The sequence below is a fragment of the Caloenas nicobarica genome, chromosome 4 (genome assembly GCF_036013445.1).
Source record: "Caloenas nicobarica isolate bCalNic1 chromosome 4, bCalNic1.hap1, whole genome shotgun sequence".
Lineage (NCBI taxonomy): Eukaryota > Metazoa > Chordata > Aves > Columbiformes > Columbidae > Caloenas > Caloenas nicobarica.
In genome coordinates, this window is record NC_088248.1 from 42,022,413 (window position 1) to 42,166,591 (window position 144,179).

General features: G+C 37.1%; 1 protein-coding gene across 1 annotated transcript; it reads right to left on the minus strand.

Annotated features, from left to right (window-relative positions):
• Positions 1 to 14,447: 14,447 nt before the first annotated feature.
• Positions 14,448 to 93,545, minus strand: VEGFC (vascular endothelial growth factor C). The gene is given in 9 exon segments (XM_065634427.1): positions 14,448 to 14,905; positions 19,554 to 19,884; positions 20,138 to 20,247; positions 24,181 to 24,332; positions 34,479 to 34,669; positions 36,061 to 36,274; positions 92,858 to 93,180; positions 93,183 to 93,348; positions 93,351 to 93,545. Coding segments are annotated over 9 exon segments (1,797 nt in total). The 3' UTR covers positions 14,448 to 14,790.
• Positions 93,546 to 144,179: the final 50,634 nt, after the last annotated feature.

Genomic DNA, 144,179 nt, shown 5'->3' on the forward strand with positions numbered 1-144,179 from the left:
TGAAAATAAGATTTCATTCCATTGCCTTTGTATATGCCCTGTTTGACTGTTAAGTCCCACGTTTTGTTATTTCAGCAGACTTCAAACGTGTAATAAATAAATTTCCACTGGGCTGGCACTTCCTTTTTGCTTCCTGATGTAGGGATTGATTGTTCTTTGCGAGTCTCTTGGGATTTCATGAGCTTTCTCAGAACGACTGATGACCACAAATTCAACCATCATAATTTTCAGAAACCATTCACACAGAAAAGCCAATAGCGTCAATTTTTAGAACAATAGCAACTGCTGCATATTGTATGAGATCAAATGCCTCCTCAGGTGTAACAGGAGATACAAACAATGATGGAATTGACTCAAAACATTGTTAGTCATGGGATTAGAGTCAGTTGCAGGGAAGGTTGTTAATATGAAAAATTGTATAAGGGAATATTCTTAGAATAGGGATTTCTCACAAGAGGTGTTTTTACATATGCATAAAAATAACATGGTTGCTTAGGTTACAATTTAGAAGCTTGGCAAGTACTATAGAGATGAAACAATATTAAAACTACTTACGCAAACCAGCTTAGGGTAAGAACACAGCAAAATTTTAGTCATAAATTTAAATTAGATAAATAATATGATTGAAAAATTAAATAGCTCAAACAGGGACGGAAAAAAAAAAAAGAAAAGAAAGCATTAAAAATGGTTAATTGAGAAAGCAAAAGGTCAGGGTGGCTAAAGAGGTACATAGAGATATACAGCTGTCCAGTGGCATTTTTGATGTCCAAGTGAATCCACGGCTCCTGTAGGTGCTGCATTTATACCTGTCAGTCCTGAACTGACATGTCAAATATACTTGGTGTCTAAAATGGCATGAAATACCTATGTTTAGTCTCAGAAGTCACCTTTTATTCTACTAACTATTCAATAGTATTAGCGTATACATATATCATAGATTTGACTGGTCAGTAATAAAATAATGTCTCTTATTTAATAAAATCGGATGAATAAAATCAGTTCTTCTTGATAGTTCAACAGAATTGCTAATGATCTGAGATTTAATATATTCTTCTTAAGTGCTTTTTGCTACAGCTGGGAATAATTTCTGTGCCATTCTGTAAAATATATGGGAAGGTGTTTGTGTCCAATGAAGAAACTTTGAAAGGAAAGCAGCAATGATCACTAAGCTTAATAGATGTTGTTCTTTGAAAATGTAAATGAAGTGGGGATCAAGTGATTTTAAAAACATCTTATTTGGAGAAAAGATGTGACTTCATTAAAGGTTGATCGTTATTGGGAAAAAGAAGAGGATAAAGAAATAGAAGAACAGAAGCTATAAATGAATAAAATACAGCAATATTAAGATGTTTAAGGTATAAATATTTCTTATGTGTCTGTTTAAAAGGCTCACACATTCAATATAGGATTATTTCTGATGGAAATCGTAGGAATAACTAGAAAAGGGGAGGTTTTATAGTAAAATACTGCTTTGAGTTTTGCTGAGATTTATGTACAAAATAGAACCTTCCACCCTGGAGGAGCCCTAGATAGAGATAACAATGGGACAAAACTCCTGACTCTGGAGTAACCTAGCAGTTGAGCTAGCAAGCTGAGTTTTCTTTCCTGGTTCAGCTACAAGGGTGCTATGGGACCCTGTGTCAAGTCTTGTTAAAATTAAGGTAAATGACACCCATTGCTCTCCCATTGTCTCCAGAGCCTGTCATCTGATGACAGATAAAACTTAGTCAGGTGCACTTTAGCTTTGATAAAGCCATTCAGGTCACCAAAGAAGCATACACTGGTATGTGGTTCATAATGAGTTTTTATTTTCAGATTACATGGAAAAAAGTTTTGTACTTGAGTCTGATAGACTGGCCTCTCTTCCTGTGGTCCCGTTAAGACAATCTAGGTTAGGGGAAAATGTCATTATTCATAAAACACAAAAAGACAAGCCGACTTTACCTGATAATACCAAACATTGTCTGTAGAGTTGGTGGATTGAGTATTCTGGAGTGGAACGGTGAAAATGAATAAATTCTGTAATGTCATGTAACTAAGTTTTTGGATGTCTGATTTATATTTCCCATGGATTTTTTAAAAATACTTTAACCAATTAGAAATCTTTTCTGGAGCCAACTTGGCACATATCTGGGTTGGACTGTTATTGTTCTATCAGATCTTATTGGCAGATTTTTTTAAGACGTCAATGTTTGCCAATACTATGAAGCAGAAAATGAGACCGCATAGTTATTTCTTATTCCAAATACAGGGTTAAACTGGATTAAATAATAAACACGGTAATTGTTGGAAAATATGTTCTGTAATGGTGGCTGATGCATAATTAGCATTCCTAGACTTACTATTAATAAATATTTCTAGAAAGCATTTTAAGTGTTGCAGAAGTAAGTGTCAAATATGCATTTAATTTATACTTAAAGAAAAAACTGCCAGAGCAGTTGCCAGGACGTTCAAGATTGGTTTTGTATATTTTGTATTATTTTCTCTATTTTATTGGTAGCATTAGTAAACATTTTTAATTTTTCCAACTCTCTTCTCTCTGTCCTTCTTTCCCTCCCAATCGCCTGTCCTTAGTGGGAAGGGGGGAGAGGGAGGGGTTGAAGGGGGAAGGTGGGGGGAGTGGGTTAACAATACATCTGCCACGGTTTTACCCCGCAATCAAACCACGACACATACCCAGTATAAGCAACTACTATACAAGTTTGTACTTGGGAAGTAAATGAGCTCAGAAATATTTGTACAGACTGCCATTTGCTGAAAAGAACTGAAACTACTTATTAATTTGTCAGGGTATCTATGTCCTATACGATCAAGATAATTCAGATATTTTAATGAAAATTTTATGCCCAACAGTGTAACTTTCAGTCTTCAGTTGTAATTAAAGTGCAAATAGGACCTAAAATGAAATTAGAAAGGTAAAACTACATTCAGCAGAGCAATTTTTCTCATCTAGCTACATGAATTTAGAAATTCATATTTAAGAGAAAAGAACTGAGAGTTTGATGTCTGCTGCTCAATAGTCAATTCAAAGTGAGAGAAGGTGTATGTAGAGTAGCATGGAAGATTGATAATTTCATTATCAGAGCTTTTCAAAGAGAAGGTGAGTCGAATTAGATGACATGCTAAATATCAGTCCTGCAATGCAAATACCTGAAGTTCTGAATCACTGAGCTCAAATTTGAGACGATGCTGCTTTATTAGGAGAAAAACTATGGGGTGCTACATTCAGGTCGTCTTCATGAGAGCTTACTAGTATGGGAGACAGAAGGAGTAAACAAGAGGCTGTGTGCCGTGACACTGGCAAAGAGCAATCGGTCTCAGTTGGGGGAGTTTTGGGGAGAATATCTTGCACAGGGAATCAGCCAATGACTAAAGAGACAATGGTGAGACATATAGTTCTCTTACCGGTAGGTAAATAAATAGGTCTCCTCTAGATCATTCATAATATGTACTGGGAGGAGATGCTGCATCATGTGAAAAAGGGGGATACACTTGAAAAGATTTGGGAATTGCTGCAATATCAGAGCAAGACCGATAATCTCAAAGACCTAGTACAGCACTCATTTCTTTGCTCAGGGTAAAGTCTTGTCATCTTTATTGTAAGGAAATTATTATATTTGAAGATACTTTGTATTTCTGGTAATCTTTTTTTTTTTCTTTCAATCTGTAATTGCATTTTATCTAGCATAATAGGAAGCAGTCCAAAACAGCAGTTTTTCCTCAGATTTCACTTCATTTTGAAACTAAGATCTCTGATATTTTTTTAACTGTATTTATATGCACATACATATACATGTGTATATACACGTACCTATTTTTACACTCCATTTTTTTATATATATACACACATTTATACATATATCATATCTATAGAGGTATATTATACAAGCTTCCTTGGTTATCTAAATACATATATGGTCTCTTCCTTGGTTATCTAAATATGTACCTGTAAGAATTTACTTGGTATTGCTCAAGATACTTAGAAAACCTGTTATATTCCGTACCTTAAGCAAAATATTAATTTTCCTTTTATTTATTTAAACAGTAAGAACAAAAAATATAGCCTACTTTTTGGAGACCACTCAAAATGATACAATTTTTTAGTCTTAGATAAAGAAAAGAATTAAGCATCATTTTGTTTGACTTGAATGCTGGTACCTAAATTTCTCCTATGAGCCATTTCCCATTTAAAGCATGTCAGAATTTAAGACCTACTTCCGTGTGTATTCTTCTCAGTGTCTTTCTGTTTGTCTTTCATAGACAACCACTCTCTCTTTCTCAAGAACTGGACTGTGATATGGATTGTTTTGGATGTGGGTATCTTGCAACCAGTTGGGATTGTGTCTGGTGTTTGATTTAGGCACTGAAGGTAAACTAGCTACGAAATTCTGTAACGAAGGAAGAACTTTGCTTCTTAGTAAGGTGTGCATAGATGTGGGGTTTTGAGATTCCATCTGGAAGGGTGCATGAACCTAATCAAGCCAGTAAGGAGACTGCTGCTCTGCTCCTGTGAAGATATTGGTGCTCCTCACTGAAAGAGTAACTGTGGGAAAAGAATAGAAATGAGTCAGAAATGTTGGCCAGAGGCTGTACTGTTAATGTTGTAGGGGATCAGACTGTAAGTAAATTGTACACAATATATGAGCTATATACAATATATAGTGAGACTACTTGTCTCACTAGTGCTGGATACCAGATCTTAATACCTGGTTGTGCATCACTTCAGGCATTTTTAATCCCCATGAAGGTTCGCGGTGAAATTGAGGTTATGTCTTTTTTGCTTCTTGCCATAGGAATTAGTCTGCTTACGGACTGTTTAGAAAACAGCGTAATGCTGGTCTGAAAAGGCTTGTGCAAGAACAAAAAGCCACTTCTATTGTTTTTATTTTTCGATGCATCTGTCATTAAATGTTTCTATTTGTTTTAATTTGATGAAAAATTATGGAATATGTGAACAGCACTGGAACCATGATTTTATTGAGTAATATGAAAGCCTTGCAGTGTACTCTGTCTTAGTTGCAGTTAAGTATCTCTAGAGAATATGTTTAACACTGTTTTTCTATGTTTTATTGTGGCATGAGAGGGAGATTAGATTTCTGGTAGGAATGAATAATAATTGGCATAATCTGAAAGTAAATCAGGATTTATCAGAATTCTAACTAAAGAAAAAAATGGCATTTGCAGTATTATTTTTTTTAATGCATTGAGGGCGTATTTGATTTTGTCATACACAGTGTGACTCAGTAGATGGAAGGATCCAGCTGAATAACTTTTTCTGCTTATTAAAATGTTTTCTAAATGACAGTTTAAGCTGATGATTGTTTTCTTTGGTGTAAAGACAAAATATATGCAGTGCAAGTAGTAAATAAGCAAGATGTCACATCCTCAAAGGGGAAAAACATAGTTCCAGGGCTTTAAAGGCAGGATGGATCAGCTCTCATCAATTCCAGATCATCAGTTTTGACGTCAAAAGACATTTTTCCTCATTTCAGCTAAGATAAATTTGGACACGTGCTAAGTATCAATGCACATGTGAATTTTAAAGATAGGCAAGCAGAACATGTTATCCGATTGCTGCAATATTTTTATTTTTTTTTACTGCAAGATAATATCAAATTAAATGGCTTTCTAATTTAGCTGATAGCTTCATCAGAAACAATGCAAAGAAGAATTATAATAGATTCATGGGCCATGTATGGAACTCTCATATCTTAACAAACTCCGTTTAAGTACTTTTGAAGCCCACTACATGAATTGCTTCCTCCTGTGACTCTACCCACTTCCCTGAGAATCCTGTATTTTCTTTAGTATTCAAAGTGTGTGATGAGAAGTAAAAAGATGAGAATGGATTTTCAACCTTTTTCTCACACTTAGAGGAACAAGTTAAACACTAAACACCTCAAAACATCCTACCTGAATGACTGGCGTCAATGCTATGGTATTGTTGATAAGCACCATGAATATGACTGTGTTTCACTCCTTCACATCAAGCACTAAAATAAAATGTGCTCTTGGTTTGTATGAGCATGTATATATCCTTCTGAAAGTTATTTCAAGAAAGCTTCTTTTGTAACATTAGTGGTAGATACAGTGCTTACCATGCAAATTGGCCAAAATGTCCACGAAATGACAGCTGCACCACTGAGTTTTGCAACGGTTCAGGGCAGTTTTCCTGCAGGACTGCCAGGGAGGTTATCGCAATCAGCCAAATATGCGTTACTGTACTGATGTCAGATTGGAACTCATCCTGACTTTTGCCCTGAGTTTATTCTATGGAATTACTGATAAACTTGGGGATGGATGCTTGACCAACGCAGTATTTTGCCATTTAGATTTCAGAATTTCCTGAATGGTTTGACTTTTATTACTGACATAAGATGAATCACTACTGCCTTATTCACATCTTTAATAGATTTTAAACCATTGTAGTTTAAGTAAAGAGGCTTTTTTTGTTCAAAACTTTTTTCTTTTCTGAATTCTTTCTGTGTTTATACCTGACTAAACGTGAAGATGATAGCTTAGTAAATGGCAATTTATTGCTTTCAATGAAGTACATAAAGTATTAAATAATCATATAAATAGTAAAGCAAGAAATGCTCTAAAATAATCAAGTGCACACCAGGCAAGGCTGAACAAGGCAGATAGAAATTTAAGTATAAACAAGTTCTAACTGTGTCAATTTACCCTACAAATTAATGAAACTACAGCAAAAAGGACAAGAAGATGTGGAGGATTTTTGTACACTGTAGAACAATTTTAACTCACAATAGTAAGACTTTCTTAGTCAAAGAAAACAAAACATGTCATATCGTAGATAAGAGAAACATGGCAAAAGTGAGAAATGGGAATTAGTCACATGAACGAGATGAAGAGAATTTATTCCCATACTTGTCAAGTCTCCAGAACTACAAAGGAATAGCAAGTGATAACATCCAGGACAGTTTAGTCCCTTGTCTAACATCTGCTGGCATGTTACAAGAATGTGATGGTCAATTAAATAATACTGGAATCCAGGTCTTGCCCTTTAACATCAACAACAGTAGTTTAGAATAGTATATTTTCCATTTCTGACCACAATCTTATTTCCTTATTTCATACAAAGTATAACAACTCAAACAGAAGGGCATAAGAGAACCTTTCCCATGTGTTTTGGGCATAAAGATGTTAGTACTTTATGAATATCTACCAGATTTTACTGGACAAGGTTAAGTAGAGATGTCATCATTTTATCTATCCTGATGGAGTTTAGGCATATAGATATGCTGCACTACAGACACTTGCAGAAGTGCATCTTTAGGGTAGGGAAACTTACTTTGGAAAATTGCTTCCTATGAATTGGGTCAAATGAATGAGGATTTTTATGGTCTAAGTTTAGGATTTAGTTACTGCTCACAGTGACTATAAAGTCAATAGTGGATCTAATTCCTTATGTATTTTTCTTTTATGTGTCCTTTGGTTTTCTTCTTTACAGCTTCTTCGGTGATAAATAAGGAAATTTTAAGTGCTGACTCATAAGTATTCGTAAGGCTTAATTAGTTTTGGTTTGGCATTCACTATGTTGCAAACTCCCACAGCAGGAAAAATATAGTTAGGAGACCACAATTTGGTCTAAACTATCTGGTTTAAAACTTCCTTAACCTTATATAAACCAGTTTTGCTGTCAGTGGGGGTTATTTCAAATGCACTTAATCTTAATTAACACTTCATTAATGGTGGGATGTTTAATTTTCTCTGTCTTGTTTTTTCAGTGCTTTTCTATGAGGTTTGCTTTGAGCTTGGCAACATTGCTCACTCTCTTGAAAAGCTAACAGGAATTCTAGTAGCGATGTGTTGCTTCATTTTGTGTAAACACAGTAACGAAAGTTATGGATGATGTCTTCATAACATGTTCTAACAGCTATAGCTACCTATTTGGTATATGTAAAGAGTTTTGAGGTAGAATGATACTATATTCATGAGTATATGTAGTTCTTCCCTCCTTGAGCAATCAATGTTAGAACCACATAGGAGGAACAGGAGTGCTGGATGACATTTACCAGGCCTTGTGACTCCTAAGACTGATCACAGTCTTACAGTGATGCCAGTAAAATGAATACTACCCTTTAAATCAGAAGAATCAGTGATGTCAGCAACAAGCTGTCTCCTGCAGACGTAATGGTTTTGACTTGCCTTTAGCTAACCTCTTCTTGATGTTCTTCTCAGAGGTCAAAAGAATTGTTTATTTATTTAGTCATTTCTTCACTTTTGCTTTCCTGAGTATCGATTTTTCTTCCTGGGAGTTTGAGATGCCCCCTAATACAGATGATCTTGAGTCTAAGCTAAAAGCAGGTCCAAAAAGCTGTCCTGTGTGTAAGTCACAGAAGAAGCCAGGACCTCGGCAGCACTCGTGGCTGCAGCTGCATCCCCAGCCTGAAACCATTCAGAGAGATCATGTTGGTTTAGGAACCAGCATCCACAGTGTTCTGCAGGACTCTGGGTCTTCAATAACTGAGCTGGGACTGTGGGCTGTGACAGGTGAAGTTTTATTAACCTGCTGGTTATTTACAGGCTTTTTGTCATATCATTGTTAGAATTACTAAAATAAAAATAGTCATTTTGGAAGTATTTTTCAAAATAAACTACAGTTAAAGAATATAAGATACACTCCCTATATGTTTTAAAGAACAATGACAAGTCACTAATAAAGGGAAATATTAACTGGTAGATCTTCAGTAGCTAAACACTTGTGATTGTAAAGATTTGTAAAATCTGAATGTTTGTAAACTTTAAAACAGTATAAATCTAATGCAGTTATGTACTGAGTGAATTGTTGGACTGTTAACGCTTTGATTCTCTAAAGTGTAACCTATTACTATTCATCTTACTAAAGAATAAAATATTGAGAGAGATATATATATATGTACTTGCAGCAATATTAAAACATCTCATCACTGCACTGTTCTTCCAAATAAATAAAGTGCTGTGATACAGCTTTATAGTTCCCCCCACAGATGACACTAAGATGTAATTAATATGTATTTGAAAACTCACTCTCCTATTTTTGGAAATTACCTTTGATAAATGCTCAATCTCTACATAGAGCATATAACGGCATTTTTTTCATAGTTTGGAAGTGAAGGTAAACGTTAGTACTACATCTTCCTCTAATGGATGTAACTGACTTGATTTAGCCTCAGAAAAATATTTCAGTGTTTGCTTTTTTAAGCTTGCCTTAATTTTACTTGAGTTTCATTCCAGATAAGCTTCCAGGCAGTGTGGCTGCTCATACGCTTAGGTGGAGTCCATGGTGTGGGGGATTATTTTTGTTTTGGTGGGGTTGGTTTGTTTGTTTGTTTTGTGTATGTGTGTGTGGGGGGGAGGGGTTATTTGGGGTTTTTTTGGTGTGTTTGTGAAAGAAATACAAATCCAAGGTATTTTAGTGCTTCAGTAACAGGTTATTTGCTGTATTTTAAAATTATTCTCTCTTAAATGGTTTATTAAGAACTGACTGGAGCAGCTGAAACCAATGTAGTATCCACCTTGACGTTAAACCACGGACTAAGTGGAACCTAAGTGTTCTGTGACTCAGTACCTCTCTGCATCTAAATTACTGGACAGAGTGCAGGCTGGTGAAAAGCACATTTATCTTATGAAGGCAACCCGAGCTTACAAATACTATCTGTCCTTAAAAATGTCTTTATCCTTCTGGGAAGGATCCTGTGACCGCATTTCCTCTGCCTTCATTTGCAAGTTTGTTTTGAGAGGCTCTCAACTGAAATAGTTTTTATTATTATTATTTGCTTGGACAGATGGGTTTTGCACACCTGGAATGTGTTCTTTCGTATACTTATGGTTAGGACTATCACTAGACAAGTAAAAACAGATTAATCCCCATGTCGGCATGATTATTTTAAGTAGAGAGAGGAAAGATGTCTTCATGGTAATAGAGAGGAAAGCAATGCCATTTTTAGTGAGAGATTTGATCTAAAAGGGAAAGGGAAAGGAAAAGGTTAGCGGTAACAGTGATATGTGAGAAAGGCTGAAAGGGAAATACAGATATTCTTATGGGGAGACTGAGATATGGTCCAGAAATCTAAGAGAGGTTGTTTAAGTTGAGAGAAGGGGCAAAGGGGAAGAGTTCAATGACCACATACAACTGATTATAAAATGCAGAAAATAGATAAAGAAGTTGCTGAAACTCAGTTGAAAGGTCAGTGTCTGTGAGGAATGGATACAATAACCTTACTCAGGAAAAACATCTGAATATACAAGATGTGGTTTTAATGACAATGTTTTGCTGTGAAGAAAAGGGAATAAATGGTAATATACAATTTTCAGAGATTTCCATAGTGGTTTGCCAACAAGTAGCAATGGTTATACAAAAGAGCAAAGCATTGTTTTTAAGATTTTTTTTTTTTTTCTGGAATGTGCCATGTTTTATAATTCAATACATTTTCAAGCTGAAGTAAGTACCCCTGCTTCATAGCTTCCGACTATAGATGAAATATGCATTTTTATAATGATAAACTACTGAAATTCTAGAAAGTATGGTATTGTAAAGTTGGTGATCCCCTTAACGTTTGCTACTGTTCAGATTCTGTTACAACATTTGGACATAAAAATATAAATGAAATAATTCCAGATATGTCTTTCTATAAAAATATTTTGATCTGTCTAGAGCTTTTAAGAACTCTAGTGTAATCTGGAGTCTTAAACCTGCATTAAACTGGCCTTATTTTATTAGTCCTTCACATTTACTACATTAAAAAAATTAAATACCTGGTCCATTTGATCTCAGTATTTCATCACTCAATCGGAAGGTTGTTTTGTGTTCTTTCCCAGAAGTTGTATCTGAAATGGGAAAAGAGAAAGAAAACAAAAGGATGCTATCAAAGAAATTATCAACTATTGTTTTCATTTTTGCAATAAAAATCCTATAATATTAAAAACTATTACTATAGCATACTGACTAAGTTATAGAAGATCTGCAAATTCCAAGTTGATCACCTTTAAACTTTTCTACTTGAGGGCAACCTTTTATACCCCTAAATAATGCAAAATTAAATAATATTTAATAAATTAAATAATATTTAAAGAATATATTCTTGAAAAATATTTAAAAGAATATACTCCTCAGGCAGACTAATCTGTCGATGCGCTTACTTGGCTGCATAATTTTTTCCATTCTTACCTTTTAGCACAGCTGTGATAGTTACCTTCCATAAAATCAGAGACAGAGATGTTAAAACTCAAGGACATCTGGAGTTGTCACTGAGATCAGAACACTGAAAATTAGAATATTGAAAGCAGTCCTGATACTAAGCCTTTCAAGACGATATGGTACATATACAAGATTTCATGCTGATCTTTCAAATAGAACTAAGATAATTGATTTACTATCTCGTTCAACATGAATTAAACAAACAAGTCAGCAGACTAACACCACAGTGTAAATAGTATGTCCTTCTGTTAATAAAGTTAAAAACGGGCTGTTCTGCATAATTTATAGTTTCCATACAGTACAATATTAAAAGACTATAGAAACTGTTGTAACTTCCTGATAAAACGCAAGCATGTCTGTTTATTATTCAATGTGATTTACTGCAGTTATACACTCTTCCGCTCCCCTGTAATTTGTAGAAGGGTATATGTTTTTTACACAAATAACAACATAAGCTTTTTATTCAGAGTCAATGCAGAATGACTTGTGTATAGCCTTATCGCCTACATTTTAGATCATCTTTTAAGCTGCACAGTCTCTCTTTTATGTATTTTCAGGATTCTAAATTAAGATTTGAATGGAAGATGAAAATTGCAAGGAAAATATAAACAAATAACACTTCAAAACTGAAAACGGTGTAAGTCTAGCAGCTATTTTATATAAGAGATGCAAGGAAGACCTGCTATGCAGATTATGCCACCCCTCTGTATTTCTCCACAGATAAACACCTGCTTATATATAGATGATTTTGTGACAGAACTGAGATAAATAGAATCACACTTTATCATACAGAATGGGTAATCTGTAGCCTGTAGTAATGATAATAATTGTGATATTTATTGTGTTGTGCATAATGCATTGTAAAAAAAAAAAAAAAAAAAAGTAAAAGCTATTTTAATGCAAAGCAGAATCGGAGAGCCTGATTACCAGAAAATGCTATTAAGTGCTTGCATATAACATTCTACTCATCTGCAAACCCTTGAGAATGGTTGACCAGTCACTTGCTCAGATAAAAATCTGATTTGTGGTAAGTTTTAGAAGTCAGGTCTTTGCTTTCCTTAAATCTTACTTTTACTTACTGGTTGACATCCTTTATGTCCAGAGCTCTCCATATTTGGAAAGTTAAGAAACTGAGAAAACGTCATTCTTACTGAATGCTGGTGTTTGTAATAAAGTTGGAGCTTCCTGTTCAGTGCTCTCATTTTCAAACTCCCTTCCCTTCCCTACCTTGATGGCTTTTATGATTTTGGAGTGTAGCATGCTCAGTAGAAATCCAAATATCTGCTTAGCCAGAATGGTTTTATTAGCTCAGTTTTCATGAATTCCTTTCAAATAGTTTAGACATGTGAAGTGAGCATTGCTCAGTTTAGCCGGTTTTTATTTGCACAGTACTGTAACGTGCACTTTTTATAATCTACATAGAATTACTTGTTGGAACACAGTTTTGCTCTGTCTTCACTTGTGCCCTCCTCCTTTTTAACCACAAGCACATATTTTGTCTGTTAGATACTGGCTCACTCAGCCTCTCTTCCTGGTTTCAGATTTGGTTTGTCCTTCCCCTGCTGCCTGTCTTCTGTATTGGGCTTCAATAGAAATTTAAAAGCTTATTTTGTGAGCTTCATCTACAGTTTATTTTCTCAAGTCTTCATTAAATTTTGCTCTTTAACTGATTTCTTAAGCTATTTTATGTTTCTTTCAAGCAGCTGGCATATACAAGTGGATGCCTGCATCTTTAGTAATACTCAATGAAGTTTTGACTATTAACCTTTTGATATTAGATTGACATTGCCAGTTTAGACACTTGATTTGTGTAACTACCAGTCCAACCCAGGGGAACTGTGTGGTTGTATTTCAATGTTACGTTGTCATCCAGAGTTCTACTTGCATTTGATTGCTGAGGCAATATAGTAGTAAGGAGAGATTCCTCAGTATTTGTATACCTAAACTTTATTCTATTATCCTATTTAGATAATGAATAGCTGACCTCTTAGGAAGAACATTGAGGACAGTAAACATACAGTGGAAAGTGAACTCTCAAACTGTTTCTCATCCTGCCTTACTTCTTAGACTGACCCAAACCACGATAGGGACTGAGTAATTAAAAGCAGCTTTCATTCAGTTTAGGAACTCTGATATCTAAATATGCTAGAATCTAGAAGAGCGACGCACCCCTCCCCCCCAAAAACCTAGGAAATATTTTAGGAAATCTTCTAGGAAATAGTAGGAAAAAGTACTATTTCATGAATAACTCTTTTAAGACAGCTGCTTAGAAACCAGCACTTCAGACTAGCAACCTCTAAAATTATTTGCACATCTGCCCCCTCCTGTTACAAAAATCTTGCTTTGCTGCTTTGCTTGTTTCACTTCTGCACACAATCAAGTTTCTATAATTTAACATCCTTCCAATTTCTGAAATATCTTAATTTTCATTAGATTGTTCTATGCACATTCCTCTTCCCATGCAAGTTAAAAATCTTACCTCTTTCTAGAGTTGGAGATGTTCCATTTTGCATTCTCTTTAGTAAAGAGAAGTCCTGACAAATTTCATGCAGAGATTATGTCAATCCACAACAGACGGGTGGAAGTCTTTTCATGTCCCCCTTGGTATATACATTGTATTTTTTTTTTCCTTCAAATCATTTTTGCACACACATACATTGTTGATCAAGATACCTGATTGCTTTTTCATATAGTCAAAGTGCATCAAAGCATTCTTAATTATTTAGTTGTAAATTTTACAATATAGCCTGTAATAGTAAATAAAAAGCATAGCTGGCATTTCTACTTTCATAATAATAACCTTCAATAGACATTATTTTATATTATTCTTTAGGAATACTAAAAAGAAATAAAAAGGCAAATATATTGGAATGTGAGTAGTTGCTGCTGTCCTTTAAACTCAGTCCTTATCCTTGGGCAATGTACAGGATCTCCAATGTTGTCATTAGTTATTAATTAGAATGAAACTTGCAAAGCAAGACCAAAGACAGAAATATCACTGGGTATCACTAAGTATAACTATTTCAAACGACATATAGAACAGGTATAAGGAAATGTCTGTAGTCTTCCTTTCATAAAAATGCTTTCTCTTAACTACTTTCCCTCCTTTTAAGAACTATGGTAAAGCTGCTGAATTGTAGTTCCTTTCTATAGGCAGATGATTAAACATTCTCACCATTATATAATACAATTTCCATTTTATTTTAAACATACTTTGCATGATATAAAAATATTGATCACAGTGAGCTTTAACAATTGTTACTGCTATAAACAGAAATGCTGCACAATGGTTTTAGTGGAAATAAATTATATAGTCATTATCTCTTAAAAAAAAAAAAAAATCACAAGAAGTAGAACCTAGGCTGTTTGGTCATTGGCAGAAAATAAGTCCTTATTGAGTTCTTTATAAAACATGAACCCCAGTTATTTTCTACATCTGCTTTCCACATCTTGAGAAAAGCACAATGTGTCTGTCTCTGAAAGCCCCACAGGGTCTCTGGTGAACATTTAATTCCAAATATTAGCAAAGTTTCTGTTCTTTTGTTCTAATGGAAAAATGTACACCAAAATAGCCAGTAGTGCCCTCTTCACTAATTCATATGTGGTCTTTTCCAATATGTGGGTACACAGCGGCACACTTCTTCACTAAAATAAAATCCAGCATCACAGCGTTTTGTTCGGACTGTACACGGCGGTCTGTAACAACTAAAGAAATGAAAAAAAAAAAGAAAATAGGCATTAATATAACGTGATCATTTCTATTAACACAGTGTAGAAATCTGTGTGTATTGAGACTATCATTTCTCAATGAGATACTTAATTCCTACAATTATATATCTTTTAACTTCTGTTTATGTTCTTGCAACTACTTTTAATTGGACTATTCTTCACGAAAGACAATGAAAGAATAATGAATGCTATTGAAGAGAAATTATTCTATTGCAATTCTTGAATAAATGTAACATATTGCCTGGTTGTAGTCACGGACTCGTCTTGAGTAGTACTTTTTTATATTTGCTTTTGAAAATACAATAATACTTTTCTCTATTTAAATCTGCTTGTTATGACCTACTGCATGCTGACAGCTTGAGGTGGCAATTCAGAACTGGGTGATGATCAGCTTCACTGTCTTCTTACCCAGGACTCTTTCTCACCTTATTCACTAATGCAATAAACCTGAGAGCGGTTTGTTTATGTATGTTACATGGTGACTGATATTGAAAATGAGCACATACTTTGTTCAAGTTGCAAACCCCTTTAGCCGCTCTCTGAGGTCAGCGGGGATACACCTACACTTGATAGTGCATCTATCTATGCAACAGATGACAGCCTGCACGTTTATGATAATTCTTAAAGGAAAAAGAACAGAAATAGTCCCTATTTGACTAAAATAAATATAACAGAAATAGAGCATTAAATCACATCTACCTAAAAAGCAGGAGCATTTTTCTTCACAGATTTGTTGACTGAAAAATAGAAGTTATACAAAGATAGTATCTGTGGTTGTCCCTGAACTCTTCCTCTTTCTATTTTATTTTTCTATTAAAACAAGAACTTGACCTAAAATAACCTTACAATAACAATGCTAAATACTTTCTGGTGTATAATGGAAACAAAGTACAAGTCTGGGTATTTTTTTTCAGGTGCGGGCAATGAGTCAAAAGACAAAAGTATATGTTTCGAATTTCAACACAGTTATACTTAAAACTTGTATTTAAATAATGTGTGCCTGTTTGTGAAACACTCATATTATGATCTATTGCTATAATTCATACTTCAGTTCAAAGAAACTACTGTACACTATGTTAAGGCTAGGTCACTATCCTCTTCCCTAGGCAATTCTTGTTTTAGGCTTGTGGCTACTTTTATTATTGTTGCAGATAAGCTAATATATTGTGTGCTTGTTTTGGATGCCAAGTTACCACTTTGCAATAATTTGTTTATGATATGAGGTCTGGATTACAGTTACATTAATTCAAGCCAGCTAGTTCAACCAACGAACCTGGCTATGAGGAAAACAATAAGGAATGAGGAAGACTGCAAATACGACATTTATTAACCAGTCAGATCTTGTTCGATGTTTTCAATGTCGTTAATCATAGATTATTTCACCAATGTGGTCTCTGTAATTAAGAGAGTAACACTATTTTGTGCCATTTAATATAGGAATTTGAGATCAGTGTAAGAGCTCATGGGAATCTCTCAAAGCCCTGCTGATCTTTTGCCCAATAAAGTTTGGAAACAGTGGTAAAAGGCAACAAAAAAAATCACAGTGTCACTTAAGCAAGCAAGCAAGTGAACTTTACTGTCTTGCGCATGTTTGCCAGAGGATCTAATACTCTGAGCAAACAGGCAACCAGCAGGTCTGTTCTAGGAAAAAGGTAGAGAGGCAGTGGATGAATCCCTGAACTCACTTGCCTTTTTGCTTGTCTCTGCCATGAAAGATAGACTATTTCATGTACTGAATGAACATAAAATTAAATAAGAGAAAGGAAAAAAAAAAAAAAAGCCAAACACCTCCACCTACCTACAACATGTTGCATAAAATGAAATGCAGTCATGTAATCATTGAATATGAAGAGTTCACTTTGCTTAGGATTTGTGTGCCTCCTATTGAACTTCAACTTAATTTACAGGCTACAGCACTATAAAGCATCTCTCCTATGTGAGTTTGTGTCTATCAGCAGTCAAGATCAGGTTATTGCAGTCTTATCCTTATTTGGGACATTTTTAAAGAGCAAGAAAGCCCTTCTCCTACTCTAAAATGCTTTGCAGCTGAGGTGCATAGTTATCTGCCCCTGACAAAACTGACCAAAATAAATTTTTGAGGTAACAGCACAGGGTGAATAGCAGCAGAGTCATTGTAACTACATAAATGCGGTTTCCTAAGGAAACTCTGCTGAACAATAGACCAGGTCTTTCAAAAGATTTGGGCTGAAAGTTGTTTATGGAGTGCTTTCACATGAGAGATGTCTGTTCTAGTAAGGCAAACCTGAGCATGCCGCAGCTAAGATAGATGTTCAGTCAATACGCGTAGTGTCGGGTGAGTCAGTGGCAACTTTCTCTTGATGGTCAGTAATTGCGATTATTTTGCTACTGAATGCCCAGGTTTATAATTTTGGGCAGTCTAACAAACAACTTCACAGATGAAACCGAAGTGAAAATGCTACTTTTAGTGGTGGTATCAGTATGACTACCTTAAAAGGCAGTATGGTCTACAGTGTGGGGTTTTTGTACCGTGCAGGGGTTTTGTGTGTGTCATTTGTTTTGGTTTGTGGTTTTGTTTGTTGTTTTGTTGTGCTGCTATGTTGTCTTTTTTTTTTTCCCCCCCCCTGTGTTTGGTTTGGTTTTTTTTCCTGATTCTTTCTTCCTATTCTGTGCTTTATAAATGACTATTCCTTTCCTCCAGAGCAGGGTATAAGATGAGAGGGTGAGGCATTTTCGGTACAGTGCATAAAAATGTTGGTGCTTCAAAACCAGAACATACAAGGACTATTTCTCTGCACAGGGAGCTGTCTAGGACACGGCTACAAGGTTCCGCTCACGTCTCAGTCTCAGGCATCTTGCACAAAGCTATACAATGGTACCTCCATTGACATGGTCTCATAACAGCAAGGGATTTTTCTTTCAAAGACAAATGGGATGTTGCAGGGTTTTTATTACTTTCAAAGAAAGCTTGTGGTGGTGGACAGAGCCAAAACGTGAGAAACCTTTGCTTCTCCTTTCTTAAGGAGGAGGAGAGATTGCATCTTCTGTTTTCCTTGACAGTGCTAACATCTGAAGAGCTATTGGCTGTAGAGTAATACCACATAAAATCTTTCTTTCTCCACACAAACTGGTTAGAAAACAAAAACAGCTGAAAGCATCCTAAATCAGATTGTCCTTGGAAGTGAGAAAGAGATTTGAACGCTTCATCATGTTCAACCACAACAACACAGAGAAACGCTCGGCTCTATTCCCTCCTTCAAATACAAAGTCTTTAAATCAGATATTTCTTAAGGAATTTCTTAGCTTTTTAAATGCCTGACTTTTCCAAATTGTGAATGTTCCTTTGAAATACACATGGCTTATATGTGTAGCGCTACTAGAAGTGCACACAAGAGTAGTGCTAAGGCTTTGTAATATGCTAAAGCTCATGTCATCAGGTTGGTTTCTTTTCCTCTGCAAACATAAAATCGAAACAAAACCTGAATGATAGAGAAGAAATTATTTGTGACATTTCTAAATCAATTATTGTGTTCCACCTAGAAGGCCAAACATAGGAAAACAGGTAATACCAGTTATTGATAATAGTTTCCCCTATTTTCCCCTATTTTGAAGACTTCAGCACAGGACTCATTCCTAATAATTAGCCATTTTTTTAATTCAAGATGAACTAATGTATATATATCTGGCAATATATTTATGCCAGCTAACTACATGTTATATTAAAAAAAAATCTAAGGTTTATTTTTGATAAGCAACAAATCAAAACAGACATTTAAATGTTCCAATTTTCTATTTTCCATTTCCAGTACCTGAACATTTCTGGAATTTTTATTTTTCATTACTATAACAGAAATAATTGCCATATATTAATAACTAAGTAATCTTCCTGCTCAAATTGGTATTGTTTCTGTTTCACTAGAGGAAAACTTTCTTCACAAAATACACAAAGCAGAAATAATATTGTTTGTTTCTCGGAACCTAAAGTCATTCATACTTTTATATATAGACTTCGACTGCTATGGGTGTAGTAGTTGTAGAAGAAAGAGCTCCTGTGATACATAAAGAAATTGCAGAGTTTTCTTCCTGACCAAATCCCATTTTAAATGATGAATGTAGGTGGTCTGTTTTACAGTTGTATATGTCTATTTTCCACAGAAATCATCCAGAGCTATAAGACTTTTTATGCACTCATAAATCTTTAGTATCAGTTGAGTGAAATGAATGATTAGCAAAAATTTAGGAAGCAAAAATGATTGATAGTATCTCCAGAACTAATCCCTAAAATCTAATTAGGAATATTTGAGTTGTTTGAATTGCAATATTCAGTTCTTGGGAAAAACAGAGTGGGATTTTAAATAGCATTAAAAAACCAGAGAGCTTGAACTTACAGCTCATTTTCAGCAAAAGAAAAAAAAAATCACATGAAGTAGTAGTAAGAGTACAAGAAACTAAACATGCTTTAAAATACTTATTCTGCCTAGCAGTTTCGACTTAGAGGTGATAGAAGTCATAGAAGATACAATGGAATCAGAGAGGCTTACTGTTTACTTACAACTACAAAGCAATTCGACAAGACAGATAATGACACAAATCCGAAATTTTATACCTTAAATACAATGAAAGGGCTAAAGATACTAGTTTTTACCTGCATGTCTGGTGATGGAACCTTTTTCCTTTTAAGAAGCATTTATTGGGAGATTCTATACATTCACAGATGCATTTTGCAGGATTTAGTGGCTGATGTTTAGGACAGGTCTTTTTACATACACATTGGCACTTATCTTCATCAAATTCCTTGTTGGGTCCACAGGAAGCGGGGAGAAGTTTGTTTTTGCACATGCACTGACATGACGATCTGTCTAATTCTTTGTGAGGACCACAGCTAGAAGGCCGCACACCTCCTTTGCAGACACATTGACACGTTTCTTCATCCAGCTCTTTGTTTGGTCCGCAAATATGGAATCCTTCAGATGTGTCTAGAAATACAGCAGAGATGTTGCACAATTATCAGAGTTTTGTGTCAACCCATCCCATATTTTTAAGGGAAGAAATGGTACCGAATCCATACATTTTGAGGTGTTTTAAGAACAAACATATGTCAAAAGACATGCAACAACCAGTAATAGTACTAATAAAAATTCAACTACTTACTTTTCATGTTTTGTAATTTCTCCTTTATGTAAATCAAAACATGGAACTACATTTAACCATTTAAGCAAGACTGCTTACCAGAATCCCCAAGGTGAGAAGAGAAACCAAAATCATGCTGTGCCAAGCATCTGCAAATTTGATTATTCCAGATATGATTTTTTGGACAGGTCTTGTTTGCCACATGACACCTGTGGAATGAAATATACTGTTGATTTACTAACATAAGAACCCAAGGGAAAAAAAGAAAAGAAGTTAAAAAAATTAGGTGCGGATTGCGTTTGCTTCCCTCCAGTACCTTACAAAGAGCTTTAGCTCATTCATAATCTTATTTTTAACTCCTATCAACTCTGTTACTAATTAAGGTTGTCCCCACTACAGGAACCTTCAAACCATTTGTTGAAGATACCTTCTCACATTTCAAGATGTAGCTCTAACTTCTAGAAACTGATATTTGTACTTTCCTAACGTTGCTTGGAAACAGATCTAACCCTTGAATGTAAACCTCATATAGAAAACAGACTGTTACGAAAAGTATTTGCATGACAAACACCGCATAGATGGTAACAGGCATAATCTTCTAATTTCTTTTTTCAGTACAAAAACGTTTTCACACATATAGACATCAAAAACCAGCTGCTAACAGTTTCTGAATTCATGCATAGACCAACCTCTAATTCCTAAAACAAAATCAGATGATCAGATTCATTTCCCCTTTATGTGAAAGTTACGTGACATTGACTGACTCTTTCTCATCAGCCACTCAAATCCTGAACGGTTTTCTTGAATCTAAAGATTTAGTATTCAGCAGCGATACCTCTTCACTTTAGAAATGAAAGACAATAAACAACCATTTAGTGCTCTTTACCAGCTAGTTTTTCAGTCAAGGCAGTGGTACCAGAGAAAGCAAAAAATCCTAACAGCAGCTCGCATCTTTTTAAAGAACGACTGAACTTAGCTAGCAAGTACACCACAGATAGATTATGTATGTCTATTATCTCATCTTCCTTGCTTGTAATTTCCCTGTCACCACAGGTGACATTACAACTTTTAACAGTTTATGCCTAACTCCATGCATCCAGGCTGTGTCATTTATTCATTGTTTCTGTAGTATTTCTAAAATCTTCTTCTGATAAGGCAGCACATACATTACACATTTTAAGCACTTTTCATTCCCCTGAGCACCATTACTCATGCATTCAAAAATGCAGGTGCTAGGACATTTTTCCATGATTATCATTCAATATACCACTCCCCTTCACCACATTAAATGACTCTTGGCTTGTAAAGACTGTTGTAGTGTAACATCACCCTGCACTGCCTCATGTTTTCTCAGGCTGGTGTTTCCTGATTTCATTCCACTAATGATCTCACTCTTGCTCCCCCACTTGCACATATGTCCTTTTGTCTGGCTCCTGATTCTGCTTGAGAAATGGTACAGGATAATTTACAGATACATTATTGTATTCTGTTAGAAACAAAACCAACCAAAAACAACAACAACAAACCCCAAACAAACAAAAAAATAGAGTTGCTTACACCTGGAGAAGCCTGGCTCTAGCTGGGAGTGTTTAAAACTAACTACAGAAGGAAGTCAGGGTGACAACATGAAGAAAACACCACACGCACCCATAAGACAATATAGGTACAAAATCCAAGTTACCAAAGACCAGCAAATGGAAGCGGAACTGCTTGTTTCCAAATTCTAGTCTGGTTGCTAGTACAGAAAATTATGGGGGAGTGTGGCCGAAATTTTGAAATAACTTATTGTAACATTTTAGGAAAGTTCAGGAAGGCTAGGAAAAATATCAGAGGAAAAATCACTTTGCAAAAAAATTTCACTACCTCTTTCCAAATCATTGTCAACTCAAACCAAAACCAGCATGCTAACTTGTTACCTGTCAGTGTCAGGACAGATAATGCATAAGAGGGGGAAACATTTAATGCGTTCAACATCGAAAGCACACCTAAAACACGCTTACTGGCTCTCTAAATGCTTACCTACAAACCACGGGACAAACAAGGTCATCACAAAGACTTGGGATCTGAATTATGCATATTGCAAGGCCCTCTCTATTCCCCAACTCCCTGACTGCTAAACTTCTAAAACAGAGTGACAATTTTCTAACTCGGTTGCACATCTTGATGACATTCTGTATAAACAGAGAAGAGTAAAACTTAAAGTGCCATTAATCCAGGAGGTGTTCTGAAAAACTGGTTAACGTGAACTGACATGCCTCAGCTCCACAAGTACATAGAGGTAGCTACTACTTTTTAGAAGGAATAAAAGGAAAAATGTGGGAGAACAAGCAAAGACCTAGACTTTAATTCTCAAGATAAAGTTGTGCAGAAAATATACTTTTATATAAAAAAGATCAACTATTTGTATTCTACCTTACATGTCATTTCACTCTCCTAAGATGTGCCTGTGCATTGTGGCATCATCCAGCCTTGAATTCTTATTAGATCCTGAGTGTTACTACCGTAAAACCAGAGATTATGCTCCAAGGCTTTTCTTTTGAGTAATACGTAAGAAAGTCATTATTATATTTTGGTTAAAATTAACATGTACACATCTACATGTACACATGCAGATCTGCTGCTGTGACAAGAAAGTACATTTGCAAGTTTTTGGCTTTACAACACTTACACTAGCATTCAAACCTATAAATAAAATGTTATGGAAAAATAAGTAGAAAAGAAAGTGAGAACTTCAGTACCAATTAAAAAACCCCAGTGGGATTCTGAAAAGCATTCAGGCAGCCACCCAGAACATGCAAATAGCTTTCCTTCCTAGAACCTAGAAGCACTCAGCTTGTTTGGTGTTTGAGGGTTTTTTTTCCTACTTTCTTGTCAAAAGCCATAGATTTAAAACTTAAAGACAGTACTTAACAGTAGAGAAGGCCTGTATATATTCTGATCTAGTACTACTCTGTCTTGCCTTTAGGCTGAGGCATGATTCCTTACTCAGAGGACAGCAGGACACTCCAGCTGGCCAAAGCCTTGTCTCTGTACACTCACTTCCCTCTAACTGCAGGTACCTGCTTCCTAGCTAGAATAAACTATTGCAATGGTAATTACAACTGCTCTTAATCTGGAAGCACTAAGAAAGTGCCAACAGTCAGCATAATTTGACTTTATTATTGACTACTGGGTTCTAATGTTTTATATTCTGTTAATTATGCAATGAATTAAACTATTACTAGATTTATTTCCTAATATTTTTCTAATCCACTGTTCATGATCCATGTTTTGATGAGCAAATTCAATAATTTGAATTGAAATAGAATATAATCTGTGTTTAGCTAGAACATGTCAAAAAACATCCAGACTTTAACTGAATGAAAGCACAGAGAAAAAGACCTGGTTTACACCTCTGGGTATTTTGCATTATTCACTCACCTTATTAAAAATGCTTACAATTAATTCTAGTTCAGCTTCTAGTAATTGGTTCTTCCATAAAGTAACTGTTAGTCTGTTAGATATTTTTGACCGACTGAATATTTTTACATCATGAAATCATCACTCAGTTCTCTAAAATGAAGGGAAGGAGTTCTTTGAGTGGCTTCAGTGCTGGATTTCTTCTGTGACTTTTTTCATTCAAAATCACCAAACAAACCAACATGCTAATTCTGTGGACTGTCAATTCACCTTTTATTTCCCTTTCCCATTCTGTTTTATTTTCACTTCTAGCATACAAAAATGTCCAAAAAGATGGAGATTCCCTAAAAACAGGCCTTTTTTAAAACAGCTTTTAAAATAAGAAAAAAGAGTTTCAGAGAGAAATGTTGTCTACTCCTTATTTGCAAAACTATTTTTATAGCTTTTCTGATTACCTTTAAAAAATTAAAATATTATTTTATTGATGTTTTCTGTAAGTCTCAATCGCATTGTTGCTCTTTCCATGAAATTATCCCCACAAATAACATTATTCTTCATGTTTAAATCACCTAGCCCCAGTTTATACACTGGGTAAAAAGGTACTGTATTAATTACTTTAGTAACATATTTGCCATGCAAAACATATTAGCTCCTTTGCAAAATGATTGTGAAAGCTTCCAACAACATTTTAGATGTAATTATATAGGCTTGCTCATAATGTGAAAGGCAAGTCTTGTACTCACTGAGTTTGTGTTGCTGGCAAAGAACGTCTTATGATAGAATGAACTTGTCTGTAGACATCCAGCTTTGACATGCATCGGCAGGACGTGTGATTGGCAAAACTGACGGTTACAGGTTTGGGGCCATGAGAGAGAGGCACTGTGATCTCAAACAACTGTAAAAAGGAAAGCAAAGCAAAGCACTTTTTTTATAGATCAGTAACAGTACAACAAAAATAATGTAAGGACATACCAAAAAAAAGCTATATGGAATTTAAGTTTAGGGTTTTGTTCTCTACCATCATTCAGTGTCATGTTCAATTACACCACTAGATATCATAATGTGCAAAATTAATACAATAGCTATGTCATGACAACATTTTTAGTGTTAAAACCTGTTACGTGCCTGTTTGCTTATTATAACATTTAAACTAATGTTCAAAGAGGAAAATGTACAAAGAACACATTTTTCTAGAGGAAATGACTTTAAAAAAATTACAAGGTGCTTCAAAAAGTTGGAAAACAAGAATAATTTAAAAAGGGGATAAGCTGCGACCTAGCACGTCAGTTGCACAATTACAAAAGCTTGTGTAAAACAGCAATATATTGGATGTAGATCGAAACATTTTTGGATGACCAAGTTTTGAGCTGCAGCATACTGTATTTCTGACTTTCCAGTATTTGTATCCATGTAAATTATATAGTTACCCTAATGGAATGCATCTTCAACTATTAATTTTTTTCAGGATAATAAGAAATATTCACTATTAATAAAATAGTCATGTATGCAAATGGATAAAATCCTAATTTTAGTGGGAAATGTAGTTCAACTGGTGGAAGAGGACAACTTCAGTGATAACTTGTGCAAAACCTGAACATGTCTAACAGACAATCAGGGAGACATATTTCAATATTCAATTCAGGATATGTACTTTACTAAATTAATAAGGTTTCACTGTAAGACTCAAATCCCAACAGTCTCCTGAGAAGTTAGGACAAATACTTGAGGTCAAAGTCTTAAAAACTATTTTTGGGAGTATTTTTAATAGGATAAGAGTGGGCTGTTGCCTTTTAGGTGTTCAGTCGCTTTTGCAAATATATGTAAGAATATTTCTGCATCTTCTGGGGACTTTACTACCTTTAAACACATGATCATTGGTTATTATTCCAGTTTCAGCTGATGAGACTGCATAACCAGATTTGTAGCTGAAATCTATTCACAATGCTTTTTTATAATGAATAACTTTACAGTATGACAGATAGGCAGCAAGCAAATGCAATGAAAGCACTGGTAATTTTAATTTATTCAAAATATGAAGCACATCTACAGGATGTCCTGAAAACGGTATCTTGCCCTGAAGTACACGAGTGAGCCTGGGCACTGACGACCAAGTGGGTGCAGCAGTATGGGGCGTATTCACCAAGTACTCACAAGGTAAAAGGGCACTTGTGCAGCCAACAATAAAGCTCATACGATTGATATACCTAAATTACGCAACTTAAATCTAAATTGTATAAAGCATCATCAACTCTGTTTTTACAAAACAAAATTTGACATCATTTAGTGACTAGAGCTTTAAAAATGTTTAACATTGAGAGTGTCATCATCCCAGAGCTGAAATGGTAGAAGTATTATATTTGCATTTTATTCTGTTATGAAAGATTACAATATTATGATTTTTGCTGCAAAAAGTAGCATATCCTTTATATTAATTTGTTCCTTCCCCTCCCCCCAGTGTAAAAATGTAAACTGGTGTGTGTTTACTTCTGTGGAAGGAAAAACAAAACAGAAAATAATTTCCTGCATCTTTCAAATACTGACAAAAACCTAGACATCTAGAGAGCTACCATGGAAAGAGTTTCTGTTTTTAGAGAGACTTCTTGCCAAATCATATTAACATTTGGATTCTTGCTCCAACTGCAAAAAAAATAACACTTCTTGAAATTTTGATCTTGAGTCATTAATAAGATAACGGCATGAGTCCGCATCTAGTTTAAAGTTTGGTACAAATAAAATGAATGTCTAATTATCACCAGACATGCCTCCAGGGTTTTTAACTAAGTTCAAAACTGACTTCTGGAAAGAGATTTTTTAATCAGCTTTTTATTATACTTATAATCCTTTTTGGCTTCCAAACCAGTATTGGCTCCTTTACCCTTATCTATTATAATAAGTTCCTTTTAATTAATCACAAAAGGCATTCTTACCAAGATGCCTCATCCAAAAAAGAGCAACAACTGTAACACAGAGCTATCATTTTAATACTGACATGTTATATGAAAATAGTTTTATGTATTTATTAATTTCTTTTAAAAATATCCACCTAATTGAAGACCATTGTAGTTTTTGTTACAATGCACAAACTAGGAAATTGGCAAGGAAGAAGGTGGTTGGTGTAGATACGGAGACAGAAAGGACTGTGTTTGTGAAAAATAGCTTTCATTTCTGCATATAGTACAAAATTGAGAAAATATATACTGAGTTCTTTGGGTATCTGTTTTTTAAATACTGATGTTTAAACAGATGGCAAAACTCACCTACATATGCAAGATTTGTATCTTTTTTTAACCAAGTTGTGTTTTCAGAAGGACAGCCCAACTGTTGAGACTTCTGAAAATTCCAAGCCACCTAAAAGAGGACCCTGTCAGCCCAACTGTCCTCCTGTTTGGCTTCAGGAGTACACTGAGAGAAATTTCACTAAAACACCTGAAACATCTGAAATATACCAATTGTAAGTTATCATAATCTACATTTACCCTTCCATTTAAACTGCGAAAGGTATCAGTTTAGAGGTGACTATTGCGAACAACTATTCCCATCAGCACTTCAGTGGTTCAATGCAAAAAAAAACCCTAGTTAAACAATGTAAAGGTAGACTAGCTTCCTTGACCTCATTGATTTACCTTCAGTTTGTTCAACTAAATTCACTTAACAGCAATATATTTTACATCACCCGATAGTAGGTACTGGTTATACATAAAGTAAAAGAAAACCAAAGGAAACTATTTATGTTGGAGATCATATTATATTATATTATATTAAGTATCACATTTCTAGTCCTCACTTTTGGAAAGTGCTTAAAATGATTCATGAAGTAGCATGTTAAAAAAGAATATAAACCAAATCTATTTTCCTTAATGGAAATTATGGAAGTGAAATACTGGGGTTGGAATTATTGATTTATTCTTCCTACACTTTTTGTCTGCGCATGTGTTGTGGTTTAACTCCAGCCAGTAACCAAGCACCACACAGCTGCTCGCTCCTCTCCCACAGTGGGATGGGGGAGGGAATAGAAAAAGAACCTCATGGGTTGAGATAAAGACAGTTTAATAGGACAGCAAAGGAAGAGAGAATAAAAGAATATACAGAATGAGTGATGCACAATGCAATTGCTCACCACCCACTGACTGATGCCCAGCCCACCCCTGAGCAGCAATCCCTGCTAGCCACCTCCCCCCGGGTTTATATACTGAGTATGACATCATATGGTATGGACTATCCCTTTAGCCAGTTTGGGTCGGCTGTCACAGCTGTGTCTCCTTACAGCCTCTTGGCACTCCCCACCTTCTTGTTGGAAGGCTGGTATGAGAAGCTGAAAAGTCCTTGACTGCTAAGCAACAACTAAAACATCAGTGTGTTATCAACATTATTCTTGTTCTAAATCCAAAACACAGCACCATACCAGCCACTAGGAAGAAAATTAAGTCTATCCCAGCCAAAACCAGGACGATATGCTATTAGGATACCATGTTCTTATGCATACTGAAAAAGCAGATACTTATTCTTCTGTTCTGAGAATAAAAATATATCAAGAAGAGATTTCACAAGAAATAAATTCTTGAAAAGTAGTCTGTTACAGAAAATGTATTTAATAGTCAGAATATTCCTGTTTAAATAATCTCTGGTATTTTGAAATAAGATCCATTCTAAAGAAAATCTACATTCTGCTCTCAGCTATGATAGCAGCATCTCTAAATCCAATTAAGCTATTTAGGTGTATGTGAATAAACTCTCAATATACACAAGCTGTGTTTGAATTATCATCTTAATAAATCATTCCAATTTAGGTAAGATCTGACCCTCTGCAGTGCTTCCTGGTTTTGTTACCACCTCTAATTTATTTCATGCTTGTCTTCTTCATCCAATAGAATAATAAGCTCAACATCTGTTGTCACTACAGGGCATGTTTGGCAAGATGGAACAGCCGAATGTCAATATTAACAAAGGATATCTCTATAAGAAATGCACCATAACGTGTGTGTATGAGACTGGTTCTTGACACCCTTCTTTTCTGGCAACAATGCTGGCACCCACACTGCCCATGTGGGTACCTCTACTTGGAGATCAGATGGCTTACATTTCTGCCTGATCTCTCATTCAGGAAAGGATTAGTTTTACTGTATTGTTAGAGGCCCAAAACTTTTCTCCCTTCCCAACTTCAAAACATAGTAAAAATTGGACTAATTCATGCTACAGGCAATAGGGAAAAGATATTTCCTTCAGGTCTGTTCAAGGGCCGATGCCTAAAGACAGACATTCAGGACTAAAGACTGCAAAGAACAAGTTTCAATGCCCAGAAGAACATGAGATCCAACAGCAGTACCGATTAGGGTCATTTTTTCAGTGCAGAGCCTTTACCGCTCGCAGTTTTGAGAAAGATGTTAGTAATTATAGTACATTAAATAGCAAATTAAAGTACATGAAATGAGCATTGCTAGACTTCAAGGCAAACACTCAAAAGTTAAAAGAAAAAACTAGACTCAACTTGTCCATGCTGTCCTGTACATTTGTGCTACCAACACTGCCTTGAGGTCTGGAAACCAGCAGAAAACAACAATCAAAGCCATATGTGATATCATAACTAAACAGTATTATCTATAACTAAACAAAACAACAAAAAACGACCATGAAATAACAGTTAAAGGTCTGTCTTAAGCTCTTTCACATGATCTAATGTCATAAACATGTCAGTAACATACTATTAATCTCAGTGTATAACACATACTAATGAGAGCTTTATGTAACTGAAGAACAACTGAAAACCACATATAATATATTTCACAAGAACTTAACACATGCCATTCAGCCAGTCTGAGGCTGTTCTGTCACAGAAATCCAGCTTGCAGGTCTTCCATTTTCACCATGTCTAGTATTTCTTTTCAAAGTATTGTGTTCAGCCCTGTCTCTCATTCTGTTCTAAGAAAAAGCAGAACCACCACTATTGAGTGAGTTTTAAAGTAAAAAACTAAGAAGTAAAAACAACACATCAAGCTGAACCAGGTATCTGGCAAAGAAAATTTCAACCCCTAAGTTAGGCTGAGAATGACCATAGAGTTTAGAATGGAGTATGTTGGAAAATCTTAACATTAGGCTCCTCAAACTAGAGTTGCTTACCATTGAACAAGACTATGTGTGACTGCAAATGTTTTTCCCCATTTTTCTTGTCATGAAAACATTCAAGGATCTTGTACAGTAAACGGCTTAAATGGAAATTTTGTGCTAAACCCATGACAGTCATTGGCACTATATGGATTAAAAAAGTTTTGCTTGCAGGACATTTTTTTAAATTATTTTTTAAGGATATGTATTTTCTTTCCCACTGACCATTATCAAAATGACTTTATATCTTTCAACCTAGACAAACTTGAAATGTTCACCTTCAAAAATGAAGGAAGTTAATTTTTCTTCATATATTTAGATTACACAATCTGTAATAAGGTGTATTTCAGGCTTAATACTTAACCTTCGTTCCACCACACCAGCCAGAGTTAAAAGGCAGCATATCCTCCAGACTGGAACGGCAACTTCTTGTGCTTGTGTTTTCTGCCTCCCAGTACAGATAGGTATACAATTAAATAACTTTTCAGACTAATACAAAGTGAATAATTAGTTCACTTTTACAATCATGTGTGCAACTACAAACATTTTTTTTCCTGGATTTTCATTCTTTTACACGTCAATTTTTTATGTGCTTGAAGATCAGTGCATATGCTCCGTACTGTACCTCTCAGGTGAGAAGCACAGTAAGAGGGCACTGGCCAAAGGTGCTCCTGAATTGCTCTACCCAACCAGACTTGGCCATTGGTACATCACAACCTGCAATTACCACGATGCCAAATGCAACACTCCTTCTTCTTCCCAACCTCGTTATTTCTTTAGCCGTCCTTGCAAGAGATTCCAGGCCAGAGCTGCGTGGTCCTGCAGACCACCCTGCAGTTGGCTCTTTTCAGTTCCCACCCTGCCAGTGCTCTTCCTTTAGCCATTTACAGAGCTGGAGTAGAGAACAGAAAAAAGGATGGTACCAGAGTCTGGTCCACAACCTAGAGCTCGGCATAATTTTAACATTTAAAAAAAAGAATAAGAATCTAACAGCAGACAGAAATATCTGAATGCTTCATCAAAAGCACTCCCATAATTCCTGTAAAAGAAAAACATTCCCATATATTCCCCCTCACTGATCCTTAGGAAGACATGTATGTTTAATTCACTTCATTGATAGCTCCTTCTTTAGACTAGAAAGACTTCACACCATGCTTTCCAGAAAAACTGTTGATTTCTCTGCAAAGTATTTCTTTGCTTCAGTGGCTAAATTAATTTGTTCAGCAATATCATCATACACGCCAACATCCATTCTATAAGCACACATCAAATTATTATTATGATCACTGACTGCTGAAATAGAAAATAATCAAACCTCTTATTTTCATATCAGGATGAGGGAAGCCTGTCATTCTAGTTTTTACATGCAGGATTTATGTATGATTTTTTCCCAGATTTACATTAACTACACTATGTTCTTCTGATGGATGTAGTTTATTTTGGCAAGTTTCCCTCAAGCCAATTGACTCGGTTTCCACCACTTGTGGTCTTTGCACTTCCTAAAGTGTCGGTAAGTCTGGCCAAATATAACCAGCATAACAGAGCATAATGTGCCTAGAGAGCTTTTCAAGTTAGAGATATAAGACTGATCTCAAAACTCGAAACATCTCTATACTGGAAAGAATGAAAATAAACTATTTGAAAAATGGTACATCGACATTATTCATTCCACTAAGTTTTTTTAGAAACAGTATTTTCAATTTTTTTTCAGAAATTTTAACAAACAACATTTGGAATTTATACTGATATATCTCCCACTATTAATAGTACCTACTATATCATGACAATCATCAGACTAACATAGAAAAATGCATGAGAAAAGGCATAAATGGTAAAGTTCAAAACAACTGAAAATTCTTGTGACATATGCATCTCCAAATTGTGTCAAGGAACACCATGTACATCTCAAATATGGCAAACAATATCAAGCTGCTAGCTTGTTTCCTGTGAGAAAAGCTCCTCTAAATCTAATTTCAAACTGCTTGGAAAGATGTTTTTCCCTTGAGGCACTATTACTGTAACCATGAAACAAGAAGATATAGGACCTCTACATTAAATCATCTGAAAGAAGCCAAAAAACTGTCCATCCTGCCAGCCAAGATGAGGAATGGAATGAGATGGCCCTTTGAGATCTGCTCACTGCTTCCCTTCTACCTATTAAGCAAGTACCTATAGGTGGGGCACAAAAACGTACAGCAGACAGACAGGCTGTTGTTGCACCAGGTAGTTCCAGTCTTCGTAACTGCTGTTGAATTACTCATGTTATGGAAACAGGGAACAGCTGTTTGATTAATAACGAATTAGAGGAAAAAACCAACACAATGACACCACAAAACCAAATATCAACCAACCACCTTCCCCTACAGACCTTTATTAGACAAGCCACCACTTCCAAAGTTGGGCTATTGCAGGGTCACGGATGCAGGAGAAGATCTGCTGCATCTTCTGAATTAGCCTAGGGGGTCTTAAAATGTTTTCATAGATCTTGCACCACATCTTAATTAAGAAATTGTCTCATATCCCAATCATGATTGTATAAACACCCTTTTGCAACTACAGAAACAGTTTTTGTGGAAAAAAATGCATTAAAAGCAAAGAAAAATGCTTTTCTGTTTTTCTCTTAATAAGGTTTAGTAGCTTGAAAGGAAGAATACAGCCCAAACTAGAGAACTATTGACCTCTCTCTAACCACTACAGTGTTCCACAAGCCAACCTGGGAAGATCTGACGTACTCCATTCTCCTGGCAATCAATGATTTGCTTCCCATAAAAATAATTTCTAATCTTAGCCCCCTTCTTTTTAATTAATTTTGATGAAAGCCGGTATCAACTTTCTTTAGATTTTAATGTCTGGAACCAATGCTAGAACTTACCCTTACGGTAAGATCTCCAGCTGAAAGGTTAATTTTCCATTAAGCACATTTTCTGCAGCGTGAACAGCATGAAGCTTATTTGACAGAGTTTATGCACCAAAAATAAAGCTACAAAAATGATGACTTATTAAAAAAAACCAACCAAACAAAATATGTTTGCTTACTATTTGTTCTCATTTCATTCAGGAAACAAAAAGGAAAACAGTAGTGAAAACAGGTGTGTAGGGTACCTGAATTCCACAGAAGGGTCTTGAATGCAATATAGAGTAAGCTGTGGTCATATAACTTTAAAAAGATTTGAGATGATGACAGATGAAGAGATATAGCTCTCTTCCTTTATAAGGATTTTAAAAAAACTGCATTCTATCAAGCACTAGATAAAACTGGAGAGCAGAAGCAAGATAGAAAACTCGGAGATTAAGTTGCTTGCTTTTACAGAATAGGTAAGAAAACAAAACAATGCTACCTTCTTTCTGAGAAATCCTTTAACATTTTCCTTTTCAGGGTCTCTCAAATCTTTAACTACTCCTATACCATATCGTTGCCAATGACATCAATAATTTAAAAAAGAAACTTAGTACTAACCTGAACATTTTCTACTAGGCAAAAAAATTACTTCACTCAATAGATATGAACAGAAAAATGAGCAGAAAGGGATTATTTACCCCAAACTGACATAGTGCTCAAAGACCAGGAGAACCATGCTAAATGCAACAACTCTCTCTGTAAGTAGATCATCCTTTATTCCAGTAAGTTAAACTTTATAAATACGTGTCCAAAAAAACCAAAACCAAGACAAACTGATCATACTTCTTACTTTATAATATGAAAATTTATTTGCATCTTCTAAGCAATGGGAATTAGGGCATCTATTTTTGGGAATAACTATGGACTCAGACTAAATCGGTGTTGTAGTTTTCCTTAAGCTATTTGAGTTACATTATTCCTGTGGTGTGTGGCTGTATACCATTAGCTTAAATTCAGGATTGAAAATTCTTGGTATAATATACCATTTAGGACAAACAGATTTGCTGAAAAATGAGGACAGAAAATGTATTTAAAAAAAAAGAGGTTTGTTTGTTTTTTCTGTTTCCTTTACATCCTCTTTTCCCCTGTGAAGGCCCAGAGCACTACAAAATTTCATTATAAAGGAATGACATTTCCATGGGCTACGACTTCACAGTTGGCTATGCAGTTGTGTATCTTCCTTATAAATATGTACCGTATCTTCAGCTAGATGAATCTAGTTGAAAAAGGAAGCAATATTTACACTAAAATTACTTTTCTTCAAAGTATCAAAAAGATGAAGTAAAAAGAGAAAAAGTCCATAACCAACAAAAAAGCTACCAAATACTGTAACAAAAGAAAAATATCCTAGCAAACATCTCAAAGCATGACTATTTCTACATGCTTTTGAGGGAAAATATACTGTGATAATTGTTATAACTACTTAAAATAGAATAATGCATGTATGCTTTTCCTTTAAAGGCAGCTCAAAGGCTCAACACAATCTCTGCACACTCCTACCAGATCACTAGCCCTGAACAAGAATAATAAAAAATGCACATACAGGTACATTATAGTAATATTGCCTCATACAGTAAATTTCAGTTCCTAAAAGGCTTTATTTGCAACAAGTATCCTGTCTGCATATGTCTTAAAACAGTCTTCACTAATAAAAACCCATGGTAGTTTTCGAGAGAGTGCTTGCCTCATATGGCAGGCAAATGATACATGCAAAAAACCCCAAAACCAAAAAAAAACCAAAACCAGGATAGAATTACGTTTCATGGATAATCTCAAAACTGAGAATAGGACATCATAATTTTCTAAAATTATTTTCCCCTTCCCTAAACAATTATATTTATATATATACATATATATACACATTTGGGGGAACAGAGTGTTAAACGTTTTCTTCCAGGCAGTAGTCTCTTCAGCTGTTTTTCCTGTGTATTCTGGAATGGATTTTTTTCCTTTCTCATAGTAGCAATAAAAAGGTTTAAAATATGCATGATCACAAATGGATTTGCAAAGAGAACTTGGACTGTAATAAGAGTGACAACTTACTGTCTTGCTGATGTAATTTGTGCTGATATTCATACACTGGAGTCCTTCACTATTGCAGCAACCTCCACATCTGTAGATGGATACACATGGGGGTTTAAAGAAGGTGTTTGTAGTTGCTCCAAACTCTTTTCCCACATCCACACACACTTCACGTGGCATGCACTGAGTTTTTCTCCATTCAGTATCAATACCTGCCAAGTTATAGGGAATTTCATATGTTATAAAGTAACTGTTTAAAAACAATACTCTCCTGAAGTAAATTAGTAAGAATTTTTTTTAAGTTTAGAACCAGAATATGCATTGCTAGGGTCACACCCTTTATTCAGTGAAATATGCATCTCTCTGTGTTAATTTCTTCTTCATAGGGGTGTGACATTGTCATGGAGCAGAAGAAAATTCACAGTGGAGCTAAGGAGGAACCTACCAAGGATGGACAGATCTTATGACATTCACAGCTAAAGCTGTACATGCCCTTTCTCCTATGCCCAGGGTTAGTCTCACCTTAAGTGAAGCCTAAAGAAGTACTGCACAGCTTCGTAATTTAAACCAGTCCCACACAGTACTTCATTTGGATACTATATATTAAAAACATCACATTTGATGCCTACACACTTAACATGAAATTAATTTGAATACATGTTTACTTTGTTAACTACAAGGTTATAATTTAAAGTAATAGGTTATTACTTAGCAATTATGTACACCATATGATTTAATCTGAAAGGTGGTATTTGTTCCCAGAATACCTACACAAATTTGGGCAAACATTTTACATACTGTTACTTTTGCTAAATGCAATCTTACACTAAACAGCCATGAGACCTGCAGCTGTACAGGCCCTTTATTCTCTTTTGGAGTCAATTTTTATAAGCTACTTGGCAAAAATGGAAATGTCACCTACCTTAAAGTCTCCATTAAGGTATATGATTTCCAATATCATGTCAAAAAATACGCCTCCCACTTTAAATCCCATGTTCCTCTGCCTGCAAGCACTTGCTTAAACTGTAAGCTAATTATATTCTTATCCAGGTCTTCTGAAACACTAAAGGGTATTGACATATTTGTTTCAAAGATGTTTTTTTCTCATTTCGGCATAATATCCTGACAGCTGGCCTCTTGCAACAGGGAAAAGCTACAAGTGGATTATTTGGCCTCCTAAAGCAATAACATCTAAGAGAAGAAAGCACCACCAGCTGTGACGTAACTGCAGAAAAAGAGCAGAAACAGTGAATGAATCTGACTGTTAGTGCCCTCTTTGCTTTCTGCAAAATCATTACAGCCTCTACAAAGGAGGATTCCTTATACCCAAAGACAAACACTTAACTTGCTATATCTACTGAGCCAAGAAAGTAGCCTGTAACTTTCTTACAATGGACGTACCAAAAATAACCCTGTGGAGCAATCTATTTCATTACGGAAGGTTGACTGCCAAGGATTTCATATTATAGCCATGACATCAAATCAAACTGCTGAGTTTGGTTTACTGGGAATGCTTAGCTTTTAAAATATTGTTGACACAACTGAGAAGCGTTCAGTTTTTAATTTGTTGCGTGTTAGAATGCATTTTGTGTCCTGTACTTACTTTTCAGGATCTCTGCATTATAGTGTGCTGCAGCAAATTTCAGTGAATCATCTGATCTTGTGTCAAAGCTGGAGTGTTCCCTGTTGTGTTGCCAACCTCCTCTCCTCAATTGACATTTGAACATTTTCCAGTATTCTGGGTAAAGTACTGTCATGAGTTCATCCACACTGGACACAGACCGCAATTGCTCTTCCAGGTCTTTGCTTGCATGAGCCTGTCAAAGTAACATGCAGGATTAATTACTTTCTCCATTACACAAGGTTTGCTGGAAACTAGCCTGAAAAACAACCCATACATGGTAAAATAAAGTCGTGCTCCAAGGGGTCCTTATTACAAAAACTGCTTTTGTTAGTCAATGCCAACAGTACTATAATGACGAATATAGAAATGTTTTGCTTGTACCATGAATTCTTTATCATACTTGCAGTTCAAAATATCTGTGTGAGAAAGGAACTATAGAATTTAGCCCGTACAAATACACACTGCAGATTTTAAAAAAATCATTTTTATCCTGTATAGAAAAGTTTTCATGATAAAATTTTGAATGCTTAAACCTCAAAATATTTAAACGATGTTCAGTTAATGTTATTTAATATCACATACTCTTTAAGTAACACCAAATTTTTGCCCATTTTCCCTTAGTCCAGGAAAATTGAAACACTCAGAAATGCAAAAACGGTGAAATTAGAAAAAAAGAAGAAAACTACTCATGATTTTGTATCTTTTTAGGGAAAACCTTAATGAGCAAATTGTATTAGAAAACACTAACCCTTAAATCAATAGGAGTCAAGGACTTTGGTACTTTTAAGAATTTGAACTGCACACTCCCTCACTGCTAAGAATTTCAACTGAAGCTCTTCAGGACTCAAGCACTACACTCCTCAACCTGTTGTTTCAAGAGTACTCAAATCCTGTAAATCACTCTTTCTTATTTGCTGTCTTTTACACAAACTCATTGCATTGCATGTTCCTAAAAGACTCAGATTTACCTTATAATTTCTCACTTATCTGGAAGAGTCCTCTGTCCTCTTAGATGAAATGACATATTGCATCATAGGACTGCTGATATTCCCTGACTTCCCTCTCTGATCCATGAATTGCTGACTTTCCAAAGGGAAGAGCAATAAGGAAAAAGATAAACATTAAAGAACCTTTAGCCACCTTCTCAACCTACGTGGCCCTTAGATGGCAGTATGAGACACAAAATATAGAGATACACTTTGTAAAAAGTGTCTAGCAACTGGCTGCAGACTCTGTACAGGTTACTACAAAACTGTTGCTCTCGTCCAATAAACATGTAATATATCTCTAAAACCAGAAATACAAAACTATAGAAACTGAAATTTAAGATTCCTTATCAAACTTCACTACTAACAAAAAATAAATTATTTTAGTTCAGTCATTTTGAATATTACATGAATAAAACAACCCATTCTGAACTAGCTCACCTGAAACAAAACTGCTCTTTGTCTCACAAACAACTAGAAGGGTACAAAATTGCATGTGCTGTCTCATCCACTTCCTTAGCAGGTGTCAAATACAGAAGAAACGCCCAAGGCTAAGGCAGATTCACAGAACTCATTTCCATAAACACAGTTAAATACAGAAGGCAAAGCCAATACAGATTTCAAAGTCATTTGAAAGATTAAAAGAAAATGTTTTCACTACAGCCTCACTAACCACAGTGTCACGACAGACTGTTTTGTCCTGGGAGATTTCAATAATCCAGGTATCAGTCTCAGAAACACGCTCATTCAGGACTTCATCTCTTTCCTTGCCTCCATAGGAAGGGCCACCTCCGACCCGAGCCACCCAGCAAGCAGTACCTCGGGGCCTTGCCTTCACCTCTGTTGGCAACACAGAGCGTCTCCCTCCCCTGCTCTCCTTGCAGGACACCACACAAATTCTCAATCCCAACCAAAGCCCAAGCTGAACAACCAACTAATTCGGTCACCGTCTGCTTCCTTTTGTCTCTCTCAAGAGGTGTAAAGCGCGGGGTCTGAGTAGCCTCATTCCTCATCTGGTCATCTGGGAGCTGGTCCTAGGAAGTACCAGCAGATCATGGGGCTGACATGGAAAGAGAATCCAACCAAAGGTTCACCAGCCTTTCATGAATCCCTCAAAAGCCTGTGCAGCCCACTGTAGACAAAATGCTAGCTACTGTTGTTTCAGATATTCAAAGTACAGGCCTAGATCATCAGAAAAATAAGTACCGAAACTCAAATTTACTTAGTTGATAAGAAGCCAGTGTACGGAGCACGAAAGAGGTCATATTTGTTAGCAATAATCTGTGTTGATGAAATCCTCCTTGGTCAGGAAATCAAGTCACGTCTTTCCAGCTGGACAGCAAATTTGGTATACACATATAAAATATGTATGAATAAAAGTCAAAACATGAAGAAATTAGTGGTTTTAATAAAATATGGTATATAATTTAATGAAGTTTTACATCTAATTTAATAAAGTACTGCTTTCAAATGCATTTCTTCCTGGATATTGCATGGGCCAGAGTGCCACATGAAGGATGGAGAATACTGCCTACAACATGAAGTGCTCACTTAGTATGAACAAAAGGAAAAGAATAATAGAAAATGTATGTTTATTTTTCAATGTTACCTTGACACACACATCAATTATTTGCTCCTAGTATATTCACTATAAGTCTAGGAAAGGCATGTATTTTTGAACTGCAGCAAATTACTTTCATCTGTGCCAAACTGTTTAAAGGAACATAAGCGTAAGGAGCTTGTAGAGTCATTTAACTTTGTACAAGAGTCAAAGTTTATTGTTGACATGAACATCAAACTAAATCTTAAGACTTCAACACCTATTTACAATTGAAGAAAAATCACAAAATAAGTAATGTCAACAAAAAAATGTATTACAAATCAGAGGAGCTCTAATTTGTCATTATTCTTATGCAAGTCCAAATTAGTGAAGTTTGGAAAGAAATACTATTTGTAGATGCAATTACTGTCACCAAGCTAGTTATTCTGAATTGTAATCTTAAATTTAAAAAACAGAATACTAAAGAACTTATCTATTGTCTGAAAGTAATATAATGTTAATGAATGTTTTGCTAAGAGAAATTTTGCAGCTGTTAGGACAAAAGAAAGCTTTTTGATAAATGTAAACTGTCCACTGATTTTCATATGAATCAGTTGCAGTGCACTCCACACGAAATCCTGGACCAACTGCTTAACGCTTCACTGGAAACGCATTCTGGGATCTACATTCTACATTGAGAAGGAAGCAGGAATTCAGTGCCAGCAGTGCCTGCAGAGGAAGGAGTTTTCCTCTCCTATGTTTTCTGTTTTCTTTGCTCTTTTTAAGTCAGGGTTGGTTTTGGGTCTTTTTTTTGAAAAACAACAACAAAGAAAACAACAAAACCACATTTACTTCATAAGGATCTACTGCTGTCCTTTGGCTGGCTATTCTGCCCTTTTTGTCATTTTTACACATTATCAATGTTGTCCTGCACGATCACCTAAAAAATGCTAGAAGCTATACTTTGGAGAAAGAAATTGACTAAACCTTTGACTAGCCAATCTCTACAAGATGACACATGACACTGAGAAAAATAACAACTTAAAAATACAAGAACGAATGGAGAATACAGTAAAGACAAGTTTGCTTCATTTCACTTCTTCCACATTATTTCGCAAGGAACTGGGGAAATGACAAATACACATATAAATAAAGTAGTAAAGAGTTGATGACAAGCTCCCTCTCCGTATTATTTATTTAATTTAGAAACATTTTACTCTGTTGAAGTTGTTTTTCACAATATTCATTTCCACTACATTGTATGTCCAGCTTTGCATAAAATTGTAGCTTACAAAGGGAGAAGCAGGATAGCAAATAGGCCCCATGTCCATTAACAAAATCAAATCTATAATAGATTTTCCATGCATTACATTATTTGTCTTTCACATATCCCCAGTGTCTGCCTCTATTATTAATAACAAAGGTCAGAACGCTTAATATTTGGCAGCGCGCTTGACACATAATTGATGGTGCAATGTGCTATAACAGTACTTTACGCATCTGCTCTGATTACGGTTGTCAGCTCATTTCATTTTCAAGGATTTTGTTGACAATTCTTAATAGGAAAATGCTGTCCTTAAACCCCTCCTTTTTAATACATTTGTATGCTGTATTTATTGACTGAAATGTATTAAAAATCAAGTAGGTAAATTCTAACATTGAAACAGTGTGCAAGCAAGTAGAAATATTGCACAAGAAAAAAATATGTATAAACACTTCACTTGCATATTTTATTGCAATTTTCATGTATTTCAGCACTAGTTTTTTTGGATGTTGATGCCACTAAAAAAAAAATCCTATTTAATATCTTAGCCATAGTTAATTATTAAATTCAACTTTTTTATCTACCTCTACAATCATGATAGAATAACCCTGATTTTTATCTCTTATGCATCAATTTGTCACTAATAAAACTGAATGACTGTCCACAATTGCAAACTTTTAAGTTACCATTCAATATAGCGGCAAAGCAGTGCCTTACAAAAGTGAAACAGTAACAGCATAATTTTTTATTTCATGTTACTTTAAATAAGTAGTAAGAACACTGCAGTTAATTTGAACTAAATCAAAACTTCATGAGAACAGCAGAGATTAGAATCAGTCTCTGTTCCAAAGAGCTTATAAAGCACATCAAACAAGTTAGAATGAAAGTATAAAATAAATATAATGGTTTGAACTATATCATGCTTTAAGCAATCTCTATTCATTCTGACGTTTTAAATACTAACACCAGGTAAAAAAAAGAAGTAAACGGTGGGGAGAGGGAAGAATGTACAAAGTGGATAGACAAGGAAAAAAAAAGAACTGTTTGTGGAGAGGATTTGAAAGAGGATTTGTTAAAAAGGAAGAAAAAGACATTGGCTACGAGGATAAGATTAAGACTATGGAAGTTTCACTAGTATAATATTAATGACATTTTTTTCTTTAGTTTGGAACATTTTTGGTGAGGAAGATGCATAAACTGCTAGAAAATCACCTTAGGCTTATATTATTTAATATTGCTCTCCTGTTTATGAGTACAAGTATTTAAACTGAGGTAGGTAGTCTAAAATTTCAATTTTAAGGGAAATCTAATTTTTATGCAAATCAGCATTTTTCAGGTAATAGTCAATTTAGATATTCTTAGAAAATCCTGAAAAACATAGCTAAGATTACAGATTTTCACAAAGGCACTTACGTTTGGTCCTTCAGTCAACCATTTGGCTGCTACAGAGGTTCTGAAATGTACTTCTCAGCTGGTGCTTATTTCTCAAGTACCTGCATTCCTGAATAGCTCTCGACATTCGCTAATAAAATGCCAGTACTTTCATACAGTCAATGGGAATTGCTTATGAAAATACCCTTTTCTTTAATCTGAGTCTGATTTCCCTGGGAAGCAGTGTGAGAAAAAAAAAAATCATTCCTCCCTTTCTAGATCAACTCCCTGCTCTGCTGCCTGGTTTCTTTAGAAGTTCTTCTTAGGTGGCCAGTTCTCACAAGTTTCTATAAGCCTGGGCAGTTCAGACATTGCTGTAGGTGACGTGGTATCTGATACAATCAGAGATGGTAAGTGCCATGAGAGAAATCCTTATGCTCTAGACATGCATATACGTGTGCGCAGAAATGAGGAAAAGTATCAATAAACACCACTCCTGACTATGATGGAAAGTAGTTTTGAGAAATGACCTTTTTTGAAGCAATTTCGCAACTAGATCATAGCAACAGAAAAGGGTTTGTTCTCATGCACTTGAGCCCGATCTTTGAAATTTGCATTGCTCCACAGCAGTAGTCTTCGATTTGTGGTCATAAAATCCTGCAGACTATTTCTAAGAATACAGCAAGTCATAATTGCAAAACAAATTAAGAAAGTCAAGCCCTTTATCAATAGACTCGATTCACTACTCAGGAGCTCACACTAGATGAGCCTACAAATTAAAGGTCAAAGGCTGTACAGCAGTCACGGAAATTTGTGGGATAAGCATGTGCTGTTTAAGTGCAGCTGCATCTGGATTCTTTAATTGATTCAAAGACTCATACTGAAGCTTCCAGCTAGCATTACAAATAGATTGGGAATCAGTAATGATTTGGATTATTGCTGACGAAGGGCTTACATCTGATTAAATCTTGGAGACACCAGGCAGTGCAATCTGTACCAGATGAGATTTGTGTACTATTTTGTTGGTCATCCTCAGGTACACTGATGAGTGGTGACAAACGTGAGGATCGCTGTGACTGGGTGCGTGCCCAAAAGAAAAAGGTAACCATTTGTAAGTAAAAATAAGGCCAACATTGTGCCCCCTGCAATACAACCGCGGCAGCCTGCGAGGTTCTGGTGCCAATCGCATGTGCCCTGAGTACGAAGCATCTGGGTTGATGCCAAACGGCAGTTCTGTAGAATTTGACTTGTTAGAAAAACAATATGTTTATTTTGAATACTTTCAAGCAACTTTTAACTAACACTGAGGAAGGTGAACCATGCAATTCTGAAAACTTAAATACTTAGAAATTCAACTCCAACTTAAAAGTTCTGGTTATAAGATCTTACTCAGAAAGTGATAAAACACCAGTTAGGATTTTTTTTTTTTAAGGTGTGAATATTGCTGGTTTTTAAAAATATCCTGCAACCTTTTGTTTTCCTTTCAACAGTCAGACGTATCTCATTAAAATCAGCACACAAGAATAAACTACCAGGCCTTTATAAGGAGATTGTTTATTGTCGGTCTTTACTGAGCTTTCACTGGTATTATCATTACTTCTATTAGAAACAGCCATTAGCTTTGTTGGTGAAATCAAACAAATATGGAGACAGTTTTTGAAGAAAATTATTAACATGATAACACTACAATTATCTGTCATCACTTCAGCAGATGTAATACAGGCAGTGAGAATTTAAAAAGCTTCTCAGTATCAAGTAGAGATTTACTAAGCAGAAAGGTGAGGGACAATCCCTTTATTTTAATTTGAATGCCAGGCTATTCTAAGATACTGCTTGAGCACAGTATGTGTGCTATGCAAAGAGATCCTAGAACCTAATTAGTGAGAAATAAAGAATTCTGGACATGTATCAAGTGATGGGCTTCAAAAAAGCAGTAGGCACAGCTTTAATGTAATGTTTTGTATTCTACAGGTCAATAGTACATACCAAAAAGTTTTCACTAAGAGCTGGAGTAAGAAATTGCACATTCTTAAGAACATCGCTGAGTTATGCTGAACACACAGGCTACAGCGTGTGGTGCATTCTCACTCTGATGAGAGTATTTAGTTTTCCATTTAATGCTCTTGTTTATTCTTGAATTTTTAACAATGTGGCCATTTATAGGACAGAAGGATTACAAGAACACATCACCTCTTATCATTGTTGTATAATATCTCTCATTACTAAGTAACTTGCCTTTTCACCAAGACTTTAAAACCACTATTTAAAACCCTGACCAAATGTAATTAATCTCTGGTCTAAATATTTACCAATAGGTCACAGAAATTTCTTCAATTAATTATAATTTTAAAACGGTTCTTAAAGTAAATAATTTCACAGGCCATGAAACAAGATCAATTGCATTTCAAAGGAAAAGTTGAACTTTATTCCTAAACAAATGTCTTAATCTAATAGGACATGATTTCTGTATTGTTAAACAAGCCTTGCACAGTTTACAGATCTGTACAAAAATATTAATTAGAAGACCACCTACCTTGTCACATTGCCTATTTCAACAAATATTCCAGCTATAAACACAATACGCTACTTAAAACTCAAAAGCTAAAGAATAAGGAGGAAGTTATAACACAGCAATTCCAGTTGCAAAATCTTTGTTTTAAATTATTACAAACAAGTTTTGTATATATGAAAAAGGAAACAGATAAAGGCTCTCAGAAACCTGTATGTTTTATTCAATTTTACAGTTTCTAATTGTATCCCATTATTATCTGATTATTGCATTTAGCGTCACATTTCTTCAGTTCATTTTACACAAGTCATTAAAAAAAAGTCTATTTCGTAACTCAAATGGACATGCCGGACTACCATATCACACAACCTTTGGTAATTAAGCTATTAAATTGTGTGATTTCATTAACAAAATACCAGAGGAAGCTTTTATTTTCATTGTCAAAGTAGTGCCCAAATATTTAATGTAAAGGTTCTTTGCTCATGTAGGCAAAAGAAAGAGATCATCTGAATTTCGTTAGCCTGGGGTAGGTACACAATGCAAATGACCTGCAACTCACTGTCCACTTGTGCTCACCCTGATAACCTGGGTTCGAAATTTGTTCCATCCTCAATTCTGCATGGAACATCCTTTGGATTGTCATTTGACATCTGTTACAGAGAAGTTATACAGAAACAAACCCAATTGTTTAGACACTGAGCCTATAATACTTTTTTCCTTGCCTTTTGATGCTGCAGAAAAAAACGGCCAGACAACAGAGAAAAGCAATCTTAATCCCAAAATTCCAAATGGATTAGAACAGTACAAAGAGAAGAAGATTTATTTTCAAGCCTTTAACATTACATTGAAAGCATTTTAAAACCAAAAGACAATAACAAAATCCTTCACCCTAACACAAAGCCATAATGTTCCATTAAGAGCAAATTATTTAAACTCGGAAAAATACAGTACTTTAACACATTGATATTTGAGACCTATGGAATAGTGTGGCATAGAAGAATACCATTTTATTCTTCCTATGTTTGACTATTCAGTACCAGCTGCCCACTTTCAGGTACTACCATCAAGAGCTGAAGTAATTTTCTCCACAGAAAGGGTAAGATGACATAAGGCACACCTTTGCTTTCCCTGATGGGCTAACTTCGTTGCAAACTACAACATAAAACATCAGTGGTTCCGTGCAGCTGTGACATCCCTTCCAAATTATGGGGAGGACAAAATAAAAGAAAAACACAGGTTTTTGATCACAAAAAGAGAAGTAATGCTTGTGCATCACTGAAGGAGAAAGCTTATCGTACCATGTAAAACCCGACAGGTGTTAAGGATTTGTTAGCAAAGCACGAGAGATGGGGGAAGGCAAAAGAATCCTTGAGAACAGCAAATTGAAGAACTAGACTGGGACTTCGTCACAATTCCCTTTCATGCAACCAAATCAGGAGAAATACATGTTGCCCATTATTTTTGGCTTAAATTATTTTGAATAGTGTATTGTACTGCAATGTTACTTAAACAGGGTCAGGGAACATCAGCAGTATTATACTAGATCCTAATTTATACTGACAGGACACATAGTAATCCAATGCTGGACACAGCATGTTATCAGAAGACTTTTTGAAGAAGGCTTGACTGCAGGATGAAGTTTTTGCAAGAACAGAATTACAAAGTATGCCCTGAGCTATCAACTGCCACTGGATTGCAAGAATGCATATAATCTCTGATGGAAAAAATAACATTGCACCTTGAAGTCCATGATAGCTGCCATTAGTTGAAACTTGTCCTGTACCACCTTGCTGAGTTGCCTGCATTCTTATCCAGATCCAGAAACTAATGAAAAAGAAAACGGATTTACAAGGATTATACATATTAAAAAGAGGCATACAGAGAGCAGAAGAAAGGGGAACAGAGGTTCTAGTTATTCAAAGTCTGTGGAAAGATGTAAGGAAGATGCTTAAAATTAAGCTAAGCATATGCATAAAACTTACTATTATATAGAAATCTTTTCTCATGTTAAGCTTTTTATCTGCTCTTAGAAGTAAATAATTATTTTGTGAAAAAAAAAATGGCTTTGCACCACTGCATTTTGTATTCACCTGGTCACAGATTCTTGAACAGAAGAACCCAGGTATCAGGTTTGTGAGGTGAAAATGGGAGTGAGGGAAGAAAGAGATAAGAGAGTAAAAGCTGGTTAGTACCAGTGCAACCCAACACCCATCTCAGAGCACCCTGAGATTCTGTTCTCCAGATGCAAAGGTACACATCTCAAAATGACAGATTCTAATACAAAAGGAAGAAAGAATTAAATCAAAGGGCTCTAGGCTTTCTGAATGTAATACGTTCTATCATATTAGTCAGTTTCCTCAAAATAAAAGGTTCCAGAGGGTTTTTTTTCGATTTTAGCAGAAGAAAGTGTCAAAGCAGGAGAATTTATGGAGAAGAGAAATTTCGAATTCTGTAGCACTACCAGCAACCCTTAAGGAAACACTTTTTCAGCCATATGAAACCACTTCCCAAAGTCAATCTGCAGCAATTATTTATAAGGATTTTCATATAAAACCATGATAGAGTTATGTGCACACAAAATTAATGTAGTAGAAGGACTGCTTTGACTTTTTTTCCCCAGCAGTTTATTGTCAGTACAATGAAGTATACACGCCTTTGCAGGATTGCAGTCCTGAAAACTGGAATTTTGGACATAGGCTTGTTAATACCAAGAGCCCACTGTAGTCAGTGAGGTTACCATTTAGAGGACCAGACCATGAAACAATTTCTCTCTGTTCTTCCACACGTTTCTAGCATTTCCTGTACTGAGAACTGCAGTTTCCTCAACACTTTGAGACAGCAGCTCTTTTCAAACAAAGTACGTTTAGACACAGGGAACACATGTCCCATTAGAGTAACTGGCAGTGAAAATGACATTTCTGGTATGCTGAATTAAATTTTGTTTCAAAAGAAAGTGTTTTGTTTATATTCAATTTTATTTGAACTAGGATCACAAAAGAGGGAAAAAATGTAAATGAATGATCTTTAAAAATATTTTGTTTCATACTGAAATAGTTCTAAAACAACTTGGAGAGCAATTATTAATGGAGTTTTTCAAACATGTATGTCAGATGCTGTTATATATTTTTATTGATTTACCTGGAGGTTATTTCTGATATCCCACACAATAGTCTCCCTTACTGTCTCAGATTTCTGAGAAGTCACATAACTGTCACCCTATGCTATTACAGACAAAACTAGAATAGTATCTATTCCTGTTTTCCTTTGAGAAGGAACAGAGTAAGAATGCAGAATTTTGGTGTTCCAAAAGATTTGGATTTTAAAAGTGTAGCCTTAATATGTCTCTCCGCATTTATTTGCATTTGTGATTTGGCTCAATTAGAACTATGGCTTTTTTTTTTTTTTGAGATGTCATTAAGATTGACTGTGCCTTTAAACAAATGTGCCCAGATGCTATGGGTACGGCTAATCACAGGCACAAAGGCCCTGTCAAGGTCAGGCTGCAAGTTTGTGTCTAATTGCCCAGTTATACATTCCTTGTTCGCCCAAATCTTCTACCAACTTCAATGGGATTTTTGTTTAGTGAGGATTACAGGATTTCAGTTCCTAGCTCAAGCATTGCATCTATACATCAGTGTGTGTAGTATGTTTCAGTCCCTATGGTCACAGTATCTGTAGTTTTACTAGCCCTAAATATCACATTGAGTTCACCCTCCCACAGTCTTAAAACCCAGTTTCCTTTTGTTATACTTGACATTCTTTTGCTTTTCTATGGTCTACATTGTTGGACTTTGAAAATTAGTTACCTGGCAGCCAATGTTTGTCCCACTGCTGCTATATTTTTCATTTCAAACATGCTAATTTGCTTTCAAAACCTATCGACCTAACTACTCTATTAGTCATTCTGCTAAAACACAAAGACAGTATTTTTCCTACTCCAAAGTCTTTTTCTTAGTTCTTGGTTACATTTCAGCTCCTTATTAAAGCAGTCTGGCGATTTTTAGATGATCTTGCCCATAATAGTTTTTGTTGACTTCTCTAAACATTTTTGCCTGTCACAGCATGTTTATATGATTAATTCTCAATTCCATTTTTTTTTAGATGTTTACATCAGGTCGCCTGCAGTCATTCCGTAGTTTACCCCACAACATGTGTTCATAAAACATTTTTCCATCATCATGCAAACTTTGCAATCTAGACAAAGTGCATGTATCATTTTTTATCAGACCAGCTGCACAGCTCAAAGGCAAGGGTGTTTCTACGTTGTCAGTTCAGGCCTTTTGGTCTCTTCCTCATCCAAACTGAACGCATGAGGAAAGCCAGACACAGCTGACATGACAGTTCACTCAAGGGCCTGCTTCTAACAGTGCAAACACAAAATGCCACAAGTCCGTCCCCAGCGTATCCCAACTGGTCTGGCACCAATGAAGCCCTTCGGCCACCTCCCAGAGCACGCAATGGGCACCCGCAGCATTACGCCCCGCAAACACCTTTCCAGGGGGCTGAAACACACTCTTTGACTGTTTAAAAAACAAAACATACCCCCAAAAAAACACAACAAAAAATCCCTCTGAACTGAAGGACCCTTCAAACCAACAACAACATAGAAGAAATTATTCCTCAGAAATGTTATATGGGAGCCAAGGGGACCCATATAAACTGCTACGCTAAGTGCGTGTGGTCAGCCTGCTCTGGGCAGCATCGACAAGGGTCAACCCATGCCCAAGCAGCCTGGGGGCTGGAGTTTGCCCTCTACTACAGTCCACAAAGACCACTCGGATGTGGTCTTTGCTTCCTTAAGAAATACCATATGCATGACATACATATGGTGCAACCTTTGTCAAAATCTTGATCAGCTCCTAATGCCTCCCAAAGTGATGCCTGGCACATGGACTCCCTGGAACGTGAAAACAGATCGATGAAATTAGAAGACAACACATATAATTTACAACTCAATAACTCCCCATGCAGGTACTGTCACAGGGAAGCCAAGCAGCTTCAGGGTGCTACATTTTAGTCTAATAACTTTATTGTTTCATATTAATTTTCTGTTGTTTCTCAAGATATTTACCAGATAAATTTTTAGGAAACGGGCTTTTGCTCAATACTCCCTCCCAAGCAGGGGCTTTGTGAAAATGTAGTTAGCTGAAGCTCTCTGACCAGCTATAATTTAAACATCACCTCCATCCCTGGAAAGATGATGGAGCAACTTATCCTTGGCACCATCTGAAGGCATATCAAGGATAACAGGGTAATTAGAGGCAGTCAGCATGGCTTCACCAAGGGGAAGTCGTGCTTGACCAACCTCATAGCCTTTTATGAGGACATAACCAGGAGGACAGATAATGGTAGGACAGTGGATGTGGTCTATCTTGATTTCACTAAAGCATTTGACACATTCTCCCATAGCATCCTTGCTGCTAAACTGAGGAAGTGTGGTCTGGACGATCGGGTAGTGAGGCTGACTGTGAACTGGCTGAAGGAAAGAAGCCAGAGAGTCGTGGTCAATGGGGCAGAGTCCAGTTGGAGGCCTGTATCTAGTGGAGTGCCTCAAGGGTCGGTACTGAGATCAGTACTATTCAATATATTCATCAATGACTTGGATGAGGGAATAAAGCAAGTTTGCTGATGACACCAAGCTGGGAGGAGTGGCTGACACACCAGAAGGCTGTGCTGCCATCCAGCGAGACCTGGACAGGCTGGAGAGTTGGACAGGGAAAAATTTAATGAAATATAACAAGGGCAAGTGTAGAGTCTTGCATCTGGGCAGGAACAACCCCAGGTTCCAGTATAGGTTGGGGAATGACCTGTTGGAGAGCGGCATAGTGGAAAGGGACCTTGGAGTCCTGGTGGACAGCAGGATGACCATGAGCCAGCACTGTGCCCTTGTGGCCAAGAAGGCCAATGGCATCCTGGAGTGTATTAGAAGGGGGGTGGTTAATAGGTCAAGAGAGGTTCTCCTCTCCCTCTACTCTGCCCTGGTGAGACCAGGACATCTGGAATATTGTGTCCAGTTCTGGGCCCCTCAGTTCAAGAAGGACAGGGAACTGTTTGAGACAGTCCAGTGCAGAGCCACAAAGATGATTAAGGGAGTGGAGGAAATGCTGAGGGAGCTGGGTCTCTTTAGCTTGGAGAAGAGGAGACTGAGGGGTGACCTCATTAATGTTTATAAATATATAAAGGGTGAATGTCAGGAGGAGGAGCCGGGCTCTTCTCGGTGACAACCAATGATAGGACAAGGGGCAATGGGTACAAATTGGAACACAGGAGGTTCCACTTAAATATGAGAAGAAACTTCTTCTCAGTGAGGGTAACAGAGCACTGGAACAGGCTACCCAGGGAGGTTAGGAGTGTCTCCAGAGAAGGAGACTCCACATGTAACCTCATCTAGGTGTTCCAGCTCCAGCAGGGGGATTGGACTAGATGATCTTTCGAGGTCCCTTCCAATCCCTACCATTCTGTGATTCTGTGATTTCTGTTGGATTGAACAGAAAAGTGTTAATGCTGAAGGACTTCATACATCACAGACTCAGGTTTCTGCTACTGCAAGCATTTCAAACAAAATACCAAAATAATCCAACCAGAGCTGTCCAGGTAGAAAGCCAAGCACTTAGTAGTCTTACCATTAGGAAAACATTATTTGTGTGTCTCGCACGCTCTGAACTCCCTCACGCTTTTCATCCTGTCTCAGGCCCATATTGTCTATACTAAAGTAATGTTCTCAGTGATATATTCTCCACTGTTGTAGCAGAAGACTTTGATATACATGTAGAAAAATAATAAAAATAAAAATAAAAATAAAAATAAAATCTGTGTTAGAGAAATACATGGGTTCCACAATTAATTGTCAAGAAGAAACTTAACTATCTGTTCTATCGATTATAAAGATGGTGAGCACTGAACATTTTGATTATGTTAAACATCTAGTTAAAATTTTTCTAATTCTTAAATGCTTTAAAAAAACGATGCCTGATGACTTCTCCTATAGACTTTGTTTCTAACCAGGCCAGTGGTCTTCAGCTTATGCTGGTCTTTGGGCAGCATCAAATGTTTATGTTGGCCTCAGTTTTAACTACTCATTTCTGATTTGTGAGCAACACATTAACAGCGCTACAGGCTGTGTGAGTTCACAGACTGATATTTGTCTGTACAACTGTGAATTATAGCATTTTAAGAGAGTAGAAAAAATACCATATTCCCCTATCTATGTTTTTAGGTTAAACATATAACTACAGTTACTTTCCATCCTCTAGTGTACAATGAACTTCAGTATAATTTCATCATCATTGGAACAAGATTTTTTGAGCAGCAGATGAAAGATGAATTGGTTACATGAGAATCAGAAGCATTAACTAAAGTGACACACTGGGTAAAGTATATTTATTCAGTTAAAAAGTCACCAGTTAGTTGCAAGCAACAGAATATATATAATCAGTGCTCAAGTTTTGTAGTTTCTCTGGTATCACTATGTGAGTGATGAGAATACTATTTACTGGGGTCTACTTTCAAGGTTACATTATGTTCCAATACAGTGTGAAACAGTCACTGCCAATCAGCATATGTACCAGTATTTTCCGTGCTTGAAAAGCACATGCTAGTCAGGAGATTTTATCAGCTATTTGCTTTAAACACAAAAAAGCACTTAACTCCTACTGATAAATAAGAGACATAAACTCACTGCTGAGTGTGGGACACTGCTACAAGGGTACTTGTCAGTCAACAGGCGCTGTCAGGTCTGGACCACATGCAGGAACAGTAGTAATTAACTTTTGGGGCCTCAAGCACAAGTCTGGCCATTGTACTCTCACCCCCATTGGCATCTATGGCAGCAGCAGAGTGCACAGCTACTTGCCAGATGATGCAGAGACCAGTAGATACTTGCTGGCATTGCATGAGAACTTCCAGTCCTCTTTCAGTATCATGATATTTGGTCACATCAAATAAGAGAATAACAAGAACTGGCAGATTAATTCAGTTTAAAGGTTATACTGCTGTAATTTAAATGAAGGATGTATTCTCTTTTTATTTTATCTGTAAGATACACAGAGCATACACATGGAGGGTATGACTCAGAACTGGACAATTCAATTTTTGGAAGGTAACTAGCCCTGACAAGTTAAGTGCACATTTTTAAACTCAACTTAAAACTGTATATTTTCTGTGAATTGAAATTCTTGTGTGGCTTATTTTGACCTTTCAGCAAAGCCTGCACTAAACCATGGTAGTTTGTAGCCTGCAGACAGAAGAAAAAACACTTTCCCTCTGAAATATCCAGATACATCTTTTTCCATCCTCAGCCTTTTTCAGATTTTTAACAAACACTTCTCATCTAAGGATAGACCCTTTTCTCTACGACTGTACATGGTTGGCTTCCTGAGCTTAGTTCCAGCATTCCCTCAGAGCATTCCTTGCTTGAGATGCCTAAAATTCCTCTCAAGAGTCTTTAAGACCAAATGACACGTTTATTAAAATCTCTCTCAGCACCGAGTGTCTGCAGAATGATGCTATTTGCACCTGCTGAATCTGCCCACAGACAGACTCCAGTGCTGTCAAACTCAGCATCTTTCATCGGGCTAAACACACTTGGAGGTGGTTTTGGAGGGCACATGGGCATTCCATATATGAACAGCAACAATTCATGATACTCTCCATTTACAAAATTAGTATTCAAATAGTAGCTGCAGGGAATACATGGGAAAGGGAACAATGCTATAAGTCTTCAGTTCCTACAGCTTTGCCCAGTGGCAGAAGACCACACTCACTAGAAGTCCCATCTCAATTCTTTGAGATAGCCGTGTCAGGCAAACGTCACTGGCAGGTAGAATTATAGCTATTTATTAATACAGCCAAACTTGAAGGAACAGAATTTCTGGGGGGTGGGGGAGGATGGATGGCACCCTGTAACTAACTGTACTAATATTTCTGATAAAAGGCTTTACATCTGCTAATAAAAGGTAGAAGTTACCCTTGTTATCAAGTGTTGAATCAGGTGGTATTACAAAGATGTTGATTTGCTGTTTATTTAAAGGGATTGCCTCAGGATTTATAATTAACCTGGTCTTCAGAGAGCATGAGCTATCCTAGCATCCTAGATAGCAACAGATGTCAGAAAGTGTACACCCAGACAGAAAATATGGCACATTATCTAAATAAATAGTTTCCTTTTTTGTTTTTACAAAGGAGTATTGAATAGACAATGCAGTATAATCAAATCCAGCAATAGTATAAATGGCATGAACAAATATATGTATGTGCTCTTTCATAATTTCAGATTTATCACAGATAGATTACTGAGTCACATTGTCATGATTTCAGATATATTATTCAGTCACATCGAAACCTTTTTGATGTATAAAGGACCAACAATGTGTGGGAAGACTTAAAGAACTGGGAAAAATAATTGTCATTAAAAATGTCTCCCAAATGTATCTAAAATGGGTAAATGCAGCCTAAAACCTGAAATTGAGTGGCTATTGCTTATTTTGATTCATGTATCTGAGTGCCTTACAAAAGGACATATTTTGCAAATACAAGAAAGTATTTAGCTCCTCTGAAAAAAAAAAAACTGGCACAAAGACATGGATTTAGAATCCAAACTTTCACAGCATTGCCAATGTTTGTAGCTTATACTAAAAGTCTGGATTCTGGCACTCACGTAGTTACAAAAAATCATGTCTTTAAAATACACTTAACATCTTCTGATAGTGGGCAGCAGTTTTAAAAAAATAAACCTTAAAAGAAAAGAACCACACCAAAAAATAGAAAATTTGTCAAATTTCTGCATCTTCTGTGTTATACCTGACTCTCAATTTCTAGTTATTTCAATACAGCAGTAATGCTCTAAGCATCTGGAATTCAATACTCCAAATGCAAGTCTAGAGAACAGATGCCCCTTAACACAGGAGTATTTGAACTGAATACTGAAAACTGTAATCTCTAAAAGGGAAAATTTTTATTACAATTTATTCTTTTAAAGAACAAGAATTAGTAAGATTTATTACAGGAACACATTCTCCTGATATGCATATGTTTGTAAAACATGAAGATACAGAATATAATGAAAGTTCTTAATTATATTGAGTTGTCTGCATTTGAAAGACAGACGTTAAGAACAGATTGAGAAAGCTAATATCTGGAAAATTTCATCCCACGAAGAAGTTACTTTATCTTGAAAGACAGGTGAACTTTAACACCGACAAAATATATACACACAAATTATAACTTTTCAACAAATAAAAAAAAAAAAGGCATTGATTTCATTTTTAAAGAAATGACAAAAACTGGACAAGCCTCCCATTCTGTCACTTGCATTGATTTTGATTGTGTGTTACAAGACTCCTTTCAAGAAAACCTCTCTCTTAGTCCTCCTCGTCCTTCCCCTGGATCCTCAATTTTAACATCCATTTCTCTGGGATTCCACCTTCTTTCCTTTAATATTGACTCGAGAGTAGTGTTTCACCTTCTGATCTCATTCCCTTCTGGGATATCATCAGGGAAATGAGAACTCCTACAACAATACTGAAAGGATTAATGGCAGTAGAAGTACTCTCCCTATCAAGCCTAAATACAAAACCTGGAAACTGAAGAACAATAATTCAATTTTACAGCAACATTAAAGGTTTTGACATTTTGACATCTGCACATTCTCCGCTGGAATGTGAGAAATTAACTTGATGGTTTCTAAAAAATCGGAATACATGTATTTCTATGCACCTCCCTCACTCCATTATCAAACAATAGCTTGCATAAACCGCTAACTTTAACAAAGCATTGAAGCTGTAAAAGCATAGTGCATTTGTATGCTATAAACATACAGCATATTCCACTAATTGATTATTTGAGCTTGGCCAGGAGAGGCCCCTGAGAAAAGCTACTTGTAACTGGCCTCCACTGACTACACTCTGGAACCCAATCTTCCAGTCAACCAGACCATAACAGAATACTGCAAGAAACAAAAGCTTCGAAAACCTTGCTGAAGTCAAGGCAGATGAAATCCATTTCTGTACCCTCATTCACAGGTCTAATTTCATCACAGATGGTGATCAGATTAATCAAGCATGATTTTACCCTTGGCATAACCATGCTGCTTCCAGAAGGATCCCATTTGCCAGTTCCCTGAATAAACCAAACTTTGCTTTAATGAAGTCCAGAATGTATATACTGTGCTACTTGCCCTCCTCACTCCCCTTGGGATGTTGAGCTCCAGTACTTCATGGTTGCTATAAGCCAAGGCTGCCACTGATTATTACTTCCTTGGCCAGTTCTTTATTTGTGAGGACAGTGTCACCCAGGAATATTGCATCTACACTAGAGTCCATTGACAGTCTCCAGAAACATCCTGGGTTGCTTATATGCGTTCTCCTTTCAGCAGGTGTCAGGGAGGCTAAAGTCTCCCCTACAAACAAGAGCCTTTGAGTTGCTTAAGTATGACTGTGCCCTCTTCCTTCACACTGACCAAATGATCTGTAACATACACTTACCATGTCACCCATACAAGCCCCTCCTCTGACCCTAATCCACAAGCAACCCGTCCACTCAAACTGCTTCTTCATGTAAATGGAAACCTCCATCCCTTTGTTCCCTGCCTGTCTTCCTACATCCATCCATCACAGTTGTTCCAACGATGTCTTAGTGATGTGCCTGTGTGCAGAGCTCTGCCTCCTCCTGATTGACTCCTAGGTTGTGTGCATCTCTGTGCAGGCAATTCTTCCCTGACAGCCTATAAACCAGAAGATTTATGTTTTGCTTTGGTGTCCTCCCTCAGATCTGACCATCTGCTGATAGTACTTTTCTGTCTGTCATCCAAGTTTTGGATTATTTTCTCCCAACAAATTTTTTCCTTCTCTCTAAAATCTGTTTCTATCCCTATCCATTCCAGTAAGAAAACATTTTAATTAAAAAGTGTGTACAGACAATCTGACAAAGTAACAGTTTGCCTGTCAGCTATCCCACTTTCAAATTAACATTGCTACTTTTGGGAAAGCTGTACTGTGGTAAATTAAAATGATTAAAAAGCTGTAGAAGCCTATGGCATTAGAATGTTCAACCAGCATCATATATGCAGGCAATGGAAGAAAAGGCTATTAGCCAAACAAGACTAAAATCTCTTATAACACAGTGATTTTAAAGACTGGAACTGCAAACTGAAAATAATATCCAGGATTGAGTAAACAGCTATATACGTGCAGCTATCCTGCACTGGTACTCCAACTCATTTAAAAGCTACCCTAGAGAAGACTGCAGTCCTGAGACTGCCCAACTTCATAGTTTTGCATGGGATACACTCTGGACTAGGACACAGGCTCCCTACCTGGGAGGTGCTGCTGACTCTTGAGGGACAAGATGCCTTGCAGAGGGATCTAGAGAGATTGGGCAATGATTAACAGGACGAAATCTAACAAGAACCAATGCCGGATACTGCACCTGGGATGGAGCAACACCAGGCACAAATACAAATAGGGAGAGGAGTGGCTGGAGAGCAACCCTGCAGAAGGGATCTGGGGATGCTGGTCGACAGCAGTTCAGTCTGAACCAGCAGTGTGTGCCCTGGTAGCCAAGAGGGCAACGCACATCCTGGGGTACATCAAACACAGCGCAGCCAGCTGCTCCAAGGAGGTAATTGTTCCGCTGCATTTAGCCATGGTGGGGCCTCCCATCGAGCACTGTGAGCCCTGCAATTCAAGAAGGATGTGAAGGTCCTTGAATGCATCCAGAGGAGGGCAACAAAGCTGGTGACAGGGCTGGAAGACATCCTGTGGTGAGTCGCTGAGGACTTTGGGCTTGTCTAGTTTGGAGAAAAGCAGGCTGAGGGGCAATCTCATTGCTCTGTACAGCTTCCTGAGGAGGGGATGTGGAGAAGGAGGTGCTGAGCTCTTCTCCCCAGTATCCAGTGATAGGACACATGCGAATGGTTCAAAGCTGCCCCAGGGAAGGGGCAGACTGGACGTTAGGAAGCATTTCTTTACAGGGAGGGTGCCCAAACACTGGACCAGGCTTTCTAGAGAGGCAGCCAATGCCTCAAACCTGTCAGTGTAAACACTTAAAAGAGGCCTTTGGACAATGCCCTTAATAATTTGCTTTAACTTTTGGTCAGCCCTGAAGTGGCCAGGCAATTGGACTAGATGATTGTTGTATATCACTTCAACTGAAATATTCTATTATATTCTAGTAACTGGAAGTGACCTATGTTACCCTTTTGAAGCTGAACTGCATGCTGAAAAGCAAGTCTAAAACCACATTACAAGGAAGAGTTTCTCAGGAAAGGCGACTGCTGCACTGCCACAGAAAAGCAGAAAGGGCAGCTGCTGTAACTCTTAAAAAGAAGCACAGAATGGCTTGCAACACTTATGTTACCATGGTTCGGGGCTTAGATATATACAATACAAAGCAATAGAGCCCAAAATGCGTCCTAAACCAGAAAAATCAGCAGGGCCTCAGTTCTGCTGGGGATATTGCTCAGCAAGACATGGAAACACTGAGCAACAGTGAGTAACACCAGCCTCACATCCTGAACTACAATTCCACTTCTTTGGCCAAGCCTGCAGAAAAGCTTCAGACAATGATGAGAAGAGTCTCATTGTGGGCTACCATTTATAAGATATGTATGATGTTTCTCTTCCAGCAAGTCAATAGACTGATGATAATTTAATATTTGCTTAGTGAGTGGAGGTCACTAAAAAACCAAGATGTTATTGACCCCTATACTTGGCTCAGAGAATCTCTGAGAGAAGGAACAGACACACATCCCAACGTGCCGAAAAAAAAAAATTGTTAATATTAACTACTGAATTGAAAAGCATACCAAACAACTCCCATTAGTGGGTTATTGCTATAATATTGTAAAAATTGTAATCACTCATTACTCCTCATAAACAAAATACTCTCAATCCAAATTTCCCATTGTGAAGGCACTTTCAACCAGACAACACTGATCACATTTTTTTTCCAACTAAACCAGTGAGATAATCCCCAAGGTTAAATTAAAGTGATATACACATCTATAGGGCTGAAGTACAGACTAGCCATTATTTTAAATTTATTTTTGAAACAAAGCTGTTAATGAAAGAGAAACATTGTCTAGCGACTACTCCTGTATTTACAGACTCTAAAGCAAGACCATATAACTGTTGAGTATAATTTCCTATATATTACTTGGTTAGAGAAAGTTTTTTAGAAGCTAGATCATAGTTCAAAGAAAGGCATAGAAAAACCAAAGATGCAGGACTAAAAGCTACGATGTTCCCTATCACTCCATGAAGACTTTGTTTCAAAGTTTAAACCAAAGCAGGTTGTATAACATTATAACAGCTCTAGACTAAAATCAGAATTATTCCTACGGATAAGTTCTGCTCAGTTTTAAGTTCTAGAACAAAAAGGCAGCCCCATCCCTTTGCTAGAAGTGCCCACAAATTACTTAGAAAAAAACCAAAACAAAACAAAAAACCCCCACACAAAACAAAACCAAAAGAAAAAAAACAACCACACAAAAAACCTCCCAGACAAAATACACTCGAAGGAGCAATTCTGTCTTTACAGCTGTTGTGACCACAGCTACACTGATTTTAGTGGAGTTCAGACTATTTACAGCAGTTGAAGATCTGGTCTTCCAATTTAAATTCTGTCTTGACTTTGAGTAATTCTGTTGAGGTCACTAGAACAGGGTTACTCAGGACATAAATTTGCCCCAAGGGCTTTTGTTGCCTAAGCTATATTTATATTACATTAATGTATAAACAGAAAATGCCTAACAAGTTCCAGTAAAGCAATTCAAGTAATTAGTTTGTAACTTGTGCTTAGGTCTCTCAAGGGTTACTGAGGGTCAAATTAGGGAAACATATTTCTGAAAAGCACAAGCCCTGAAATAATAAAGTTTCAGCTTACATTTCAAAGTGATAGCACCTCTGTCTTTTGACTTCTAATGATCATTTTATAAGCAAATGGATTACAATGACAGAATAAAAGACAACTGAAATAATGGAATATCATATTAAAAGGCAAATGGTAGTTTTGTGTGTTTCCACAAATAAAAATACTTTACTTAATTTCTGCTTAAACTTCAGAGCATGAGAAAGCCACAAGTAACAACAACACAAAAGTAATACTTTTTCAGTATATTCTAAAATAAGAAAAACAATTCAGATGCAAACAAAAAGTATTGTTTATTTTGTACTATCAGTAACCTATCCTAGTCTGGAGTTGAAAATTTAGTAAAGATTGCATTATATAAAGCACATACAATTTAGCAGGATTAGGGCTTAGAAATTAAGCACCAGTGGAATGGAATCAACTATTTAAGGAAACTGATGACACTTTTCACACACATGAGCAGCATAGTCCTGCCTTCTTTTACAAGCTGCAGTGTGATTTAATTTTAGAAGACAAAAATTATGTAACTTGAAAGTCAAGAAACAGTATAAGACATGCATTATCTATGAGAATGCCAGGAATGAGAATATTTTTTTTTATTAACTAAACCTGTCTGAGAACCCTAAAGAGCCACTAACATAGAATTAAAATAAATTATCAAAGGTCGCCATGCACCAGTTGTTCATTTGGATAACTATAAAGACAGATACCAGCCATTGATAACTCTCATTTACTGAATTTATTAACAAGCTGCAGGAATGTTCTTGTTGCATTACATGACTATGCATATTGAACAAGTGTTTTATTTCAACTTTACTTTCTTCCATTTTACATAGTCCACAACCATTTACACTATGCAAACACGTAACAATTTCTTTTAGATCCTGTTACATCACACATGACATTTATAAACACACCTATTAGTTACAGAAAACTGAAAATAAATAGTAAGGAAATGCAATCTCCTTAAGGCCTAAAGAGGATAGATGAATCATGATTTTAAGATGATTACTTGTAGCATGTAGTTCACCAGCTTTATATACATCAAACCTCTGGATTTTTTCATGCTAAATACGTATATCCCTTATTTAACAGTTGCTGACAAAGCAGACATTTTGAAAATGGAGATCAAAAGGAATAAAATAGTAAAATCTGTTTGAGTCCAGTTAACAATACAAAAACATGATGCTTCCATATAGGGCCAGAATACTCAGTGACGTGGGCAGCCACAAAAACATCAACTTAAATGGAGTAAGACAGAAATACATATTTCTGAAATATGGGCAGAAATGGAAAAATGCTTTTGACACAGCTCATGAAAGATGGCGAACCCTGGTAACACACAGGTATTTGTGATGCTGCTTTCAGGTTGCATTATAGTCTTATATAAAAATGTTCCTAATTTGTTTGTGTGGAAATACTTCTCATTTGTAACTGTAAACAAAAAGTCCTTTGAATTCAAAATGGAATTCAAGCAAGTCACATAGTTCACACTGAAATAAAAGGAAATATTATTGTTTCTGATTTATGGGGGAGGAACAGCTGGCACTTATTATGTCTATGTACTACATCAATCACCAGCAACACATACACTCTGATAAATCTACCTTATGTCCCTATCAATACAAAGCTGTTTTTCCTTTTCTAGACCAGATTGTTAGCTTACGTGAAGTGGTGCAGCTCTAAATCCAGCCCTCTATTGTCTAATCAGTTCAAATGATTTACCAGGTACAAATTTATCTAGTTTAGCTTTTTTTTTTTTTCTCTTCCCTTCAAATAAAACCAAGTGATTGAGTTCTGCACAGAAAACTCTTATGGGATAAACAAGAGAGCACCAGCAAGTACTGCTGGTTTTGGCCAAAGTTGTAATTACAATAGATGCCAATTTGTGCATCATTACATCTACTACAGCACGTGCTGTTTATAAACAAACAATATACTGCGGCAGGATAGTGACAAGAATGAAAAGAATAAGGTGGTGGCAAGGACGTTAGCCACAGAAAGATGAGTAGGACATGGCCTCATGATCCAACCGCCCCACATACATGACATTACTACTGGGAAACAAACCATGCTTTAACTTTCCGATCTGCTGAGGAAAGAACAAAGCAAAACAGATTGTCCAGCAAGCTTCTGTTACATGCTTATCACAATTTTCGGTACAAAGGATAGAGAAAACCACTTGAAAGCAAACATTTCTAAAATCAACTCAAACTACACAGGAGGACTTACTCCAGAATGTAAAGAAGGAAATAGAGTTTTCAACTGAAGAACAGTCCATTAACTTTCAAAAGAAAGTTGACCTACCTAATGGAGAGGAGCAGCTTACTGATAGATTACACTAAGAAGACAGATTTATTTTGGAGGGGGGCTTTATTTTTTAAAAAAGGTCAATTACAATCAGGCAGCTGATGTGACCAACAGAGTGACAAAGAGCTTCAACTAAAATGGGGAAATCATTCTACTGCATGTTAATCTGGATGTTAATCCAATTACTTTGTCTAGTTTTCCCTAAAATACTTTCAATTTTGACAGAAGGAACAACAGAGCTACTAGTTGCTGTCCTTGAGAGGATAGCCAATCTGCAGGACTGGTGGTTTCAGGAGACTGGAAAAGAATACCAGGGATCCTATCCCAGACTCAACTCCAATTGCACAAACACTGGAGCAAACAATAAACAAACAAGCTGTTTGCAAGTTCTTGAGGAGTGGGAAAGAAGAAGAATCCTCGCTCCCTAGCCCCCAAGAGACTGTAAACATCTGATACGACTGTGCGCAATGCACAAACCATGACAAATGAATATCATCATCTTTTCCTGTTATGACAGGCAAAAGGTTCATTCTGATAAGGAAGCAGCAATAGGGATTAGATGAGTTAGGATAAACCCTCTGGATAGGAATAAGCAGCATTCCAACATTTTCACATGGGTAAGAACCATACTTTCTCCCTGTAAACCCACAGTCCAGTCTCACTGGTCCCAGCACCCTTCTCCCAACCTTGTACCATTCCCTCATCCAAAAACAGACACTTGTCAGATCCAGCCTCTGCAGCTAGACAGATCATAAATACTTGTAAACTCACTATTTCTGCCACATAATAAAAGTTTGCAGCCAAAACCTGCTGTAGCTGTACATCAACATTCGTATAACACAGCATTGCCCCCCGCCCCTGCTCCATGGTCCTACCCCATGCATGATTTTGTGAGGTCCTGTGGCCAAAGGGACCCACTTAAAAGATACTGATAGGCAAACTTGGCCCTTTCTCCCATATGTTGCACTGGTTAAAGACTTCAAGAAACAGGAACAGTTGTCATGGAGCTGCACTTCCTCTTATAATTATTTTTGAGAAAAAATCTGTCCTTTTTTCTGCCAGCTCACATGCCTGACCCTTGTTTTCTTGGAAAGCTTGTGACCTCAGTTTGAATTACAACCCTCATCTTGTCCACTCTGTAATTTATTTTGACTTTAGTAAGACTTTTTCCTTGATATTCTAAGGTGCAGGAAATATGGTCTAGAGGAAGTTACTACAAAGAGGGAAGCAAAACTGCTGGAAAACTGTACCCTATGTTGTTTATCACTGGTTCACCAAAGTGAGCACAGCTGTACCCTTGGTGCTGTGCTGTTTAACATATTCATTCTGGATTTGCATGGCAGAAGAGGGAGGTGCTTACAAAACATGCAGCTGACTACTTTGCAAAAGCTTTGGAGAACACAATCAGAATTCAAAAGGAGCTTGGCCGATACGAGAATTACTCAAAGAGAAAGATGAAGATATACTGTTAGGACACTTCCACTTTTCAGGATCTTTTAAGTTCTGTCCTTCAAGTGGGAATACTCAACTGGACAAATACATATTGAAGAAGTTCCAACTCTGTAGCAGCTCTCCAGAAAAGCCATCAATGAGTCACAAGCTGAATACAAGTTCAGAGCTACAAAGAACAAACTGAAGGGACCGTTGTTTAGTCTAAAGAAGAAGAGCTTGAGGGGAGTAAAGGGCTAAATACAAAGGAGGAAGAAGTAAGCCATCTTCTATATACATGTTATCCAGGACAAATAGTAACAGACTTACATTTGCAGCACAGAATATTTACACTGAATGTTAGAAAAGAGAGTTGTGTTGAATAATCTCCTCTTTTAGAAATCTAAACAGATAAGTATATAAGCAACGTTCCCTATTTGTCTCCTAACAGTCCCACACAAAGACCTATCACGGCTTTTTTATTTGCTTTTAGTCCAGCCAGTGTCTTGCTTTTCTGCCAGTCTTATGGTAAACCTGCACCACCACAGAAGAAGTTACAGAAAGCATTCAAGACAAATTTGTCTAATAGAAACAGATGAGCATATCTTATTAAAAATTGTTACAAATATATTAAAGTACATGTAACAACATAAGGATGTTGACTCGACATTTCTTTGAGGCTTCAGCTAGATTCAGTGGACCAAATAGTGCTTCAAAATTCATACGGACAGCTCTATATGAGAGTTTGATTCCTTGAAAAAGTGTCCTTGTGTGTAGTTAATGATTTACTTTAGAAGGAAAGTACAGTTGCTTTAAAAAAGCACAATAAATAATCCAGTAGACTGATTTTTCATTAAATGTGGTGGATATAACCAGCCAACGAAATCTCTTTCCGAAAATGTAGTAAGTACTTATAAACTATTATTTTGTGCTGCAGTCAAAAAATGACATAACAGATGCTGTTTGGACACCCGTTCCAAAAGCAGGACTCTGTCTACCATATTGCCACCTGGTACCTTAAGAGGGCAGGGGAAAGGAAAGAGAATAAAAATGAAACAGATCTTTTGACTAGTGATTCAATTCCAAATGCTTGTTTAAGGTGCAGTACGACTCTCACAAGGAATATAAATACAATTTAAAATGTAGGAGTTCTATTGGGGTTTTTTGTTGTAATTGTGAAATTAATTAGGGCTCTCAGACTACAAAATCCACTCTAACCATGTAACGCCACATATGTAAGGATACGTAAAAGTGAAGAAAAAAAACCAACAGGTTTTACAAAGATAAAATACAAGGGGAGTCACAGCAGTGAAATGTAATCTTTCAGCCAGCAGATCACACTTTTCTGTCTAGCTACTTTTTTCCATTCAAGAATTCAGACATAAGCCACCCATCTCTGCACTGGCTTTACATAATATTTAATCTATGGCTTAGCTACAAAATGACCCTCTGTTCCAGCTTGCATCGTTCAGCAGAAGACAGCTCTTTGTGTAACAAACACTTGTGTAGTTGTTTGATTAATTGACCCACTAGAAGAATCTTAAGTTCTTTAGAAGGAGAAGAAAATGTAGTCTTGAAATAATACATTCATAATATATGCACCTCAACACCAACATTTCTATCTAAATCTCATACACATAATACCAGGAATCATTCTTAAGTTAAAGCTTCGGATTTAGAATTATGACAGCCTACTAAACAGGTAAAAAGAAATTATGACATGATTTAAATTTATTTTGCCATTTTGTTTAATAAAATATTTTATGATAATAAGGTAGCTTTATACTGAATTATGAAACACCTAGAATTTCATTTGTCTGGTGAAATACAAAATAAATTGTAATCTAAAGTAATACAAAATAGTATCTTGCTTTCACATAAAGTAAGTTAGCTTAGGACACAGAAAACCAGAAATCATACCTCCTTTTAAAAACAAAGCCCAAAAAAGCTCGTACGTTACTCTAAACAAAGCAGAAGTCTACAAACCATACTTGGACAAGTAAAGCTTCTAATTAAAAAGAGATCAACTTTCCATGACAAAGAGATTGCTATGCAAATGCAGAATCTTGGCCCACCCCCCACTGAAATCACTGATGAACTATCCACCAGTTTTGGTGGACGATGAACCAAACATATACATGGGGTGTCCAGATCTATAGAACTGTATCGGAGGCAAGCTAAGCACAAGTACTGCCTTCGTGACTTACCATCCTCCAAAAATCTTCAGTCTGTTGATTATACAGAAAGTGATCTGAAGTGGAAGATGTAAGAAGAGGAAATAACATGAGGGGTATTAACCAAACTCATTCAGGTTTACTCCTGTTTACAATAATTCATATGGCCGAGTCCACAATTAGTCATCTCCTCAAGGGAGTTTACAGGAGCTCTTAATGAGCCTTTGATATAGACTTTCTTTGTTTAAATAAACCCATAATGTAGTGATAATTGGTATTTACATTTAGCATATGTACGTGGCTACAATTTGTCTTTCTTACATATCATCACAGTAAAGAAAAAACGTAAGCAAAACCAAATTAACCACCATAAGGAAGGCTAATGAAAATTCTTGAAAAGGAATTGTTAGTAATTTGAAAACAACCAGACAGCTAATTTTATATTACTAATAATCAGGAGGACATCGCTGGGAATTCTAAAGCTTTCTTTCACTTTCAAAATAATGCTTTAAAGAAGTTTAATATTTAACTACATTAGTGGTTTAAACCATAATATCAGAAAAAGTCTAGTCGTATTTCAAAACATTTTAAAACTATGATTTTCTAATCAGCAAAAGTGTTCTAAAAATGATATGGGTTTGAATTAATCCCATCGAAACATACTTAGTATCACATTATGGCTTTAATCTGGAGGACAATTACTGAAATCAAATAATCAGTCTATTCGAGTTGCACGACTGTTTAGACTAAGCATCGTTCATAGTAATTATTCCATAAAAAACTGCAATATTTGGCTTTTCAGGAAGAATTCACCCCTATAAAGACACTAACACGGCAGCTCTGGCTGATGTTACGTTTATATAAATGAGCTCAAACGGTTTGCTGTTTTAAACTACATTTGTAAGGAGAATAAAAAAGAAAATACAATTCAAGTTTAGTTTAAAGCACTTGCTAAAAATGAAAAAATAAATAAATAATCAAAAGCCTTAAGCACAGCAGTTTAAATGTTCTCTGAAACAGATCCATATTGAACCTTAATCTAGCTAATTTCTAAAGAAATTAAAAGACTAACCTAATTTTCTGCACATGAGAAATGCCACTGCAAAAAGTATCCCCTTATGGCTTTGGTCTAGACCAAAAAAATCCCAAGTAAATAAATTTTAAACCTATATATCAAAGGCCATGTTTTGTTCTTGTTTGGGTAAACAAGGTTACAGCGAAGTGGATAGGGATCCACACAGTACTGCTAAATAGATATCTGAGCAACATTGCTTTTCTGTTTGGACTTAAAAGTCCTTCGATGCCAGGTTCTGCTCTTGCTACTACAAGATGTAGAACAACAAAAGATGAATCACATTAAAAGGCTTAAATAATACCTATGTTAACAGAACTGAAATAATGCAATAATTACTGCTAAGTGAGCAATGATACATACAACAAAATCAGACATGTATCATAATTTTTAAAAAGTCACTAACTTGCTCAGTTTTTCAACTACGCCAGACATGATGTGAAGAGAAGTAAAGTACACAAATATAAACCTTCAAAGGTAAAAAACTTTAAGATTTGTCAGGACACCATGTTTATACATTCAAACTATTTTCCTTTCAACCTGCCTACTCCAATAGCTGATCAATAAGTATTTTCCTTTCTATTTATTGCTCCCATAAAAACCTAACTCGGTTTTGACAAAGCACAAAAGAAAGCTTTGTTAGTAAAAAAAAATAAAATTTGAGTTAACTATAAAATGTGATCCATATCACCTGTTTGCGGACATATGCTTGGCATACATACCAATTTTTAAACATCTTCCCGATACTATTGTTTTAATTTTAGAATACTTGGGAAATTGTTACTTAACTCATGATATGGTACTACTGAGACTGTAGCGGTGATCGGCTCTCAGAAACCTTAACCTTTTAAAGTAATGTAGAAATATCAAATTTTTTTAAGAACAAAAAAATGCAGTTGGATCAGTCAGCTATCTACAAAAAAATCTATAGCCAAAAAGAATAGTGATCAAAAGTCACAAAAACAAGTGTATGAACAACAATCTTACAATGTATATTAACTAAAAGTGGCTTCATGAAACACTAAGGCTAAACAAAAGATTGCATTAGATATAGTATGATAACTCCATATAGCTCTGTTGCATCCCAGTGGTACCTAGATCTCAGGATGCGATTTGCCATCTGTTTGGACTACTGTTTGAACACAGAACAAATCACAAAGATTGCAAATCAAAAGAACTCATTTTCAGTGAGACATGGAAAACAGCTTGACTGCCTGCATTCACAGTGGCGAGGAAAACAGAGGCACATGGTAAGATGTTTCAGGAGGAAAGCAAGCTGGAACAATAGAGAAGAGTTTCATAACATAATAGTATTTTGGACTACTATGACTTCAGCTAAGGAAGAAGAAACTTCCAACCCAGCAGCCATTTGAAAGCAGAGAAGTCTTGGTTGTCTCCTAAATGGTAGCAGAGAACTGAACCAGACAAGAGCATGGCAAAGCTCTATAAGAGTGTCTACAACTCCTTATGCTTTTTGGAACCCAAAGGTCTTAGAAACCTTCATAAAACCCCAAGTTGCTCATTGACACAACTGTCTCTGATAGTTGAAGTGAAGAAACCATACAGTTAAAGTTTGTGAAAGTAGATGTTTAAGCTACTGGATGGCTGGGGTGTCTGAAAGTCCTGCTCTCAGAGATGAGGGGTACACCATGGCAAGATATAGTTTCAGCCTATCTTGATTAAGAGAAGCCTATCCAGATACTTCAGAGTGAGATCCAAGCACAGCAGACCCACAAGTACTGGATTCCTAAACAAACAAAAAACTCCAAACCCCCAAAAACCCAAAGAAACAAAAAATTGATCCAACTCATGAACTAAGAAGGCCAATATTTTTAAAACTGCCTTCAACAGGAACAATAGAGAAAATAAACTTGACCTTTATTAACACAAAGGGGAAGATTTTGTGACAAGTTAAAAAACCAAAACAAACACACCATACACATGCATTCCACTAAACTTTATGCACCAAGTAACCTCAAGTTTCCCAATTCCTTAGTCAGTGCAGAGAGAATTTCCAGGGGATTATTTAGAATCTGCACAGGTTAAATTATCCTCTAATGCGGTTTCCTCTCCCTGATCTCTCTCAAGACAGTTTTGGGTGACCATGTTTCTAATACAGCACTCAGCTAAATGCATATAGAGACTAGATCGTTTTCAAAATGCAACTCAGTTAACAAGTACACTGAAGTGCTCCGATGGTAATAACTATTCCTTTGCTCAGAATCTTGTAAATCACTCATTTTCCAAAGATTCCTGCATTTCTTTGTGGAAAAAAGTTTACATCAGTCACCTGAAGTTATTCTATACTACCTTTTAAAATTAACAGGTATTAAAAGAAATCAAATAGCTTATTATATTTTCATATATCCCTATATAATTGCCTAATAACATCAATGTACTTTAATTGACTCTTAAAAGTCACAGTGAAATTACAACTGCTAGCAGAAAAAGCTTGGTATTACCAGTTTGTAGTTTATGTATCCAACATCTAAAACATAGAGATCAGAAGTATACTTCCCCATGCAGCACGTTTATGCTTTTTTTTTTTCTGGAACTAGAATTCCAAGTGTATACCACCGCTGTTATTCAACACTTGAATATTCGAAGCAGGCGTTCAAACCAGCAGTGAGACACTTGAATTAAGAAAGCCTGGCGTTGTCTTCACCACACCTACATGATACATTTAATCATGCCATTTATTTCCAATCCAAACAAAAAATGTGAAGGTAGTTTGTGACGATGCATGAGTTAACAGCAAATTAGCTACCCAGTGCACTAACACTGAAGTGGCTGTTGCAACACAGAACTAAGCACAGTTAAATCCTTCCAAGAAAGTTCACGCAGGCTTTCCCAGAGATCCATCCTGCTCCAGCTACATGCCTAAAAATACCCCATTAGTTATCTCCAACAGGGGCTCAAGAACAGATGTCTTCTGACAAATTCAAGACCATAACTGCTTTCTAACCCTACCTTCCCACTGTGACCCTTAACCAAACAGCTGGTTGTTGCAAATTACAAAAGCAAAATAATAACAGTCTCTGCGGATCTTCACTTTCTGTAGTAATTAATATGGCTTCACATATACACGTTGATAAATTCACACATTGAACAATGCACAATCAGTTTGGGGGTTTGCGTGGTTTGTTTTTTTCTTTTTTGTTGCCGTTGCTTTTGTTTGGTTTGTTTGGGTGTTGGTATTTTTTGGTTGTTTTGTATGTTTGTTTGTTTTTCCCCTTAACAAGAAGAGAATTACAGCAACCTGCACTACCATGCCCATGACTTCTCCAAGACTAGCTTCTTATGTACTTCAAGTCCCTGGCTGATATTCACTTCTTCCTGAACAGGGAATTAGTCTGACCTGGTCTGCCCTCTGTACATGACACTTCAGCTGCATTCACAGGCTGAGAAGGGGACTCAATGGTTAAAAGGAGCATTTTCTTGAGCAGAAGTGTTTTACATGAAGTACTACAGGTTTTCCAAGTAGAGCCTTTTAGTGAAGGACTGAAAGGAGGAGGACAAATGCCCACAGCTGTTGTGGCCCTGAAACGTTCAAGCAGCTCTAATTTACTCAGCAGGCTGCTTCATTGCACTCATGTTATAGGTGCTAAAGGCTGACCGTCACACTGCACCCCGCTACACTTTCTTTGTACTTCTCAGAAAACAAAAAATAAAAATCGATTCTAATAGGTTTTTCCTGAGCTACAATGGGAAACATCTGATGTACACTGAAGATGTATCAAACATACTTTTATCAAATGCCACACAAAACAGCACTCGACCTGGCTACATTTACCTGGATGACAAAATAAGCTGGAGTCACACGTTCTATCTAATCATGCTCAGTACCCTCAGCTACAACATTTCACCAGACGTAACATTGCTTGCTGACCAGTTTGAAAAAGTAGCATGTCCTAGCACCCATTGCACATGAACAGTTATCTGGGACTCACGCAGGAGGGTCGCCAAGGGGAGCTCCCCAGGAAGCCAGTTATGCCGGCACCCTCCGAAGGCACCTCGCTCAGCCTGACCAGCTTGAGCTTTGTGCAAGGTATAATGTAACAGCTGCTTCCATCTAAAAAATACTTATTGGAGAGGGGCAGTGACTACCTTTTATGGTTTAGTGTCCTGAATGCATGGCTAGGAAATGGGGAGCCATTACTCAAGCACAGTTTCTACCAGAAGTTCAAGACCCAGCGAGTCTCACCAGCTGCCCAATTCAGGGCGCTGTCTTGTTTCGCACCAGGCTGCGACCCAGGGTCTCAGTGCTGAGCGCTCATGTACGGATATCCTGAGTGCAGATCTGGCCCTCAGCGGCTTCTTGCTATTTTTCCCCCTTTGTTGCCACTGAAAGATCAGACCCTTGATCTTTTATCCAAAAGTATAACCAAGAATAAAGGCTTGAGATTTGTTCTGGAGATGTTGGCTATGTATTTGGTTTCTTTCGACGTGTGGATCTCCGTGTAAGTCTGCAGATTGGAACAAAAATATGGATGAAGTTCTGTTTTCAAATTACTGCAAGCCCAGAGCAACTACTGACTTAAGACACTTACTTGGGATATACAACTGAGTAAATAAAAGAACCTAAGCCAAAATAAATCTTATATTTCTATATTTAACTTCTTTAGTTTATAATTTTTAAATTCCTTAACAAATCAGAACAGTCATGTATTTTTTATATGCACAGTGTATTCCAGGCTGTTTAGCATGCTTAGTTCAGGAAAAGTGGTGCATTTATATGTAACTGTAAAATAAATTATCTTTATTGCCTAAACACAGTGCTTGAAAGCTTAATTTTCTGTTAGCAATATTGCCAAATCTTATTTTCATCTTCAAACAGAGCTTTTACTGTTTTGCTTAAAACTCCTGGAGGCAATCACAGCTCAAACTTTCACATATGCTTCTATACAAAACACAGCAATGACAAAAAAACCCCTCTAAAAAAATGTAATGCTTCTTCCAAAGCCAGAAAGGTCATTTGGACTGAGGTGCCCAAATTTACCGACAGGATTTGGCTCACTAGAATAATTCCTTCTGCACGTAGCTACAGCTTCCTCCCTCCTGACTTCTTTTTACAGCTACTTCTAGATTTAAATAAGGGCAAGCTGGGGCTGCATGAATTATTTGCACAGCTTGCTCCCTGTCATAATATTTATGGAAAGATCACAGCTCTTCTCTCTTCACTTAACTAGAAACAGGCACGCCATGATGATACCTGCTCTAGTGTACTGATGTATGATGGATGAATGTCTGCTCACATAAAAGCAGCATGTGTGCTTGTGAGAGGACAAGTAAGGACATGGAGGACATGGAAGAAGCAGCACACAATCTCCGATCACGTGATGAGATATATAGCCATTACAATTAAGAGAGACACCCATATGTTACTCACTGATGAGCATGTCTCAGGATGAAGTCATGTTTGGATACATCACTCAAATAAAATAAGCTATTATCTGCTGATTTGATAGGAAACAACTACTTTTTGGTCTTGTATGATTAAACCTCATTAATTCCCTGTGTTCCCTCACATCATGCACTAATCAGATCACCCCACCTCAAAAGGAAAGAGGATCTGACAAGCAGACAGTCAAAGACAAGAAGAACAACCCACCATGCCAAATGGTTTCTGTATGAGCGCTGTAAAATAAATGTAAAATTATGAATGGCAATACCCAAATTATTATACACAATTTCTTACAAAACCTGACCTGGTTAAAATCTAAAGAAACAATCAAATAACAGATTCAAAATAAAGAAAATGGGGGGGTGGGAGGGAAGGAGAGTTCTACCTCCCCATCAACAGTCAGTTACCTGGTGCAACTCAAACTCTTTGCTGTGGAAGACTGTGGAGGCCAGAATTATAAACAGCCATAGCAAAGGAATTTGGCAAACTTGGGGTGGGCGAGTATGTAAGTGGATAACAAATGTGGTGAGCTAGAGTCACCCTGGCTTAGTCCTAATCTGCTGCCTGGTGCAAGCGAAAGGATAAAACTGGAAAAAAGCATCTCTCTGCTTCAAAAGCAGTCTTCCAGAAGTCACAACACAATCAGATGAAATACTAACCCAGATGGACTTCAGTGTTTTGTAATTGTAGTCAGGCTGAAGAGGACTTTGGCACGCCATACTGTATCTGCCTGTACAAAGTTGTGCTATTGGAGAATCAGGCACACCAAAGGAAGATCATCTACTCCAACCTACTGCATGCAATGGCCATTTTCACCTACATGTCTCAGCATTGAATTGAACATCTGAGAAACATAAAGCCTCCTACCTGAAAGTATCCAGACTGGATGATCAGAATAGATACTGCAGTCACCATTTCCCTTGACAGTTTATTCCAAACATTAGTCACTTGCACAGTTTAGAAGAAAAAAAAAAAAATTACCAATGTGTCTGACTTCAGTTTTTAATTTCTGCTGTGCCTTTTGCCAGGTTACAGTTTCTCTTTTCCAAAGATTTTGACATGCTTTTCCCAGTCATCTTTTGATCTGCAACTCTTTAAGACTCTCAATAGAAGTTATTTCTCTGTCTTTATTGTTACGCTTATCTTTCCCTCAACCTAATTTTTCAGTGCAGGTTCCTTGATAGACATCAAAATGGGAGACAGTAACTCAGGAGCTGTCCTACTAGTGCCACATGTAGAAGAAGGGAGGAGGATACGTCTCTGCTGCAAGTCACTGTCATTCCCTTCTATACGTGTGAGGTTCTTGTGATCCTTTCTCAGGGACAACGCTAATGAAGGATCACATAGAAATGTATCTACAATGACTCTTAAATCTTCTAATACTACTTCCCATTATTTAGTCTTCTATCTATGTAACAAGCATATTCAATCTTAACTACTAGAAGGCAAATCACAGTTTTGTTTCAAGTATCATGAATTTAAAGTCTACTTATTTTGCTTTGCTGGACTCGCGATTTTTCACATTTGGGACTGCCAGCATTTTACTACAGCAGAGTAAAAAAGTCTTTGTATGTGATGCAGCAGATAACAGTGACATCAGAAGTGCTTCTGCAACAGCAACACGTTTGTTTATTGCTCTCCCTATCTTTATAGGTTGTCATTTTATAGGCCATATAAAACACTTACAATTTATTACTAAGGCCGTTCAAACTAGCATGGTATCACAGTTGAACTATTCTTAAAGTTTCCAGGCTTTCAAGAAGACATTTTCTCAAATGCTTTGCTTCTGTCAATATTCATTATCAATCACAGATATGAGACCTGACAGGGTTGGGATTATCGTGCTGAAAAAAAAATCAAGGCACTCCACTAGATTTGAAGTAAGGGTTTTAAGTGATTCATTTCCACTCTGCTTTCTAATGAAGTTAAACAGCCTTTTGCCATAAAAACATGAATGGGGAATACAGAGAGTTGCATTCAGTATTCCTTATTTGTCATATTTTCTATGAAACTCTCACTTGGAACACTGGGTCTTAAAACTTCACTTCAAGTACAAATCACCAGGGTTTTTTGTAATCACGGTTTACTAAAAGCATCTTTTTTCTATTTAAAGGAGAGAAATGCATTATGTTATACTTCACAGTTTGAGGCAAATTTGAGAAAAGAATAAGGTAACAGTGAAACACTTCTGACTCAGATGAAACAAGTACGTGTGGGACAGGTGATCTAGGTCTCACTTCTCCACTCAGAATAAAACATTTATTAAAGAAGGATGAAGATGAAGCAAGCAAGTAGAAGCAGGAGTGAAAGAGACTCCAACTTTGGCATCTGAGTTAGCAGAGTGTAGGCAATTGATTCATTGGCACTGCCACAAACGTCTCTGAGTGTATCTGAAGGTACATTTGTGAACAGTTGCATTAGCTATGGAACAAGTTATAATCATGCATGTACTTCAGTGTATGCAGATCAGGGAATAAAAACTACTTAAACATATCAGATTAATAAAAAGAAGGTTACTAAGTTGATCTTGTGCATATTTTTATCAACTTTTATACATTGAAATGACATACAATGCAATTCAATATTTTAAGTGAGAAGAGCCAGATATAGTGTATGCTGTGATTCAACCCTGTGGTGAGTCAGGCAGCTAAGAATTAGAAAAGATTCTCTAAACGAAAACAATTTCATCTTGAAAATACGTTTCTTCTAAATACGAAGTTCTCGTTCTGATACCACACATTTGCTGTGCTCTACAACAACTAGATTTCAATAGTAAACTTACATATGAGTATACAAGACTTAAAACCTTGACATCTATAAAATATTAATAAACATAGGAAGTGAATATCCTGGAGTCTTAACATATACCAAGGTAGGATAGTCTCATCAAGACTGTTAACAAGCATTATAACAAGCTCCTGAAAAACAGCTTATCAGTCTGCAATTAGAGTCTCTCCTCCATATTTATCAAAGTTGGTAAGAAAGTTTTAGGCATTGTGTAAAATACAGAGTTAATAACAACAACAAAAAGTAAATAAATGCCTATTTTAAAGACTCTATTTCCATTTTAAATTTGTTTTCCCTATGATTCCATATATTTTAAATTGTAACTGATATATTGGAAATGAAACCATAAAATTAGAAGAGATTATTTCATAGGAAAAAAAAAAGTACTTCTACTTCAGCTATAGCAGAATTGTTAGCTGACAGTTTTAAGTACACACTAAATATCTTGAAAGTAATAATACATATTTAAAAGGATTTATGTGTATATATAGACACATTTTGTGTATTTGTGTGTCTATACATAAGGGTGGAAACGACACCATTATATTCTATAGTTAGACCTAAATAAAGCAACAGCATCCGGATACAGAACAATACATTAAAATAAAACTATATGACCACAGGAAATTCCATACTAAAATTATCTCTCCTTTAATTCCACTGTATTAGCACCGAATGGGAATCAAGACAACAGCTGGTGTTAGGTATCAGATACACTGATCTAATAAACAGTTTGGGTTTGCATGGGGTTTTTTTAATACACATATAGATATAGATATAAATACTTCAGACTCTTTCAGCATTGAATATGTTATATAGTGGTCCTATTAACCTTAGTTTCTGGCTACATGTTGCTGGAGCTGTAGGAATAATTGGACAGCAGTTCCCATCTCCTCCCTGCTGCTGCTTTTCTTTATCCCTTTCACCTTCCCTTTCAGCCACTTGCTATTTATAACTCAGCACCAATCGACAGGATTTAAACATTAAGCAAAGCTTCAGTACTTTAGCAACCTTTCAAGCTCGGTCTGAGAAAAAAGCTTCATATACGTAAGAAAAACCCCTCAGCAGTTTCAGCAAAGAGGATATGGAAAACACTGAATGCAACCAAAAAGAGTTGCTCTAGTTATACAAGATAGGTGCGCACACACTCATCATCCACCCCCCCCCCAATCAGTACACTCACTTAAGAGTGGTAACTTTTGAAACTTGAAATTTCTGAAGAAACCTTGAAACTGTGGCTGATGAGGTCACGTCAAGTATTCCTTGCAGGTGCCTGTGTCTGTCTTTTAGTTACAACAGGAGTCCAGACAGCATGACTCAGTTACTTAATCTTTAAGCAGATCAAGTGAGATAAAGCCAAGCAATAATCAGATGTTTTCCAAACAATTACTACCTCCTTCAAGGTGTTTTCTGCTTTAAGGCTATTTTTCCATAGGACATCGCAAAGTGAAAATCAGCCCTTGCAGCTGGAGTTCACAGTACCACTGGGATCTGAATTTATCAACAAATGTCCTAGACTACCACCACAAAAAACCATCCATCTCTACTCTTCCTGCTCCCAGTCACTTATTCCTGGCCTCCCACAAGTCCTCATCTCCTGTGCGGACACAAGCATGTGTGAAACCAAGAGGTAAATGAGACTGAAAAAGTGGTCCAACCGAGCACTCCTCAGCCCCCTCACCTTTCCCCCCAGCAGGCTGTCCTTCAGATCCCATTCCCGACAGTTTCCCGTGCGGAGCCCACATGGCTCCTGCTGGTACTGGGGAAGGGACCGTGCAGGGGACAAATAAGCAAGTGAGCGATGGGAAGGCTGTTTGGGACAGCGACACCAAACTACATAGGTTTAAGCGGTTAACTTCAGCTGGAAATGCTCCAACTTTTCCACTTATAAGACCTTGCTCCTAGCTGTTTATTCAAAGGTTTTGACAGACTTTAACCTGAAGCTTGATTTTTCCACTGGGGAACTGTCCTAATGCCTGTTTCTTGTCCACATTAAAATAGCGCAGCCTCCTCAATGAAGATTTGCAGCGTCTTAAACTGACAGGGAAGTATGATCTGGAGTGATAGAGAAGAGAAAGAAAAAAATGGAGGATGCCTCAGGGGCATGCTTTATCATCTTCAGCAAAATTTGCCCAATAAATAAGCATTACAGCTTATGAATATCTAGTAAAAACTTTGGCAGATTGCTCTGCTAAAAGACAAAAAGCTTTAACAAACGATCAGTACGTGTTCCCTGAAGCTGCTGAACAATACTTGCTGTGCAGGTATAGCTCTGCAGCAGGTCATGAAGTGACAGCAGTGATGTCTTTCTCTTGTGTACCCTCAGTGATTCCAGAGCAGACAGCTGAAAAAGAGAAACTTGAACGTAAAGGAACAGAAAGCAAAGAAAGGCTCAGTGTGCCCTGAGAAGAACGTGAGAGAAAAAGGAAGGACACTTCGAGAGGGAACAGAGCTAGAACCTGCAGCTGAAACTTGGATCTCAGGGAAGTGAGCGGGAGAAGCAGGAAAAGCAAGCTGTGATCTGAGGCTAGTGAGGAAGGTGAGGGGTAGAGGGGACACTTAATAGGCACCTGGCTTGGCGCTGAATTTGTTATGCAGAGCCGAAGAGCCAAAGGAATCAAAGAGCTGTGACAGCCTGGTGCAGCTTCATTGCCATTTATTTGCATGTGAAACTGCAATTAAAGGTTACGATGATGGGTACAGAGAAGGGAAGGGAGAAATCAAGTCATTTCACAGTTTGATGAAGCTTGCTGGAGTACCCATTCTGTCAAATTTATGCTGCAAATACAGCCTTATTTACCATAGCCCAGATGAAATGCAGTAACTTGTTGCTCATAAACACTACCTTCTTCAGCTACTATGGCTAGACCCAGAAGGGTCCACCAACTACACCTTTATATCAGTGTTGCTTACAGCAGCATAATTATACTACAAAAATTAATTTATTGCACACAATCTGGAAGTAAAAACACTGCAATTTTTCCTGGTACAGCTCTGACAGAGTTTGGAATTAAAGTGCCCTCAAAGAGGGTGGTAGAAATTCCTCACACTGTTGTGATCATCACTGAGTAGAACCAAAGAGGTGGTAGGGCGTTCTTGTTTGTTTGCTTCCTTGCTTTCAATTTCCTAGAAGAAACTGAAGACAATACTGCAGTCCAACTAAAGCTTTTCCATTTCAGAGTATCAGGATGCTGGTTGCAAAATAATTCTGATGTTATGAAAGAACATGGGAAAATAATTGGTAAGCAGTGGATTAAGAATAGTTCTGCCTGAAATTCAGCCATTTTAATGGTTACCAAAACAAATGTTTATTAATTCCATTTTTCTTTCAAGATTGCTACTCAGCTATCAGTGCAAGTTTTAGAAGATAAGCAATTAATTCCACATCTTAGTAAGACTTTGCATTTACGTTAAATCCCTCAACACTGCACTAACTCAAAGTGAAAGGGAAATTCCCATTCTAATGAAACCGGTTGGCTAAAGAACACACCCTGCTCTGGCTCAGAATAACCTTTCTTTTTAATACCTTCCTCATCAGGCAGTTGAAAAGTTAAAAACATACAGTGATTATAAAAATGTAAGTCTTTATAAGAGCACGTGTTAAACAGTCTGTAAGTTAGGGGTCACATGACACAATGCAAGTAACAGGGACTTTGAGGAATTCATTGTGCATGTTATTTATGGAAGAGAATAAAATCAAAGCTAAATACAGTTTTCAGAGTCGTAATAAAGAATATGCAGGATAATAACAGAATTCAGTAGGTTAGCACAAACATGGAACAAATATTTAGAAGAACTGATCATTATCCAGAAGAACTTCAATTTTACTCAATATATCGCTTATTAGATAATATATCTAAGATAATAATAACGATTTAAACTTTTTTGCCTCAAGTGGGACCCTCGGCAAGATGCACAAATTCCTCAGAGCAGCACATGGCACTTCTCTAGTGAGGCAGAAGAAAGATGTCCCAACACCACAAAGTACAAACAATGAACGCAGGGAGAGGAAAAAACCAATCCAAATGCTAGATGACTGAGTTTTCTTCATTAGAATACAGAATTTCCTAAGTGGATAATGCTGGATGTCTGCTAAAGCTCATATTTAATAATCCTTATCTGAAGAGTTTCCCTTAATTCCCTTATCTTCTCCCTCCTCCTGGAAAAGGAGAAAAGGGAATTAAGGGAAATTTGTGACTCAACTGTTTAGGACCCAACTCCACCACCTTCCTCTAAACATTCCTGCAACTCTTACGTTTTCCTACTGAGTAGGGCATCAAGAAGCAAGACAGGATCTCCTGGTATACCCCTATACTCAGGGCACTGCACTTGTGTTCACCAAGTGGCATTTGGAAGACGGAATTTCCTACAAACAAATCCATAATAAGGGTTCCAGGCACCATAATGGGGCAGGTGCACTCCTCTTCACCCTCTTCAACAAGACCAGAAACTTATTGCCTGGTGGACCACACATAGTGTCTATGGTCATATACACACCTCAGTCGGGTGCCAACCATGACACACCCATCCTGGTTCAGTGACTATGGTCACATACACACCTCGGTCAACAGACAGGGCCCTTAGATAATGAAACACCTTGGTTGAGAGAAGTTTCTAGATTACTGACCATATATGACCACAGATCAGATTTGACCATGGTATAAATGGAGCCCCCATGGAGACTCCATTTGAGCCAGTCCCCTCCTCAGAGCAGCGGGTCTGCAGTCAGGGACCCTCCCCTTAGGTTGGGATGCCACCTAAAGAAACTCCTTGAGGTTAAGAGCCCTCATCTTATAGGTGAGTAATTACGCATTTTGAATCATCATTCCAAAGTCTGGGGATCTCCTAAGTCGGCTGTGTAGTAAGTAAATTCCACTTAATAAACTACAGGTTCAGGGTACCAAGTGTTTGTTGGAGCATGAAGTGACTTTGATTAAGAACACGTTTTATTCTTGGTTTATCACTGGTTAAACAATTTTGGTCAGAAAAAAAATAATAATTCCCCTTTGACTTTGCCATCTGCCTGGTTTGATTTTTGGTGTGACACTGTGACCCATAAGTATTCCGAAAAAAGCTACAGATTTTGATTCTGACCTATAGGGAGAACACTTCTCAGAGCTGGCAAAACCACAGGCAGACAGCAACTGAAGAGAAACCATCCATGTAATAAAGGTCTAAAGATTAAAATAAAATCGGCCTCTTAAGAAAGGTGGTGGGGGAAATCTGACATTGGATCCAGTCCCTGTGACTGGCCAAATATAAAAAATGCATTTGCATTTGACCGAAATATGGTATGAAATAATTAAACGACACATTTATGTTTCTTCTTTAGTTTGGTCTTCGACAATTTCAGATCGTATATGCCATATCCCCAAACAAACAGCATATTTTATTTTCTAAGTGCTGAAAATAACTGTTGTGCCTATAAAACACACAGAGAAGAGAGAAGTAGAGAATATTTACTGTAGAATAAATCTTGACAGACATTGCAGGTCACCAAAATCAAAGCAGCTCCACTGCACCCCAGCTGGCACTGTCCTGTTATGAAGCAGATCAGAATCTACTAACTGCTCATGGTGTCTTCAGTATGAAGCTAGACAAATCCATAGACAAGATGCCCATAAACACATGCTGAAGGGAAGAGGCAGGGGCATGTCCTCCAACACCCTCAGTCCAATAACTGTGGATGCTAGGAGGCTACGAGGGGAGCAAACTGCAGAAAGCACTAAACTTGAATGTTCTCCCCAAGCAGAACAGCATGTGCTGCTGAGACTAACAGAGGCAAAACATTTGTCTAGGCAGACCATTAGACTGCCTTAGTGGAATACTTCTTACATTTATACCTTAGGCTAGGCTTGACATGTATCTAATATTTGTAAGCACGGGTAGGTTCCTGATAAATTTGTTTAATCATATGCACCTAGTTAGTGCACATAACCAAGCTCTCACAAAGCTTACCTGACAGTAACACCTTATTGTTAACAGGTATAAACAGCCTTTACAAAGTTGCTGGCATATTTCATATTTACTCTGAGAACAGATCTCATTAAAAAAAAAAAATCATTAAAGACACTAAATATATAGCTCATGGTTCACAACTCAGAACATAACTAGTCCCATTAAATCTCTCACTGTGCACATGTGGCAGGCAGGAAAACTCATTCAAGGCATAATGAACACACAGGTTAAATAATCATACATCATCTTGAAACAAGCCCCTAAAAACAGCTTTTAAGTGAATTTTGAGGAAATACTAATAACTATGAAATGCCTTCCTCCATCAAGTTCTTCAGTATAAATAGGGGCAGTTCTTTAAAAAGGCATATTTTAATCATACTCATGTCTGACATGTTACAAAATACTCTCCAATCAAGACACACTTTTAAAGTAAATATATAAGTGGAATTATTAGGAAAGAGAACAAGACATTGTGTCCCTACACACATCCGTGGTGTCCCACATCCAGAATCTTGTGTGCACTCCTGGCTCTCCCCTCTGCTTGTTCTGCAGCCTTAAAAAGAATTAAGAAAAGTATGAAGTTGGGTGATCAAAGGTAAGGAACAGCTTCACTACAAAAACCAGGTTACATAAGTGAAGGATCTTTAGCCTGAAAAAGAACAGAGAGGGCCTCAAAAAAACCACAAGCAGCTTGGACAGAATGATTCCCTGTCTTGTCCAGGATGGGGACTGGGGAAGTTTCATATATAATTAACAGGTGTCAGGCTCAAGACAAACAAAAGGAATGGTTCTTTCATCTTTGTGGCTTGTTCATTTTTTTCAAAATTTATTATTATATATATTAAACAGACTATCCACTCAAAACCAAACTTCTTGATACAGAAAAGTGTTAATGTCAAATGCTTCTATGGGCTCAATAAGCACCCAGATAACACACAGAAGTAAACTGAAAGCTATTAAATAAAAGAAGAAAAGCAAAATAATCCCCCCTCATCACTCATCATTTAAGGCAGGGAAGTCCACAAGCTGCCCTGCTGCCAACAGTCTGTAAGCATGAAGTGACACTTTCCATTTCTTTGCTCAGAAGAAGTTGTCAAGTAGGTCCTGTAATTTGGCAGGGCCTGGGATGCTAAAGGCATAAATAAAAAGGAAAGAGAAAGTCCAGACAAAAAAGCTAAGAGGCACTGGAAGAGCCAGAAGAGTGGCTGTAGCCAGGTGCATGTTGCTATGGTTGTGCTCTCACTATGAAAAACTTGATGAGCCTTGGGACTCTGAACACCTAATGCCCGCTGTTGGGTTTTGCAGCTGAAGTCCTCAGCTGGCCAAAGAACAAGCAGCAGGCACACACTCACACACCAGGGTTTTGGGGCTTCTCCCAAATGTGGTGTGTGCGATGCCAAGGTGAAGAAACAAAGCAAGCCGAGTATGACTATCTCAAGCCCTTTCCATGGGATGGTTGGGGGACGAGTCAGCTGGATGTCACACAACAGGCCCCCCATGAGGGAATCAGGCAGGACAGCTCATAGGACAGAGGTTAAAAAAAAAACCAACTTTTGGGGGCCAGGACCCAGTGGGCACTATCTTCTTGCAGGAAGAGATATGCCCACAGCCAAAGTACAGCATTCACCTGGAAGTAACTGAGGAGAAGGTGCAGTGAGGAGGAAGGTGTGACAGTGTGACAGACTGCTCCTCATACAATAACATCACTCTCCAAGTCATCCTCAGCCACATCAGTAGGGCACACCATGCATCATTTAGTGGCTGTGCATGAAGATTGCCCATGTTGGATACTGTTGAAAATAGCATATAGGGCTAACCAGGCATTGTGTCTGATGAGGTCCAGCCATTCATCTTATGTTATTCCAATAATCAAAATAAATACCATAAGCCAACTAATTATGGAGTAAAGCAGCAACTTAAAGGCTCAAGGGAAAAATACAGAACATCCATCTGTCATAAGAGATGAGGATTTGAAAATTTCATTAATCTTCTGAAACCGTTAGCTATGCTAAGATATTCAAAGAGTTTCGTTGCTACAAAGAGCCTTTTATGCTATTAATCCAGATTAGTAGTGACCGTTCAGTTTAGAGTTTGCCTAACCCTTTAGTTCTACCTGATGCAACAGAAAAGCCTAATTCTTCCTTCCTTTGAAGAATGGTCCTACCCTCTGAAAATCCTCCACTGTTCCTTCCCCTGTTCCCCTGTTGCAGTATCATGGTTCAATGTGCCTTTACTGCCTTATCAGCCCATCCTCAGGTATCTGGGAAAGTACTCAGAACTCCTCTAAAACTCTTTAGTCCTTTCATCTCTTTAGTGATTTAGTCACATACTGGGCTAGTCACCTGGAGAAAGAAAAAAAGTGGGGTTCTCATTAATCTTAAAAACCCTCATTTTCACAGTTGATGATCAGAAAGAAATAAGCAACTCTTCTCTGGTAAGAAAAACAAAAGCATTTTTTCACTCATCGCTGTCCACACCTTTTAGTTGTACAGGCTGCATTTACTCTGACTTGAGCACCACAGTCTTGGAGAGAACCATAAGTGCAGAGACAGCCCTTTATCAACCCATTTACCACCCTAAGGCAGCCTTATCTCAGTCCAAGTCCAAGCTTCATCAAACCCACCTCCTTCAGCACAGACACAGTGAATCTCCTCCTAAGTGGGTTCAGAAGCTCCTTCTATGCCCAGCGCTATTAACGTGCCCTTCCTGACAGGCCAAAGAAATTGCCCTGAGGCAGCCAGGAGCTGCCCAGCTGGGCTCTGCTGAGCCACAAGATGAGCGCAGACCTTTTTGAGCTGTGTGTTCAAAAAAGTACACACTCATGTCTCAGGGTGCACACGGCAGAAAGCACAAACTCAGCACCTCTAACACTCCAGCAAGTGAGCAAGGAGACCCTTGGACAATTTGATTTTGAGTCTAACCTCATGGCTTCTGCTGCCTGGCAGTTCAGATGAAACCTTGCTGAAAGGCCATGAAACTTTACAAAGGAGACAGGCCAACACCCATGCTACTCTGTCACACCAGTAGGATATTTAGCAGCTGTTAATGTCCTCCGGAAAGCTGTGTCCTGTGGCCTGCAAAACAGGGTTCTTGGTATTTTTAAATGAACCAACATTTTGCTCTTCTCTAGCCAGCCAGAAACACACCCAACTAGAAAGACAAAATAATTGTCCATCCCTATCTTCCTTCCTGGAAAAAGCACTTCATGTTTACTGAATCTACTGTGCTTCAACAGTGCAAGCCTGCTGATTATTAACATGATTATCTTGTTTCCTCCAAATCACAGAATATTTCAATATTAATGATATAGAGGAAATAAAATTTAAAAAATCCTTACAGCAAAGAGATATTGAAATCTTAACATGAGCACCCTGACATACATGAATAAAATGAAATTAAGTAAATGGTCACGTTTGTCCCACAGCAGCACTCGTTGCGCAAGATTTCCTGGGGAGCGGGTGGGGTGGAGAGGAAGTTGTAGGCTCTGCTTTAATTGGGAAACATCTGTCCCTAGGCAAGGGACAAGTGTCAATAAGGCACCACCTCACAAGTTTATTTCTTAGTTTCCTTGGGCAGTTAATTACACTGCTAGTCTAACCATAAATAGTGATGCTATAAAAATGATACATGCAGTCTCCATCAAGAGTCTTGGTACTGCTACGTTTATAGGCAAGGTATGTTTCTGTCAAGTGTATCTGCAGCCAGTTACAAATACATATAATTGGAATGATTGAAGTGACATGATTTTCCTTTTTTGTGTTATTTCTAAGAAGAACTAGAAGGAGTAGTGTTCTCTAAGTAACAGCAAGCATGAAAACAAGCAGAGATTTTATCCTCAGCAGTACACCAAATAATGAATGATCCTTTAACGGGTACAAAATACAAACACACTTTGACTTCCACTGAAACCTCCTTTCATGGTATCCCCCTAGTCTCCAATTCACAGCAGCCACAAAGCTGTTGCATAGTGTGCAATACTTAGCAGTTGCTAGTCAAGAAGAATGACAGGTCAAGACTGTGGTGAATTCTCAGAACTCCAAAGACAACATTTTCAAAGAAAATAGATTTATTTTCTAAGAAAAAATTCAAAATGACATCCAACACTTGTGGCAAGAAATGCTCACCCTCTTTTTCTTAAGGAATGAACAAAAAGAAAGCTGTTTAAGCAAGTTTTTCCATACAATTTTCTTCTCAGGCTTTCCTTATGTTTTATACTCTTCAGAATTTTTTTTTATTTCTCTACGATCATCCTGAGTGCCATCACACAGCACGAACAAGACAACCAAGCAATCAGGCCCAGTCAGCACGAGTTTATGAAAGACTGGTCCTGCCTGACCAACCTGATCTCCTTCTATGACAAGGTGACCCACTTAGTGGATGAGGGAAAGGCTATGAATGTTGTTTACCTGGACTTTACTAAAGCCTTTGATACTGTTTCCCACAACATACTCCTGAAGAAGCTGGCAGCTCATGGTTTGGCTGGGCGTACTCTTCACTGGGTAAAGAACTGGCTGGAGGACCAAGCCCAAGCAGTTGTGGTGAATGGAGTCAAATCCAGTTGGCAGCTGGTCACAAGTGGTGTTCCCCAGGGCTCAGTATTGGGGCCAGTTCCATTTAATCTCTTTACCAATGATCTGGATGAAGGGATTGAGTGCACCCTTAGTAAGTTTGCAGACAACATCAAATTGGGTGGGAGTGTTGATCTGCTGGAGGGTAGGAAGGCCATACAGAGGGATCTGGACCAGCTGGATCTTTGGGCTGAGGCCAGTTGTATGAGGTCTAACAAGGCAAGTGCCATGTCTGGCACTTGGAGCACAACAACCCCAGGCAGCGCTACAGGCTCGGGGAAGAGCGGCTGGAAAGCTGCCTGGTGGAAGAGGACCTGACAGCCAGCTGAACATGAGCCAGCAGTGTGCCCAGGTGGCCGAAAAGGCCAACAGCATCCTGGTTTGTATCAGGAATAGTGTGGCCAGCAGGACTAGAGAAGTGATTGTGCCACTGTACAATCACTGGTGAGGCCTCACCTCGAATCCTGTGTTCAGTTTTCAGCCCCTCATCATAAGAAGGACATTGAGGTGCGGGAGAGAGTGCAAAGGAGGGAGATGAGGCTGGTGAGGGGCCTGGAGCACAAGTCTGATGAGGAGTGGTTGAGGGAACTGGGGCTGTTCAGCCCGGAGAAAAGGAGGCTGAGGGGAGACCTTATTGCTGTCTACAACTACCTGAAAGGAGGTTATAGCATGGAAGGTGGTGTCTCTTCTCCCAGGTAGCAAGGACAAGAGGAAATGGCCTCAAGTTGCACCAGGGGAGGTTTAGATTGGATATTAGAAAAAAATTCTTCATGGAAAGGGTTGTCAGGCATTGGAACAGGCTGCCCAGGAAAGTGGTGGAGTCACCATGCCTGGAGGTGTTTAAAAGATGCATGGATTAGGTTCTTAGGGACATGGCTCACTGCCAGATTAGGTTATGGTTGGAGTCTATGATACTGAGGGTCTCTTCCAACCAAAATGACTCTATGATTCTATGTTAAGTTTCTTTAATGTGCATACAGCGCAAAGTGTGCCCAACTACATGGACAATTCCTGGAGCTCAACTTTGTTCAAGCATATCATGGTTTAACCTCAGCCAGCAACCAGGACCATGTAGCTGCTCACTCACCTCTCCACCCCCAAGTGTGATGGTGGAGAGAATCAAAAGGGGGCAAAGGAAAAAACACCCAATGTGTTGAGACAAGAACAGTTCAACAGGACAGCAAACAACAATAATAATAGAATATATAAACCAAGCAATGCACAATGCAATTGCTCACTGCCCATGACACCAACAGCCCATTGATTCCCAAGCAGTGGTATCTGCCTCCTAACCAACTCCAGTTTATATACTGAGCATGACATCATATGGTAAGGAATACCCCTTTGGCCAGCTTGGGTCAGCTGTCCTGCCTGCATTCCCTCCCAGCTTCGTGTGCACCTGCAGCCTTCTGGCTGAAAAGTCTTGATATAAACATTGCTTGGCAACAACTAAAACATCAGTGTATTATCAACATTCTTCTCATACTAAACCCAAAACACAGCATTATACCAGCTGCTAGGAAGAAAATTAACTCTATCCCAGCCAAAACCAGGACAGAGCACTTTCAAGTGCAGCTAGGGGTGAATCCAAGTCCACAGATCCCAGTCCTGGTGGACTGGAAGGGAACAGGTTCAGAGCGGTGTCCATTTTGGCTCACTCTGGGCCACAGTAGGCCCAGAGAAGAGAACTTGTGCATGCTACCCTTGAACTGCTTCCTCAGCAAGAATCCTATAGGATCAGGATTCCAGTCAGCAGAGCAGGAACATGGATCCCATCATCTGCAGACAGCACACCTCAAAAAACTGCCAGCTTTTCTTTGCAGGATTGTGCATATGGATCCCATACCTGCAGGGTAATGAGCATCAGCCACCTATTTGGAAAGGGGTGAATGGCTCTTACTTGAATCAGAATTATAATACAGGCCTGCTAAAATAAGTGTTTGAGTTAGAAGTATAGTAATAAATACCTCAACCTCTACAATTGCTTCTCTTTGTTTCTCTAATGAGACTGTTCCTCCAGCAGACTGCAGAGGTTACTTACCACCTGCATCTCTCTTGGCCAATTTGAAAACAAAAACACCCACAAAACAAACAAACAAACAAAGCCCAAACCTTTCATTGTCTACACAACCATAAGTAAGTAGTTAGTAGCTAATGTGTGAAGCTTCACTTCGCCAGTTTTTCTCTTGGCTCTGAATATTGTGACTGATGCATCAAGTACATTGTGGACAGCAGAGGCGGTCCACCACGAATACATTTGGTTTGCTGAATTCTGCAATCAAAGAAAGTTGAAAACTGCTAGAGCAGTTTTGCTTCTTCTGAATGTTCTTCAGTAGGATATGTTTCTGAAAATCTTTTCAAGTCCCAGAAATTTTCACATATGCAAGTGGCGGGTTGGGAAGCTACTACAGTTCTCCTTTGGGGGTGGGGGGGGAAGAAAAAAAAAAAAGAAAAAGAGGAAATAGCTAAATGCCATGGCTGTTCTCAGAAGAAATCCCTTCTGCTGAATTCCTCTCTTCTCTCTGCCAACGAAGCACAATTCTTGGGTAAGAAAAGTCAAAGAATTAAACCACTTTATGGTGTAAAGGATTTTGCTCAAAGGACATATGATTCCTGAAATTTCTTATTTCACAAGACTGCCACAAGCAAGCAGGAATAACACAAGGGATTACACATCTGTGATATCAGAGAGAAACACCCATGTTCTCCTTTTCCCAGCAGCCTTCTGCTGTCTTCCAAGAATTGTTCAGTTCTTTGTCAGTATTTTTGCTTGTCCAAGATAAGGAGTCCTCTGTCTTCAGTGAGGAACAAGATGCAAAACACCTCCAACAGGTTTTAAACTGCATCCTCAAGACCAGGCTATTTGAAAATTGTCACCGAGTTGTTGAAGCCATTATATGAACAGTATGGAGTACTACAGGGTTCAGGGTGATGGCAGGGTCAGAGAATTAATGTCATTAACTTCCTCAAGCAATCATTTTTCACTGAAGTCAGTCACAATGAAAATCCCAAAAATTTCCTGCAGAAGATGTATTGCCTCAGTAACTACATTTAGGAAGATAACATATTCACCTTAAAACAGAATTCACCCATACTCAGCAAAGACTACAATATAGCCAAAATATACTAACTACTACTATTTTTTTTCTTTTCAGTTATCAGAAGGTGTTTTCTCTGTTTATCCTCCTCCTCCAAAGAACATCATACCTCTTGGTTACTGTGCTAAATAGGAGCATCTTACCAAAACATTCATTCACTTCACTAGAAATTGCAGTCTCTAAATATTTGTAAGGAGTTACAGCCATCTTAGACAAGTCAGGAAGTGTCAAAATAAAAAAAACAAATGACTAAAGAGCTAGAGAGACTGATTTACAATTATTACAATGGAAGAGCAGAAGAATAAATGACTTACAGTTTAGTTATTTCCTAATTAAAATCTGAAATGCAACAAAGAGGGGGAAAAAATAGTAACACAAATACAAAGTCATCAGAAAAACTTCTGGTGACAGATAAACACAAAAAAAGGAAAACAAGTTGACAAATTCATATACAATAGGAATTCAAACAAGCAGTCCTCCATGGTCCCCCCCCCAGCTATCAATGTTTTACATTCAAGTTCTGTTGCTATTTATGCAGTCATTAGTGCACCTTTGAAGCAGATACACACATACATGGAGAGGAACTTCGTATTACATAACACTTAGGTTAGAAGCAAGATGAAATTAGGGGGGAAAAAAGGTATTGATTTTTTATAATAGATAATGAAAACAATCATACTTATCCTACTTACTAAACAAAATTCAACACCTTGCCAAATCTAAAACTCTTAAGAAGCAACTCAGATTTCAAAAGAGCTGACATCTTTCAAGTAACGATCTTGCTTGGAATTTCTTATAATTCATTCTACAGACAACTGCAGCACATTTTTTACATTAAACAAGGATATTAAACTTGATAGGATACCAGTCTGGCTTCAGTTGGATTCCCTCAGTTCCAAGCATTTTGTTTTAATGAATCACTGACCACATTCAAGAAAGCAGCAGCTGAACACAAGGTTCTAAGACAGACTTCCTATCCTGGATGCAGGGTATCAATACGTGAGAATTATTACCATCACCCTCAGCTACAACAGCCTAAAGATCAAGTCCTGGTGTATTTTTACTAAAATAAGCAGACACAGACCCTTGAAGAACATGCAAGAGTTCAAACATACAACACACTGAACCTAAGTGAGCATACAAATAATATTTTTGAGAAGTTCCTGTAAGTCTTCAAACACTGCAATTAGTTAAGTGATTCCCAAAGTTTTCTTAGAACCTTCAGAATGCTTGCAGAGTTGTTGCTTAGTCTCCATAGTAGGTCCTATTATATTACTTATGTTCATCCTATTGTATCTGATGCAAGTTGTGCTTCTAAAAAAAGACAGCATCTATGTGTGTGCGCCTGTGTCTGGGGAGGAAAAAAAAAAAGTGGCTACACACACGAAAAGGAAAGTTGCAGCAGACAAAATAGTAACAGCAGAAAAAAATAACATTCTCCCTATTTGCTCAATTTAGCACTGCCTGAGTACTGAGAGTGAGGTCTATGCTTGTTTACAGAACAGAAAACCTAGCCTCATCTCTCACTGGTGCACATTACATCACAAGGAGGAGTAAGGCACACTTCATAAACTTAGATGTGGCCATAAAACTGATGGGTTTGAGATTACACCATCAAGATACAGTGATGGGGGAAACCCCAGAAACTGACATATTGCTTTTCCTCCCACTCCCACACTAACAGTATTTAAACTCTAGTAGCCATCAACTAGCAGTATTTTATTATTAGGTCAGGTTTAAAATAATAATAAAAAGGTATCTCTGAGCTAAGGTAGCATCCAAGATAAATGCAGCTCAAGTAAGCGCACCTATTTCCATTGCAAAAAGCAAGTAGCAAAATCATGGCACAAAGATTGTTCTGTACTTTATTGCTGTCTGTCTAAAAAAAGCCCCAATGCCACTTTCAGGGATGCACTTCAGAACGAGCAAATACATTTTCATTTGTTATTTCCATTCATATACAAGACTATAAATCCTTGCATATATATAGTTTTAAACCTCTAAAAACTACATGGGACAGTTGACCAATATTGCTTTTGTATAGTCATATAATCCTAAAGGTTTGACTACATAACAAAATAAAGGTGCAGCTACGGCAAACACTCCCAGATGTGTGTCTTCTTTCCAGTTATTGTAACCGTAATAATCTACTCCTGCTATTGTTACTCCATTACCATTAATGCAGGCCAGGTACATGCTACTGTCACACCTTTGTTTCAATAACCAAAGAAGTTTAATTCACGCCTAGAATGCCTGTGTAGTACCTCTAGTTCATTTTGAAACTTTCAGCAAACAAACAATAAAGAATTATTTTATTTATTTATAATGTTTTGCAGTGTATACTCACCACAGGTTCCCAATTCAAAACAAGGTAAAGAACAAGAGGCAGAGACTAATCACACTGTAAGAGTTATCAAAATATTCACAAACGGTACAAGGACCTACATTTTCAAGTCACCGGTGTCACAAACTGCTCACTCCCTACTTGCTGCAGCTGTTCCCAAGCATCCCTGCTGGGCGGTGGAGCAGCAGAGGAAGCAGGGCAGAGAGCCCTGCCAGACTGCAGCAACTTTAGGGGTTGGAGGGCTGATTCACCTGGTGGCACCTTAAGCAGAGAGAGAACTGAAATACCAGGTTGTCTTCTCCAGCAGGCCACACAGACCAGGGCCACCCTGCCTCCTGCCCTGCTGGGGAGAGATGGAGTGCAGCTTCGAGGGGGTCACCTCATTGGGGGAACTCCCCCACGCTGCAGGAAATCTGAAAGAGGCAATTTATAGGCAGGATTCATTCCCATCCCACTGAGCAGACAGTTCAGCTGAAAAGTATTAATCTGGGCCCTGTAAGCTTGTTAAATAATGAACTTTACCCTCAGGCTGGGAAAAAAAAAAAAAAAGGGAGAAAGCAGTGTTGCACAAGCTTATCAGTGCCCACTTGCTGCAGAACATGCCCTTGCAAGAGCTGTGTATGAAGAACTACTACTATTTATATCTGTAACGCTTCCAAGTTGCTGCACATGCATACCAATTACCTGCATAAAAACACAATACCCTTAATACCTGCCCAGCTTTTCCGCCTATGTTGAAGGACCCTCAACTTCATCTGCACTCATTAAAATATTTCTAAAGCTGGAGTTCTTAAAATAGGAGTAAAGAGAAATAAATATATTGTGTAAAGAGTTGACCTAAAAGGTTGTATGACCTGCACTTAGGCATCAGTTTAATATGTAGCAGTATGGCACATGGATGGAAAGTAGAAACAGAAGAAGCATAACGTCTATGAACACAAACTCAAATGATTATGCATTTTTGATTGAAGTTAAGGAAGTTCAAGCAGATGACTTTTTACTGACAATATAATCAGATTTTCCTTGAAACAATTACTTAAGTTTACTTATGTAATCCTTTCACAATTACTTCAGATGTTCATCTCAACGTTCTCTCATCACATGGACAAATATGCACAGCACTCACTCAAACAGTTTCAGCAAAAGTAAACTCACAACTAAAGACTTCCAACATGACTAAGTCAGCTTGGATCCAGAGCCATTCTCCCTCTCTCTGTCTCTAATACTCACCAGAAGTCAGGCACAAAAACATTTTTTCTGTTAACATCATCACTTAACACGTGCTATCCCACTCACTTCCCAGTCTCTTCACCTCTCTTTCTTTAGTTTCCTGGCAGTTCCCCTTCTTCCTGGGAGCACTTGCACTTCTACACAATGCACTACAGTGGCGGCTCCCAAAGACTTTGAGGTTTCTTCAAGAAACAGAGTGACTGTCCACAACATGTATTTGGGAACATACAGCATCACTTAGGAGAATTTCTTCACTATCACCTGTTCCACTTCATCATTTCAAGTGTACAAATTGCACACTGTGCTCCAGTTTGGATTCCTTCTGCCTTTTCAGCAGAAGCTACATATTCTGAGGCTCAAATGCCAGTTTCACCCAGTAAATAGCTGACTTACACTCATGGGCTGGAAAAAGTTGAGGTATTTTTACCCTTCACTAAGTTTTGCATTTTTTTATAGATAGTCTAAATGATAAGAGTGACCACCTGAATCGATTTTGTGTTTCTATTTTTAAATACTTAAGTCTGAAAAATACTTAATAACATGGTCGCTGATAGCATACTAGCATTCAGAACACTGCAACATAAGCATTCATCCATAATTAAAATCTTCAAAGACTACAGTATACTCAGTAATCTTTTCTGTGCGGAACATCATTTGAAAAGCATTCTGTGTGAACTATATATGGTCTATAACAGTTTGAATACCTGACATAAGTACCGTCAATGTACGCTATCAAAACTTGAGTAGTTACAGTAAAATCACCCAAACTTCTATTCAGCAAAACAAACAGCATAGAAAAAAAATAATCAGAATATCAGCTTAACTTTTAATCCCCACCTTCCCCTCACCCCATACTGAAATGAATAATGAATGAGCTGGGTCATGATCGCTTTCAATAAGTATGTCAGAAATCTTCAAAACAATAAGATGAGGGTAAGAGTTGTCAGAAGTTCATCTTCCTAATAATGCCAGATGCTTGTGCAACCACACAGTATGTATGCATCACTTCTATGCATCAGCATACCGGGAACTGCAAAACCACAAGTATCAAAGGTACTTGAATTCTACGTTACAAAACTTCCTATGCAAGCAAAAATTAACACCGAATTCTAAGTATTTGTGAGTGAAATCTGAGAATTTAAGCCTAACTTCCACTGTACGCCTAGGTAGAATAAAAATTTTCAGACTGGAGTGTCACTTTACACCTCCCGTCAATTCTGTTACGCAGCAGCAACTCATCCAAAGCGTCAATAACTCCAAGAGACTTTCCAACAAATGGAAAGCCTCTGGTTTTGTTGTCATCGTCCCCCCACGCCTCCCTCGCCGCTCCGTTCCTGTGCACAGCTGCTCCTCCGAGCGTTTTCCAGCCGTCCCTCCCGCGCTCCCCGGCTCGGCCCGTCCCAGCACCCCGCATGTTGGCCCCGACCGAAGCAGCCCCGGGTACACCCGCGACCCGCCTGCGGGGAGCGCTGCCGGGGCCGGGATCGGCTGAAGCCGGCGGGTCGCTGCCCTGTCCGAGCCCCTCTGTAAACGGCGAGGCCGCGGCCGGGACCGCTCCCTGCCGGGCAGCCCCAGCACCACGGCAGGAGCAGAGCCCTTGGGCTGCCTCTGCCGATCAGGTGTTTTGCGTTTAGTTGTAAATACAGTGGTTCCCCGTGCAACCTTCCCTCCAGCAACCCTGAAAAATCCAGACTTTTTTTTTTTTTTTTTTTTTCTCTCTGTCCCTCGCTTTTGAGGAACCCCCCACTGAAAAACGCTTCTCCCAATTTTTTTCCTCGGTGGGATTTCCAAGCGGTCCGTTCAAACGGACTCGGAGCCACATGCCTAAAAGGACTGAGCTGGCATCTGCAGCGGGGGTATGGGCTTACCTTTGCCTCCCCCGCGTCGGGCTCCTCCTCGTAGTACCCCTGGCCGGACTCGTAGGCGGCGGCGGCGGCCGGCTGCCGGGGTCCCAGGAGCACGGCGCCGGCAGCAAGGCAGCAACCTAGGGAGAGCACCTCCAGCAAGTGCATTGTGCAAAGATGGCAGGGCGGGCGCGGAGCGGGGCCGCGGGGCAGTTGAAGGAATGCAGCCGAAATTATGAGGCTCCTTCTCTTCCTCTCCCCCCTCCCTCTCGCCCCCTTGCAATATCCAAGGCAGTAAAATCCGTGGGATGGAGAAGATGCGGTAGCAGCAGCTCCTAGACGCCTGCAGGGGAGTTCCCAACTTTCCCAGCCGCTTTACAAATTCTCACCAAAGTTATCCGGAGTTTGCCAGGTAAAAAACCCACCAGGAAACCGGACATCCGAGGCTGCGCTCACTCAGGAGCAGGGGAGGTGGAAAGCGCAGAGAGAAGGAGGAGGAGGGAAGGGAAAGAGAGGGCGAGCGGCAGAGCGGGACCGAGCGGCCGCTCGCACCGGGGGAGTTCCCTTCGCCCTCCCGCGCGGGCCGGGCCGCGGGGCTCCGCTCCGCGCCTCTCCGCCCGCCGCGGAGGTCTCTCCGGACGCCTGTCAGCGCCAGCGCGGCCGGGGGGTGCGCGGCGCCTGGGGCTGCGCGGCGGTGGCGGGGGCTGCGCATGGCGAAAGCGCCCTCTGCCTGCGCCTCTGCGCGGCGAGGGGGGGGCGCCGGCGGCCTTCCTCCTCCTCCTCCTCCTCCGCTGCTGCCGCGGCGCCGCCTGCTGCTGCCGCTGCGCTGGCGCCCCGGGGAGCCGGTGGCCCTGCACCGCGGGCAAAGGGCCGCCCAGGACGCGTCGCGGCTGTGCCGGGGAGGCGAGCAGGCCCCAGCCGCCCCTGCACAGCCCGGAGGGGCACGGGCGGTCCGGCTGCGCTGGGCTGCGCCCGGCCCGCCCCGAGTCTTGGCTCCGCGGAGAAGAAGCTCGCTGTAGGTCCCGGCCCCGAGGGGAAAGCGAAGTGCCCGGCTTGTTCCAGCCGGCTCTGAACCCGACAGATGAAGTTGGGTAAAACGCACACAGAGCCTGTCTGAAATAATCCAAGAAAATTTATGTTAATCCTAATCAGTTACTTGTTGAGCAGTGTTGGCAGCTTCACTTGAGACTGTATAGCAGCTTTTTTTGGCCAGAGAGAAAAAAAGATTTTGCCATGTTAGAAACAGAGTAACCCAAAGAGTGCTGTATTTATTTGTAACCTTCCTATCAATAACATCCTGGAGCCATCTTTGAACATAAGTTACACCCCATTCAGAGCCCTAAATAAACATAGCATAGATACTGTGTTCCAGTCACACTGTGGCTAACACAAAACAAAACCACCACCAACAAAAAGTCACAGTGAAACCAAAACAGATTGCACAGTGCTAACAAAGTAACACACTACAGCCTGCTTAAATCTTAGCTGTGCAAAAAAAGTTGTATTCCCTGTACTCTTACTTTTGCTCCATGTGAACAGCATTATTGAACCTTGTGTAAATATTTAGAAAGCTTTTTCAAATTGCTCTGCATCACTTTTGTACATCTTTCGGTAACAAGACTGTATGGGAACGAACTGTGAGGGCAGATCCTGACTGCCTTGGCTGGATGCTGGCAGTCTGCTCATGTTACACTGCTCTTATTCTTTGTGAATCCCATTATGTAACTATTCAGGGAACGACATTCTGGGGGTTATGCATAAAGGTGTCTCTAGGAGGCCTTTAGGTACCTCCTGTTCTTTTTAAATTTCTTATCATTTTCAAGATGGTATTTCAGCTTGCCGCTACATAAATAAATTATTTTGATGCTAGGAAGTAATCGCTTCACTTGCAACCAGAATTAATCTAAAGTTTAAATAGAGCTGCATTTTAAAAGTTTTTCTATTTCCTAGAACATTATTAAAGCACTAGCAATTTTTTAACATCTTCACAACACAGTAAAGCAACGAAGCAAAGACATTGGTAGAATTTAAACAACACAGCTATGAAGAAATAAAATAGTGTACATAAACTAAGAAGCCTATTGTTCTTCAGTAGACCATTACAGTGTTGCAGAACAAAGCATAGGATTAAAGCCTAAAGGAGAGCATAGTCCAGGATGCAAAATCCATCTAAATAGAAATACAGCATTACTAATTTGAGTTTAGCATGTTAAAATCTCTCAGAAACATCACAGGCTGGCGTAGAAAGCAAGTTCTTTTGCTGCACATTAATTAAACCCTCCTGAGAAACCATACACAGATAATAGTATTTCAATAACTGAGTGCCACGCAAGGAGCCCCTCTCCATAACTAAACCACAAAACAGGATGGAACGTAACACTCCTGCTGTGCCATCATAATATCAGCTGGCTTCATTATTTATTTCCCCAGTTACTCAGCTCTTTCATTCTGTCCCTTCCTCCCCCCCTCAATTAATAGAATATCCATCATGAGATCAAAGGCTTTATTTTGCAACAGAGCATTTCCACCAACTGCTCTGCATAGAAACTTCGAAGTGTCATAACTGAAAGCTAATAATCATAGTCACAGCGCCTCATGTCACAGTCCAACCATACGGGCTCAAAAATTAAGTGGTTGAAATCTGAGATACTTGATATCTTCTGTTTACAAACAAATATTCCATTGGCTCTGGGACACTTTAAGATTTTCCTCAGTTTGGACTGTATTTCTTTCCATCCCATAAAAGATGACTAATTTAAAGGTTTACTGATTTTAATATAATCTTTTCTCCTTTCCCCACCACCAAATGATTAATATTCCTCTTCTTGTCTTTGAATTAAGCAGAAATTGGCCTACAGGACAATTAAAGTTGCAAGTGACACTCAGTATACCGACAATGACCTGACCTTATAAAGACAAATAACTAAAGAGAAATCCTAATAGTGTAGAGACACAGGTCTAGGTCTTTCCCTGTTATGTTTCAATGGCAACAGTAGCTGTTATTGACAAAGGAAATTTGTGTGTCAGCTCTAAGATTCCTTCAAACAAATTCTCTTGATGTTGCATTAAAATTGCATTAGAAAAATCCAGACCCCAATCTGTTGTTCAAGTTGGTGTAACATACATCTGTCAAGCACATTCCTCTCCTGTGTCAAGACATACCTGGTATGTTACTTTCTGATATATCCTGCTTGTGAAACATGGATGTGTTTTAATACCTGTTTCCTATCTCCATTCATTAACAGTATGAAAAGTCAGAGAGGAACCACTATAAGAAACATGATCTGAGGCTGGGGAATAGAAAAGAGTCAATAGCAGCAAGAAAAATCTGTAGCATGCTATTGTAATTTGGCCTATTTTCTTATTGTAGAGTTAAATACTAATTCTGTGATTCTTTGCTAAAAGTTTTTTTACGAATTTCATCTCCATTCTCATTATATTCTATTTTTTGCGTTTGATTCAAACCAATCTCCTTTGCATTCTCCTCTTAAACAGACACACGGAAGCACATCTAAGAGTCAAAATCACAGAGAGCATGGCTTTCTTTTGTTTCAACACACATAGTATTACCAGTGAGTTTCAGTGGAATTTATATTTAGTGTAAATCTCAAAGGTAGAAAACACTGTTCCCCAAGTGCAGCAACTCAAAAGACTGTGGCAGTACCATTCTGGAATCATTCCAAAAGACGAAGGCACTGTACTAAATGTTAGTCCTTAGTTTCTTTACAGATAGGACTCCCACATATTTCCTCTAATGCTTAAAAGCATGGGAAAAAACATGGATATTGATCATTGTCTTAAATATCAAAGTCAATGTAAATACTGTAAACGAGCCTCAGATTCAGTGCCAACCTACTGGAACATGTGCTCGCTAATGCATTTTCTGCCAACAGAACCCTTCAATCCCGAGATTTATTACACATTTCTTACCATATTTCTTATCTACCAGGAGTAACCAGTTCTATGGAAGAGAAGACTTAGCTACTGAAAAAGGATGGTGCAGTGGATTTCAGGCTGTAGTCCACCTCTCTCCTCAAACCCTCTTCTTTTATGTAAAACATGGTTTAGTGGAAAGATTTAGGAGTAGTTTTACTGATTACCGCAGTTTCCCTGATTATGTGCATAAAGGCCTTCCTCATTTCTTACAAGCAGATTTTGTTTATTTCTTTTTAAAACAGGCCCTCATTTAGTGTTTCCTTATACGATCCTAGGAAAGGATCTAAGCATGGTGGTTTGAAGATTGTCAAAAGCAACAGAAATATTTTCTTTGACTTTGATCAGGCATCCTCACTGTAAAACTTAACCCATGGGAAAGTGTTGAACACCAATCCTCCTGCTTTGAGCCAGATCCTGAATTGTAGCTTTATCCATTCTTTTTCTCTAAAAATATTGCCAGGATGAATAACTTTAATTCAATGAGAAAGACATCACTGCTGCACAATCATTTTCTACAACGCTTGACCTAGCAACCTGCACTTTATTATGTAGAAATTTGTCTTTCATTTGGCATAAAAGTTGGTCCCTCTTGTAAATTAATTAACATGACAAGAATCCTTAGTCTTCAGCCCTTTGACACTGGTTGATATTCAGGGATTACAGGATTATTGGGTTTTCTTTGTTCTCAGGGATTCTCTTTCTAAACTGTTAAAGTCAAGACTATTGGCATCTAACATTAGAATTTCTCTATGCTACAGACTGGACAACTGCAATAGCATAAAATCCATTGCAACGCTAAGGGGTTAGTATGATGCAAAAATGGACAGCAAAAGGCAGCATCTCAAGAAAAGTCTTTGAATTACCCAAAGTAAATTACATATCTTTAAAGCTGCTCTAAATTTAGCATGGAGAAAGCCCTAGCACACATTTTATTCAGTTGTCTTACATTAGGATCTTTGTCTTTACCATAGTTTTTCTTCTCTTTTGTGATGTAAGGTCTCACACAAGAATGGATATGCAGAGAATATCGATTTAACATCCTCTAAACTAATTATTCTCTCCACATAGTGATGATGTTCGTTGTTATAACCTTTGACTATAAACAATAGAGTGATGGGCTGTAAATTTATGCTGCCTCTTAACTGAAAGCTGTGCAGAGTCTAAACTGTGTATAACTGAAGCCATGCCACTACATAAACAAATTTAGATTCAACAAAACATACTAGAGCTTAACAGCACACGACCACTACACATACAAACTCTTACCATGTTATGTACCTTCCTGCAGTAGTCTTCCAAATGACAACCTACACAATAAAGAATGTATTCAGAATCTTTTTTCCCCCAATTATACTTATAAACTTTTGGCACGTAACAGAATAAAACAGTCCTATATCAATTCATTAGACATTTCTATGTAATTGCTGAAACAATGACAGAAATAATTATTTCTATAGAGAGATACACTTTCTACTAACTTTGTTCCTGCGTACCTCTTCTCCACTCGTATGCATTCTGCTGCATTTCAACCCCTACCCTTTTTCTTCAGTGCTTTAACCTCCTGCTCAATGTTGTGGCTGTTCTTGAAAATAAGATTATGCTAAACCCTTCAAATGCAAATTGCTGAAGTATTAACACTTAAAAAAATTGTCAAACAGTATTGAAACAAATTAATTTTCAAGCCCAGAATAGTATAATGTATTATTGCTGTTTACGATCCTCATTTTTCCTTATTATTTAATAGATTTTCTTTACCAAAGTCAATTATTTTCTCCTATGTAAAAGAGCCTTCTACACATTTGAACACTTACCCTTCCTTAGTCATTTTGTTTTAAGCTAAATAACATCAGTTTTTCCAACATTTCTGTATAGATTTTTATTTTCTTAAGTTCTGCTTATCCTTATAACTGTAATTTGAATAATCTTCAGTTAGTCCAGTGGTTCTTTGAAAGATGATGCCCAACACTGAAAAAGGGTACTTCAAAACTGACCTGTGTTGTACAGAACAAACAGGAGCAGAACTCAAAACCCCAACCCATTCTTCTGCATGTACATTCCCATATGGCATTTTCCTATTTGGCAAATTCATGTTCAGCTTGCAATTAGCTGTAACTCTTAGGTATTTTTTGAGGATTTTCTATCCAGCCATATATTCCCTTTCTTGCAGTTGTAGATCTGATGCTTCCAACATAAGCGAGCGCTCACATTTCCCAACAGAACAGTGTCCACTATCTCCCTTTTTTTTTTTTCTAGTAACTTATCAAAACTATTTCCAATTCTAAGCCTGCATGCCTGTGCTGTCCTTGCTAGCTAGATCTGTAAATCCAGCTAAGTAAAAGTGTGTTTCACCTATGCTGCCCTTGATTCCTTGTGGTCAGTAAAAGCATTGTTAGTGATCTATTGCAATGGTCGGGTGAAGGTCAAAACTTCCCTCCTGAGGTCCTGGTTCAGACTGGAGGGTTTGCTTCAGCCTATCTTACTGATTCAGTAACCAAAAATGCCAAAATGTGGGGACATTCAGATCTGAGATTCTTGCTTGGGCCCATCTTCTTTTTTCATATAGTTGAAGATTAGTTTAAAAATGATGCAACAGAGGTTTGTGGTTTGGGTTAGGATTTGGTTTAAGTGTGTCAGGACTTTCTGGGGTTTGGTTTTTGGGGTTTTTTATGTTGATATACCAGGTAGTGAACTTATGGAACTTATTGTTACAAGGAGTGGGAGGCAGGAGGTTTAAAAATAGATCAGACAAATTAATGGAGATCAAAACCATAAACTCATTAAAAAAAAAAAAAAAAAAAAGAGGAGTACAACATTGCATACCTAATTCAATGAATGCAGATGCTGGAAATGTGTGAAGGAAATGGACCACGGAAGCAGAGAGTCTTGTGTGCTACCCCTAAATAGGATGTTCAGTTGCAACTGCTGGAGACAGAAAACTAGATAGACAGTCTAGACAGATGGTTTGTGTGAACCAATAGGACATTTCTTATATTTTGAGGGAAACTGAATCAATTTCTCATTGACTCAGGTCCAAACCACAAAGTAAATTTGTTCTTGTGTTCTAGTCTCATGTTCAGATTGCACATACTTAGTCATAACAAAAATACTTATTTTTACACATCATGATTGCATCAGAAGTCAGTCCAACAGACAGGTCTGGAAGCACACAGGAAATCAAATCTGTAAAATATTCTTTATAAACTACAATGAAATGAATGAAGAGTTCTATTGCCATCAGCACTGAAACTAGATTTAATCATTCTGCCTTAAAAAGAAAAACAAACAAACAAACAGATACCAATGCATCTGTTTTGGGGATACATATCACAGAAAAAGTTAGGCAGCAGATTTTTTGAATTATTTTTTTAAACAAATGATAAGACAAAGCAAACCAACAAACTTACATACCAATTTTTGGTCAGGAAATTACCATTACTAGTAGTTTGAATTGGCACCATGCACTAGTTGGTTACTAAGGTTTTGTACTCTGCAAAACAATTTCTTAATAAAAAACATAACACATTCCCTTCATAAAGTTGTACATTTTGTGCTAAATCAGGAGTGTTATTGTTGCTATCAGACCTAAGGATACATCCTGGGCACAAAAAAACCATAAGGATGAGGAGCCACCATCTGTATGAATTCAAAATTCAATCCCTAACCTTTTCATTTTCCAAAAGCTGCTAAAAAACCAAAAAGGCAATAACAAAGAACTAAAGAACAAAGTTGCATTGATATGCAGATTGCATCAGAGGCCACAAACAATTCCTTCTTTCACCGTTTGGCCAAGAAATTTCGTTTTCCTTAGCACTCAACACTGAGTGACACAGATCCTAGTTCCCTGTGATACTGTGAACACTGTGCTAGTTCCCCCCCCTTATCATTAATGAATTTATGTAATAAGAGACATTCTTAGACCAGTTCTTGACTGTTTCTTCTTTTCAGCACAACCTGTTAATCTCTCTCCTTTGGCCAGTCTCTTGACTTTCAACACTTCAGGCTAGACTAGGCAGCTGACGCACAAAACACGGAACCAGACCATCACTGGGCAAAGCAGCTTTCAGTACACCACGTCTGTCGTCCTTCTGGTAGCTTATCTCTTTGGAACTTGAATTTAAGCAGCTACCACTGATCTAAAAAGCGGGTAGCATGCTGGGCCTAATCTATTTTTAAAATTCCTATCCCATCACAAACCTACAGCTATACTCCGCAGGGACACTTCAACTAATCTGTCCCAGCATAGAACTCTTAAGTGCAAAGGGTAGAGCAACAGACCATTTTCACTAGCAGGTTCCAGCTGGGGAACTCAACCTAATCTTCTCTATTGATAATGAATATAAGCCCGAGTGCATTCAAAACTAAAAACAACCCTAGCTCCTTAGTAAGGCTCCCTGCAGCAGTGGCATCTTCCCAGGGTAACTAGCTGACCCTGATAGAGAAGGAGGAGGTAGAGAGACAAGCATATAAAATAATAAGGCTAAAATTTGCAGGTATTTAATAAAAGAGATAGGCTCCAAAGCATGGTATAGTACATTAAAATAATTTTCAGAGATGCATAGAACTCCCCTTTGCTTTTTCTGCTTTAAAATTTTAAATGGTCAAAAAGCCAACTTTGTCATCACTTTTTGGAGCCAGATTTTGTTTTTACTCCCAAACCCAGCAGGTTAGTCCTAATTATGTTCTAGTCCCTTTCTATAACTGTAGGGCCGCTCACAGCTGTGTCATCTAAATAGGACAGAGAAAAGCCCTGGTCATATTTTCATCTTATTTTTCAGTTGGGACCAGTCAGGAGCAGCCCCTGTACTGTGGAAGGACTGTGGGGTGGTGCTGGGTTCTGAGCTGCCCTAACCACGGAGGTTACAGAAGAGGTCAGACTGTCGAAGAACCTGGTGAAGCTCAGTGAACCCAAACTACATGGCACTGCTGCTGCCTGCTACAAAGACAGTCACAAAAGAGATGATACAAACTATGCTATAGTTGTAAAAGCTTTTTTTTTTCTTCTTCTTCTCACGAGGGATTGCAGATAGAAGGCGGCTGTACCACACGCTGTTTGCTCTTGGGTTACTCCTAGTAAGTCTCTAATTCTAGTCTCTTACAATGAAAACAGATGTTTACTGGTGGATCTTTGGAGTTCTAGTATTCTAGCTGGTAAAATAAGATAAAATTTAAAATAGTCTTAAGGAATATCTCTTTCCACACAGTTCTGAAATGAGTGTTATATTCACCTGATAGGCTAGTGTTTATAGTCCGCAGTTTTGCACTGAAAACTTCAAAGCAGCTAGAGGGAATTAAGAGCAATTATTAGTTGTAATTACATCCTTTTACATTTTAATAGGCTTCTTTCAAATCAAAGCCAATTTTTATAAGTGATTTTTCCTTTTCTTGCTCTTATTCAAGTATGTTGATGTTCTATCCAAAAAGGATAACACTTTTTCAGCCAAACGTGAAAGAGATGTATTCATGTAGTGACATTAATAGCAAGGCTGTTAATATTCACAGGAGGTCTTCAAAAATCATTTGAGTTTTAAAACTACACGGGAAAAGTGTATTGCCCCCCGCTTCTTTTTTTTTTCCCCAAACAGAACTTCAAAGCCTAGACATTATAGTACAGTAGTTTCAAGGGTTTTCCTACATATTTATTGTGTGACCTATTGTTTAGTTAAACTATGTAACAGATGCCTTGTTAAAAAAATAATGTTGAGTGCCAGTAGGAATAAAACAACTTTTTGAGTTCAATCTACTCTCAGTCAAGGTCAAAAAGAGCTGGGACTCAGTGAGTTTTCAAAAGCTTAGCCTAAGTATACAATATCAAAGTTCATAATTAAGAAGGCTCACTTCATCAGTCAGCTTCGTGTTTGCACAGCAGTGGAGTAATTATAACACTACTCATTCTTTCAGGTTAGCTTGAACAATTGACCTTGTAAGCAAACTCCATTTCCTCCCCTCCTACAATGCAAAGCCAAACCATTTGATTTTAACAAAACAGAGCTGTCAGTTTGACATTTCAAAGCACACTTAAACTATATTTTTAATGAAATAAAGCAGTTATCTTAAAAATATAAATTTACAGGCTATTTCTACTAATTTCTACCATGCAAAGATTAAAAAAAAAATCTGCTTGTTTGACCTTTTCTTCAGTTCAGCAGTTGAACTGTATTTATTCTAGCCTCCACAGTACACAGAAATCCCCAAATTCATGCAAATGCCAGGATGCCTCAAGGGCACCATTGCCTTGATATTCCTCTTACATCATACCAGTATTTACTGACTCACACAGGGCCAAAGAATGTGAAATCCAAAAGGGGAATTACAATTGTTTTCAACAGTAGTCACGTGTGGGCAAATATTCAGCAAAACTAACCACACACAGAAAGAGTAAAACAAATGGAAGAGGATTTCACATCCCTTTTGCGATCCTAGAATTAAGGTTCTAGTCTAAAGCCAAATGCCTGGTTGCCCAGACATCTGTCTGTAAGACCATGAAGAATGCTAGGCCCCTTCCAAAGGGGAACTCATTCTCCATTTCTTTGGTACTTACTTTAGGACATGTACTAAAATATGGTTTATCCATGTTGGTAATAGGGGGAGACTATATGCTGACTTTGAGATCCCTGAAGTTACAGAAGAGAAGTCTCATGCCGAGAATCTGCATTGGAAAATTTCCCTATGCGATAAGGGGATGTCCAAGTAATATAGGAGGAAACTTGGCCAAGAATTTAAGTGATGCAAATAACTGAACCCATGAAATTAGTCTCCAACTTGGCAATTTGACTATCAAAATAGAGCAAAAGTAATAGTGGCATACTTGATAAGAGGACCGTTTGATTGTTGACTGACTTCATGCTTTCTTTTTAGATTTGTCTTGCTCATTCTTTTTAGTTCTTTACTGAACAAAAGAAGTATTTGAAAAGTATGATAGGTCTCAAAGTTTAGACATGTCAGTAGGTTTTACTGGAGAATTGTCAAATTAGTGACTAAAAAAAATAATCACATTGCAACTGGTTTAAGTCAGTCTAAAAAGTTAAAGTGAACAATGGTTCATAAATTTCCGTAAGATCCACTGGTAATTCTTATTAAGATCTCAAAGTTTTGCAATTTTTTAAGCTCTTGTAGTACTTACAAACTGTATTTGAAACAGTTTGTTGTAACAGAGCTGTTATTGCTAATTCTGAGAAATTCGGAAACTAATTCTGAGCACTTTTTATAATCAGCCAGTATAGACACTGAGAAGTATTATTTACAGCAGTCAAGATTTATTATTTTTTTAAAAATCACTTTTCATTGAAGAAAGGTTTTCGTCCCCATAGGACACAGTCAAAAACTAATTTATCTATACAAATATTACATCAAGAGAGTAAAATTGTGTTGATTGTCAAATATACTATATAGTGCAAAGTCCTTTTCCATCTCTATCATCTGTAACAGATTGTGATTCCTTGACTCAGTATATGGAGTTACATAGCCAGTCCAACTGTATGGTCTTTTTTCTAGCAGTACAATATTCACACCCGACTAGCAACCAGAATACACTCAATAATCAGAAATTAAAATTATTGCTACACATTTTCTGAATTTTCTGTAGTTAGAGCTCTTATAGTCAGGGACAATATCCATACAGGGGTCCAAGTCATACACAAAAAGGATACTCACAAGTTTATTTTTTTCCTTATCTGTATCCGCACTAATATTTTTCTTCAAATTTCCAATTTTTTGATATTACCTTACCTTAGTCTTATTTACAGACTAGCATGCAGTTAAAGGCAACCTCTCAAAGCCCGTGCGATCAGCCACATGGAAAGTGAAGAAACCAAACAAACAGGATTTTTTTATTTCTTTGTATTTATCCATTAGATAAGTGCAGTTCTTTCTTTGCTTCACTGCTGGAGGAGTTCTGTACAGTTGTCCATGAAGGAGAAGGCAGAGTCAAGTCATAGAACTACTGAGATTATTTTACAGAGCCAGGATTTTATGCATTCTTTCTGTACATCAAGCTGGGAGGTGCAGCAGGGGAAAGAGAAATCAAAAGTCTAGTATGTCCCAATATAGCAAATGAATACCTAAAGTGAATACTTTGATGTCATTTTGCCTAACAAAGCTGGCAGCAGCAAGCAGTGCTGCCACAGGTGCTTTGCCACAGCATTATGTATGTCTGATCTAGGAATTGGATGCTCGGATGTCCATTTTAGATTCTCAGTGCTCTCATCTCTCCTCCCATGGAGTGATTTCTATTAAAGTACATGGATTTCTACTCGAGACAAGTTTCCCACCAAAGACATTTTGACTGTCAAAATCAAGCAGAATAGGAATATTAATAGTATATTGCTAGATGATCTGAAATTCTGACTGAATTCTAGAATAAAATTTTGCTGTTATAAAACATGCCATAAAGAGTGTTAGATGCTCTACAAAGAGAGGAAGTAGGCTACTGATCAAACATAGGTGAGTATGTTTTAGACAAAAGCAGGGTTGGAAAAGCAGTTGCGATGGAGCAAGAAACTGATTAAAAAAATAGATTCCAGGTCAGAAAAGAAAGAAACCCTACTTTTCATTTGATCAGTATGAAATCTTTTCAAAGCAACACTAGTGTAATTATTACTAATAGAGTAACAATCTGATCTTTAAATGTCTAACTTTCAAATTCTGAGATTACTTACTCAGGGCTTAGTAGTTCCTCACCAGGAAGTTCAGTAGACTCCTACAAGTGTAAATATACCTACAAGAGTCTTCAAAACCTCATGATAGGGCCTCATGGTTTTTTTAAGTGGTTTTGTTGTTTGGTTAGTTGTTTTTTTGTTTGCGGTTTTGTTTGTTTTGGAGGGGGGCAGGGAGCAAGGTATACTTTTGGTGGTGGTGGTTTTCTTTTCCCCCAAAAGACTACATATAAAGGTTTGATTTTACACCTCTACCCCCAAAAAACCCAGACATCTCCCCAAGCTTTTTTACTGCTAATCTTGTAAGTCCTAAAAACTAAAAAACAATTTGGCTCTTTCTAAAGAACCTCTCTTGTAAAAATACTACTTTGCGAGAGAAATTTGCTAACTTGCTAACAGTTTTGGTGATGGGATTAACATGTTATACATACAACTAGCTAACCCTCTCATGGCTCCTATAGTATTTCAGGAATAATGCATTCAAAACATTCTGGTTAGCAAATTGAGCAGATACTGCTCAATAACTCAAGGTTACAGTTTTATCAAGGAAGAACAAAGCATATTTATAGGTTCATTTTTTTGCTATAAGAGAGCATACATTTTTTCTTTCCTTTTCCTTGCACCATAAGCCTTTACAACATGTATTATTGATAATCATAATTTTATAAGGATTTTTTGTCTAAGCTGATAATCTGCCTTGCTGGACTCTGTATGATAACAAGGATATTGATATTTTTTTTCTTCTTTTTAAATGAATTGGGAAATATTTCTATAGAACTACTATGTTTCATAGAGTATGTTAATTCCTGAAATCAATATGTTTATCATACAATATGCACAAAACACATCCCAAGCCCATCAGGTAAAGAAGCAGGCAGAAGGGTATTTTACAAATCTGATTTTATCGTAGGTAAAAAGATATTTAAGTAAAACTCACACAGAACTTCTTAAATTATATAATAGATGAACAACACAGGTAATATTAAGGATTAAAATTTATCATCACTTCATTTTGTCTCTTTCAAACAAGATCTAGAATACTGTTCTGCCCCCGCCAAAACAGGAGAAAAGGTAAAAAAGCATCCGAGAAAAAACAACCACCACCACTCAACTGCAAGTTGCTAAGCTATAGTTTGCTCATTGAAATCACCACAGTACTGCTTGAGCAGGTGAGAAACAGGAAGCACTTTACCTATGGTTACGAAGTCTTACAAGTTGGAAATAAAGATACAGGAATGCACTTTGTCTTAAGTATCTGTATCTCATCACAAAGGAACTCCTTTGATTCAAAACCACAGCTCTGATCATCACTGACCCTGGTCCAGTTATACATGACTGATTATTTGTCCAGATCAGCTTTTTGTGGAATGGTGTTTTCAATAAGAGTCTCAGAATTTCACATACTAGTAGAGAAACATGCAGTTTCCTTACTCACAGAGCCCTATGGTAGTCCTCACACTCTGCATGTATTATGGGATGGTTTTTCAGCAAACCAGATGTGAAAACTCCCCACAAGCTGACCCCTTCCCTCTGTTGGAAACAAATTTATGGTTATAATTTAAACAGTACCGCTTTTCCTTTGTGTATCTCACAAGAATGAAATAAACTGAAACAAGACAACTGTGTTCCAGGTATTCTTTAATTTATAGCTAAATATCAACTATTTCATATAAATGGTCTGATTTGCAGAAGTATCAGGTTTTATGAGAGGTACTAAGTTTAGTTTCTCTGAATGCAGCATTTGGTTTCTCTAACATTTGAGACTCAGCTGAAAAAATTCTGTCCAATACCTCTATACACATTCTCACTGCAAACAGTAAACATCTACCTTTGGATGAGGAGATTCTATACTTATTCACCCTAACTTTCTTGTGCAGTAAATGCAAATTGCTCAACTGAATTTATAGCAGAGTAGAAAAAGAGCACCAAGTGAGAACAACTTCCACATGAGAGATCTGTTCTTCAGAGGCACTGTACTTTTAATCTCTATTTGGAATGCTGATTTTCTCTCATGAAATAATGAACAGATAATAATTACACTGAAATTTTTTTTCTCCTGAATTTAGCTAGTCTACTACACAATAAAATTCACAGCTGTGGTAGGTTGGTTTTTTTTTATGATACCATGTACGTGGCCTTTGTCGTTATGTAATTAAGTAAAAAGTAGCACATAACCTTTTTGCATTAACTACAGTGGCTTATGCTTGATTTTTATTTAAAAAAAGGTACAGTTGTTATTTACCTTTTTGCCACCTACTTGAGGTAGTAATTCTAGGAAGTCGCAAAGACTACGATTACATTACAACATTCATTATGTATTCTTACTTCAAAGAAGAAAAAAAAAAAGCGGGAAGTAACATATCCTATTAATCACAGAGATTTGAATCCATCTAATCTTTCTCTATGATTTTGGCTGGAAATCTATTATAATGTCAAATACTATTAGTGAAGCCTTAGCTACTCAATATATGCAACACAAGTTCTTGCATGAGAATTGACTCAACAGAGCTATAAGACAATAAAAGGGCAGCAGGGCCTGTGGCCTCTGCTCTCCAGTTCAGTAACACGAAGAAAAAGCAAATTCACTAGGAGCTGTCAACTCTGAAACATCTCAGTTCAACATGATTTCAAAGATCAAATGGAAAAGGCTAATCTTGTTTTCTAGACACTTAAATCCCATTTTCCCAGGCAGATTTACCCCCTGGTTTGTCCAAACGTGCCTTAAATGGAATATCTTATTCTGAAGTGTCTGTCTTCTTTTTCCAATACAACAGGCACAATAGCACTGAATACATCAGTGTCACAGTTACTGTTTCCAAAGATTAGGCAGAAGGCCCCAAGACATCTATGGAAAGTAGAAAGCATGTTGCTAATACTCTTACAGTACATTTATACTTCATGAAACATATTTACTTATAAATGTATTTCAGAAATTTTCAGCATGTTGTCCTCCCATTCTTGTAATCATCCTTCATTGGCAGAAAGCAGCACAAACCTTTATTAGATCTGCTGGTGCCTCTAAATTCTTTTTGCTTTAAATAAAAGATTGACAGGAGTGCAGTTTTACTAATATTTGGTGTGTGGTTTTGTACATGAAAGACAACCTGCTGTTCAGTCATATGCATGGTAACAGAATAATTAAAATAGAATAGATAAAACATGTAGCTAAAATGTTGCTAAAAGATGGGTTACCTACAGAAAAAACTGTATTTCCAAAGATTCTATAAATATGGGATCTAAATATCTATTTTCCCCTTTTGGCATCCAATATTTAACTCAAGGTATTGCTTTATTCTACTCTAAAAATTTGCTTTCTTCATTTCCATGATTTTTCCCATTTCCCTTCAGCAAGATCTTATTTTCAATTCAAAGACTAAAATGTTAAAATGAAGAATCTACGTTGTACTTAATTAGCAGAAAAATTTACAAAGTTTTAATTTGCAAACCTGACTCAAGCCACAGTGTTATAAGAAGTTCTGCTTTGGGTATAATTTAGAGCCTTGCTTTCATTATTTGGTTAAAAAAACCCAAACCAAACCCTGATATTCCAATACTAGTAACCTCACTGAGAAGGTTTAACCCCTAGTGTTTTGCTTTTTAGGCAGAAGAGTACATGATAAATCAATCTATAGACACTTTGCCTTCCAAAATTGATAGCAACACAGCTCTAGCATTTTGTGTTACAAAACCAATCTCTTAATTCTCCATCAAGTTCCATCCTGTACTGAAAGCAAGGGAAGTGCTCCTTTTCCAACTTGGCATACTCAGCTACATATCTTCTCATTTCTTCATTCTATAAGAATGAAAATGTAATTTAAGGACAAGATGAGGCTTACAGTAAGTTGATTCTGTCATTACAAAAATGCTTTCTTTTCCATTTAAACATTAATACTTATTTTGAATAGAACAAAGCAAGCCAAGAATCTAGATAGGTAATACTATTTTAACAAACAGCTCCCAGAAGAATACTTCTTTTTAAACTGTGGTAACTTACAGGTATGTGCATTCAAAGAGGGAAAACAAGGCTTAACTGGTTGTTTTCCTTCTGTTCAAACAGGACTTCTTTTTTCCTTCCCTCTCTAATCACAACTTTTGGAGCAGGGAGACAAACTCATTTACAGCTATATGCCTCTGGAAGTATTTATACTTATTTCTGAAAACAAAACGCATTAAAAAAGCAAAAATACTCCTCCTCCCCCAAATAAAATATGCAGCTTAATGTTTTGTTCTATCTTGCAACACTGAAGAAGAGGAACAGTAATAACAAATTCCGTATAACAGGGGAAATTGGCTGTAAACCCAGGATTTTTCTCCCCAGATACCCAGCATTTACTAGGCTATGTTTTTTTTTTTTTTCCCCCCTCAAAAAGAAATATAATAATTCCTCTTTGAGCCTAAGATAACCACAGCTTTTTAAAGAAGATTCAGCAGGGCTTGCAAAGCCACAAAACTTCGTCAGACGCAGAGAATTCACAGCAGCCTCTGTAAAACTCACACAATACAGCTAGAGATGACTACCAGGAACCTGCAGCAAGCTACTACAGAGCATGAACCAGAAACCAAAACCACACATTACCAAGTTTCTTTTCCTTGGTAACACATAAAATGTCATCTTCATCTGAAATGTCAGTTCATATATAACTGAGTCGTTATCTTCCAAGATCATGGAAAAAACACCACTCATTTCTATCAGTAGGTAAGTACTGTTAAATGACAAAGCACATAAGAAGTACAAATTGAGAAAGATGAGAGTTTATTATTTTCAGGGGTAATGGACAGTGTACCACCTCAGCCCACAGACTTGAGGTCCAGGAGTTTGCAAGATTATACATTTAGTTATAAGATTGCATTTAAGTAATTTTAATGACATTGGTTTGACCAGACAGAGAAAAAAAAATGTGAAGTGTATAATTTAGGGTTGTCAAGAAAGTGTAACACTAGCCGAGAATTGTTTTGTGTGGATTCTGAAAATAAATTCCCCAAAAGGAATTTGTATTTGGGACAAAAACTTTCTGGCTGTGAAAAATAGGGAAAACACAAGGCAGAAACAAAGAAAAGTATTAGGCAGAATAAAGAGAACTAAAAGTAGTAAAAAACCAAACAAACAAACAAAAACAAATAAGAAAAAGTTCTCGGTTAAGACAAAAGCAAAAAAAACCCCAAACCCCCAGCAGCTGACAGATGAAGAGATCTTTATCTTCCCTGTTTAAAAAAAAAATAAATAAAAATAAAATTCTATCAACTATTTCATCTCTTTTATTGCCACAGTATTCTAACCTGAATTACTAAGGAATGAGAAGTAAGCAAGAGAGGAGACAAGAATAATAAAACCAGTAACTAAGGCAGCATATATCAAATGAGATGAGTTATTTTACACACATGTAAGAGACACTACTAGAATTTTCTTTGTTTTCTGTTTTTAAAAAGTGAATATGAAATACACATTGTCCAAACAGAATAAATATGAAAACTATGTAGAATGTCAATGAAGGAAACCAGTAGGGACCTGAAAGAATCCAAGCACATATTTTTTAAAAATGTGGAAGTCTGTTTGATGCAATTTTAAAAACTCGTGTAAAAACTAGTCTACCAAATCAACATATAATTACCTTTGTAGATGATACAACCTCTATAGATTGAGAAATGTTTAAGAATTCTTGGATCACTTATACCACTAAAACTGTCACTGCATACCATCCCAACCTAACAGCCACCAGAATACACAATAGCCTGCACCGCTCCCAGACAAAGTGAGAAATTTTTTGCAATAACAACCCATTTGAACCAACATTGATTGAGAAGCAACAAACACCAAACCCATAAAGCCTTTTTCAGACCGCTGTACCCTCACCATAATGTTTCTTTTCCAGAGGTAAATTCTGACATAATGTACAAAATGTGTTCCTACTTTCTGTTCTCCTGTTAGGTACCCTCAAATATTTCTGAAATAGATGTGACTTGTACATTGAGTGAAAATACTGGGGAAAGAGAGTTTGTCTAACCTGCTGTCTTGATCCTTACAGTGAGCAACAGCAGGTGCCTGGGAAAGATGAAGGCAAGCACATAGCTAAACTTCCATAGAACATTTTATAGATCTCAGCAAGTCGCAGCTCAAAAGCTTCTTGAGCAGAAATGGGTGGGGGGGGCTTGTATGTGGGGTTTTGTTTGTTCGTTTGTTCTTTTTTTTGTGGGTTTGTTTTTTGGTTTTTTTTTTTTTTGGTTGGTTGGTTTTTTACATAATAGTTCTAACCCAATTTTTCTTCCAGGAATCTGAACGATCACCCCTTGAGATCATGTAAGTTTTCACTATAACACCACGTGACAGCTTAATAAAATATTGTGTGAAGAACCATCTTCCTTGGTTTCCTCTGAATATCACTGGTTTCATTTTATGCCTCTCATTCTTATGGTGCAACTGAAATAAATCCCTATCCACCTTCTCCTCTACACTTCTGATTTTGTAAACTTCCTTCCATGTAGCCCTTAGTTTTACTTTTTCCCCTGAAGGTTCCTAGTCAGTATGGGTTTCTTCATGCAGAAGATAGTTTTGTACACTTGATTATCTTTTCCATCCTTCTCTAAACCTTTTTTTCATCTGTAACAGAAATGAAGAAAAAGGATTGCATACGGTTCTTATATGTTTGTTGCAGCTTTAAGTAATCACAGTGGTGGTTTCTATTTAATTTCTCTATTACATTCCTAAGAATTCTTAACATTGATTTCTTTCTTTATTGCTAATCATTGAGTCAAGGAATATTCCTTATATGATTACAAAAATTTACTCCTGAAGAGAAATCTAAAGAAACAAAATCTGAAACAAACAAGCAAAATGCTTTCATATCGCAAGTCCTACAGCCTTTTATGGTAAGCCTATGGCTCACTGTGAAGTTACAGATGCTATATTTCACTTCAGAATTTAAAAGTAAAGATTAAGTGATGTTTTCAGAAAGTGCCTAATTTGCTAATATCAGAAAACCTGCCCTTGCTAAGAGGTAGTTTTAGTGTTTTCAGGATACCATTCAAATGCTGCAATGACTCATTCTTCTTAAAGTCTTATCTATCTCCTACTGACCATCCAGAAACTTCTTATGTGCAAAAGCTCGTTAAGAAATAGAGACATGCTAATGCTTCAGACCTCCACTCTGTGGATAAGAGAGAGAAGAAACTGCGTTACAGCACCTAAAGGGGGCTATCAGTACTGCTGCTGCTAGAATAACATCGGATGCTACTGTTCCCGTTCTCATTTTCCCCATTGCCATACTGCATTGAAAGCATTTTGCCATGTAATAAACAGTAACTTATATTAAACCCCTGAAAGAATCAAGAAAAACACACTTTCAGTAGCACATTCACCTTCTGTAAGGGCTGAATGTGATGGACTAGTCAGTGTATCAGAGGCAGTTTTGCCTGATGAGCAACTGACAGTGATATCTGTCAAAGTAATTCAACTGACAGTCATTTCTGGAAAATTATATTCATAGGCAGAGATGTGTATACATAAGATAAAATATTCAGTTGGGTTTGTGGTTAAGATGTCGTTTGCTGCTGCCAGCTCTCAAAAGATTTATGGTTTTCAGTGTGAGTTCTATGTTATACCATAAAAAGCCAATTGCTACAAGTCTTCTAGTCAGACCTAGATACTCTTTTTAAAGATGTTCTAGGTTACAAAACACAACATAAGTTATTCCATACTGTGTTATGCTGGTCTGTTCAGATTTAAATTTGGGAAAACATATTTTTTCCTTTTTTTATTCCTTCCCCTACCTGCCCCCATTAAAACCAGAAAAACAAAATATTTGTTCAGTACTATGTGCATTTTTTGATCAGATGACCTTGCTTTTGTAGCTGACAAAATACAAAATGTGTGGCAAGGATTTGAAAGGCATATTATACTTCTTTTAGAAGGTAAAGGCATGAATATGTCATATTTACTAGTACGTTTTGGTATCAAAATACTCAGCAAGAGAGTCTATAAAACAGAAAATGTTTGTTACTGTTTAAGCCCACAGCACTCAAACTTAGAAGTAATGTAGACTCTGAAATTTCAGTATGCTTTCAATTGCACCCATCTTACAAGTTCTGTGCACTCCAGATAAGAACTCTAGCTATATTAATTACATGGGAAGCTGCAACTGGCTGCTTGGTTTGTCACTTTTCTGTTTCTCCTTTTCAGCTGCCCAGCATGGAACATACACGCAAACACAGTTTAAGTAACATAAACAGATCTGTATACACTGTTGAATTAGCAAACAAATTTGCCGAAGTAGTAACCAACAAGCAGGTAATAATCCTCATTTCTACAGGTCTTTACTTCTTGGTTAGTATTTCAGGTGGCTCTGAGGCTCTACTTAAGAAGGGTTCTGAAGTAAATACTAAATCTGTAAATTTCTAGAAGTGGAATATAATAAAAGAAAATAAGTCAAGAGCTCCCATTACCTTTTTGGAATCATATGGTATAAGGTACCAATACATTTAAATATATGTTAAACTAAAAACTAGGCAAAATTGACCAGTATGTAAAGTGTTTTATGATGGCCATGTCTGTGGTCATTACTGAAATTTATGAAGATTTTTCCACTCTTTTACTCTATTATAACCATTTAACTAACAGTTACTACAGTTCTCAGAAGGAAAATGCTCAAGTCATGTCTTCTTCCAAAAATTAATTTCACAACCAATTCCCTTGGCTGAGATTACTGTATATTGCATTGCATTCTGCCTGCTGTTCCATAAGCTGTGCTGTTCCAGAGGAAGGCAGGTGTCATAAAGATGTGATTGCTGATGAGGCCTTTTCTACTTAAAAAGATATTGCTGACGGTTGAGTGCAGGATTTTTTCATTTATTTGTCAATAAGGCCTAAAATACTGTCTCAGAGGCAGCAGAATCTAGGACGTTGTGTTTTACCTTTGTGCTGCGTAGCTTCTGAACCAAACTGACAAGGAAGACTTTTTTTTTTGCCTTAAATCCAGCCGTGAGAGGACTGAAGGACTGAACCCTCCATGTCAAGGAGCTAAGCAGCAAAATGTTATGTATAGCTTGCTGAAGAGGGTAAACAGGTGCCCATGTCACAAGATACTGGAAAGGAAGAGTGATCCCTTCCAGTTAATTTTCTCTTTACACTAAGATGGGAGGTGTGGAGAGGAAGGGGGAAGGGAGAAGAAATGCTTTTAGTCATTCTGGATGCATCATGCTTTCCCTCTTTCCATAAAGAGAAAAAAAAAAAAGTGCAGCATAGTTTGAAAGTATTACAGCATTTGAAAAAACAAGCATTTATTTGATAAGCAGATTTGGATACTGATGATTTCTCTCTCTTATGTCTGACAGAAATAAGGAAGAACCTGTACACAGAAACCAGAGGTGTAAGCTTGTGGTACATGGTCAAGGAGGCAATGGGCAGGTGTGCTGAGAAAGAGAGAGGAATTCACTCCTGCTAAAAGAAAATATCAGCTTAAATTCAGGATATCATCTACCTAGAGGTTTATCTCTGCTGGTACTTGATAGGAAATCATGGTACAGTTTTGTAAAGGATGAAGTATTAGGCTACCAAAAAAGAGACTTTTTAGCAATCCTAAATGAGTAAAGCAACCATCATGGTTGACTTTGTAGTAAAAAGAATGTTTTTATTTAATAACCACCGTAACAGCTGGACAGTGTATGGTCTGTATAGAACAAAATGGAAGAGAGGACAAGAGTGGATAAGACTTTGAAGCTACTACCAGTAATACATGTGGGAACATACCATGCACCATCTAGCAGGACTTCAGAGACTAAGGCACTTCAGATATCTTAAAGTGTTCATAAGAGAGAAGTCCTAAAACTCACCTTAAAAATCCTTTCTTTCTGCAAATGCAGAAAATAATTAATTGGAATCTGTTTCTTCTCAGCATCTGACCATATTTTGTTTCCATTAGAATTGGGAAAAGTGTAAACTGAAAGACTCCATCATACTGAGAAAAGTGATCATTTGTCATTTGGAGACAAGGTAGAACAGCTCAAAAGCAGTTATACTGTCAGTGCAAGAGGTGGTAAATGCAATATAAACACACAAAGAGCATAATGAGAAAAATACAATTGATTTAAGTACAGACTCCCCCTCACTCTATTCTGGTATTGTGTTTTCTAATTCTAAGAGTCTGAGATAATAGAACTGAAGATGTGAAGAAACATTTTCAAATCACCATCATGTGATGATTTACTTTATGTATTTATGAATGGTTTATATATATAAAAAAAGATGGTACAGCATTGAGTAGACAGCTGGGAAAAGCAACAAAGTACAATACTGTTAGCTTATGAGTTAAAGAACTTCAGTGTACTGGATATAGCCTCTAAAAGACAAAGAAAAAAAATGTTTTTGGGGCCTGTTCCATAGTGCCTAACCCAAAGATTAGAATGATTTATTGCTTAAGCATCTATGATATATAGGGTAAAGGAGTTATCAGGGCATTCAATTTAGGTTTTATGTGCTGGAATCCTGTATAGTAAATCATTAGAATTTCTACAAACTTCAGATAATTTTCTAATACAAACAAAATCAGGTCCAACATACAATCTTTCCAGGCAACTGCAGATTAAACACTAAGCCAGAAACGAGTTACCTAGGGAGCAGTAAGTATGGCCTGTTTCTATTATGGATGAACAGAGGACACTTCCAAGCAACACTCACTCATTCTCATATATCACATACCCAGTACATCAAAAGAACTAAATGATCTTGGTATAATGAGCCAAAGTTAGTAATAGGTTTAGGAGTACTATTCACAAGACACACGAGTGTTTATTTGCTATGTGGGCCTTGGAATTCAGGTCATATTCCTAGTCTCAAAATGACAAATAGTATTACAATTATGCATATCTTCCAAAGGGCAAAGCAGCCCACATGTTCAACAGACTACTCAACTTGTTTTAAAAGTAAATGGAAATTTAAAGTCGACCTGTAAGTGCCCATCCCTTCAAGGGAAATTAATAGTTGGATCTAATCTATGAAGGACTAAGAGCCATGTATAAAAGAGATAAAACATTGTCAGCTATAACAATTAAAGTTAAGATGTGACAATCAGTAAGTGCAGGCATGCCATCTGCCTCAGGATTACAATTAACCTGATTATCTTAAATTCATTTTCCATGTAAGACTATACTAGTATCTACTACTAAAGCATGCTATGCAAATAAGATGCAGTTAGAAAAGCACACTATGTTCCAATTTACACTGTTTTTCTGTATCAACAGCAACTTAATGATATCACTAAAACAAGTAAAATAGCAATGTGCACAATTTACAAACTGCATACAGAACAAGTCACTTCTGTGACTTGTAATCCTAGTTCTACTTTCCACCTAGGTTTGTCAGTTATCATCCTACCTCTAGCCAGTTTCAATATAACAAAAGCTTCAAGGGGACAGAAACCTTTTAAAACACCATAAAAAAAAGCATACATTCAATTCCACTGTTTAGAATTGCTGTTTAACCACATGAATGTCTGTTCAATTGTAGGGCTTTACATAATATTTAGCTTAATGCAATTCATGAAAATATTTTTCTGAAGTTTGAGATAACTGAAGCAAAAGTAAGAACCGAACCATTAATAAATAACACACAAACTACAACCATGAATTAAACATATTTGTTTTACATAGATTACTGCTAATTACTTACAGTCATATTCAATAGTGATGTTTTTTCTTCCTATCCCTACCCCAGCCCTTGAGAAGAAAATATAAAAACCTGAATAGTCAAAACGTGTTTTTCTTTAGTTCCTCTCTCCATAAGAAAATGTTGCAAAAAAGGGAAGCATTTGAAAATTCTGAGAAAGAAGTAGCTCAGAGATTGAGTCCACATGGCTTATTTGCTAAAAGAGCTAAATAAGCATGTAAGTTGAGCAACATGGACACTCAATTTCTACAGAATATCCATTAAACATCAAGTGTGGATTACTTATTCCAGGATTGACACAAGGTCTCGGGTATGAACTCTTCTTCAAATTGCATTTCACCACAACTTGCCTGCTGTCTGTTGTGTTGCTTCAGCTGTACGTGGTGAAAGAGACAAACGTGGCTGCATAAGAGAAGCTCTTTGCTGTGGTAACGTCAAGGACAACTTTTCTGCTCAGAATTGAAAATAACTTCGAATTGTGAATGACTGATGGATTAAAAGCCTCACTTTTAACATTAACCCACCGTTTCGTAATTCCACAACATTATCTGGTTTTTGATCTTAAGACCCTATTTTGCTACCAGCCTCCATTCATCAGTAGTGAAAATAAACAAATCTGCAAATTGGAGACCTAAGGAATCTTGATTCACCATCCTCAGAACTATTTTTCCTAACATCGATTTAGGCTGCGTATTTCTAACAGGGTTTTTAGTAGCATAGCAGTAATCTACCAAAAGAGGAATGTTATGAGAACTAACACAGAGCCTCAAGCAAAGGAGAGATTCAGCTCCCCAGAAAAATCTCACTGCCCAGAACCCTGAGACACCATCGCACAGTGGTTAGCATACTTTAAATTTAAAAAACAGAGTTAAAATGTTGCTCAGATCACACTCAAGACTGGGAAGGAGACTGCACTAAAATCCCTGTTTGTGTTCAAATTTTTAGCATATTTTTGGATTAATTTCCCTTGTTGCCTGATCCAGCAGCTCCAGTGACAAATTCCAGATCATTTGGCAAAACCCTGTCTTGCATCTGAGAGATACCTGAAGTTAACCAAACTAAGTTCTTTTCTCAGGTAACGTGTAAGTTATTTATATATACTGCATTATTTTAAGCTGAGATTTTATGGAACATGTTAAAACCAGCAAGGCTAGTTACCATACCCAAAGTTGAACACGTCATTAAAACCATGAAGATAAGTACTATCTTTGAAATCACAGTTTAGGCTACTGCTTACACAGTAACCTAAAGCAACAAATTATTAGAGAAATTTACCATTCATTCCCGAGAGCTTGATTGTGACAGTGAATATATGTTTTATTCACACTCTGGGAAGCCAAGCAGTCCCTGCAAGGTACTATTTTTAAAGGAATTTTTAAAACAATTACTGCTGAGAGAATAGTCACACATAGCTGCAGGGGCACAGCACAGGCACATTCAAAAGGTTTTGAAGTGGCCAAACTTTATGTACACAAAAAGGCTAAACATTTCTTGCTTCTGGGTCACAGGCGATCAAGACCTTTGACCTTCAAGCTATGGATCTCTTATGCAGGCAAATTACTTACACTGCAATACTTCATAAACAACAGAAGCCCTAAGTGTCCCACCAGGCATTACAAATACGGTGGGGTTACTCTTGTGATAGATTTGATTTGGATGGAAATGAGCCTCCCTGGGAAGTCTACTTAAGCCTTTTAAATAACGATGGAGCAATGGCATGATGGTTTAGTTTTAGAATAGTAGATAAGGATGCTGCTTTGTTGTTTTAGGATCTTAGCTGGTATGAGTCATGATAAACATTCAATTTGGATTTTTTTTTAATTAGAAATATTACACAGTCAACGAAAAGGAAAAAATATCAGCTCTCCATCTCTAATTAGGTAGAGTGATTCTTGGTTTAGCTGAATTCAGTATTTCACTGCTTTCCCCTTATATGGTCATAAATAAACTTAAAATCTGATGCGGAGACAGAAGAAAAATGCAAATTAGAATAGCATCTTGTCCAGGTGTGTCCAATTCACATTGTCACTGAGTTCTGAAGTACCTTAGTTTTATGTATTCAGTAGCCAAAAATAAGATAGCTTACATTTAAAGGGGCAAGTAGAAGCCCATGCTTTCAGCAGAAGGAGTAGTCACTCTAATTATTTGACTTTTCTTCAGCTAATAATATGCATATATAACCCTGTTATATTTCAGTAGATGACAGTGAGAAATGGGTTGGTTCCTGTTGGAATCATTCCCTCTTCCCTTTAAGATGTATTATCCCTCATTTATTTCTCCTTCAATTCAGTGTCCTTAGGAACCACCCTAAATCATCAGTAATTAATAGGTATGTCAAGATCCAGTACTCTATAATATTTAGAAGATTAATCAGAAAGAAGTCACAGAACAACTGCCTATGATTCAGTAGCACTGCACCCAACATAGAAAAAAAAATAATCTTCCTTTCTGCCAGCTATTTCAATGCTTAGTATGTGTTTTAGGCTGTTATAAAAGTAAGAATAAACAAATGTTGAAGTACGCTTCAGCCATATTAAGCACATCAACATACGTAGAGTCATGGTCATTTACCCCAGATGTAAAAGTCACAAAATTCACCCTTCCCTTCACAAAAGTAATAAGTCAGCAAATTCAGTCTGTACTTTAAACTGTTTTTCTAGAACTGAAAGAGCTTTTGGAACAGTGAGTAAAGGGTTATTGGGCTTAAAACAGGGAGCAGAATTGAAAAAAAACAACCACCACCACCACCACCAAAAAACTAGTGAATGGGGAACTCATTTGAGATGGGAGACTGACATCACACCCTTGTTTTCGAGGTTTAGGCAGCAGTAACTCTGCTTCCTCCTTGGGTAGGTAATACAAAGTTAGACACTTATTATTTGACTCAATTTTACTCAAAGTTTAGAACTGATACTTTGAAAAGATTATCCTAAATATACTTTTTTTAGCATATCAGAGTTGTTTAATGAGATAACAGCACTTTAAAATTTAGAAACAAGGTTTTTCTTTATTGTATTTAACATCAAATTCATCCCTCCTTACTGCAAATGCAAATACATTTGGACCAAATGCTTTGGTATCTTTTTTCTAGTTAGTGTTTTTGGCCAAAATTTTGGCTGTCCATAGACATTTTAGACTGTTAGGCTGTATAGGATCTAATAATAATAGCACTAAGCCTGACAAAATAAGAGATTATATTTTGCTTTTTTGTGATCTCTTTGTGATCAGGAATAGTTACTTATCAGAAAGCTGGCTGCAGAGAAAAAAAATATATATAAATTCACACATCAAAATAGCAAATAAATCTATTTAACCATCATGGCAGTGTTTATTAATTAGATACCAACCTGACAGATCTGCAGATGGGGGTAGGGAGGGAAATCAAACTACTACTTTCTGTGTATCCTTTCCCTATATCTAAATATTCATTGCATGTCATGAAGGAGAATAAAGTCAAATTACATATTACAAACTATTATATGTTGCACATTTAAAGTTGTCTTTTCATTGTATGCTTTGTATTAATTTATCCAAACCCACTGAGCAGGGAACAATACAGTAGTTTGGGATACAGTAGGTCCTTGATTTTTAATAAGAAAACATGGTTACAACGCCCCAAAAATTATCGATGTTATAATCTCAAAGAAGAGAAACACCTTTCTAATGGCTGTATTCCCACTGAGAAGAAAAAAAAAAGGACACTTTTCACAAGAAGATCTCATTTCATCTAATTTTTTTCTCTTCACTTACTCCATTAGTTTTCCTCCAGTTACTGATTGCCAACTGAAGTATAGTTTTTTTTCATTTGCCCACCTAACTGCTGTCACTTCAAAAAAAAAACACAACACAAAACACCACACCACACACAAACTAACTGGGTCTCAAATTGCATTAGAAAACACTTGCTACACCTAGTCAAAATTACTTTAAAGGAAAGTGTATCAAGGTACTATGATTGCCTGTATTTTGACCCAGTCACCAAATCCCAGAGGATTAACATGACTTTTTGCAGTTCCAGAAATTACCCTGGATCTCATTCTATCTACCTCCTAATTCCAGAAATATACTCAGCAATTAGAAAGCTATCAGAAGGAAGGGAAAGTCTCAAGATAGCACCTATTTAAAATTGTTTTCCACTTGTAAAATCATCTCTCTGTAAGAACAACCACCATTAGTAAACTATGCAGTGTTGGATATCTGAAAATAGGAAGACTCATTCACTGAGGTTGAAGTGGTTTCAGTAACAGCTGTCTAGCTAAAACATTATTATGCAGAGCCAAGTAATAAGCGTGATTGATTTCAGGGGTTTAGAAAGAGAAAACATAGGCCAAACTGTAAAATGGTGCATTTGCCTTAACATCAGAGCCACAGTGTATTTTGCTTGCAAATTGCCAGTATATAATTAATGATATGTTCATGCCTGTTGATCAAGTTTCACATTACAGAGACATTTATCTTTCAGAAATGCTTAATTATATTGCTTTTTCGTATAAGCGTTTTTTCACAATCTTAGCATTACTTTTTCACTCATTTTTCTATTTTATGCAATTCTCCTACTCCCCCACTGAAAGATTCTAACTAAAAAAACCACTTAGATGAGAGAACAAATATTCTTCAATGGCAAGACTTACCCCAACTGAAATAAGAACTTTACCAATTAGTATATCAAAATCAGGTCCTAAATGCACGTATGTGTACGTGTGATGAAGTGCTTCCTCAAAAACCCAAGGAATAATTCCTTTTAAGCTTTCCTAAATTTCTTTCTTACTCAGTGCAGGAGAAATTTTGTCATCAGAAGAAATATTATAGACATTAGTTGATCGCATTAAATAATATTACCTTCATAATTGAAACTCAGCTGATTTAGAACAGCCTAAAACAGATTAAGTACCATTTGATACTCATCCAGTGACTGAATCAAGTTTCTTTTACATGTTATTGTCAAAACTTCCATTTTTTCCAAAGCTGAATCCATATTTTCTAGCAACATTGTAATTGAGAAATGACACAGACATAAGCCATTGCTGGCACCATAATTCCTCCTACATAAAACATTTAGTTTCTGCTAATGATAACATTCATCTAACACTCTTTCTAGAGTACTAAAACATTAAACCATTAAAATAAAAAAAAAAAAACTGTAAAAAAATGAGAGTACCAATACTGAAACACATTTAGAGTGAAACAACTATTCAAATTCACAAGCACTTCTTTACCTCACTCTTACCTACCCCTTCAGCTTTTACATTATGTAGCTGGAACTTTACATAAATATAGAAAGGAAGCAAATTTTAGCTAAGCACACTGACAAAAGGCCTTGCTAAACTAGGTTGTTTTTCAGAAAGTAAAAATAGAGTTATCTGACTTTTATATTAAAGGTAAAGCTTTTATACAGAGATATAAGTAATCCTTTAAACTAGTCCTAAATGGATATTATTCAATCCTTACAGAGATATAGCCTGTAAGAAACAAAAAGAGCCCACAACATACCTATCAAAGCTTCTGTAGAAAATAAGTTATATTAGTCAGGCTACTAACCAGTGGATATGAAGGTCAACTGGAAAACTGAGAAAACCAGTGGCTGAAGAAGTGTGCTGATCACAGCACAGCTGGCCAGCAGCACTTCGTCAGCACACAGCAGTTAGGAGTAAGTGCCAACACCTGAATCTTCCTCTCCCTGCTGCTCAGGATAAACCAGGATTGACTGGAACAGGAGACCAGATTAAGGACAGCTGGTTCTTAGAGTCCTACTGGAATGGAATAAAGTTCATGACTCTGCATTGAAATAAGAGGTTGGCTAATACTGATTACAAAAAAGCTACTACATTCTTTTTATTAATCTAAAGGAGTGTGATGGTTTTTTTGTATTGTTTGAGGATGCTGGGGAGTTTCTTAACAGAATTGTTTGTGCAACAATAACAAGGAAGAAGAGGATTAAGGTATTACTGCTTATTGCTTTGATTTGTTTTATACATTTTTTTACTAATTTTGTCATAATACTGCTATTGACTAGCTTTTTTTTTTATTTTAAGCATATGAACTCACTAGCTAACTGTAGGAAGAAAATTGGGAAGAATATTTACATGTGTGTGAGGGTAGCTATTTTTACTAGAGTCATCTCACAAAGTGGTATGGGACTCAGAGATGAGCCCTCTTCATTTACTGAGGCCATGAAGAATCCAGACTCCACTGATATTAAATACCTTATATGGATGTTTATGTGGTTTCCTTGTGTCCCTTATTTTTTTGAATTGTAGAAGTGGCTTTGTAAAGCAGACACCAAAAACTAATTATGTTACTTATAGCCTCCAGCTCCCCTGAAGTTAGCTTTTCTCTTTGCTGAGAAGAGCAATTTCTTAATTGCCAATGTGATTTTTAGCAGCAGTTTCCAGCATTGCACTTCGCTGAAAAAGAAAATCAATTTGCATAATGTGTTAAAAGTGCTTCTCATGCCGTGTTAGAACTTCTCTTAAATGCACTTAATTTCATGATGATGGGAACTGTATCCCCCAGTGAGGCACTGGCATTATTGAACCAGGCTTTGCTCCTGAAGACATTTAAGGATATACACAACTTTATCAGTTTTCTTATTTTATTTGCTTTAGGAGGTATGTTCTTGAGCTTAGAATCGCACTCATACCTAGGAACTTTGCTGGACTGGAGCCTGGCTGTTGCCAATTATGGTTGTCCAACAATGACACTTTAATATTTCCAGCTCAAAGCTATATGTTTTCACATGCTTCGCCATCGGCTTTTCAAGGTTAAATAAAAACATACTTTGCAGTGCTTCTTTCCTGCATTATCCTTCATTGTCAGAGACTTCTTGTATTAGCAAAAAAACAAACAGAAAACAAGGATGCTTTTTCTAAGTGATTAGTACATTTTAAAGATGGAAGAAATCACTTGGTCATCTAGTGGGATTGTTGAAGAGAGGGCTACAGAATTACATTCTGTCAGTCTTGCAATAAAGTCCAGTAGCTCTTATTTAAAGAAATCCTATCTTTCAGAAGGTATTAAGATTTAATTTGAAAACATCAGAACATAAAGAATGCACATCTACCTTTTTTCTTTCTTCCAGTTATTAACCACTGTTAATGTGAAACATTCAAAATAAAATGAACGAGATGTATCTGGCTAACTTTCAGTCACTGTTTTTATACCTTCCTCTATTAAGAAGGCTTTTAAATCCAAGTATTTTCTCTCCTTAAAAACATTTTTGAGTTGAAATCTGTTCACCTTTTGATATGTTTGATAAGCCTTATGTGCAACATTTGCCATGTTTGTCTTCTTTCCTTCGATGGTATAGAAGACTAAAAAAAATGTTTCATGCTTGAAACAAAAACAACTAAAGCACAATCCTCACCATCATCTCTGGCTAAGTATTTACAGAAAAAATAGTACCAAAAAGCCTTTCTAAATTAGTCCTGTAAGCTTGTAGAGCTTTCAGGAAAGATTGTTAAATTCATTTTGAAATGTACTTCAGAGCTTTTCCTAGTTAAAGAGAGAAAGAGAATGGAGAAAGTTCTATTTACGAGTGGTCACTGACACATTATTTTTAATTAGTTTCTCTTTGAGACACTTGTATCTATACAATGTATGTATATAGACATGATAAGTGCCATATAAAAAGGCTGTAAATCTCCTGCCTTCAATAGGCTTATAGCAAGTGTAGATTTATTTATTTAAATAGATAATTACAGGCATCAGCAACCTACTCCCAAAAAATCAGAATGTCACCTACAAATGAGGTATGCTCTACTTTCAACCTCTCACATACAACTCATGGATGGCAATGCTTTTTTAATTATAAAGCCATATGTCCCAAAGTGTCATTGAGTCAAGAAGAGAGAGATGGCTGCATGCAACATCCAAGCAACTGGAGCCATTGATTTACAGATGTCTGCAGCCTGAGAAAGCTGATCAAGATTTATACTAAGCAACAATTCTAGATGCCCTATAGTTTTTCAGAATTTTGATTATTATTATTATCTGCTTAGTGTTATAAAGGGGGTAGGAAATTACATTGTCTGATGCTCTTAAATGTGCTAATTTGGAAAGTAAGAGTAAAGTTTTCAGACAGGAATATGCTTTAGTCATACAACTTTTTAACTGGCCCAGGAGCTCTACCATAAGACTTCAAGGCAGAGTTAAAGGTTAAAGTTTCACATTAATGTTTGTGAAACATCACCAAAAAAAACCAAACAGACTTTGAGCTTCACACAGTAAATTATCAGGCTACCTCTGTATGAATCTACATGATGCAAATCAGAGATATGAAACTGAGTCCTGAAAGGAGCACAGTCGTTTTGCTTGCTCTAGTGCTTATGTTCCCTTGTCATGTTAATTAGCTTCTCAAGAGTTTCTGCATGGCTTTTCCTCTTGCAAAGTTAACAGGAGACTTAAGATATAGAAAAATGAAAACCTTGGTCAGTACCAGATATGTCTTGTTTTACACTAGTCTTCTGCAAATCAGCTACACACATTTTTACGTGACACAGCAGCAGAATTTTAACAGAATACATATTTCTGGGTTTCTTACTTTGGTTTTCCTACCTGTTCTTTTTTAATTGAAACTACTGTCCTTTTTAAGCACTGCTTTCTCTGATGGTTATTTTCTAGATTTTATTAGGGAACAAAAAATATTCTGAGTGTACCACCTTCCTTCTTCCATGGGAAGGCCTTCAGCCTTGGTTGCATGCATATGCTCTTGGGATATTTCACATGTGAGTCCCTGAGCAATTTGTACACAAGATTTTGTGCAATCAACAAGAAAACTGGAATCTCATTGTAGAGATGACAAAAAACAGCTGACTTAAACCCATCAGTATCATCTAAATATTTTGAGGTATCTTTCTTGGGGTAGTGACCTTGTACTGTTATGTGTCTGTTAGTAATGAACAGATCATGTTTGTATTTTTCTCTTAACATTTTACATATCCAAGAAATAAACATTGATAATTTTTCTTATTTGTTTCCTTATTTGTGCAAAGTAATTGCAGCTTAGTTTCTAATAAGAAAAATTTCTTTTTTGCCTTTATCTGTTAGAGAGAGTTAGAAGATGATAAAGAAGACATATTGAATCATATTTCTATGGATGTATGTCCAAATTATATTTAAGTAAATAGCACTTAAAATTGTCCTTGCTGTACTATCCTGTATTCTCATTTCTCTGTAGAAGTTCACAGTTCAAATAATTTTTGATATCTATTCCTTTTTTGTTGGAGTAGGCACATTAGCAATAGCATAGACCTTACAGTGATTTACCTTCTGTACTGGCACACCTAGGAAAAGGGATATCTCAGTTGTACAGGATTGATATTCATCTCCTCCTGTTTTCTCAGCATTTGGCCCCGGTATCATAGCTCTTTCGAAAGCTATGCAGAGTTTCACTTGTTAAACACTACTGTCTTCCACAAAATCAAATATCTGTGGTATTTTTTATCCCCGTGAAGCATCTTACATGCTGAATGCAACCCAAATGACAGTGTGAGGAAAGAGTGCATCCAGAGGGGTGTTGAATGTGCATAACCACATACTCTATTTTTCTCATAGCACCTGCCCAAATTCTGTTGCTGACACATCAAGAGGTGGAAAACATTTGACAATGTAACTTTTCAGTGTCTCACTTCTTAATTCTTAACTAGTGGAAAAAGTTCTCTTTCTCTTCATAATTGCTTCCGGACCCACACAAGATAAATGGTTTTAATACTGTTTAAAAGTGACCAGCAAGTATATCTGTTCTTTAGGCTCTTCTACTTAATCTATAATTCAAAAGGCAATGAAATCATTCAGCCTCTGCCATAGGTCAAAACCAGCTTTCCTGTAGGCACAGACTCCTTCAGCTCTCTTCAGAACCTCATTATAAATGTTTTCTGTCTTCTATATGAGCAGCAAGTGCAATTCATAACAAAGCCATGAAACGGACGTGGTTTTAATGTGAAACTGGGTATGTCTGATCACTCTCTCTGCTACCCCAACATAACAGAATTACTATTTTATCCAGATATTTGGTAATAACTTCTTCTAGAGAAAAACACATATTCTTCCCTATTTTCATTTTTGTTGTTGTAATAGTTGTTTGAAAATGTGATGGCTCACATATTTTATTTTTATGTGGAATAATGCACAACACAGCTTTCTGTATATAACTCTTGCTGCAGCAGGAGTCTATCAGATCTCTTGGAAACATGACTTGCAAGGACAGACTGCAAAAACCTGTGATTGTTTAGTCTGAAGAGCAGAAAAGCAATGGCAGCCATGGAAACTGTACTCGGATATGTAAAAGAGGAAGGGAATAATATATTTTTCCATATGTGCAGAAAACAGGAAAGAAACTAGAGAATTGCAGTTGTCGTTAGAAGATTCCAGTGGTAGGTTACAATTAAGCACTGAAATGGGTTGGAATATGGAGATATATGATGTATCCGCCACTGGGGATATTTAAGGCTAGACAAGTATCTGTCAGGAATTACATAGGTTTAGCTGACCCTGTTTATGGACAGGAGTTGAGGCTGGTGAGCTCAATGAGTCCATTGATTCTATGCTTGCTACCTTCCTCTACCAGTTTTCAGTAAGCTGGATAAACTCCTTAAATTCTTCTGCTTAGTCAGATACCACAAAAAAAAATATAAGGCAATATTTGAATATTCTCCATATTTCCAAAAAGTTTCAGCTTTTTACTCTTTCATGTTTCCATTCAGAGATTTTTCTTTAAGCTTGGTTTCCTCCTGTACCATAAGTCATTCACATTATATTTGATCTGAAGTACCTAATCTTTCAGGGAAAGCAGAAAGATGGGCAGAAAGATAGTTGTGTAAGATTCAGTGAGAACTTCTACTCAGTGAATGCCAGCTACCAAACCCAAACTATTAAAGTAGTATATTCATAGCATTATATTGTTCTGTGTACTCTAAGTTAGACACCTATACTCTCTGCTTTTCATTCAGTGAAAAAGACTTGCTAAAGGAAACCAGTGTTGTTTCAATATGCCAACCACAATAAATGGCTTTTCTTGTTTGCAACATGTTAGAGTATGTATAATTTTCTTGGTGGAATAAGCGTGCAAAACAAGACCTGACTGATCTGTTGCTCGGTTGAGATAGAGTAACTCCCTGACATTCAAATTAAAAACAGTAAAATCAAACAGCATATAATCAGTCACAGCCCAGGAGAATGACGAAGAGCGTGCAGAAACCTTTGTATTGGAAACTACCAACATAGAACATTACTTTCTGCCAGAGACATGATAGAAGGAGTCGCAGTATTCATATGAATGACAGAAGTTTTCTTTCCTATTCTTCACCTGAAATTCAATTTTCTCATGCTATGAAGCTGTAAAATACTTCAGTATTCAAGCTGATAACAAGAAGGTAGAAATCCTTATGTCTCAGTCACATCTGAGAAAGTTAGGGAAATAATAAATACGTAGGTAATGTGAAACATTGTTGTGCAAGGTATATGAATTTAATCAGGTTAAAAGAATCACCTTCTAACTGTAGCTTTTGATCAATGAAAAATACGCTTGGTAATGCTGATGAAAAGATTTTTTCATTATGTATTAACACCACTTTTTATTAAGAGTTCTTGCTGTTGTTAAAATAAGAGTGAAAAATTACCCCTGAATCCCCTGTGCTTATTTTAGTATGCCTTGGGCACTTTTTGAACTTTCATAATCCATTCCAAAGTTTTGTAATATTATACACACCATTAATGAATCACATTTATAACAATATTATTTAGAACTATGAACTCAGTGGCAAAATATATTTTATAATTCTGCCAAGAATGCTGGCAACGTTAATCATAATTCCTTCTTCTATTTTCCCCATGGAAAGAGGCAAAAAAACATGCTGAAGACTCACAAGAACCATCTGGGCAAGTTCTCATATTTTTCTTTTCTCACAAGGAAATTTTCTCTTATTGTGAAGATGGATGTTGGCTAGAAGCCCTGTAGAGCCTTATGTATCATAAAATCAACTTTAACAATGAGTTTATATTTTCAAATAATACCATTTTTTTTATTACAGTGAGTCAGTTTTTGCCTAGAATATTTAATTCAGGTGTTGAGGTGGATATTTTTCTTTGTTGTAAATAATTGTTCATTTGCCTTTGAAATACAATTTCATTTATCCTAAACCATTGTTTAATTTTTAATTGGAATAGCTGAATACTTTACAGCTTAAAGAAATATTTTAGCATGGGATGATATTCCTTGGCATATCTGATATCTGAGGGACAAGAGAATTCGTCAGGGCCTTAAGAGTCTGGAGGAATGCTCTCTTCCTAGACAGTGCTTTACCTATCAAAAGTAAAAAACCATAAACTGATTTGGGAATTTTTCTCAATCTCTTCTGTTGAAATTCTTCCAGTTTGAGAAAATAACTAATGAAGTTGTAATAACATGTCTCACACTAATGTCTTCAGAATAGGTTTTAGACCTGTAAATGAATGATTTAGCTCAGGAAATTCCTGTACCCATTTTTCCTCCAGCATCTCATTCTCTCCCTTGCTCTGTTCAGTCCCTCAAGTCATGTTGATGCACCTGTTTGGAGAGTCATGGTGTAAACTGGATCACTGTAAATGTTCTGAATAACAACAATGACAAAACACTATGAAAAAGGGGGTTAACTAGTGCATGCATATTTTGAGTTATACTGCACTAACTTTGAAAAAAAGAAAAAACATTTTAAGCAGGCAAATACATTTTCCTATAATGAACAGATACTTAAAAAAGAGCAGCCTAGGAGCTGGAATGGTAGCAGCACCACATTTTTCCTCTCCAAGCTTCTCATAGGACGTGTAAGAGGAACTATTCAGCATCTGAGTCAGAAAGTCAAATAGTACGCAGATGTCTGTGTAAACCATGGATTATTTTTTCAGGCAGAAAACAGGTAGAGGCATGATTCAATATTTGCTGTTGGATTACTTATAAAGCTAGAAAAATCCATGTCAGAGAAAACAATAGGAGCCACACATGCTGAGTTATCATCCTCTTCAGTGCTCTGGCTAGCTTTACAGTGATGAAGATCCTCAGAATGGCGCATTGCAACACAGGAGAGAAAGCACAGACTGATAACTTTTCTTCTTTGACTGTCTCACAGTTCTCAGTAGTGTTGCAGATTTATTTTAGGTCTGCTGTGGTACAGTGATCTTTTTTCACGATGGCTTGACTAACTGTGGAGCTCGACTCCTTTTGGGACTGCATGGCTCAGAAGGTCATGGGTGTTTTGTGCTTGGCTAAATCTTAAATTGTTAATGTCAGTGAGGATGAAGGGAATAACTGCAGCTGGTATGCTTTCCTTGTACATGTTTTCAGACAGGATCCCTCTATACATTCCATAAATGCTTTCAAAATCGGTTCCCATTAAACAAACCAGCATGTGCTTAGGGATTTCAGTAGCTGGCTAAAAGTAATTTTCTTCCAATCGAGTCAGTTTTAAAAGGGTATGTGTTTCCTCTATTATAAACATGCTGTTATGCTTTGAAAGACAAAGCCCTTGTTTTCCTCTCCCCACTGCTCCCTCCCCTCCTTGAGTATACCCCCTGCTCTGGAATGCAAGACTTTTTATTCATGTCTTCTTTCAGTCCGAAGTTTTCAAAGTCATGTCATATTGGTGGGAACAGTGAAATCAGGCAGCGTGTCATAACTTTCACTTAACAACCACAGCTCGAAGAAGACAAAGATACTGACTCCAGAACTGTGTTTCCTGAAACTAGGGACTGTTCAAAAATAAAGACTTTCTCCCTTCTTGCTACATTAAGCTCATATTGTAAAATATAGAAAAGAGTATGAGATAATGAGTAGAATAATTTATAGCATAACTAGTAGAATAAAAAGATTTGTTACTTCATACTGTCTAAGCAGTTAAAGTTTATTTTGGTGCAAATGAAATTATTGCAATGTAATAAATTTTATTTTTTCTTCAACAAAAATTTACATGGACATGCTCCAGAATTGCCATTTCTAGAAGTACCTAAGTAAAAAAAATGTAAAGAGAATTTAGGAACTAGGGTGTCTTTGAGTTATAGCAGCCACAGAATTTGAAGAAAAATCCAGGAAGATTGAACTTTTTTTTTTTTTTTCTTTTTGCATGACCTGATTTTATTCTTCACAGGCTTCTGATTTGGATGAGAACCATGACACTCCCTGAACACATATCTAATTTGGACTGTAGCGTATGCCATAATATGTCCCAGCAGGAAGATATAAACGCTGTCATAGAGTAAGAGAGGGAGTGTTGATCAGAGGAGATGAAGTAACACTGTTTATTTATGTTCCAGATCACAGTAACTTAAATATTCTTCACATTTAGTAGCACTAATGATACCTCTTACTAATATTAGTGTGGTGCACTGCCAACAGCTGGAGGCCAATGAATTATTGAAGAGTTTGAGGACAAACTACAGAGTATAGTGTGTTTAGGACTGAAGCTTTAATGCCCATTAACTGGCTGTTAAGCCACACCAGAAGAGTGAAGATATTTCATGTATGTGTGCATTGCTTGAGGTTAAATTTCAGTTTAAAAAGGAACTTCTTTTTATTTCAGGTAGAATGTACATATTATATTTTTAATTGAAAAACCTATAGCTCATTTAATTGGATATTAAGTGTGGGAAAGATTTTCATACCCGTTCCAGGTTGAATATCTTACAGTACATTTTTTGTAAGACAAAACTTTATATTTTTATTTATGGCTCGGAGGCTGATAATTTTTATTTTTGTGGTTTTTTATTTTTTTATTTTTTATTTTGTGTTTTTTATATATATATATATATATATACAAAAGAACTGAAACTTAACCAAGGAAGAATCAGTGACAAAATCTCAGCAACAAAACATGTATTGACATCCACAACTGAAAGTCCTACAGGCATATTTTAGAAAAAAATCTCCTATTCTGTTCCATATATTCCCTGCAGAATCCCTCCCTGAAGTGTGGAAATAGGTGTAGTTATGAAATAATACCACTTACCTGCTCTTTCTACCACGCAGTTTCAATTGGTGCAGGATTCTTTACATCCTGTTCTAAACCACTTTGCCGCTATTAAGTTTAAGAGCCATTGGGGCCCTCTGGGGATAAAAGTAGCTATTCAAGTGCAAGGTCATTAGGAAAACCTGGAATTTCCAAGTCAGTTATCATGCCTCCTGTTAGGAAAGGTATCTTTAAAACCCTGTTTCAGGAGTCGTGACATCTTATGTGCGGCAGCCCAAATCCAATATTGGCTGTGTTACTACTGAGTTAATAGTACAAGGTACAATGGAATCTAAATTCCAGACATAAAAGAAGTATGATAAGAGTACAAGGAACATGGAATTTTTAAATTTACATTCATAAATTACAGGTTCGCCAATTCATGATGGAAAGAGAGTATTTGTTTTGGTTTTAGTTCTGATAACCAACATTGGATCCAACTGGCAGAATGTTCCTTCTGATATTTTGCATGAAATCTGGTCTAGCCTTTGCATGGCTGTGAGATGCAGATTACAATGATTTACTTGACAACAAAAAAGCAGACATAGTATCTGTCTTGAAGATCTTATTATAGATAGCTCAAAATTCTGATCAATAAAGCAGTTCTCCTTTACCAAAGAAACTTTTTACTAAAAGTGACCACCTGCAAAACCTGCAGTTTAAAGCAATAGAATAATAATAAACTTATGTGAAGGATAATCCTATTAATATTAAGGGTTGAATCTATACAGAGGATAACCCTATTACTGTTAAGTGTTTGTATTTATAGGACTTGGAGGAGAAGAAGAAAATTTGAGAGTTCATATGAAACTGTACGTATAAGTAAGTCAGTCCAAATATAGGAACAGCCTTCAGTGGGGCCTTAAGTGAAAAGTGGAGCATGCAAAAAAGGGATGGAAGAAGGAAAATTGTTTGATGGAATGAGGGTAACAAGAAAGCACTACCGTGAACAATAACAGTTACATATGGTTGAAACTTGAACAGACACTTAGAGATAACGACTAAGTGCTCAAATAAGAAAAGTCAATGCTGGAAGTTAATCAAGATGTGAATGCTAAATGTCATTATTAATTCAAGCTGTTGCTGCCTCAGTGAGCTGGAGATGAAGAAGGTAGAAATACGATAGGCTAGGTGACTAGTGACTAAGAGTCACAGTCAATACACGTATAAAATACAACATGGTTTTAGCACCTATTTCTGCATTATTATTTTAGAATGCTCCTTACAGCTGTCCCTACTAAAGCACCTACAGCTAACTTGTTCTTTGACAGTCCATGCTGCATCCCTGTTTACCACCAGATCACCTGTGGTGTAACTCCTTGAGGCGGACCTCAAGGATGTTGGCTATGCGGTGCCACTAGCAGTCACTGGCCATTGTTATCCACCATGTTGATATTTAACTCCAGCATTGTCCTGTCGCAGAGGACTTGCCTGCCTTGGCTTGTCGGTATTTGCACTGACATTGTGCCTAGAGATGCACTAATGAGCTATTACTAACACCCTAAATTAGACGCTGATGAAGAACACATCTCTACTATGAAGTTACACTCCCTTCTTCATTAAGATGTTTTTATATTGTACTGGCATGATGTGCAGTGCGTGTTTAGAATCTAAATATTCCACAAATCAAGTGGAAGAAAACTAAACAAATGCAATTATGACAAAGCTAATTTCCCTCTGACTTCCTTTTGGCTATCATGAATATAGTTGTATCTTTAAGACTCCACTCAGCTGTGTCCAGCTGTTTTGTCGGAATAGAACATGAGCAAATCCATTACATCAATTAAAAATATCTCTCTCTTCTTCCATTTTTTTAAAGAGTTTTGTACATGAAAATAGGGAAAAACATGAATAAGTGTTAAAGAACTTTTTTTTCATGTGGTACAAAATGTAAACATAAAAGTGTGCTATGCTACTTATAACAAATATAAAACTGTTTAAAAAAAACCCAAACAACAACAACAAAAAAACCCCCCACCAAGACAAAAAACCACAACACATTTGGCGTGTTCTTAGACTCCTGCAAAAAGAACAGGTTTCCTTTTTCTGATTTCTCCTCTGCATTCACGCAGACTTAACAGGCATCTCCCTGAAAGTATTTTTGGCTAGATAAAAGAGTTTTACGGCTTTGGGGAAAATAACCTTACTATTGCTCTTAACTATCCCCTTGATACTTTCATAAAAATGTTAGACCAAACAGAATCTCTCCAGGAAATTCCTAAACTCTAACCTTTCAGGGTCAGAGAATGCAGCAGACAGTTTGTTGTCTTGAATAGTGACCTCAGAGCAGTCCTACTCCAAACAAACTTTTAGATGCTATCTATGTGTTATCTCAGGGGAATTCAGTGTGAGCCCTTAAAGATCAACAGTAGCACTTTTTGTACCACTTTCTTCACTTTCTACAAAGAATGAGGAAATGACTCTTGAATCCATTAAGTTTCAAGTATGTTGTAATTATTGATTCTCTTAGAATAGCTCTAGTTATGCAAAAATTCTACATAGGAAACAATTTTTTAGAAGGTAAAATGTGCAATATTTCAGCCTTTATGATGTGAATAATCCTGAAGCCAGAGCAGTTTTTGTGCATATTTAGGATATCACAGGACTGAAAGAGATTTTCTGGGTAACCGAGAGCATTTCTGTTGTAATACAGAACGTTGTATATTTTTTTTCATAAACATAGGAAATTCCTTCTTAAAAGTAATTTTAAAAGAGTCTTTCTTACTTCATATAAGCCATTAGCAGATAGAATTTACCTCAGTATTCTTAGATGAAATGCAAATTACAAAGCCTTGTAGAAATGACTGACTTTGTTCCTTTACGGAAATAAACTTCTATGGAAAAACGCCTAGTTTGACATTTTTTGAGATTTCACATTCTACCCACCAAAATTTTGATATTACTTATTACTCCATTAACATACAAATTACGTAAAAGAAAGTTTTGCCTGTGTATTTATCATTCTAAATAATAAAAAAAAGGTATATAGAGAGGAAATTATTCAGTGGATTTGTCAAATACACAAAGCCATCAAACTAGTAACAATTATTTGGATGAAAACATATACTCAATTGTAAGTTTCCACAACCATCATGTATTCCTTTTGGTATAATTGAGTTTTCAGTCAACAAAAAAGGTGATTTTAGAGAGACTCCTGTGAATTCTTGGGGCTTCTCAGGACAGGACACATTCCAAACTTTGATCAATCTCTTCTAGAAAAATTACTCAATGACATTTCTTGCTATTTTACCCACTAGTTTCTCCCAGAAGGCCAAAACCTAAAGATCTCTGTGCTGCTCCAGCTGTAAAAGCACATCTGTCACTTTAAATTAGATAGACAGCTTCCTATAGTCAAGGGGCAGACTAATGCCATTAACCTTCAAGCTTTACAGGAACTTTTTGGTGTTCAGTTTTCAAATGCAATACATAGCAACTGCATGTGAAGATGATAAATGCTGTGAAGAGTCAACAAAGTCAATAGTATTATTTGTGAGGGACTTCAGATGAGAAGTTTTTTAGATTTTTCATAATAGTTTTAATGCTGATATAAAATTTTAAAAGTAGGCATTTACCAAGTAGGAGATTCTTAAGGAGAAATATGTTCTTTGCAGTTTATTGTAATATTATAGACCATAGACTAGATGGGAGCAGTACTTAGTGGGACAAGAGAAACCTGTCTTGAATCTCTAAAACTTGCAGTGTTTGTTTGTAGTGGTAGAAAACATATCTATGTCTTTGCAGCATTCTTACCTAGATAGCCAGATAGAAAGAAATGGGAATCAAAACGTCCTTTTCCCCCCTTCCCCATTACAAGCTCTGTGCCTGAAACATCCTGAACATGATAGGAACAGTCTGAATTTTCTGGGTAGCAAGGAAATTTGCAAAGTGGTAACTGCTGCACAGTACTAGATAAGATTATTTTGTTTTCCCGTGCCTTCAATAGTTTAATAAAGTTGCAGATCCTTTGTATCTGTCATTTATAGACCTGGTTATCCTCATTAACAGATCATGTCTTAAACAACAACCACATCAGGCAAGATGCTTATCACTGTCATATAGAGCATAGCTCTCCTGACAAAGGTGGTTTGGGTTGGGTTTTTTTCTACAAAGATAACCTGTGCAAGCTAACGCTGAGTGCAGATAGAAATCTACAAATTAACTGATTGGAAGAAGCAAAATATTTGCTTTGGAGCAAAGACAGAAGTGTATAACCATGAGCATAGATAAGTTTACTAAAGCTGGAGTTTATATCTGATGTTATCTTGTAAAAAAGTATAGAGAAATAAAATGGAGAGGTTCAATAAATTGTTGCAGCCACCCTTTCTCCAAAACAATAAGAGTACATGGAAGTTTCAAAATAAATAAATTTATTATATACATTCCTCTTTATTGCATTTCAGTTTGCACTTAAGTTGGATGTAATAAATAATGAAAACAGTGAGCTCAGTTTTAAAAGGAGCTGATGAAACCTTCTGTGAAGTGCAAAGAACACAATCCCCATTCCCACTGACTCCTATGGTATCTAAGGACATTCAATTATTTGACTGGGACCTAAATGAAAAAAGTGCAGCAGACAGCTTAATGCAGAATGTCAGAAAAATGGTCTTCAGCAAAAAGCACCCAGATGTGTCAATGAATATAGTAATATAATTTTTGGTTTTATCAACCAGACATGTAGTTCAGGCCTGTGGAGTATCCTTTCTTACTCAAAGCCGCCATTTCAAATCAGGTCTCCGATGGAAGAATTCAGATTCAATAAACAGTTGCTGAAGTTTTTTGGTACATACATTTAAGACTGTTCCCATGCTGATAATGAAGTATTATTAATCACATTGTTTACCTGATAGATTAGTCCACTGTTGCCAACAGCAAAGCTATGCTCTACTGGAGATTATTAGTTACCAGCACAAGGTAAGCGAACATTTGTTTAATAATATTAGTAGTGAAAGCGGAAGAAAAACACAGCAGTATAAGTACTTCTTCATGCTCAAGACAGAATGAACCAAAACGCTATGATTTTGCACATTTTGCAAGACTTTAAGAAGTATATAACAAAAAATAACAAATGTTTCCAAATTAGAAACATTTTATTTTAAGAGTCAACAACAGATGAAGTTCTTATATTTTTTGTTTTAAAGACTGCTGTAGAATGAACTTAAATCCATAACAATTTGATAAAGCATTGTCACTAGAGCCTAAAAAGACAGTTTGGATCCATGAAGAATCATGAATTCTCCCTTCTTTTCAAGATGCAATATGAATCCAGTTTCTATCTGTTGTTTCTACGCATATTCTATATGGGTACATGTCACTGCAAAAATTAAATCCATGATACCCACTGTTATCTTGTACTGTGAACTGCTGTAGCCTCTACACTCCCATTATCTATAGTAGAATTTCTTGTCAAAAATGGTCAGTTTAATGGAAATGGGGAAAGAAAACTCTTCTACAGACAACAGAACTAGAGATCAAATTTTAGTACAATGGTTTTCATTATCTTGCTGTCTTTAGCTGAACACGTTTACCACTTGGCTACAAGGCCTGCTTGCTTCTGTGACATTCTCACTGACCTAGCTAACTTTTTTTTTCCCCGTAACAGAATAGTTTAAATAGGTGGGATGGAGACCATACTTATCTTTTCATGACCTGTATGTTGGTCATTAGGACAGAGATTAAAAGGCTGAAAGAACTTAGTTTCAGTTTTCTCAGTCAAAATACTGTATTGAATCTGGGTCTTCCTTATCTTAGGAGAGTGCTTTAACCAGTTATGTACTGTATGAAAGCAAAAGTGAGAGGGCATCACTATCACCTCTTCTAGACAGGTTTTGAAAGAAAAGATACAGGCAGCTATCTGAAGAGTAGGATTTGGGCTGTGAAGTCTGAAAGCGAGGAGGCACCTCTCTGCAACACTGAGAAAAACACCTAAATATAGGATAAGGATTTGAATTAAACCACATTCCTGTTTTGAAGATTATGTTGGGCTAGCAGAAAGTGATTCTCTGCTCTGAGTGCTGTTATTATTTCCTATGCACTGCATAGGAACTGGGGGGCAATGAAGCGAGTTAGGCATAGAGATGTGCAGCTCTGTAGCATCAAGCGTGTTTGGGGTTGTTTGGTTTGGTTTGGTTTAATCTAGCTTTAAGTTCCACGCTAAATATTACACTAGCAGAACCAGAGACTGAACGTGTATCTGCCAAGTCAGTTCCCTGCCATAACCACAAGACCAACGTTCCTAATGAGGACCTACAACAGATGTGAGTCATTGTGGTTGTGGTTCTGCAAAGTAACATTTTACCTCCTAATTTAATAATTGTCACATTATACTTATGTTAATTTGTAGTTTTGAATAATGTTTTGTATTTGGCTTGTGATTTTTCCATCATATTGTTTGTTTCAGAGAGACTGCTAGAAGTTATGTTTCAAAAGAAAGATATTTCTTATAAATTGTATATAGTACATCTAGAAACAAACAATGCAGTTTCTCATGCTTTTTATGTTAACATTTAAACTTCATCATTATGATATTTCAAAAATATCGCCAATATTACAAAATGCACATACATGCAAGCAGCCTTTCACTAGAATAATATTTTTTAAATATTTATAAAATAGGTGTTGAATACTCTTGGCATGCATAAGGTATGGCTAGATTAAATGTCTTCTAAAGGCTCCATCTTGCAAGTTAGACAAGGAGTTATCAGTAACCCAACATTAATACATGTTTTGTTCATTTACTGATGCTGACAACTATGCTCTATAGTTTGTAATTTTTCTTCCCACTTTAAAGATGGCAGGTTTTCCAAATACAAAACCCTTACAAAATTTTCCTAGGTGCACATCTATTAGTACCACATAAATACCACTAAAAGTCCCCATTGAAATAAGAAAACAGAGCTGAATTTTTGATCAGTTAAATATTTGGACAGCTCAGTTGAACACTAAAAGTCTACGTTTACCATGTCAGTACACAGTGGTATCTGAAATAATAAAAGCGTAAAAGGTATTATCTTAAACCCCTCAGTGTGGTAACTGTTGGGAAATGGGCTGTCTTTTTAAGTAAAGACAGCTGACCACTAGGCACTTTTAGCACAATAGAAACATAGCTGGGTTTAGTCCATACTGAAAATATATTCTGAGTTAATTGAGTTCATCTGTAAGCAAACATCTCTAATTCTCTTGCTAACCAAAACAGGAATTTTTATGTGTCTCTTACATATTATCGGTAAACTTTAACAGAATGTCTTTACAGCTATGTAATCTACAAGAAGTGCCAGAGAAGCCTGTCCTTTTGCCCTCTTATTTATACCTGATTGCTTTAGAAACATTACCAACTAATGGTACTAAAAACTGTGGTAGGTCAAACTGATACAAGAGTATTCTGGAACCTCTTTAAAAACAATTTACAGATTACCCTCAAATCCCTCATAATTTCTTCCAGTAAAGGCCACACTGAATCTCAGAAGAAATGAAAAATGGCAAAGGTGTTTAGCAAAATTTAAAAATCCACTCAAGCATTTGCTACTCAAATGATGTTTCAGGCTAAAAATACTTCTCCATTTTTCAGGGAGGAAATCCCAAAAAGTCCCTAAAGAGAGAGCTAGTTTCTATACAGTTAGAGCCTACCCCCAGTAAAAAAATATTGTTTTCATTTCAGAAATATTTTGCACTCCCAATTTGGATAGAGCTCTGATGGACTATGCAATCTGTAGAAATAAAGTGTACTTTCCATACTTAGACTAATTTTACCACCCTGAGTGAAAGAACAGACATTTCAGTAGTGTAGTGACCTAATACACAGAATAGAAACCAGAATGCTTCTGTACTATACAAGTGGGTTTCCTGAATTTGTTCTCTATGTTCAGTACACTTTCCTTTTGTTTACTCCAATGTTCATATCATTTGACTATGAAAGAGGTTATTTTTATACTAGACTATAAAGTTTTATTTAGATAGTGTTATGCTTTTATATTATACTAAAAATGAAAACAAAGCAGCCTCCTGCTAATTGAAACCTAAAATGTCACAGAATGCCACAAAGGCCAGCACCGCACAAACATGACTAACAAGTTCAAACCCCACACATTCCAAATGCTCTAAGATGCTTTCTTTTCTCTAGCAGGGGCACAAGCAAGCAATACACTTCACAGTTCCTTATGTTAACTGTTGTTATATTCAATACATGCAGTAGTTAGGCTGAACTGTGGTAACAGAAAACTAAGTAACCAGTAGCGTGCTCCAAGTTGAATTCAAGCTTTGCCAAAAATAATGTACATATTTTAGCATATTTTGGCTGTAGACCAAACATGAAACAATTTGTACTGGACTATTAATATTATTTGTTGAATTGTTATCCAGCTGTTATCCAGCTACAGATTTATTTTCTTTAAATGTAAGGTTGCATATTTCCTTTTCATGTAATAAGATATGTCATGTAGTATTAAAATACCAGAATACAAGATAGCATCACTTTTTATTATGTAATGTTCTAAACTTAACAGTTTCTTTCATAAAGAGAAGGAAAAGATTTATTTGCTGTAGGAACGCCTTTTGTATTAAAGATGATTCACATGCGTTTATATATTACAAATACAGAAAACTATTGTTTCATTGGCATATATATAATGAATTATAAATTGCATAAGGTATTTGATATGCAATATATAATATATAGTATCTAGAATATACTATATAGTTTACAGTGTACAGTACATAGAATATAGTATATAAATACTATATTGGTTGATGCAAACCTATTGAACAGTTCTTAAATGAAGCTTTCTTAAATAATTTTTATTCAAGGTCTTAGATAAACAAGGCATGAATGGTGCTTAGAGATTCCCAGGGTCAACAGATGAAAGAAAAGGGGTATTTCATGATCAGAATTCCTTGATATTTGTAAGGGCTCCAACAAGTTAATATCAGAATAGATCCTAACCATAACAAACATTTTCTGAACTCAGTATCTCTTATATTAGTCAAAATCCAAGCATAAGTATTTAAGACAGGCTGTAGCCCATGTATAGTGACCAAGCATAGAGAGCAAAAATGATATTAAGTGCTAGCCAACAGGGAAGGCATGAAGCCAAAGACAAGTATCTTTACACTCAACAGAAATTAAAAAAAAAAAAACAAACCAAAACTGAAATTGGACTAGAAAAGCAGTTTCTCTCCTCTCCTGGGTACATAATGAGTTCTATGAAACAGAACAAGAAACATAATCATCCAAAATATTTTCATTCGGCCGTGTCTATTGGTGAGTGACTAGGCTGCTCTGCTGGTGTATGAATTCTCTCAGGTTGAAGACATAGTGAACACATCTTGTAGTCACAGGTCAGCCTGGTGAACTAAGTTAATCACAACAAAGTTTACTATTGTGTATGTTCAAAACAACATTGTGAGTCTTCAGAGACGATGCAGCATGTAATATAAGTAGTGAGATTTAGATGTGACTGGATGTATAATATCTACAAATTTAATCTTAAAAACATAGGAGGCATTTCTACTGCCTTTACTTGATTATTACTGTTGTTGTCCAAAAGAACCCCAGGTGATTCTCCCCTGTTCACTAGTCAGGACTGGTCACAGATGCCTCTTTTTTCTTTTCTTGTATCAGCTTGTGTTCTCATTCTTATTTTCTCTCAGTTTCTCACAGAGCTCCTGCTAGCTGCCTCCTGGAATTAATGATGTAATGGGCACCTTTGCCTTGATCTTGGCTCCTGAGTGCTGCTCTAGAGTTGTAAAGAGAAACCTGCAATACCACTGTCCTGGCCTTTGCTCCACTGTGAAGCATCTTGCCCACGTGTTTCAGTTCTGGTCCAGTTTCATGCATTCCATCAATCCATCCCTTTTCCTGCTGCATTCTATGCTATTGCTGCAAAAGGAGTAACATCTACTAATGCCTTTTTCTTCTGCTTCTTGAGGAAAACTAGCCAGGCCGTACAGTCTGGTGAAAAGTTGCATGGGCTAGCAATTTACATGTTCATTTATGATTTAATAGCCAAAGTTCTGGTCCTCATTTGTCTCTTGCTGTTGTGTGGCCCTGGGAAAGTTATTATTGCCATGGTCTACTGTTCTGCAGCCTGTAAAACTGGCACCTATCAGTGAGGTAGTTTGTGCTGTGTGGGTGGACAATTATAGAGAAGAGCTTGAAATTAATAACATAGAAAAGCAAAGCTTAACAGATGGGGTATGCTGTAATCATGAGGCACTACTGTCAGGATGCAGCCTAATGACTGGTAACCTGCAGACTAGGGAAGAAAGTGTTCAGGTCAAACTAGGAATATTATTGCAGCCATGGGATATTTTTGCTGGAAGCATTATTTTGCTTTTTATTGGAAGCTTTACCTGAAGACATTCTCGGAAAAGTGGGAATGCAAAATCTCACTGACTGAGTATGACCTCTGCTGGCCACAGTCCCACGTTAGCAGAAAGTAAATGTGCAACTCAAAAGTAAACTTCTAAAGGTCTGTTAAACTGGTCATATATTAATATTAGCTCTGAGTAAGGGCCAATTATTATCCCATATATTTGTAATGCATTTCAGACCCCAGCTGAAAATTTCTGGTACTGGTTGTTTTAGAGTATGAGAAAATTTGTAGTAAAATAGAAAGCAAAATCTAACCTGAAAAAGTTCATTTTTTAAAATAGAATGCATTCAACAAATAAATATAGTAGACAATATTTACACTACACTCAAAATCAGCAATTTGGTAAATGACCATAAATATTGCAGCAAGTTATGATCACTCTCAATAAACAATCAAACAGAACTACTATATTTTCAATTGTTAGTAAATAAAAATATCTCACATTATGAACCCTTTCTGCTAAACCGAAGTATATATCTTATGCTTTTGGTGTAGGTATTTTGTGCACAATAAATGACTGCCCATTCCTTTTCTTCCTCAAATCTGTAGTTTTAAGATCTTAAACATTTTGGAGCTGTGAGTAACCATCTGTCAGGTCACTTCACTGGGAAATGAAATGCATTCTTAAAATTTCTAGGCAAAATAATTATAATTGTGCCTCCTTCATTGTCATTCAGTATTTAACATTTCAGTTGGTAAATACTGATCTGGTAAAAGCTAGAGGAATGTTTCAACTACATATAACAAAGAAAATTTGACATCTACATTTGCTAATCAAACGGTCCAGATGCTTGAAAGCTTATGGATTTTCAATCCTCTGACTCTTTAGTGCATTTAAGACTAATTGGTGAAAGAAGAATAAGCAAAACAGTGAAAGAAATGACTGGAGTGATGTCAGTAGCTTCCATCTCATTATGAGGAGTTTTACTAATTACTGAAGGATAAAATTATATCTATGGGCTAAATTAATAGAAAAGTTAGAGAAAGATCACAAATTACCTAGCTGTGTATTTAAACTTTTTTTGGTTGAATGTTACTCCAAAATTTCAGTCTCAGAGTCTGACCCTGAGGGTGCCTAAATAACTGAATGTGTAAGCTTCTGTGAGTGAAGATAGCTATGCAGTGAGAAATTTGGTTTTTTGGCACATCCAGAAATCTCAAAAATTTAATTGAGCAAGCAGTTGCTTAAGAGGTTAGAAAAGACTTCAGTAAACTTGCAGTTGTATTTAATCTCCAGGTAAAATCTGTTTTGGCTAGTAGGCAACTGAAAAAGCAGTTTGTGAGCGTATTTTGACTGCAGTGCTAGGTCTCTGATGTGTAATCTCACTGAGCTTTTGAGCATTAGGCCCAACTGTCATGTTTAATGAGAAAAGCTCAGGCACACCTAACTGTAGGATTCTGGATTCTCATCTAAACGGGCACGTAAATTATTGACAGGGTAAGAGAGAGATGTCTTCTCAGCTTTGTTTGTCTAAATGTGGGGTGTGCAGGGTCTTGCAGAGATATCAACTTGCATATCAGAAACAATAGTACTGTCCTAGGAGTAGCTCAGCATCTGGCTTAGTTAGCTTTTTTTTTCAGGTGAAGTGTGGCATTGAAATGGGTATCCTTCTTCAGGTATGAATGGGCATCTGGGACAGTGTCATCTCAGACTCAAAGCTGGGCCTCAGCTCAGTAACAGAGTGGTCTTTGGTGTTCCTATTCTACTTGACATAGTTTCCTATTCAGTACATGTTCTATATGGAGTCCTGTTATGGTATTTATGGT